Raw genomic sequence first — 144,179 nt, 5'->3', positions numbered from 1 at the left:
CTACGTCTATGTAGTATGAGTGGTGCTTAATAACAACTGTCCCAAGAGTACGAAAGTGGTTTATTATAAAAATAAATGACAAAATGACAAGAACTAAAATGTTATCTGTAGTTTTTTTGCTGGTAGCCTAAGGGGCTATTCCAGCTACGCCTGGACGCGTAGGTGAGCTCAAGGGGTTAACTTGAGAGAATTTGCTGGCACTATTGGGTCGGAATCGCGACCCACCGAGAAGATCCGACGAGAAACTCAGTGGGCGATCTGTTGTTTGTTTGTTGACTTGTGCAGTCCCATTACTCAAACTACAAGAAGGATTTGCTCTAGAAATAGGTAAGATGGTGCTACCGTCCAGGTATATAATACGCTACCACCATTAAAACTGTTATTGACACAGCTACTGTCTTCGGCAGTTCAGTGAAGGAGTTTGTCACCACGAAAGTGAGATATTTTCGCAAGCAAGCTCAACAAATTACTCAAAGAAAATTAAGCTGCAGTATCCTAGTCTGGAATGAAATACATATGAATAGCGGCACGGTGTGAATAAAGCTCTGCGTATTTCACATTCATATTTATTTTATAAAGAGCGGATATTTTATGGTCGTCGTGTGTGTGTGTGTGTGTGTGTGCATCCGAACTGAGAATACGCGGCCCGTCAGTGTCAAATTACGTCACTCCCGCGTCGCGTCAGCGCTCCGCTAATGAAGTAGGGATGGGGGCTATGTACGATTCAAATTCGATTTTTTTTATTGGAGGCAATTTTTATTCTAGAACTTTTTCAGGCGCGGGTCTGTGCCTGCGATTTCATACGGGCTATAAAATTGTCTTTTGTCGCTCGATTTTTGTTAAGTTATTTCAGATTTTGGGCGGTAACCGCTGCTAACAAACTCTCGGTGGCTCATAGCCGGTTCACCATATAAAATTACATCTTAAAGCTCATCATCCTGCCCTTCTCCCAGTCACCTGGGGCCAGCGCAGCATGTCTTCTCCTTCCATACTCTTCTATCATATACCATTTCTTCGCTCACTCCCTTCTTACCCATAGACGTATATTAGAGTAACCTTGACAATTCAGCGAGACTAGACACAGACTAGGACAAGATGTCGCAGAATGGGCCGATATTTTCATTATTTCTTGACAGAGTGGGAGTATGGTGAGTAGTCGTGCAAAGAGATCGCGCAGCATGAAACGATGGTAGTTCCTAGACGTCTTCACTTTACCTAAGTCAGGCAACGAATGTGCTTCAATTCAACCCGAGCGACGACACCTCGACTCTGCCGAAGCACTCCACCCGAAGTGAGTCGATGTTTCACGAGCAGTTGCGGCTCGTATCCACTAGGTGGCGCCCTTTCGCTTCGTTTTGTTGTGTCCGTATGCGACAACATAATAATATATGTGTAGATATATATAAAAATGAATTGCTGTTCGTTAGTCTCGCTAAAACTCGAAAACAGCTAGACCGATTTGGCTAATTTTGCTCTTAAATTATTTGTGGAAGTTCAGATAAGGTTTAAAAGGTACATAAATATGAAAGTTCCGGAATTAAATAAAAATAAAAAATTTGTTTTTCCTTTGATGTGTACGGACGGACGTCGGACGGATTCCTTTAGTTTGTTTTAAGTTTATTTTATACAACAGCTTACGTCTTTATTTACCGATTGAGGCACTACGAAGTTTACCGGGACAGCTAGTATGTGATAAAGAATATATTTACGACCATTTTACGAAATGAAATCTTAAATAAATGAAGCCGAGATTAAAAAAAGAATTAAGTACACATACTAACCGGTTAAAGGCCGTCAAAGCGGCACTTTCGACTTTTTGTATAGATGGATGAACGAGCTCATGACCCACTTAGTGTTAAGTGATCATCGCACCTTGCCAACCCGCTCAATCCCCTTCAGGCATATGCAATAATAAGAAGCAGGTTAAAAATCCTCGAAGGCATGCTCCGAAAAACGTTAATAAATAAAATCGTAAAAAAGTCCTCACATCCGGGTAACGGATAAATAGTAATGAGGATATCCGCATTTCGTAACAATCCACAGCCCTATTCACAGGTAGGGAAAGGGTGATACGCAGTGGGTAAAAACGCCAATCTCGATTCAGTGCGTTGATCTAATTCCCTTTTTTTTTTCGCCCCTCCGGGAAATATCTGATATAATGAAGTCTGTTTAGTGGGTAAGATTGAAACTTTTGCTTTTGTCTTGGGAAATATCTCGAAGTGAGCTTGGGTTTTGTGTTGGCGTGATGACGTCACGCAGGTTCGGTATAAATTCGAATTACCACTATTCATATTGCTTCTTCAACATTCCGGATCCTGCGGAAAGAATGGAAAGCAGTCGACGTCGCCCAAAACACGTCATCTCGGATCCTCCCGATCCTCTAACGGTGCTTTCAGGTACCTCAAGCACCGGCCACCGTTCTCGTCGAACTCGTCGCTTGCGACGAAGGGCTCGACGAGTAAATTAACCCTCAGACACAGCCCACTGAGTTTCTCGCCGGATCTTCTCAGTGGGTCGCGTTTCCGATCCGGTGGTAGATTCTGCGAGGCACGGCTCTTGCTAGGGTTCGTGTTAGCAACGTCGTCAGGTTTGAGCCCCGTGAGCTCACCTACTAGTTAAGGTTACGCTGGAATAGCCTCTCAAGGCTACCAGCTTAGGTAGGAAAAAAAAAGCTTCTTCAGGCGGCAACGCGACAACAAGGCGCCTCTTTTCGTGAGAGAATAATTCTCACTCATGGCTCCAATCTATCTATGATCTCAGACAGTAACGTCAAAGTGCCAATCTCCATCGGCAGACCGACTTGAAGTCGTTGTGGCGTAAAGGATAAGACGTCCGGTGTATTCGTATGTAGCGATGCACCGGTGTTCGAATCCCGCAGGCGGGTACCAATTATTTCTAATGAAATACGTACTCAACAAATGTTCACGATTGACTTCCACGGTGAAGGAATAACATCGTGTAATAAAAATCAAACCCGCAAAATTATAATTTGCGTAATCACTGGTGGTAGGACCTCTTGGGAGTCCGCACGGGTAGGTACCACCACCCCGCCTATTTCCTCCATGAAGCAGTAATGCATTTCGGTTCGAAGGGTGGGGTAGCCGTTGTAACTATACTGAGATCTTAGAACTTATATCTCGAGGTGGGTGGCGCATTTACGTTGTAGATGTCTATGGGCTCCAGTAACCACTTAACACCAGGTGGGCTGTGAGCTCCTCCACCCATCTAAGCAATAAAAAATAAAAATAAAAACGTGAGTTATTGTGTTAGCTGCCTTCTCATAATTATATAGTGCAAAGGGAATCTTACAAACACGATTCATTGTAGGCATTTACTGTTTCCGATTTGATTATTGTTTATATGGGTGGTCGTGTTAAGTTATAACCTGAGTCCATAGACATCAACATAAACGCCCCCATCCACCTCGAGACTTGAGTACTAAGTCTCATTTTTATAGTGCAACGACTGCTCCGCCCATCAAACCGCAACGCATTACTGCTTTAAGGCAGAAATAGGCAGAATGGTTGTACCTACTCGTGCGGACTCACAATACGCCACACCTGTACCTAACTAATTATTTCTGACTGATTTCTGAATACATAACTTGTAAATGATTACAATGAAAATATTCATTCCATATCCCGATTATAAATTCGTTTGCTGAATATAGACTGACTTTGAATAAAATGACACGGAGTCGTGATCCTTACGCAGTTGTCTTAGAAGTGAATGTCGCTTGTCCCACGACGCAGCAACGGCTCCCAGTTTCCTTGTTAGTATCGTGAAAGATCAGCCTATGACAAATATGTTACCGCTTACAAGGGGCCGTGTCTCTACACAAGGACTCCAGACAGAAACTCCACGGTATCTCGATAATCTTGATAGAACATCTACCGCGTTTCCTTTAAAACCCTAACTAATCTAAGTCTTTAATTTCGTTAAAAATGCTACGCGCTGGGGTTCGAGATAAATAAAATTCTACCGAATCACAAGCTAACACTGTATTCAACACTTAAAATACTTAAAACACTTTAAAACTCTTAAATTCGCTTTTTCCGCTTCGCTTCAGGTGATCCGTTTGCTGTTTCGCTTCGAGTAGTTCCGATTACTAACTGACTGCGTGTCATCTCTACAACGCTTTTATAGCCGATACCTCATTCCTAGAACTATCGAGAATATTCCACACATCTCTAGTATTGTGTGTACCGCTATCTTACAATAGATGACGTACTTCTCGAGCGTTCTAGGTGCTGCTAGATCCTTCGATATTCGTTCGATTATTCGGCGATAGATGGCGTTACTCTTACTGGCGTAACAATATGTACTCATGATAAAATGTGTAGGATTGACTCTTGGAAGTTTTTAAGACTGAAATAGACGAATAGTTTTACATAGCCATAAGCCGCATCAATAAAGAAACGAATCTAAAATGTTATCTGTGCTGATGTATAACATTTTTGAACCCAATAAATAAAATAAAATAAAAATAAATAAAATAAAAGTCTGACGACTCCATCTTCCTTGGTGGTCTAAATAAAACGAGCTATAGAGTACAATACATATAGACAGTTGTATGCCATACGAGGACTGCAAAATGAGAACAGGTTCCGATTGAGTTCCTTGCGACTGCCACTCGCCCGACTCTGTTTAGGAAAATAGTTTTTATTCCGGCCGCATAAGGTAGTAATGGGGATCAGAAACACAGATGTTTCAAGACTGGAAACTTCGGTGAATTTAAATACTTTTACTGTTTATTCACACGTTTGGTTTTTACTGTACTACTTCATAATATATTATTATACTACGATTATTATTAGGGTAGGCCACCTAATTTCATACATATAGATAATAGTCTAATGTAGTTTCAATAAGCAGCTATTTTATTTATTTCTATTATCTTTTTCAGATCGTCACTAGTTTTTCCATTTTTAACATTTGTTTACCCCTTCCTTAGCTAAAGGCCTATTCATATTCATAATGTACATTAATATAACTTAAGTGTAAACTAAAATATTTTAAACTTGTTTATTTTTGTAATACAAATACTTATGATGTAATGTGTAGGATTGACTCTTGGGAGTTTTTAAGACTGAAATAGAAGAATGGTTTTACATAGCTACGGTCTTTCCTTGGTTTGTAGAAACATGCGCTTTAGAATAAAAAAAATATTCGAATGGTGATTTTTCGGGTTTATTTTTTTATTGCATAGATGAGTGAGAGAGCTCACAGCCCATCTGGTGTTAAGTGGTACCCACTTTGAGATATGAGTCCTAAGGTCTCAGTATAGTTAGAACAGCTGCCCCACCCTTCAAACCGAAACGCAATTACTGCTTCACGGCAGAAATAGGCAGAATATGTTGACTCGAATATTTCCTTTTGTTGACTTATGTGGACAGATGAAATCACGAACCACGGCCCCTCTGGTTTGATGCTTGTAATCGTTAAAATTAGTTGCGAAAAAATTAATAGTGGCCATAGATATGACAAACAAACACAGTAAGCTTTTTGGTTCATCGCATAGTAATGCATGTTGTGTGCCTTGAAGCTTGAGTGAGTGCTCTGAGGAATTGTTTGAGATGATCCCCTCATCTCCTTTTTATCATCGCACCTCCCGCCATTTCCAGAGGTCTTTTTTGCCACGTACCATCCGGCTATGGAATGAGCTCCCTTCCATGGTGTTTCTCGAGCGCTATGACATGTCCTTCTTCAAAAGAGGTTTGTGGAGAGTATTAAGCGGTAGGCAGTGGCTTGGCTCTGCCCCTGGCGTTGCTGAAGTCCATGGGCGACGGTAACCACTCACCATCAGGTGGGCCGTATGCTCCTCTGCCTACAAGGGCAATAAAAAATAAATAAATAAAGAGTGACATAAGCGACATATATCTGTAACGCTTCCAGATTATTTATATCTCCGGAATTGCCTTTGTAGTGCCGTCCAGTAGTTTTCATTTGATTTTTTACTCGACCATCGAGTTCTATTACCCGGGGCAGTATAGGGCTTCGCCCTAGTCCATGTGTTTCAGAAAGGCAAAGTATATTTTTCATATATAATTAATATATACATATTTTTTATTGCTTAGATGTATGGACTAGCTCACGGCCCACCTGGTGTTAAGTGGTTACTGGAGTCCATGGACATCTACAACGTAAATACGCCACCCACCTTGAGATATAAGTTCTAAGGTCTTAGGATAGTTAGAACGGCTGCCCCACCCTTCAAACCGAAGCACATTACTGCTTCACGGCAGAAATAGGCAGGGTGGTGGTACCTATACGTGCTGACTCATAAGAGGTCCTACTACCAGTAATGAAAATGTATCGAGCCCTCGATACGAAAACGGATCATTACACTTAGCGTTAGCGTATAACAAAACAATTTTCGTGCTCTCGATTATGAGTATAAGTTTCGAGCTTCGAGAACGTGACGATTGGACTGCGAAACGAAAGTAATAAGTACATTCATTCGTGCTGCTGAAATTAATTCTTTTTACGGACGGTAGGGGCGCTGTTTATATCCTATACATTTTTTCTCGATAGCGATTACGAATACTTTTTCGATAGTCATTCGTGCTCGCCCCTCTGAACGCAAAATTGGCTAAATAATAACAAAACCCAATATAATAATTTCGATCCAGGAAATATGCATAGCGACAGAATCAAGAAATTCCGTAACGAAAATACAACCTACCACCCCCACTCCGCCTACCATGTAGCTCGCGTTCGACACATTCACACGTTGCGCTTGTGTAGTGAGTTTGTGAATACGCGCGGCGTGACGTCGCACTGCATGCGGTTCATGAAAAGTCTGCCCATCTCTCTTTCGCGTGGTCTAGCTTATCAGTGTGAAGGGGACAGTTAATGTTTTGCTTTTGTTAATATTTATAAATATAGCGTGGTCTTATTTCATTATTGTTTTAATACTAAATTATTATTGTCTAATTATAATTGCATAAGTTGATAATAAATGCTATACAATAGCTTTACCGCGGCAGTCCCCGAGTGCCACACGCGTTTTTTTTTTTTATCTTTTAGCGCTTGGTCATCTGTAACTTTCATTACTCTGTGGTTCTTTGAATAAAAAAAACTAAGAAGAGCACAGAACTCTGTAGTCAGGAGCCTGCTGTACTACTATAGCATCAACAGTTCGATGTTTTCTTCTTTTTCCCCCCTACATTTTCACTCTGTTTTCATTGTAAAACTTCTTCGTTTAACTGCCTTTTTTCGGCATAAGGCCACTTTAGTATTCGTAACACGGTACATCCTAACGCTTAGAGTTTGTACTGAGCTTTTTGGATCGTGAAAACAGGTTATATTTTATGGCAATTTTAAAGGAAAATTTACATGTATATTATATTGTGTGTAATTATTTGTATGTATGCATTTTATTATTTTATACATAGGTATATTAAATTGTAGTATGTTTATTTATGCATACAAAGTCATATGTAATCTATATAAGTACCTATATTTAACATTATGTGTATCTATATCTATATCTATATATCTATATCTATATATCTATATCTATATATCTATATAATATTATATTATAAAGCGGAAAGATTTGTTTGTTTGTTTGTTTCGAATAGGCTCCGAAACTACTGGACCGATTTGAAAAATTATTTTTCCATTAGAAGCCGACATTGTCCCTGATGAACATAGGCTACTTTTTTATTTATTTTTTTATTTTATTTTTTGGTTTCATGTGTGTTTTAATGTTTCCGAAGCGAAGCGAGGGCGGGTCGCTAGTTCTACTATACTGAGATGTTAGTTTAAGGAAGATTTTTGTTTTGATTTTGTTCTTTTTTTTTTGTTTTTTTGTTGTTGTTTGTTATTCTTTTGTTAATGCACCTACCATGCATTATCTCTGCACCACCCTATGGTCGACTGAAAGAGAATGCCCATGTCTTTAAATCCGCCTGTGTACGTACAACTTTTGTTTTGTGCATAAATAAAATTAAAAGAAAAAATTGCGATATAACGATGCTTTTTTGACATGCAATCATTTGATCGTCCTACCAACTTCATGCGAAGCCATGTCAGGAAGGTCATGATGCTATGAACTCCGCCGCTAAAACTTAAGACGTGAAATCGGGAAGTGTTTGATTCAGAGGATTATAATAATAATAATACCTAATATTTCAGGTTACTTTTACTGTAACTAAGGGCTTCTCGAATTAAGCAACTTTCACTTACTAACTCTTTCCGAGGTAACAGTTTCCTTCACACTTTTTCCTATGTATTATAATACCTAACTTCCACCTCCTCAGATTAAGCCTGTTGAGTCGTGAGTTTTAGTCTTCGGATCTTTCTATATGCTACGGGTCTTAATACATATTCCCACCACTGATTATGTACCATGTTGCTATGTTTTTTTTTATATAATTCTATATCTGATATCTATATCTATACTAATATTATAAAGAGGAAAGATTTGTTTGTTTGTTTGTTTCGAATAGGCTCCGAAACTACTGGACCGATTTGAAAAATTCTTTTGCTATTAGAAGCCGACATTGTCCCTGATGAACATAGGCTACTTTTTTTATTTTTTTTTTTTATTTTTTTTTTGGTTTCATGTGTGTTTTAATGTTTCCGAAGCGAAGCGAGGGCGGGTCGCTAGTTATATTACAAAAAGCGAACCTTCTATACATTTACTAGGTAATCTGTTATAAAATCTTGATAAATATGTGGCCCGGAATAAATGGTTTCCGGTGGTTTGGTTCAGTTCTGTATAACGAAGTCCTAAATAGCGTAGTCAGTACCACAGATTAATAAATAGTGTAATAAAACAACTCTAAAGGTGTTACTCATTTAATCCAAACAAATAATTATTTAAATGCGAGATCTCTTTTGAAATTTTTCAACAGAGCTGTTCAAAAATTATCATTCGTAGATGTTCTTTGAATAAAAAAAAAGAGTTAATAACAGCGACTCAGAACATCCTTTGAATGTAGACAATTTATTACTAGAATATTAAATAGGTATGAAAAGAAATTCTCACAAATTACTACGTACCTAGGTTTTATTGAGCTATAATGTTTATTATTATTACGTGATGATTATTGAATATGAAAATCTAAGTGACTGCTTCGTCAATTTATCTACATAGCCCGAATTATTTGACACCAGCGCGCGTATAACTTCAAATTGCTACAGGAATTCTATAGGATACTAATTTTAATGCGAATTACAGTCTGTCATTTCGCAAAACTGGTTGGTTGTTGTGAGCTGTGAGAAAAAACAGGCAATACCTGTTCGTTATACTACAATTTTTTATTTTTCTCAATAATTATCGGTTTACGGATACATAATGCTGTGCTATTGGCCGTTTTCCAATTACAGCACAAGAGCGCATTATGCGGCATAATGCTCAACTAATTGGAAAACTACCGTTAAGTAATGGTTAATTATAGAGCATAATGCGACTCAGTGACGCACAATGCCGAATTATGCTGAAGCTTAGTTGAGCATTATGCCGCATAATGCGCTCTTGTGCTGTAATTGGAAAACGGCCTGTATCTACATATTATAATTCGTTACGTCAAAAATCACAATTATGAGCCAGTTACAAAATTTGACAGTAGTGAAGCTGTCACAATAATATTTTTTTTATAAAGTGTCACAATAAACGTCTGACTTCAGAATTGAGCGACGAGAATATAATTCTACTCGGTATTTTGGAGTTGTAATTGTCGTGAATCAAAATGTATCCGAATGGGAGATTTCTATCAAAACCATTTGTTATGTCGTCTCCTTCGTCGTGGCTGTTCGATGATGTTTGGACCCCTTGGTCTCTTTTTGACGTCTGGTTTTTTGAGGTCTATAAATATTGGGAGGCTTATATTAGGCACAATACAAAGGTATCTGAACACTCTTAGTAGTAGACTGACCTAACTCATAAAAGCAAATCGTTGGGAAATTCGCAAAAACGTTATGTCATTACTAACTTGTCTGATTTAATTATTTATACATCATTGAAAATTGTCTAATGAATAATAAAGGATGTGAATAGTAGAATTAAGTAATAATAGATACTAAAACGTAAATTTGATGATTTTCTGTAATTAATTATAATATTATAGATTTTGAAATTTTATCTCCGAGCTTAATACTAAAATCAATGTTATATTCATGACAGGTGACAGGTGATGATACTTTTCTATACTAATATTATAAAGAGGAAAGATTTGTTTGTTTGTTTGTTTCGAATAGGCTCCGAAACTACTGGACCGACTTGAAAAATTATTTTTCCATTAGAAGCCGACATTGTCCCTGATGAACATACGCTACTTTTTTTTATTTTTTTTTTGTTTCATGTGTGTTTTAATGTTTCCGAAGCGAAGCGAGGGCGGGTCGCTAGTTACTAATATTTTACTAAAGCTTTTTTTAATAAATTTTCAAGTTATATTATTCACTTTTGTACTAAATAGACCTAATAAGTAATTTAAATAAAACTTAGCTGAGATTTTGACATTAGATGAACTCAATTATCCACTACCTTTAATATAAAAAGAAACACCGCGAGTTGACTGTCACAATTTTAGACGCTTTTGTCAGTGTCACTTGACAGACCTTTTCAAAATTTGCACGAGTAAAAGATACAAACATCTATATATTAATATGTGAAGCAAAAACTTTGTACCCCTTTTTACGAAAATTGCGCGGACGGAGGAGTATGAAATTTTCCACTCTTATAAAGAATATAGAGAAGAAGAGCACAATGCTAATATTTTTTTAAAATAAAGCATAAAAGATACATTAAATCAATAAAGAAAACATTACACACACTACATACCATGTAGTGGACGCACACACGCATGCATACTATTTATTGCAATTTATTGTCAAACTTTTGTTCTTGACGTCTGTTGTAAATTGAGAATAGATTAAATATTGTTTGTCTTTGTTAATATTTTTTATAGTGTAGTCTTGGCGAAATTTGTGATTATAGAAGTATAAAATACAATCATAATAGTGTACAAACTTACAATTCTAATTAATTATAGTCGAATTTCGACTACTGCGGGACCTCTAGTATACTTTAAAGGTCTATGCAAACATAGCAGCTTCTCTGTCTAGATAAATTTAATCATAAAAATTCTGACATTGCTACATAGAATGATGGTTGTTTGTAGTAAATCTACACGTTTGCTTAGCTCGCTTTGAGGTAATTAGTAATTGGTCAGTCTATTATTAAGCGTGCGATAAATTTAAAAGAATTCTTAGATAACAACTAAAGAAAAAAACACTTACGTCATTCATTGAACTGCTTTTTTCAGGGTTGATAGTATTTTCAGGACTCGTGTCTGGAGAGATTATTGGACCAACAAAACTGTATGAATTATTGCCGTTTGATTTATTGTAATTATTATTGTTTCGTTTTATTGGCAATATTGGAGAGGTATCTGTTACAAAAGATATATATTTAAATCCGTAGTTCTGTCAAGTTATTCATCTCATATTTCTGAAAAAAAACCACTAACTAGGTACTACAAGTACGTAATTTAAAAGGTTATAAAATAATAATTTCAACAGTAGACTGTTCAAATTATGATATCCAATGATGTAAGCAATAAAAAAAAAATTATAAATAAAATGTTATGTTTATGATTGCCCTAAACAATTACGGCATAAGTGACATGTGAAATCTAGTCGGCTTATACGAGTACATTGTTGGCAACTCCCAACATTTTAGTATGGAAAATAAAATCATATGACTGGCAACATTGTTGATGTCTCCCCTTCTTTTTCACCGCAAGCGTACGTGTTTATTATATTCTTAAAATATCAAGTGTTTAAACATAGAAATAAACCATATTGCAGCACAAAACATTTTTTTTCCTACCTAAGCTGAGATCCTTGAGAGGCTATATCAGCGTAACCTTAACTAGTAGGTGAGCTCACGGGGCTCAAACCAGATGACGTTGCTAACACGAACCCTAGCAAGAGCCGTGCTTCGCAGAATCTACCTCTGGATCGGAAACGCGACCCACTGAGACAATCCGGCGAGAAGCTCAGTGGGCTGTGTCTGAGGGTAACAAAGCAGAAGTTTTCTTTATCATCAGTAACCGGCCCATAAGTACAACCCGCACCAAAACATACATTACCTATACTTTCGGAACGACGTGAATTCATAATCAGTTCAGGTGTCGGCACAGAACTCGAAGAATGCGTGCTGGTATTGTTTAAGACTGAAAATAAGATATGGTATGTAAGTACTTACCGGTGGTGGGACCTCATGTGAGTTCGCAAGGGTAGGTACCACCACCCGGCCTATTTCTGCTGTAAAGCAGTAATGCGTTTCGGTTTGAAAGGTGGGGCAGCCGTTGTAACTATACAGAGGCTTTAGAACTTATATCTCGAGGTGGGTGGCGCATTTACGTTGTAGATGTCTATGGGCTCCAGTAACCACTTAACACCAGGTGGGTTGTGAGCTCCTCCACCCATCTAAGCAATAAAATAAAAATAAAAACGTGAGTTATTGTGTTAGCTGCCTTCTCATATATAGTGCAAACGGAATCTTACAAACACGATTCATTGTAGGCATTTACTGTTTCGGATTTGATTATTGTTTATATGGGTGGTCGTGTTAAGTTATAACCTGAGTCCATAGACATCAACATAAACGCCCTCATCCAGCTCGAGACTTGAGTACTAAGTCTCAGTTTTATAGTGCAACGACTGCTCCGCCCATCAAACCGAAACCGGACTATGCGATGTTAGAAGAGTATTGGGGACATTAATGTAATCAATGTTTGGGTTATCAAGGTCCGAGGCTAGCTAGTTCTTTGTATGTTTATTGTGAATAATAAATGAAAAAAAAAAAGCCTTTAATTCCACCCCTAATAATAACCTAATACTTTTGAGGTATTTCGTTTTTTAGTGTAGTTATAGTGTACACATATAATTAATAAATATGTGTGTATGTATGTGAAAATTTGGAAGTCGTCGTGGCCTAAAGGATAAGGACGTCCGGTGCATTCGTATCTAGCGATGAAACGGTGTTCGAATCCCGGAGGCGGGCATCAATTTTTCTAATGAAATACGTACTCAACAAATTTTCACGATTGACTTCCACGGTGAAGGAATAACATCGTGGAATAAAAATCAAATCCGCAAAATTATAATTTGCGTAATTACTGGTGGTATTTGTTTTCAAGAAGAATTGCTTCTATTAATACACTTTATACTATGTTAATACACAAAACTAAATATCTATCTTCAATTCTTCATCGATTTAAATTGTAAAATAGTATAATGCAGACGAGATAGACACGAACGACGTCTCAATTGTGTCTCTGACTACAAGTTAGTGAGTAATTATAAATGATGTTTAAAGCAAGAGCGAACCAACAATGTACAGAAATAGTTTAAGTTTTTTTTCCTCCAAACACGTTGTCAATGTCTTAATTTTCGAACATATCCATTGGGAAAATACTACTGTTTACTTAACTAAAATTAATTAAATTTAACTGTTTCCTTAATGTTAAGATTATTGGATAACTATTTTAAGTACAGCGGATGTAAACAATTGTTTAAGGCGGCAATTTAAGAGAATTAATTTCGGCTTGAGCAGACTGGGTGAACCTCTCTGTTGTTATTGTTGTATACTATGTGTAGGGAGCGGCTTGGTTCTGCCCCTGGCATTGCTGAAGTCCATGGGCGACGGTAACCACTCACCATCAGGTGGGCCGTACGTAAGGGCAATAAAAAAAAAACTTGAAATTCAATGATAAAAGAATGAGGAGAATGATGGGATGAGAATGATGGGCGATGAGTGGATGAGCTCACAGCCGCCACCCACCTTGAAATATGAGTTCTAAGGTCTCAGTATAGTTACAACGGCTGCCCCGCCCTTCCAACCAAAACGTATTACTGCTTCACGGTAGAAATAGTCAGGGTGGTGGTATCTATCCGTGCGGGCTCACAAGAGGTCCTACCACCACCTGCCTGCCTAAATTTGATAAGAATCTACTAGTGCGGCTTTAAGTGTTTGTTCAAGTACAGAATTCACGGTAGTTCTTGTCAAGCCAAGGTCTTTTAATAGGTTATACAGAGATTTCGCTGGTATATTTCTCGCTAGCACTTCGGCTGCATATAAGCTACGTTTTTTTGTTAGCTAGTTCGTAAGGTCGTAAAAGCGAGATTAAATCGTAAAATTAGTCTTAATTGTGCCCATTGCTCGGGAAAACCGAAGAAAATATTATATATTGATTGACTGGTTCTGTTTTGTATAAGATCGTCTAATTCTCAATACATATACAAGTGATATTTACCTGTCTGCGTTGAGAATCCGGAGCGTCGTCGCTTGCAAGACATCTCTTTGTCTAGCTTACTCGCGTCTGTAATTACAATTGTTGTATTTTAATTTGTTGGTTTTGAGGAACAGCTATTCATTACGTAAGTTGGGCTTTAGTGATCTCGTAACAAGACGCCCATACTACCTATTACTATACTAGACTATTACCACCTTAAAAATAAGATAAATTTGATAGATTTTCAAGATAACGTAGATTTTCCTTCCTGCCTATGCTGATAGCCTTGAGAGGCTATTTCAGCTTCACCCTAGCATGTAAGTGAGCTCACGGGGCTCAAACCGGAAGTGTTGCTAACACTTCTAGCAAACTAACTAGCAAAAGCAATGCTTCGCAGAATCTACTACCGGATCGAAAACGCGACCCATTGAGAAGATCCGGCGAGAAACTCAGTGGGCTGTGTCTATGGGTTAATTCGCTCGTCGAGCCCAACCTCGAGGCTCAACGAGGACCGTGACCGGTGCTTGTGATACCTAAAAGCACCGTTAATAGATCGGAAAACATTGCCCCGGGTGAGGATCGAACTCATCACCTTAAGATTATGAGACTTACGCGCTGCCTACTGCGCTGCCGAGGCCGATAACTTAGATATATGTAGATACTAATGTATACAAAAATTTCCGAATAACAAAATTCAAAAAAGTAGGTATTTAGGTTTTGGTAGGTTTATATTTTCGCTAAAAACGGTAATTAGTATTCGTTTATTACATAATATTACTTAATTAACAATAAATAGGAAGTCAAATATTCAGTTGTACTTAAATTTTGTAAGATATAAAAATTACGTGGGTTTCATTCGCTTCCAGTCAACCTGGAGACCTAAAAGGACTACGTTCTGGACACCCTGATGCTGCTGAGGAGAAAATAATATCTTTTTAAGGGATTTTATGACCTGGTAACTAAGACCTTTTAGGTCAACTCGCATTTTAATTCTAATGAAAACTTATAATATATAAAATGATATAAAATGATATTGTGAAATGAAATTAAGTTTATTTATATGAAACATGGCATGAAATGAAATGTGATGATATGATATGGGATGAAATATAATCTCAGTAAAATGGTGGTCATTTACTGAAACTTTTTCAGTGGACTTTTTGGAGGATCCCCGTTCAGCTATGTTCAGCGGCTTTTGATTTTCCCACATTTGTGCACTTTCACAGATATTTAACAGTTAATAAATCACCGTTATTACACATTTAAACCTGAAGAAACACTAAATAGACAAAATAAAACAAATCACACAACTTCCACTCCTCGTGTTTCTACCGAAAAGTCAAAATACTATCTCGAACCTTCCAAAAGTTGTTGAATACCACGTTTGTATAGTTTCGCGGCTCCGTCGAGGAACGTGGCCGATGTTCTCAAAGAAAATCGCCTCCAAGCCTCTTGCTCATCGCTCCTCATCCAGTTTCCTAGTTTTGTACTGGAAAATATACATACTTCAAACCTTATGCTATCTGATCGGCTGCCTGAGCCCTTTAGACACAGTAATTCAAATGACTGAAGCATTTTTGTCTTGACAATAACGGGAGGGTAAGTTTAAGGTCTCAGTCGGTTTTTACTGGCGGTAGGACCTCTTGAGAGCCCGCGCGGGTAGGTATTACCGCCCTGCCTATTTCTGCCGTGAAGCAATAATGCGTTTCGGTTTGAAGGGCAGGGCAGCCGTTGTAACTATACCTGAGACCTTAGAACTTATATCTCAAGGTGGGTGGCGCATTTACGTTGTAGTTGTCTATGGGCTCCAGTAACCACTTAACACCAGATGGGCTGTGAGCTCTTCCACCCACCAAAGCAATAAAAAAAAAAAAAAAAAAACATTGCGCGGGCGAGGGTCCCTGCTCAAAAGTGGGAATGAATGGTAGCTTTTTATTCTTTGATAGGGTTGAAGGTACTTTCATAACTTTCTTCCGAAATTCTTTCCCGTATAATATTGAAATTTGGGTAAGGAAGTTCGAAGCATCCCTGTTGCGGCGTTATCGTCAATTTATCGAATCATTCTCTCGCTTGAAGATCTCACGATGCAGCTGTGTTCGCCATAGCTACACCCCTGTTAGAATATATTGCTGCCTATAATCGCTTAGAACGCTTAGGTTATCTCTATATATAAAGATGAATTGCTGTTCGTTAGTCTCACTAAAACTCGAAATCGGCTGGACAGATTTGACTAATTTTGGTCTTGAATTATTCGTGGAAGTCCAGAGAAGGTTTAAAAAGGTAGACAAATATGATAATCCTCGGAATTAAATAAAAATAACAATTTTGTTTTTCCTTTGACGTGTCCCCCGTCGGACGGATTCCTTTTGTGTGTTTTAAGTTTATATTGTAAAAAAGCTTAGATGTTTTATTTATCGATTGAGGCACTACGAAGTCGGCCGGGTCAGTGAGTTACTGTCATAAAATAGCAGAGCCATACTCAGAGTTTCGGCGTTCTAATTCAATGCTACTTACCAAATTTTAAGTAAGTTAATGTCTTCTTCATCTGTTATTGTTATGTCGTTGGCGGCCTTCCACGCTTTTCCAAGATTCTTGCTGCACATCAATTTACGATTGTAAAACATTCTAGGACGTGTAATTTTATAGTAGATCCAAGAATGCTAGATCACGAGTTTTAATCGAAAAAAAAAACAGTTTTTGTTACTACCCACCAATTGTTATGAATTAGTAACGATCACCATAGATAATATTAAATGTCAATTAGCAAAGGCTTATATTTACGATTGTAAAACATTCTAGGACGTATAATTTTATATGTAGATCCAAGAATGTTAGATCACGAGTTTTAATCGAAAAAAGAATTACAGTTTTTGTTACTACCCACCAATTGTAATGAATTAGTAACGATCACCATAGATAATATTAAATGTCAATTAGCAAAGGCTTAAATTTACGATTGTAAAATATTCTAGGACGTATAATTTTATATGTAGATCCAATAATGTTAGATCACGAGTTTTAATCGAAAAAAGAAATACAGTTTTTGTTACTACCCACCAATTGTTATGAATTAGGAACGATCACCATAGATAATATTAAATGTCAATTAGCAAAGGCTTAAATTTACGACTGTAAAATATTCTAGGACGTATAATTTTATATGTAGATCCAAGAATGTTAGATCACGAGTTTTAATCGAAAAAATAAATACAGTTTTTGTTACTACCCCCCGATTGTTATGAATTAGTAATGATGACCATAGATAATATTAAATGTCAATTAGCAAAAGCTTAAATTTACGATTGTAAAACATTCTAGGACGTGTAATTTTATATGTACGTCCAATAATGTTAGATAACGAGTTTTAATCGAAAAAAATACAGTTTTTGTTACTACCCACCAATTGCTATGAATTAGTAACGTTCACCATAGATAATATTAAAGGTCAATTGGCAAAGGCTTACAGAGTATATAGAGATGTTTTCTTTCTTTATAATTAGCATGTATGGGATGGTGGTTAGGTGTGTCTTGAGCTTGTACATATAGTTATATTATTCTCTGTTTATTTTTGCCGCAAAACGACTGTTATGAAGTTTCTATCTTATATACCGTTTATCTCATCCTTCCGTCCGTTACTGTTTTAAGCCTCAAAACAGTCGTTTTGCGGCAAAAATTCTTCCTATTCGTACACTCTTGACAGAGTGGTCGTGGTCATGCATCAGTCGGATCCTGCGATACCGATGCTCTCGCGATGCGACGCCATGTGGCACGATGTTTCGCAGAGTGAGAGCAAACATTTATGTTGGAGTGAGTAACAGATTTTATGAGGTCGGTCCATCGTGTTGGAGATCGTCCGCGAGATCTTTTGCCCTCGACTTTCCCTTGCACCACCAACCGCTCAATGGAGTCCTCATTACGATTGATGTGCCCGAAGAACTTGAGGATTCGTAATTGGACTGTTGACGATAGTCTCTCCTTGATGTTGAGCTCTTTCAGGATCGAAATGTTGGTACGGTGCGCGGTCCACGGAATTCTGAGGAGACGTCTCCAACGTGGTGTTGCGTTTCTAGTGCGTCGATCTTACGACGGTCTTGCATCCTCAGCGTCCACGTCTCAGCCCCATACAGAAAGATTGGAAAGACCAGGCATCTCATTAACCGAACTTTTGTATTTTTGGTTATTCTGCGGTCTCTCCAAATCTTTGTTAGCCTCTCAACTGAGGATCTTGTCACGGCGCAACGTCTTCGGATCTCATCTTCGCAGCCTCCAGCGTTGGTGATAGTGGAGCCTAGGTATACATAGCTATTAACTACCTCGCATCCCGCTATATGTTGGACTTCCGGTTGGTTGATGTTAGCACGATCTACGATCATCATTTTGGTCTTATCACGATTGATCGCAAGTCCAAAATCCAACGCTGTAGTCTCCAGCCGGCGAAGAAGCACCTCGATTTCGTCTCTGGTTGACGCCAAGAGGGTAGTATCATCGGCGTATCTCAAGTTTGATATTTTCCGACCACCAACGGATATTCCTTTATCCCAATCTTCAAGAACTATCCGCATTATATACTCTGTGTATATATTAAATAAAAGAGGAGATAGTATGCAGCCCTGCCTAACGCCTGCCTGTGTGCTGAAGCGTTCGGAGTCAATACTGTCAACACGAACAGCGGCCGTGCCATCTTCGTACAGACGTCTGATGGTGTGTACAAGATGTTGCGGTACACCCATTTCCGTCAGTACCAACCACAGCTTCCACCACTTGACGGTATCAAAAGCCTTTCGGAAATCCACGAAGCACACATATAGGCTAATATTAAATTCTCTGGCCTTTTCTACAATTTGCCGCATTACGAGTAGTTGCTCTCTTGTGCCTCGACCTTTTACAAAACCTGCTTGCTCGGGGCAAAAATAGACAGAGCATATAACTATATGTACTAGCTTAAGATGGATTAGGAAGCTTAAGGATGGGACAAACGATAGAAATCTTCGATCTCATGTCTCAAGGTGGGTAGCGACTTTCGCGTTATAATGTTTTTGGGCTTCATTAATCACTTAAAACCACGTAGGCCGAAAGGTCGATCACCGGTCGACACAATTATAAAAAAAAAACAATTTTATTTTGTCTTTCTAATTTGATAGTAAAAAAAAAGTAGCACAAGCCGACAGTACATGCCTATTTTAAATTAAGAATAATCTGTCAATGTGTGCGTATATGTACCTATAAGATAAAAAAACTGTGCGAGTAAATCATATTATTATCTTTTGTCGTTAGTGTTAAGAATTTAAATTCAAATACAGAATTATACTAGGCAGATTTTTAAGGGATTTTATGACCTGGCAACTGAGACCTTTAAGTCACGTCTTACTTTAATGTATATTCATATTTTTATGAAAAATGATATTATGGAGTGAAATGAAATGAAGATGATTAATTTGAGACATTAATCAACTGGGATGAAATTAAATGAGATGATATGAGATGAAATATAATCTAAGTGAAATGGTGGTCATTTACTAAGATTTTTTCAGTGGACTTTTTGGAGGATCCCGAGAAGTTACGTCCAGCGGCTTTGTTTCATTTTCCCACATTTGTGCACTTTCACAGATATTAAACAGTTAATAAACCACCATTATTACACATTTAAACCCGAAGAAACACTAAATAGACAAAATAAAACAAATCACACAACTTCACTCCTCGCGTTCCCGCCAAAAGTCTTCGACACTCGCTAACTCTTATTATTGCCATAGATAATACACATAAATTCGTTAAATGCATCTACTAAACATTTTCCATGCTACGCCTCGGTATGGTTTCAGAAAAGTCAAAAATACAAATTCAATCTAAACTATCACAAAGTTAATACAATGCGAGATTGAAAGTTAGAAATTAGGTTTTCATCGAAGTTTCTTATTTTGTCTTTTTTTAAATATTATTTTCGTTTCGAAAACAGTTTTACATCGTCACAGACGACTAAGGTGTTATATTATATGGTCATATACGTCGAGGTTTGAATATATTATGTCAAATAAGTATTTTTTATATAAAATATATAAACTACTAATTGTACTTATTGATATAATTTTAAATAAGCCTTTAAAGCCTTTCATACTTTGCTCTGTAAAAACTAAGTTTGTTATTTTATATATTTCAGAATACATATAAAAACTGAATATCTAGTGCTGTTACTATAATAACCTTTGTAAGAACAAAGAAACGACATTTAAATTCTATTTCCATAGTAAATTCATTCACGATTTTATATGTATAGAAATTTATTTTATAACTTAACTAGCTGTACCCGTCCGCTTCGCTGAGCATTTAAAGTTAACATTATTATTTCTCACCCCCACAAAGATTCTCATCATTAACGCCCCCGAAACTGGTGTAGGGAGTCCAATACTCATATAAATATTAGCCTATCCATTAAGTACATGTCTTTTCTACACGGATACCAAGTTTCAAGTCAATCGGATGCATGGTTCAGTAGTTATAACGGAACATCCGTAAAAACCACTGTAGATATATATATAACTTAACACTTCTTCATGTCTGTCACTGCTGTTTTATTGACTTTCCACATTAATTCAAACTGCTCTTCAAACAGCGCAAGCGCGGAAATAGATGACGTTAAAGGAAGAGAGGAAGTTTTTACTAGTGGTAGGACCTCTTGTGAATCCGCACGGGTAGGCACCACCACCCCGCCTATTTCTGCCGTGAAGCAGTATTGCGTTTCGGTTTGAAGAGCGGGGCAGCCGTTGTAACTATACTGAGACCTTAGGACTTACATCTCAAGGTCGATGGTGCATTTACGTTGTTGATGTCTATGGACACCAGTAACCACTTAACACCAGGTGGGCTGTGAGCTCGTCCACCCATCTAAACTATAAAAAAAAGTTCACGTTCTTTACAAATATTATAGACTAGCTTTTTCCCGAGACTTCGTCCGTGTGGAATAGTTACTTTGGCATAACATAAATTTTACCCCCGACAAACAAATCGGACCAGTAGTTCCTGAGATTAGCGCGTTCAACCAAACAAACAAACTCTTCAGCTTTACAATATTAGTATAGACTAGCGACCCGCTCTCGCTTCGCTTCGGAAACATAAAATTTTATTATTAATAGCTGAGTCTCGCGATATTACCCGCGGTTATTGTCGTACCACAAGTGACGCCGCGGGGCGAAGCTAGTTTAAAAAAAAGTAGCATAAGTTACTCCTTATATCATCAGCAACCTATCAGTGAAATTCTCGTCAAAATCGGTCGAGCCGTTCTAGAGATTAGCCGGAACAAACAGACAGACAGACAAAAATTGCAAAAAAGTAATTTTGGTGTATGTACCGTATATATATTGATAGGCATGTAGTAAAAAGCGATTATTTCAATACTACAAACAGCACTCTAATTTTATTTATATGTATAGATAAAATTATTTATATGTATAGATAATAAATTGAAACTACCGTCTATCTTCTATATAAGTATATATTAAAATGAATTGCTGTTCGTTAGTCTCGCTTAAACTCGAGAACGGCTGGATCGATTTGGCTAAATTTGATCTTGAATTATTTGTCGTAGTCCAGAGAAGGTTTAAAAGGTAGATAAATATGAAAATTCTCTGAATTAACTATAGTTTAGGTCTTTTATTTATCGATTGAGGCACTACGAAGTCTGCCGGGTCAGCTAGTTTTTATTATTATTATTTATTCTTTATTTGTACACACAGTTAATATAATACAGTAATTGCGATAAGATATAAAAAATGGCGAGCTTAACTCAACAATTGAGTTATCTACCAGCTAACCGTTCTTAAGGAAGGAAAGCTTTACATGAGTGGGTAGATGAGTACAATCTAATCAATTTACTTATTGATACAATACACAATAACAATAATAAAAATAAACACTAATACATAAAATTTTATATAAAAATGTTTTTCTATAAAAATGATTTGTAGATTTTCAAGTTTCATAATATTGTGTAGAGTTATCATGTTTTGTTCTGGATCATTATGTTTATAAGTATAAATCGTGCGCGAAAGGAAGTTCAGTGGGGGTCGGCACATGGCCTAACGGAGTTTAGTTCAGAAATAACCAGTGTAAGCATAACGCATCCTGTGTTGCGTTATTTTACAGTATGCGTTTTGTAAACAACAGTTGTTTTATTTTAAAAGACAGCCAATTTATTTTATTGCTTTACCCCTAGAATACTTTTTCGGGGACTTGATGGAGCATCAAGCGTAATCTTGTCTCTGTCGGCGCAGACAACTAGAGGAGCAAGTCACCGTCGTCGCCCTAGACACGTCCTTACGGATCCATCAGATCCAATAACTCTTGCATTCAGCTCTAACACTAGGAGCAGGCTGAGGAACCCCGGTACTCGTCGAACTCGACAAAGAGGTCGACGTGCAACCTAACCCATGCATCAGCCCGCTGAGTTTTTCGCCGGATTTTCTCAGTGGGTCGCGATTCCGATCCGGTAGTAGATTCATTCGCGAAGCAATTGCTCTTGAGTTGTTAGGTCTCCTTCGGAGGCGCTCGGGCAGTTGTTAGCAAATCCCACCCCTCCTTTGCTCGCCCACCTGTCCTGGTGAAGCTGGAAAGGCCTCCGGGCCACCAGTGATCTTTCAATCATAAAAAAAAACTGCTAGAGACCTCAACGGGATTGGTAACGGTACGAAACATGTGCGGCAGATTTCACCGCTACATCGCTGTTAATATGGAAATACAATAATATGGGAATACTACATAGGATTGATATGGAAATTTATTCCAACCTAGAAACTTGGTAGGGACGCACATGCATAGGCCCACGAGCGTGTTTGTTTATAGTATTATGACGTCATTGTGCTAATTTCAAACACAATTCTTATTTCAAATCAGTTATCTGAAGCGGAAATACCATTCAATCCAATTAACTATTTAATATTCATTTAGTTTAGGAATCTATTGTGTTTCAGCTGGCTTTGTGTTGTTCAGGTCTGCTCTGATTACATTATAATTTGTCTTGTTGTTTGTTTATGTTTGTAATATTATTATTCGATAATATTGTGACCCAGATCTTACCTGGCCAGAATTTGCGGGTTCAACTCAAAGGGTGTATACATTTCATTTGATAGTAATGCACATAAAGACACGTCACGCATGCTCACGAAGGGTTTTTAGTTGTCGTAGCGATCTTGATTGAGCTATGATGTCAGTCAGTGGGTAAATTTCTGTTTAACTTGATCGGTCTATAATTTATGAGTCGGACAAAACGGGCGAGCTTTGTAATTTTTAGGTTACAATTTTGTAAGAATAATTTATGAAAAAAAAGAAATATAATTTTGACACATGTCAGAAGTGGAAACGGATCATATAAAAACATTTAGCCGTCGAATACTTTTGTATTGTTTTGGTAGCCCACTGAGTGAGGATCTTCTCAGTGAGTCGCGATTCCGATCCGGTGGTGGACTCTGCGAAGCACTGCTCTTGCTAGGGCTAGTGTTAGCAATTTTTCTCAGGTTGAGCCCGTGAGCGGGCGTAGCTGGAATAGCAACTTAGGTTATCAGTAGATAGGTAGGGAAAAAAAAATTGTTTTGAACCTTTCCTTTTCCCGCTTACGATTCTGTTTATGTTCTGAGTATGAGCATTTTAATTCTCGTTACATGTGTGCGACGATTGAAACCAGTACGAAGCTGTGGATGGGACACGTTATCACGTTACAGGAGTCATTCACCTTCGAGTTCCGACCACTTTTGAACATGGGGGTCGAGGTGTGTGCATAGCAGCGAAACAAAAGTCAACGACTTTGAATATCGCCGTTCTTTGTATACATTTGAGATTCTTGTTTTTTAGTGGGTACAGAATATTTAAAAAAATATAGACGCTTGAAAGGCAAACGTGACTAAGCGACAATAACTGCTTTGTACATAAATGATAGGCAATAACCATATTCGATGCGCAAAAAAATATATTTCTAGGTCTATTAAAATCATTTCAATTCTACAGCTACTAGCTAGATTCTACTACAGCTAGATTCGTTAAAATAAATTTTGTTTTCAGGAATTTCAACTTTAAATTAGTCTACTGTAAAGTTCACGCATTGTCGCTTAGTCACGTTTGCCTTTCAAGCGTCGAATTATATTATATTCTGACTGCTCCAGGATATCCGCTAGCGAACGCTGTTTTATTTATAGATCTGTCAAGATATTCAACCTCCTTGTTGGTATTCCAAACCTTTCTCAAAAAGGTTGTCAAGTTAAATATTTTCAATCGTCGACACATTAACTTCAAATTTAATAGAGTTTCGGAGTATTTATTCAGTTTTCTGTCGTGTGGACTGACCTTTATAGGGAACAGAAAAGTTTTACCATGCTGTGGCGGCGGTGGTAGAAGCGTCATACCTCCCCGGTGCGCCGTGGCGGGTGGTCGTGTCCCGGATTGTACTGTTCCATTCCCGGTTTTGAAATTACGTGTCAGACGAGTTCGCGGATATATTGTGTTAGTGATATTTCTCGTAATTAATGTAAGTGAATTTTTTCATTGTTTATGTTTTTTTTATGTAATAGAGTGATGATGGTTTATTTCTGATAGTATTAGTAGTATTAAAGGTTATGCTTTTTTCCGAAATTATTTTAAATTAAAAATTTCCTTTGGTGCCTTGAGTCGAATAATTTTCAAGATTATTTATTATATGAATAAAATTCAGCTTATCTGAGATACATAATATGAGGTTGTTAAGCCAAAACGTTTTACAGCTATTTTTATTTATTTCAAACAAAAAAAAACAATGAGACACTTCGACATCGATCATCGACATCAATTAAGTTTTCATTTGTTAAGGGTTAAATAGAAATGCTGTATTTAATTAAACACTGCCTGAGTGGTAGCATGATGGTAGTAAATCTAACAATACACATACTCGCCCGACGTTTAAGTTTCTTTTCTTTCTTTCTTTTGAAGATATTTTTCTGAAATTGAGGATCTTTGTTAATCATATTAATAATATAAGCTAACTGTCGATTTATAATATAATTTAGTTATAATGGAGTTCTAGTTTTTTTTTCGAAGCGTTGCTTTCTAGTTTTTCGAAAAAATACAGTTGTTTTTATGTTACTGGCGATTCAAAGTGAACCGTGTATTATATATTAAAATATAGTCACAATAGTTTAGGTATCATCGAAGTTCGTAAGTTGACTTTTATCCACGTATCATGACACTTCTTCTTTGACCATCGTAATAATTACATTTATGGAGTCATAAATATAGCTCCTTAGTAAATTTTTTCCCCTACCCATTTGCTAGTAGCGTAAGGGGCTGTTTCAGTTTCTCGCGGACTGGTAGGTGAGCTTACGGACTCGACCTGAGAAAATTTGCTAACACTAGCCCACGTCCGGTGCTTTTAGGTATCTCAAGCACCGGTCACCGTTGTCGTCGAACGTCGCTTGCGACGAAGGGCTCGACGAGTAAATTAACCCTCAGACACAGTCCACTGAGTTTCTCACCGGATCTTCTGTGGGTCGCGTTTCTGATCCGGTGGTAGATTCTGCGAAGCACGGCTCTTGCTAGGGTTCGTGTTAGCAACGTTCTTAGGTTTGAGCCCCGTGAGCTCACCTACTAGTTAAGGTTCCGCTGATATCCGCTGAAGCCTCTCAAGGCTATCAGCATAGGTAGGAAAAAAAAACCCGCCACGTCCTTACGGATCCATCAGATCCAATAACTATTGCATTATACGTCTTCAGCTCTAACACTAGGAGCAGGCTTAGGGACCCCGGTAACCGTACTCGTCGAACTCGACAGAGGTCGACGTGCAACCTAACCCATGCATCAGCTCGCTGATTTTCTCACCGGATCTTCTCAGCGGGTCGCGATTCCGATCCGGTAGTAGATTCATTCGCGAACCAATTGCTCTTGAGTTGTTATGTCTCGTTCGGAGGCGCTCGGGCAGTTATTAACAAATCCCACCCCTCCTGGCTGAGCCTTTGCTCGCCCACCTGTCCTGGTGAAACTGGAAAGGCCTCCAGGCCACCCATAATCTTTCAATCACAAAAAAAAACTACCACCGGATCGGTATCGCGACACACTGAGAAGATCTAGTGTGAAACTCAGCAGGTAATAGTCGTAGTAAACCGTAATAGCTTATTACCTATTTTTCAGGCGCAATTAAAGCCACTATTGCTTTATTGTAACCACGGAGGAAATTCCGTCCTGTAACCTAAGTTAATCGAAGCGACAGCAATAAATAAAATAAAAAAGACTAGCCGACTTAGCCTAATAGGTGTATGGCTCTAATCTTATTTATCTATTCCGTGGCTCTAATAAAGAACGAAAAAAAAAGACTACGTGAGATTAAATCGTAAAAGTATTTTTAATTCAATGTTAATTAATAGAATGGCGTCTTTAATGTTTTTAATATGAACAAATAATGTTATGTCATCGTGAGAGATATTTCAAAAGGGAATGTGATTTCTTTTTGTTTTTCGGTCGCGTGTCATTTATACGTTCGTCAGTTGTTGGCACTTCAGGGGTGTCATGTTTAGTTTGGTAAACAAAACATATAAAGATATTGCCACTTCACACGGATGTCAAAGATAGGGCTGCCGAACGTACATTTTTTTAATATTTAAACAAATACACGACGTTAATACGGAATTTCATAGAGCTGCAATACCAAAAATATTATTAGAGGCATTTTAAATAAGTGTAGATTCGATAATTAAAAATATCATATTTTATTTATTTATTGCTTAGATGGATGGATGAGCTCACAGCCCACCTGGTGTTAAGTGGGTACTGGAGCCCAAAGACAACGTAAATGTGCCACCCACCTTGAGATATAAGTGTTAAGGTCTCAAGTATAGTTACAACGGCTGCCCCACCCTTCAAACCGAAACGCATTAATGCTTCATGGCAGAAATAGGCAGGGTGGTGGTACCTACCCGTGCGGACTCACAAGAGGTCTTAAGGTCCTATACCACCAGTATATTTATATTTAGCAGATTGAATATGGCCAAAGTGCAAAACCCTATTTATGTTGTAAAGTATTTGTTATCCCCAATGAAAATCATGTTGCAAAATTTTGTATGATCCTCGTATGCCGTGAAGCAAAAACCCATATTTCAACGAGGAACCTTGTAAGTTAATCAATTCTGGTATATATAGAACGATAGAGGAAAAATCTTTCAATGGAGTCGGTCATTTTACTCGATATACCAATTACCGAATGTTGTAGTTCGGACTTGTGTATGACGGCGCTGGCATTTTCGCGTTTGCATATTTATATTTTTCATTGCATAGACGGGTGGACGAGCTCATAGCCCACCTGATGTTAAGTAGTTACCGGAGCCCATAGACGTCAACAAACGTAACCACCACCCACTTCAAGACACGAGCTATAAGTATTAACTGAATAGTACAACGGCTGTCCCACCCTTTAAGCCGGAATGTATTTCTGCTTCGCGGCAGAATTGACGGTTGTGATGCCTCCTCTTGTGGGCCACCAATAAAACGACACTTGTACGAAAGAAATGTTATTCGGATCCCAGTTTAGGACTGCTAGTACCATATTCTGATGAGACTTCGAACTTTCATTTGACGGATTCATGTGTACTTATATGATACCGGAAAATAAGTCGTCGTGGCCTAAAGGATAAGACGTCCGGTGCATTCGTGTTGAGCGATGCACCGGTGTTCGAATCTCAGACAATTGGTACCCCAATTTTTCTAATGAAATACGTATTCAACAAATGTTCACGATTTACTTCCACGGTGAAGGAATAACATCGTGTAATAAAAATCAAACCCGCAAAATTATAATTTGCGTGATTACTGGTGTTAGGACCTCTTGTGAGTCCGCGCGGGTTGGTACCACCACCTTGCCTATTTCTGCCGTGAAGCAATAATGCGTTTCGGTTTGAAGGGCGGGGCAGCCGTTGTAACTCTACTGAGACCTTAGAACTTATATCACAATGTGGGTGGCGTATTTACGTTGTAGATGTCTATGGGCTCCAGTAACCACTTAACACCAGGTGGGCTGTGAACTCGTCCACCCATCTAAGCAATAAAAAAAAAAAAAATGGATAACCGACTTCATGTCTCATGCATCTTGAGAGCTATTTTTACGCGCAGATAAATGTCATTACCCTTCAGTTGCTCACACCGTTATCAGTTTTACATTTAAATAATTGTTATGTATACGTAATAAGATCCATGATTAAACATATTATTAGTTAGTGCATTCGATATGTTTTTTTAAGCTGTACTGAGGTCAACAGACCCGTATAGATAATAATAAAATTAATGATGGAATTTGCAAAAAATCTAATCTGTCGTCATCATCGTTGTCATGTTCAGTAATTTGTTGTCTTACCCCTTTTCTATGCCATAATCTTCTATCGCCCGCCATTTTCCTCGACGTCTGATTTGCTATTTCGACTATGTCATCGGTCCAGCGTGCCATAAGTCTTCCGTGACCTCCACGATTTTATCTCTGCCACCATTCCGTCACCGGAATCTGGATAATTGATTATATCATAGCGGTTTCCGCGAATCGTTTGATGTAAATTTTCATAATTAAAATAATTTTTACGTTGCCTGTACCTGCGTTCAACGCCTTAGTCATCCGTGACCCCGAAAACGGTCAAGTATTAAAAATGTCTGTAATAAAATAATGACAGTGTAAAAACCTTCGATCAACAATACAACGTAAAAACTCAAGATTAAATCGTAAGAGTGTTTTTAATATCACTACTACATTGTACATGGACTACATGGGCGAGGGTGCTCATTCGAAATGCCAATCACAACTGCTTCAAGATTTAAGTGATTACGAAAAAAATATTAACCATTAACCTTTTAATTTTATAATCTTAGTTCCGTTAATTCAGTATATCTGATTCTCTTTTTGTCCGGTATCACTTAACCGTCAAACTGTATAGTGGCAACCATAATTTTATCACGAAGTTCTTTATGATAAAAAAGAAAATAATGAAAGCTCACCTTACAGCTGTTACTTAAAGAAGCTCGTGGACGAGTGCTTTAGGTGTTGAATCGTTATCGGGGCTCACAGAAATCATAACGTCAATGATAATCAATAATCCCAATAACTCAATTGAGATTGCGTCTCAATTCACTTATGTTGTGTTGCTGTCCTCTGAATATTCAAAGTGGAACGCTTCGTGATAGCGATGATGGTAGTAGATCTATTTGAATATGCCCGAGCGCCTCCAAAGGAGACCTAACAACTCAAGAGCAGCTGCTTCGCGAATGAACCTAATACCTGATCGGAATTGCGACCCGCTGAGAAGATCCGGCGAGAAACTCAGCGGGCTGATGTTTGGGTTAGGTTCCACGTCGAGCTCTTTGCCGAGTTCGACGAGTACGGTTACCGGGGTCCCTAAGTCTCTTCCTAGTGTTAGAGCTGAAGGCCTCTAGTGCAGAAGATAATGGATCTGATGGATCTGTAAGGACGTTTATATCATAGTATTAAGTATAATACTCTAAGAAAGTTACTGATCATTCATCGGTTAAGCCTCTTTCGCGTGAGCCATGGAATGAGATATGACACAACATTTTTTTTACAATTTATTACTGTATAGATAACGCTTTAACTTAAGAACTTGACTACATCTGAAGCCACAGCACGATTCAAAATAACCATTGTTACGTTTAGGCGTCTTAAATTGTTAACAATGGGGAGCCGGTAACAATGGTAAACAAACAAAAGGTATCGTGAGTTCTTTCCGAAGCTTTTTGCCGATGACAAGATGCTTCTACGGTATTGTGAAGCCTCCTTTTGAATTATACGATTGTCTAGTCGTTAATATTCATAGTAAGAGCACTATTTTTAAATGTTTTGTTCGAAATATCTGGAAAGTTGTGTGTGGGGAGTTTAAATTGCTTCTTTCGTGGCACTAGGTTCTTGAATTACTTGGATGTCCAACTGGTGCTAAGTGGTTACTGCAGCACATAAATATCATAACGAAAGCATGCCCAAGTATGACATGAGGTCGGAGCCTCAATTGAGTTGTATCACGGCTGTCTCAGTCGACTTGATAACTGCTTGACGGTAGAAATAGACAGTCGCGTGGGGCCTCTTCCAGTGGGCTTACAATTTACCCTATTTTATTTTTGCTTACGAGAGTGAAGGAGTTTACGACCCATCTGGTCCAAAGTGGTTACCGAAGCCCATAGATATAACGAAGTGAATGCTGCCCCCATTTTGATAATTGAGGTTTATCCCAATTGTATTGTGATCGCGCAAACGATTTTTTTCCGTTATGGATTTTTGTTGTATGTACGTATTTTCATATTATTTGTATTTTAATTATAATACCTGCCTGCGAGATTTGAGCATGGGCATATTTGATACGTGTACGCCACGCATCAAAATTACTGCCACCAGTAGTAACGCAAATTAGATTCCTAGCATTCGTGACCAAATTAGATGACCCATGGTATAAGGCACACGCATATTGCCGTTGCATTAATGAACCTTTGTGTTCTGCGGTCTGAGTCAATCGAGTTCTTCAATCATCCGTTTTTCCGGTCAAAAGTGTATAGCGACCAGTACCAGTTTATGTTTAGTAGCCACGATATCTTCAACATTCCTTTCTCAGCCATAAACAAATTATGCATTGGGGTTTAAAGAACAGGATAATAGCTAATACAATGGCATAGAGCAGACTCTCCAATCAACTGTCGAATACATGTATAGTTCAAGGTTTTTGATTGACCGACCCTGATGTATAAAATTACTCCAATGTAGCTTCCGGGTGGAGTGTACTAAATTTTATTCGTTCCAAACAATGGCTACCAATAATTTAGGATTGGTAAGAACGGAACGTATGAAAAGAGTGTGGAACGGAGCGTTAAGATGTGAGTGAGAGAAAACGGTAAGAAAGGGAGATGAGAATGACAGACAGAATGATAGATAAAAGGAAGATGGCGAAAACGGTTGAAAAATGAGCAAGGCGTAATAAAATTTTAAATTAATATTATAATAGAAGATCTTGGAACAGTGGAAGTTTTATTTTATGCGCTACGATCCCTATTCTACAATAATAATTGATATTTTCTTATACCTATTAAAAAGATGGGTTCTTGGTGTAATTCTTCGTCTTCTTTCCCTTAAGCCATAATATGTGTGGTCGGCGAAGTTTGTCCTCTTATCGTACTGCTAAGGGATTTGGAATGGATCTTACGACCGACTGCTAGCCTAACATTAATTTTCCTTGAGTTATACCACCATTTATGCATTGCAACGTGTCATAGGGTCGAAGGGCTTCTTTGTATTATGTATTCAATTTTTTATTTTATTAAAATTATTAATTCCTTGTCACATACGTAATGTCCGTATACGTTGTCTGAATTAAATCAAAATGAGGCAGGCGTTCGAAAGCTTATTAACATTATTTCTGAGTACGACGTTTTCTGACGGCAAAAACACAATTCAATATTATCTCAGTAGAGATCTCGGGCATTAATCAGCCACAATGAAGGCTAGATTGCGCGGCTTTTTGCTGACTGAGCCCAGTCTGCATTTAGGCTTAATCGAAAAACTTGAATCTTATCTGATTGTTGATGGACGACCTTAACGAAAACGTCTAACAAATAAAATGTACCTCTATAATCGGTAATTAAGTAATTTCAAAATTTTTTCCTTTCATTGACTATACGAGATTTATTTAAAGATTTGTCAGAAAACTTGCCTCAATCAAAGCCTGTTTTAAGCTAACTAAATGTCAAAATAGATTAAAGTTATCTCAAATTAGAGACAATTAAAAATAGATGTGGTTAGGACATTCAACATTGCATAACCTGTGAAATTTATGAATTAGATAAAAATATGACTTTTTGGCGGGAAAGAGAGGAGTGAAGTTGTGTGATTTGTTTTATTTTGTCTATTTAGTGTTTCTTCAGGTTTAAATTCGTAATAACGGTGGTTTATTAACTGTTTAATATCTGCGAAAGTAAATAAATGTGGGAAAATGAAATAAAGCCGTTGGACGTAACATCTCGGATCCTCCAAAAAGTCCACTAAAAATCTCAGTAAATGACCACCATTTTACTGAGATTATTATTTCGTCCCACATCATCTCATTTCATTTCACTCCATATTATATTTTTCATAAAAATGAGAATATAAATTATAATAAGACATGACTTAAAGGTCTTAGATACCAGGTTAAAAAATCCCTTAAAAAAAAGATAAAAATATGATGACTAGTGACAGAAAGTATATCAGAGTTTTAAGATCTCAAAGGTAGTAAGCTTCTTCTAAACTGAATGTAGGCATGAAGTTATGTAACATGTTACTTTTTTATCGTAATAGTGGATATATAGCACAGTGGATATAAGTTTCTACCTAAAAAAATAGTTTCACACAATATTCTGGATATTCTAGATGTTTTAACGGTAAAATAACATTTTTCTAACATGTAAATGTGTCTTATTTTCTTTCTTTCTTCAAATGTTATGTAGGTATAATATTCAACTAAAGATTCTATTAGTATCTCTTGTATTGCAATACAAACACTTGCATGACAAAACTTAGAAGGTCTTTAGTTAGCGTAAATTAGTGTTAGCTAGTTAATATTATATTATATATAATAATACTCGCTACTACCATACAAACTGTTATCCTATGACTATAAGAATATTTAATAAGATACCAAACAGCATAAGAGATCTTCCACTAACTCAATTTAAAAGAAAATTATATTTATGGCTAATAGATAAGGCCTATTATAGTGTGCAAGAATTTCTAAATGATAAGTGTTGTACATAATAAAATATTAGAATAAGAAGTGATAGAATGTAAAAATAGATAGATTTAGTAAATTTTGGGTTAGAATTAATATAAAAATAAGTTAAATTTTCGCATGCCTAAACAGGCGAAATATATGAAACTATGTCCTATATCCACAATATCTTGTAAACTATATTTCTGGCGAATAAAGATTTTCTTCTTCTTTCTTCTTCTTCAATAGAACAAGATTATGAAAATTTACATTCACAGGAATATGTTTATAATATTAATTAAAAAAAAATCTTCTTTTCCTTTATAATGTACCGTTTAATTAGTTGTTCTATTAAAAAGCTCTTAGCCTTTTGACTTTGAGATAAAATTCTAAAGATTGTAAGTTCAATGTACCCGTTATCGTCGCCCAAGATTTCGTTGGAGGTTCAATCTGGTATTTGTTCTGTTGAATTAGGTCGTGCTTCATGATAAAGCATTTCTTCCTGTTTATTGTTTAATTAAATTTACAATATCGTACGTCGTAAATTAGATGATGAATTTATAGTGTGCTCTTCGGTTTTCACGGGCTGTAGATAATATATATAATAGATAATATAGTTATAAGAATTCGTAGACTTGTTAAAAGTCGTAGATATAATTACATTACATTTGAAGCAAAAATCGTGACGCAATAAAAATATGGGATTGTTTATTTGTTCTCGAATTTGAAAACGGATGGAATTCAGATTTTTTTATTACTTTGGTAGAGCGACGAGCGAACGCTCCATGTGATAATAAGTAGTCACCGTCGCTTATGGACAACAGCAGTTACCATGGGCGCAGCCAAGTCGCTGTCTCCTGTATAATTTATTTTTGACCGGGCCATATTTGCACTTTATGGTTTTTTATTCCGTAAAGCGTCAAAATAGCACCATTTTATGTGACAATACTCTTTCTCGCGGTTCTTTGGAATTTCGGCGCCAATAACCAAGGATCTTCGAAAAAATTCAATGAGTTTAATTGCACTGCATAAAGCCGATTTTTGGTCTTTAGTTATTATATATTAGGCCATTAGTGAAAAGTGTACACATACGTATGTTGGTATCATTATTTAATTTATTCGCAATAATCACAGTCTAACGTAGCCGAGTTTCGCTGCGGCGAAATATAATTTCTTTTCGTACCAAATATTTATTGCGTTTCTCACTGAACGAGTTATTATAAAATTTGGTCGACTTAACGTATAGACGACTTTGTCATTTCTTTCTCTATTCTATCGGTTAGCTCAGTACGCGTTTATTCTTAGGTGGTAGGTAACTGGATTCTATTTCCCTAGACACAGCCCACTGAGTTTCTCGCCGGATCTTCTTAGCGGGTCGCGTTTCCGATCCGGTGGTAGATTCTGCGAAGCACCGCTCTTACTAGGGCTAGTTTAGCAAATTCTCTCAGGTTGAGCCCGTGAGCTACGCGTCTACCGACATAAAAACCCTAAAGTTTTTTTTAAATGTTTACATAAAGTAATAAAACTTAATTAACAATAGTATTGTTTTTATTTATTTTCAAATAAGCATAAAAAAATAAAAGGTTTTAAATAACACTCCATAAAATAACATAACGTGTGCTGTTGTTCATAATTCACGTGTCACAACCCTTTCCGGGGGTTCCGTGTTCGGCTTACTCCAAACGTTTCGGGGTTCCGCGATATATTATTTAAACCTGTAACGAAAATCATATTATATTTGCACTATTAAACCTCGACAATAGAAGGCACGCTTCACGCTGTATTGATGGGATTATACCGGTTTTAAATCTCTCAAACAAGTACCGCTTTTTCTAAATAAGTACTTATGACATGTGATTGAGACCTTAGAACATATCTCAAGGTGGGTGGCGCATTTACGTTGTTGATGTCTATGGGCTCCAGTAACTACTTAACACCAGGTGGGCTGTGAGCTCGTCCACGCATCTAAGCAATAAAATAAAAATAAAAATAAATGTGGAGTAGTGCGGTGGTAGTCAGTCTCGTCATTATATCTCAAGAAAACCACGCCATGATGAAAGAATAATATCGTCTAGTAAAAATAGAACCCGAAATAATTTTAATTTGCACCATAACTGGTGGTGGATCGGTCTCCAAGGGTAAGTACCACCGCCTTACCTATTTCTGCGGCAAAGCAGTAACGCGTTGTGGTTTGAATGGCACCTGTGGTACTATAGAACCGAGATTTAAAACTCATGTTTTAAGGTGGGTGGCGACATTAACGTTGCTAATGCCTTTGGGCTTACCACTTAACGTAGCAGCTCATACCAGGTCACAGAAGATCTAATATCAAGAAAACTAGCACATGTATTACTTCAGATAGATCAACACATTTTTGTTGTAACCAATTTTCCTGCAGATATCTAAAGACGACAAATAAATGTACAGAACCAATGGGAATATAGGCAATCTCACGCGCGGACTTTTTCGTTCATATAAAAGCACTTATACTGGTAAGCCGCTTAAATGAAGCCCTCGGATGTGTCTCGGGATTACAGAACACCTATATCGGAACTAAGTCTGCTGTTTTATATTTAGAAAAATATTTATTTTTTCCCTTTTTCTATACTTTATACTTTTATTTTTAATATTATAAAGAGGAAAGATTTGTTTGTTTGTTTGTATTGAATAGGCTCCGAAAGTACTGAATCGATTTGAAAAATTTTTTCACTGTTTGGAAGCTACACTATTCTCGCGTGACATAGACTTAATCATTTTAAAAAAATTTGGGATCCTTACTAAAAATCCAATAAATCCAATACCAAAGGTGTATAAAAATTACCTAAAATATTCTGTACGTCGCGTGCCCTGCGAAAACTATTGTTGATGGAATAAAATAATATACTACGACTTTGTAGAACACATTATTATTTACAAAAAGTGTCGCGACAGCATATGTCTAATTATTATAGTTATGCCGCAATAAGTGTTCTTTTATTTAAAAAAATAAAACAACGTCAAATATCGTTGAAATTTCTGTTAAAGACCCGAGCGGAGCCGGAGCCGTCCGTTAGTTATTTATATTTACGTCTTTATCTCTAGAAAGTTTGATGTTGTACAAACTAGTCTGAGCAACGGGAAATTATGTATAAGTTTTTTTTGGTCACGAGGGAATCGCCGGACTTCCGCCCACCACTGGGAATGGCGGGCGGAGCATGTTGGAGTCGTACCGATTAAAACCTCCTGTCGCTCAATAACCAACGTCCAAACCTCGCATGAGACAGAACTCATGAAAAGACAAACGGGGGAAGTGAAGCGTTTAGTGCGGAGCACATCTCTCCCATCACCCTCCCCCTATGTATAATAAGTTAATAGTAATTTTGTATCGTGAAGCAATTCACGCTGACTCCGACAATAGCGATTTCTTTCTGCTGACGTGGTGGCTGTGTCTTCAGAACTGACATGCCCAGTTTTGGCGGTAAATATTTCGGAATAGTTTCTACATGCGATGACGTCACTAACACAACATACTCATATTAGAAGAGATCCTTATATGTTGAACTACTTAGACTTTGTATTTTCCCTGTTCGTATATATTATATACCACGTCTGTTTTGTTTTTAAATTTTAACACATTAAGTCTTCATAGCGGCTTATGATTAGGGTAGGTCTCAAGCTCACATTCTTTTAAATGTACCTCTTTTGAATATCACTTTGACCATCTCGTTTTTGATCGTATAGAAAGAAATACCTCATAATTTCTAAGAATATTAATTATATTGATTGCGGAAATTTGTTTATTTTTTCGTTATAACACGAAAGTGTTGAGTTAATCTAATGAGTGATACGATGCTAAGCCAGGCTTTGCTATTTAGTAATTTAAAGCTACGATTCCTATTCCGACGGTATACGGTAGCGGCAGTATGCGCATTCAGACCATGACCGAAATTAAAGATCTGGAAAATAAACTCCGTCAAACAAAATCCCACTACCCCGACATTTCACGCGTTGTATTCTAAACCTATTGATACACTCCCTGAATTAGTACCGAGCCGTTCGTGTGAACAACCCAAGGTTCACGACCCCGAAAACTGTTTTGATAATTACTCAATTATTTTTAAAAAGTTCAACAAAAGCGTGCGTGTCATTATGATAAGAATTACGATCGAAAGGTGAACGAACTATATAGGCATAACCTTAATAATGCCTTTTTTTTTGCTTATATGATTGGACGAGCTCACAGCCCACCTGGTGTTAAGTGGCTACTGGAGCCCATAGACATTTACAACGTAAATGCGCCACCCACCTTGAGATATAAGTTCTAAGGTCTCAGTATAGTTACAACGGCTTCCCCACCCTTCAAGCCGATACGCATTACTGCTTCACGGCAGAAATAAGCAGAGTGGTGGTACCTACCCGCGCGGACTCACAAGAGGTCCTACCACCAGTATTTATTTATTACAAGCTTTTGAAGCGACATCGCTCGAGTTATCGTAGGCAAAGAATAATTTTTGGGAATAATACCTACTACTTTTTTTGAATGGTACATATTTCCTTTTCTTTTTCCCTGACAATATGGCATGTAAAATTTTAGAATGAGGGATTGGTTTTTACTCGTGGTAGGACCTCTTGTGAATCCGCATGGATAGGTACTACTGCCCTGCCTATTTCTGCCGTGAAGCAGTAATGCGTTTCAGTTTAAAGGGCGGGGCAGCCGTTGTAACTATACTGAGACCTTAGAACTCATATCTCAAGGTGGGTGGCGGCATTTACGTTGTAGATGTCTATAGGCTCCGGTAACCACTTAACACCAGGTGGGCTGTGAGCTCGTCCAGCCATCTATGCAATAAAAAAAAGGTAAGATTTGAAAGGGTAAACCCACTGTGTTTCTAGCGGGTTCTTCTTAGTGGGTAGATTATGATCCAGTGGTAGATTTTAATGGGCCAGTGCTAGAAAGGTCTCTCAGCTTGAGTCAAGTGAGCTCACCTACCCTTCCGTGGTTAGTTAGAATAGTCTTATAGACAATTAGACAAATAGTCAATAGAGATTGTCTAATAGAAAATCTAAAAATACATTTTAATAACGCATTTGATTGTTGATGTCTTTTTTTATTGCTTAGACGGGTGGACGAGCTCACAGCCCACCTGGTATTAAGTGGTTACTGGAGTCCATAGACATCTACAACGTAAATGCGCCATCCACCTTGAGACATAAATGCTAAGGTCTCAATATAGTTACAACAGCTGCTCCACCCTACAAACCGAAACGCATTACTGCTTCACGGCAGAAATAGGCAGGGCGGTAGTACCTACCCGTGCGGACTCACAAGAGGTCCTACCACCAGTGATTACGCAAATTATAATTTTGCGGGTTTGATTTTTATTACGCGATGTTATTCCTTCACCGTGGAAGTCAATCGTGAACATTTGTTAAGTACGTATTTCATTAGAAAAATTGGTACCCGCCTGTGGGATTCGAACACCGGTGCATCGCTAGATACGAATGCACCGGACGTCTTTATCCTATAGGCCACGACGATTTCAAAATGGTCTCCAGTGATAATTTAAAACCAGGTGGGTCGTCAGCTTATCTACGTATCTCAGCAATAAAAAATCATTACAGAGCCGAAATGAAAATTAAGCTATACCACATAAAAAAAACGAAACAAAAAAAAACATAGGAACAATTCTTTTTAGGGTGTGATCTCTCTCGTCTTATACCATCCACGTTTCACAAATTCAAACCCTTTGATTTTTTTTATTTTCCTGCTCACGGACAACTTTCCAACAAAATAGACAAACATCTTCTTCTTCTTCTTAATTTTGGCTCGGCACCATTCTAGACAAACATCGCACATAAAGACAAAGCTAATAATGATAATCATAGATTATACACTTAATATATATGATAATCTTTGCTTTTAAATTTAATTGTCATTCTAAGGCAAAGGAATGTTGTGACATTTCGATGACAGTCTAATCATAAATCCTCAATCCATTATGACGAAGGGATCAAAAGCTAAGCAACATTGTTTTTATGCTGTAATATCTCGCCCTTTAGTACTTTGGCAGTAAAATACGTATTAAATCGGTTTAGTTTTATTGCGGTCCTCCATTAGTGGGGCTTGCCGAGATTCAACCGAGTCACCTTTACGACAACGGATTGTTTTATGACTACGAGTCATAAATCATCGAAGTAAATGAATTATGTCGAGAGAAAAGTAAAACTAAGTAATTGAAAGAAAAGAAAAAATATTCGCAGCGTGGCATAGGTATCTGGGAAATATGTTTGTTTTAAATATTATCGGACTCGGTGGTCCAAGTCAGGTCTAGTTTTAGCGATGAACTACTGTGAGCTGATGATGATAATCTTTTTACTGGTGGTAAGACCTTTCGTTCCGCACGGGTGGGTACTACCACCCTGCCTATTTCTGCCGTGGAGCAATAACACGTTACGGTTTGAAGGGTGGGGCAGCCGTTGTACTGAGATCTTAGAACTTATATCTCAAGGTAGGTGGCGCATTATAGTTGTAGATGTTTATGGGCTCCGGTAAGCAATTAACACCAGGTGGCTGTGAGCTCGTCCACGGATTGTCGATAATCCCATTCTCACGGATCGTTTGGAACCTCTGGGTCTGCGGAGGGTCTTCGGTTCCCTCTGTATTTTGTACCGTATGTTCCATGGGGAGTGCACTGAGGAATTGTTCGAGATGATACCGGCATCTCGTTTTTACCATCGCACCGCCCGCCACCGGTGTAGAGTTCATCCATACTACCTGGAGCCACTGCGGTCATCCACAGTGCGTTTCCAGAGATCTTTTTTGCCGCGTACCGTCCGGCTATGGAATGAGCTCCCCTCCACGGTGTTTCCCGAGAGCTATGACATGTCCTTCTTCAAACGAGGCTTGTGGAGAGTATTAAGCGGTAGGCAGCGGCTTGGCTCTGCCCCTGGCATTGCTGAAGTCCATGGGCGACGGTAACCACTCACCATCAGGTGGGCCGTATGCTCGTCTGCCTACAAGGGCAATAAAAAAAAAAAGCAATTAAAAAATAATATTATCCATTTTTCGACACTCTCTGTTCACGTTTTTTGCGAACGAATTATTTCTGCGGTAGTTCCCTCATTCCTGGGTTTTGTATGAAATTGAAATAATATTAACAAAAATGAATAAGGCCACTTCGCTTTGGTTACGAAGTTAAAGTAAAATGCGAAGATGCCATTACGTGTTACGAGATACCAAAAGCTCAATTAAAATTCCACACGGCACCATCCTAATTATACGACCAAATCATGGTAATTATCAACTTGTCTCGGAAACCCTCAAAGTGATAACTTATCATAATTATTCCGCGCCGAAGTTGTAAAGTATGAGCGCATGTGATTTACATGTTAATTGATATTTCTAAAGGATTGTCGAGTCGGAAGGCAGGAACCTAAATACAATGAACGCGGGAATGGTTTGATACAAGAGGAAGCGCGGATTGTGTTTATACTGTCCAAACTTATTCTTATTCTTCGGATAACGAGTAATTATGACCTTATGAACCTCTGTTTTTTTTAAAGAATACTTCTTCCCCGGTGGTAAAAACGGAGCAGAATGTATTTATTTATAGAGGGTGACGTGGAAACGCGGGTCAATGTGATACATAAATTTATTTTCTTTTTTTTTTTTGAAGGACAGATTACTGGTGGCCTGCCAAGGCTCAACCAGCAGGGCTCTCAAGATATGTTTTTTTTTCCTACCTGTGCTGATATCCTTGAGAGGTTATTTCAGCTTCACCCTAACGTGTAGGTGAGCTCACGGGGCTCAAACCGGAGTGTTGCTAACACTGGCTCTAGCAAGAGCAGTGCTTCGCAGAATCTACCACCGGATCGGAAACGCGACCCACTGAGAAGGTCCGGCAAGAAACTTAGTGGGCTGTGTCTATGGGTTAATTCGCTCGTCGAGCCCTTCGTCGCAAGCGACGGGTTTGACGAGAACGGTGACCGGAATATGTACGTAGATTTGTTACGTAGGTGAACACTATTGATAAAAATATTACAAGAGTAATATATAAGTAATATATAGCTTCCGATAAAAAAAACCATCCTACCCTACAAATATAATTGTGTTTTTTTTTTTAAATATTGCTCGATTACATGTGTTTCAATCACATACACGCTTTGGTGAGATTCATATTGATTTAATTTAATCAAGTTAGATTCATTCGATCGGGAAGAATCGTTGAAATTCTATGTGTTCATTCGCAAGTTACTAACTTATATTAAATCAATTTCGCCTTTGTATTCGATACTCAAAATCGATATTGTACGGAAACTATGCTCTCTCGAAGCTTTCTAATTGGGATCTCGAAGCCGGGAATATGAAACTACTTTTCGAAGTAAGTTTCAAAGGAAACTACACGGATTTTATTATTGAATATTGTTTTAGTGAGGTTGTGCCTAGTGTCAATATCAATGCAGTCTAAATTTTCGTTTCTTCGCCGAGGTAAACATGTATCCTAGAATCGATTTTACAAGTTACTTATAAAATTCGATTTTTTTTTATTTATGGCTTAGATGGATGGACGAGCTCACGGCCCACCTGATGTTAAGTGGTTACCGGAGCTCATAGACATCTACGATATAAATGCCGCCACCCACCTTGAGACATGAGTTGTAAGGTCTCACTTTTAACAGTACAATGGCTGCCCCGCCCTTCAAGCTGAAACGCATTACTGCTTCACGGTAGAAATAGGCAGGGTAGTGGCACGCACCCGTGCGGATTCACAAGGACTCACAAGACGTCCTACCACCAGTAAAAAGTTCGTCGGTCAACCAAGCAATAACAAAGGCTCGGTGAAAGATCTTTCCTTTGCCATTCACGAAATATTAATTTTTAAGAAGGTTTTCAAAAAGGCAGACGCTTTAGTTAGAAAAGTAGGGTAGTCTTGGTTCCGGTAGCCGCTTACTGTCAGATAGGAGGTGAGGTCATTGAACACGAGCATAAAAAAGTTCTTTTAAATCACAAAAGGTCAATATTCCCTCAAGTCTCGATCGTTACAGATTATATAAAACGATTTGAAGGTAGTTGCAAAAACAGAGGATATGTTGAGCGTAACTTTATATAATGATGGTATGGTTTGGAAGGGAGCCCGCTTCAGAATTATTAATCCAGAACATTAGGAAGTTTTCTTTGTTTTTGCGTGGTCTAATTCACAAACGAATTTTCAAATCTGGCCATAAATACTGTTACGCTTAAAAATAAAAATAAATCTATTGCAAATAACATTTATTACTTTTACAGTGTGTTAGTTTAATACATAAATATAAAACAATGTAAAGTATAAAAAGCTTATTCGAAGTTGTCTCCATTGGCTGCAATACAGTCCTTCAAACGTTGAGGCCGTTGATAAAAAGTCGTCGTGGCCTAAAGGATAAGACGTCCGGTGCATTCGTGTGTAGCGATGCACCGGTGTTCGAATCCCGCAGGCGGGTACCAATTTTTCTAATGAAATACGTACTCAACAAATGTTCACGATTGACATCCACGGTGAAGGAATAACATCGTGTAATAAAAATGAAACCCGCAAAATTATAATTTGCGTAATCACTGGTGGTAGGACCTCTTGGGAGTCCGCACGGGTAGGTACCACCACCCCGCCTATTTCCGCCGTGAAGCAGTAATGCGTTTCGGTTCAAAGGGTGGGGTAGCCGTTGTAACTATACTGAGACCTTAGAACTTATATCTCGAGGTGGGTGGCGCATTTACGTTGTAGATGTCTATGGGCTCCAGTAACCACTTAACACCAGGTGGGCTGTGAGCTCGTCCACCCATCTAAGCAATAAAAAAAAAAAAAAAAAACGCCAGTTATCCAATAGAAGCACGCACTCTTTCCATGGGAAAATTTTTCACTGCCAATCGTACGGATTGTTTTAGGGACTCCAAATTATCATGGCGTTTAGAGCAAGCCGTACTCTCTAAAACTGACCATAAATCATAATCCAGCGGATTAAGATCGGGACTAGACGACGGCCAGTCTTCAGCTCTGATGAAGTCCGAAACGTTCGTTTCCAACCAAGACTGCGTAACAGTATTTATGGCCAGACTAAGTATATATAAAAATGAATTGCTGTTCGTTAGTCTCGCTAAAACTCGAGAACGGCTCGACCGATTTGGCTAATAATTTTGGTCTTGAATTATTTGTGGAAGTCCAGAGAAGGCTTAAAAGGTAGATAAATATGAAAATACTCTGAATTAAATAAAAATACCCAATCGGACGGATTCCTTTTGTTTGTTTTAAGTTTATTTTATACAAAAGTTTAGGTATTTTATTTATCGATTGAGGCACTACGAAGTTTGCCGGGTCAGCTAGTATGCAATAAATATAGTTCAAGAACTAAAAGAAACACCTTTAAATATTAGAACAAGTGCAAGGAAACATTAGAATATCATTTTTTCCTTCGATCCGGTAATTATCATGCAAGTATTTATTGCTTAAGCAAGTTAATTGAAGCTATTCGCTACTGGGGTCTTTGCTGCTAATGCTGGCCGCGCTATTTCAAGGCGCCACTTCTCAATCAATAATATTGCCGTCTCAAAATCTGCCTACCTAAAATAATTACTTGTAGCTTGTCATCCAGAAGACATTACAATATCATCGGTGATGTATTTTGTTGTATAGAACCATAAAACTCAACTTTACTACGATTATACAACTGGCTTCCATTCGAAAAATGGCTTTGCCGTGGACAACAAATATCACACTAGACCTTATTATTTAATTTAATCGATTTAAAAATGTTATCGATACTTTCTCGATTACACTCAATCAACTTCAAGGAAATCGATAATTCTTCGTTGAAAATTTTCCAAATACCATCCACTTGGCATCACTCGACAATTTACTCAGTCAATTCAAGGTTCACGATTGACTTCCACGGTAAAGGAATAACATCGTGTAAAAAAAATCAAAACCGCAAAATTGTAATTTGCGTAATTACTGGTGGTAGGACCTCTTGTCAGTCCACACGGGTAGGTACCACCACCCTGCTGATTTCCGTTTCTAACTATACTGAGACCTTAGAACTCATATATCAAGGCGGGTGGCTACATTTACGTTGTAGATGTCTATGGGCTTCGGTAACCACTGAACACCAGGTGGGCTCTGAGCTCGTCCACCTATCTATACAATGAAATAAAAAAAGGTACCTCAAGCTTGTATGTTATCGCTTTTTTTATATTACTTGTACCATACCACACCTGACGAAGGGTGTTCAAATCTTTAAGGAAACTTAATGTTGAACCGCGAACACGAAGCTGCCTCGAAGTCCTTTATACTTCATTAAGCGATCATGTTTTTAACTTTTACACTTCCTGAATGTATTAAGATAATTCGTCTGTAAATTTTGTGTAAATTCGGTCTCCTTAAGTAACGTTAAAAGAGATTTTCGGTTGCTGTTTGTATTGATGTCTTTACACGACTAACTTTTGATGGATTTTAACATATTTTGGTGTCGTTAGATTTGTCTCAGTTGTGGGAGTTACATAAATTAGCTGTATTATTAGGGTCATGATTAAAAAATGCTCGAGATACAAACTTTGTAAACCTACACAGTGTTCTAGATGGGGTAAAATAAAATAAAAAAGTCGATAATAGCGGATTTTTTTCCCCTGTCTAATCGTTGGTAGCTTTGTTTTATGATGGAGAATGAAACTGGAAACAGCTGTGTTCGTCGAGTTTTTTTTTATTGCTTAGATGGGTAGACGAGCTCACAGCCCACCTGGTGTTAAGTGGTTACTGGAGCCCATAAACATCTACAACGTAAATGCGCCACCCACCTTGAGATATAAGTTCTATGCTCTCAGTATAGTTACAACGGCTACCCCACTCTTCAAACCGAAACGCATTACTGCTTCACGGCAGAAATAGGCAGGGCGGTGGTACCTACCTACCCGCGCGGACTCACAAGACGTCCTACCACCGGTAAAATATAAAACTAAAATTGTATTCTTGATTTATGCTCGTTTCTGCTTCCTAGATTAGATGGAAGTAAGTGTAACGCGTGTAAACGTGTAAGTGTAGTGTACTACAGGCGAAAAGCTCTTGAACCGATATAATACGATTTTATTTTTACTACCTATTTGCTGGTAGCCTAAAAGGCTATTTCAGCTACGCCCAGACGCGTAGATGAGCTCACGGGCTCAACCTGAGAGAATGCTAACACTAGCCCTAGCAAGAGCAGTGCTTCGCTGAATCTACTACCGGATCAGAAACGCGATCCACTGAGAGGATCTGGCGAGAACTTCGGTCGGCTTGAGGCGGACTCTGCTCTGTCGTATTATTGAGTTGATTGTCGTCTTGGAAATGTTTTGTGCGTCATTAGTAAAACTATAAATGTTTAAAAACATTACTTTCTCACTAATACACCTGCGTTAAGCCCACAATCAGTTTTTCGAGCGTTATTATATGGACGTCACTCCACAATGTGAAATAAGGGTCGTCCAAAAATTAAGGCAAAATAATAAAATTATACATTGCATTCTATTCTTAAAAATAATAATACACTCATCAAAATTATAATCTAGTAGGCCGTGCATGAACTGTATTTTATTTTTTAGTAAAGTACTAAAGAGTTTGAAATATCATTTAGATTTTCGTAATGAAACGAATACCTAGTCTTTATTTTACCGCGTACAATGAAAAACAGTTGACAGGCGATTTACCTTCGAAAATGAGTTAAATTCCACTTACCAATAAAATCTTTTTAATAGTTTTTATAGCTTAACATGCTTCGAGGTTTTATGAACAGCCAGAAGTTTTCTACGTATCCATACAAAACAAAATAAGTTAGAAACAGGCTTAAGTTAATTACTGAATTAAAATAGAATACATAACAGTGAATTATTGCATTCCACGCGGCTGATATATTTTTTTTTATTGTATTTTATCACAGTAATAAGTTTGTATTTTATATATACGTTTTAGGTATAATTTCTCGTAAAAAAACAAAATATTTTAAGTTAATTTAGATATTTAAGTAACGGTACGTAAATTTCAATGATCTTTACGCGAGCCTCTTTAGCTCAGTGGTAGAGCACTGGTCTCGTAAACCAGGGGTCGTGAGTTCAAACCTCACAGGAGGCATAAACGGGAATCCTGTTTTGGCATTTTTGCCAATTTTTCCAATAGATGACGTGTTCTCCGAGTGCTTAGAAATACAATTAAGGATAATCTAAGTTTTTACGTTTCTTTTTGTTTCAGATCTAAGACGAATCGAAGGCAACCGTTTTCATACAAAATTCATAATCTATCATTCTCAATTTTTCGTTCACTTATATAAGCGGTGTCAATTTTAAAAATAATTGTCCAAACTTTTAATAACATTCCTATTTAGAAAAAAAAAAAAAAAAACATATTAAAGAGGTTTGCTTACTTTATATCGTTTGACAAAGAATTCCTTATTCAAAATGCACCGCCATTTTCTTTGTCTAAGTTTGTTCATTTTCGCGGGCTATTGCGATGCGAACTATTGCCGGGACGCGAACCTGTGCTGCCCGGGGAGGGATAGTTCCTGCGTCGTTCAGAAGGCGCACCAGAACGCCATTATTGAGGACCTAACCGACAAGCCCTGTTACTGTGACCACGCTTGCTTGAAATTGGGAGATTGTTGCCCCGACTTCCGGGAGACTTGCGGAGGTTAGTGACCTTTTGACATATTATATCTGCTTCGCGTGAACTAGTCGAACGATAATTTTATTTACGAAGAACAAGACCTGGCTGTATGGACTAAAGTCCTTTGCCTTTCCCATTAGGGATAAGTTAATATCATCACAATCGATAATTTTATTTAAGGAAACAAAAGAAAGTTTATGTCGTTCTAGAATTAATTAAATACGTCCACAGATTTGTTTCGCATTTAATTTGTACATTTTTACGGGTTTATTTTGCGTGCTACGAAGTTAGTGTGTTTTAAACAAATTACTATTAACACGGAGTCATGCTCCGCTGTGATTTTTCCTAAACGTAATATTTTACACATACATATTATTCTAACAAACTAACACACAATTTTAATTGACCTTTACCCTTCCTAATCATTAGTAGTCTAATGTTCCAAATACGCGTGGCTGGTAGGAGAGGTCAAGGAACTGACTCTTGGAGGACCTATTAACACTAGCCCTAGTAAGAGCCGTTGAATATACCCACTAATCGCGATCCACTGAAAAGTTTCGGCGAGAAACTCAGTGGGCTGTGTTTTTGGGCTAGGTTAACTAGGTCTAACTCTTCGACGCATTTGTCGAGTTCGACAAGAACGATGGTCAATATTTAATGCTGGCTGAAATGGCAATGGGTTGGCCATAGGAGTCGAAGAATTAATCTTGAAGTCGTCGGGGCCTAAAGGATAAGACGTCCGGGGCATACATGTTGAGCGATGCTCCGGTGTTCGAATCTCAGGCGGGTACCAATTTTTGTAATGAAATACGTACTCAACAAATGTTCACGATTGACTTCCACGGTGAAGGAATAACTTCGTGCAATAAACATCAAACCCGCAAAATTATATTTTGCGTAATTACTGGTGATAGGACCTCTTGTGAGTCCGCACGGGTAGGGTGGTGGTCTGCCTATTTTTTTTTTATTTTTTTATTGCCCTTGTAGGCAGACGAGCGTACAGACGAGCATTCGGCCCACCTGATGGTGAGTGGTTACCGTCGCCCATGGACTTCAACAATGCCAGGGGCAGAGCCAAGCCGCTGCCTACCGTTTAATGCTCTCCACAAGCCTCGTTTGAAGAAGGACATATTGTCATAGCGCTCGGGAAACACCGTGGAAGGGAGCTCATTCCATAGCCGGATGGTACGTGGCAAAAAAAACCTCTGGAAACGCACTGTGGATGACCGCAGTGGCTCCAGGTAGTATGGATGAACTCTACTCCGGTGGCGGGCGGTGCGATGGTAAAAACGAGATGCCGGTATCATCTCGAACAATTCCTCAGAGCACTCCCCATGGAACAAACGGTACAAAATACAGAGGGAACCGAAGAATTTCAGCTGTGAAGCAGTAATGCGTTCGGTTTGAAGGGCAGGGCAGTCGTTGTAACTATACTTGAGATATTGAAAGTTATATCTCGAGGTGGGTGGCGCATTTACATTGTAGATAGATGTCTATATGCTTCAGTAATTACTTAACACCAGGTGGGCTGTGATCTCGTCCACCCATTTAAGCAATAAAAAAAACCGATAAGGGGAACGTGTTCTTGAAGGGAGATTGTGAATTGGCAAACGTAGTTCAGGCCAGCCTCAGATTCGGTAGAGTCAGATGTATGCAGGGTGGCTGGTAGGAGCTGGATGAGAGAAGATGTGAAGCGTGTTGAGAGGCGTTTTTTTATTTTTATTACTTAGATGGGGGACGAGCTCACAGCCTGCCTGGTGTTAAGTGGTTACTGGAGCTCATAGACATCTACAGCGTAAATGCGCAACCCACGGCAGAAATAGGCGGGGTGGTGGTACCTACACGTGCGGAGTAAAAATTAGAAATTGCAATTGGAAAAGCCTATGTCCAACAGTGGATTGCTATGGGCTGGATGATGATTATAATGTACCTATATAATTTTATTTACAGTTATTAATGTAATTAATCATATCTTTATTACGTGTTGACTTGAACGAGTGTAATTAATTTATTTGAACGCACATAGCCGTGACGGGTACAGACGAAGTACAGTCGAAGTCAAAATGTTTTACAAAATGTATTCTTTTAATTGTTTCGAGAGTAGTAGGACCTCTTGTGAGTCCGCACGGGTAGGTACCACCACCCCGCCTATTTCTGCCGTAAAGCAGTAAAGCGTTTCGGCTTGAAGGGTGGGGTAGCCGTTGTAACTATACTGAGACTTTAGAACTTATATTTCAAGGTGGGTGGCGCATTTACATTGTAGATGTCTATGTGCTCCAGTAACCACTTAACACCAGGTGGGCTGTGAGCTCGTCCACCCATCTAAGCAATAAAAAAAAATAGTATTAAATATGTGTTCATATTTTTTTATTTGTGTGTTTGTAAGGACCGTAGAAAATTTGGTTCTATTGTCATTTTAAAGTATGTATTTTTTTAAAAGCTGTCTCATTTATTTTGTGCTCATTTATTATGTGTATGTAAGTATATTGATATATAAATCATATAGTGATTTCATATTATATTATGTAAACGGTATGTGTATATTTATTGTTTAGATGTATTTTCCTTAATAATGTATTATTAATAGTACACTGTAACATCATTTCTGTAAAGAAAAGAGTTTTCTGGAAGAGATCGTTTTTAGCGATAAGACTGCTTATAGTACAACTATATCTGCTAGTTTATTGTTTTTTTTTAAATGTTAATTGTGTTTTGATGTGCAATAAGGTATATTCTCTCTTTCTCTCTTCCTCTCTATATGAATGTATTTGTCAATGGAACCGCATTGGCTATAGTGACATCCAAGGTTTAGGAGTCAAGGTTCTAAAGCGAAGGATCTTCTTAAGCTGAATCTCACTGGCTATCTTAGAAAAGAATTCATATCATTTTATTTTATTTTATTGCTAGATGGGTGGACGAGCTCACAGCCCACCTGGTGTTAAGTGGTTACTGGAGCACATTGTCATCAACGACGTAAATGCGCCACCCACCTTGAGATATAAGTTCTAAGGTCTCAAGTATAGTTACAACGGCTGCCCCACCCTTCAAACCGAAACGCGCTACTGCTTCACGGCAGAAATAGGCAGGGCGGTGGTACCTACCCGCGCGGACTCACAAGCGGTCCTACCACCAGTAAAAATATATGTAAAATGCACAATACGGACATCGTCGCGGGCGAAATCTAGCATTAAACTGAAATATATTTTCGAACCCTTTTGATCCTGGCTTAGTCCCTCGATCCCGATTCGATTATGAGAATTCCGGAGCAATTAGTTTTTTAATCTTCGACCCTGTGCAGATTTTGTGGTGAATTTTTTAAAGTCCGAATTTCTTGATCCTTAACAGCGCCGACGACCTTCGATAGACATTGAATATCAATGCGGATTTCATTATTCAGTATTGATTAATCATTTTGCAACATTTGATATTTACACTTATTTTTCACTGGTGGTAGGACCTTTTGGGAGTCCACACGGGTAGGTACCACCACCCCGCCTATTACCGCCGTGAAGCAGTAATGCGTTTCGGTTTGAAGGGTGGGGTAGCCGTTGTAACTATACTGAGGCCTTAGAGCTTAGTGTAACAAAGACTGATAAACACACTTATATGTGTTTAAATATATACATGTATAGAAAATAAACACCCATACATGCATTTGACTAGGATATGGTAATGGAAGGTAAAGGAGGAAGAGGTCGACCGAAGAAGATATGGATGGAGTGTGTCAATGGCGATATGAGAGAGAGAGAGGAGTGAGTGTTGAGATGACGGCTGATAGAAGAGAATGGAAGAGGAAAATTAGCTCTGCCGATCCCACCTAGTGGGATAAGGTGGGAACAAAAAGAAAATAAACACTCACACACATATCCATCCCGCCTGTTTCTGCCGTGAAGCAGTAACTAATGCTTTTCGGTTTGAAGGATGGGGCAGCGGTTGTAACTATACTGAGACCTTAGAACTCAACTCAAAAAAAAAAAAAAATGGGTCTTTTATACTCGTACATTAGGTATAAACTTGTAATATACCAGTCCCATACTTGGAGTACCATGCTAACCTAATTAGAGATATCGAACGCATGCAGAGGTAAAGCAAACTGTTTTTTTTTAGATTCTACATTTAAAAATGTAAAATTACTACGAATTAAGTTCATTAAATAGGCTTCAGATTCCTGACATTTCATTTAAAAATGAAAAGAATCAAAACGTCCAAAAAGTTATATTGTGCAAATTTCTTTCTTTTTTTTTTTAATACGTATTTTTTCGAATTGAAGATAATTTTTAGAATAAAAAAAACATATTATTTTTGTGATCGAGCATTCGAAATGACAAGTGACAATCCATCGTAAAACGTGTGTATAAATATAGGTATGTGTATCTTTATAAGTGTATGGAATGCTTAGCAGGGTAATAACAGAGGGTAAACTGCGGTGATACCTTCTAATCCGGCTCGGAGCACCGAGATAATCCTGTCTTTTATAATAGTACAAACATTCATAGGCATTGTAGAAGATAAATAAAAAGAAGATTTCGAAAAATAAAACACGGTTGGCTTTCGGCGACTGCCGCGGTAAAGCTATTGCATAGCATTTTTTAATAACTTATGCAACTATAATTAGACAATAATAATTTAATATTAAAACAATAATAAAAATAAGACCACGCTATTTTTATAAACATTAACAAAAGCAAAACATTAACTGTCCCCTTCACACTCATAAGCTAGACCGTGCGAGAGAGATGGGCAGAGTTTTCATGAACCGCATGCAGTGCGACGTCACGCCGCGTGCTTATTTACAAACACCACACAAGCGCAACGTATGAATGTGTTGAACGCGAGCTACATGGTAGGCGGAGTGGGGGTGTTAGGTTTTATTTTCGTTACTGAATTTCTTGATTCGGTCGCCGCGCTCAAAGCCCGCGATAAAAGCTATGCAATAGCTAAAAAACGTTATTAAACATTTTTGATGGAGTTTAAACAGAATAGTATGATTGTGCAACGTTGGAACATTAATATCAGTTTTCAAGTTTTCTTTGTGCCAAGAAACCACCAGCTGAATACCAGTTCCTACATAACGCGGTTTTAAAATTGATAAAGGGTAAAACCACAAAAATATGAGTAAACACTTTATTGTTCGTTCTTGAAATGATAAGAAAGAAAGAAAGAAAGGAAAGTTATTATTATGTACATATTTGTAATGACATTGACGTAACTGACATAGGTAATTCAAGGGATTACATACGCGATCTCCTCATTTGCATAATCCGGTATATTTTGATGTATACATCATATTATCGTTGGGATGTATATACTTAAAAATGCGTTCCACTTTTTCACAAAAAGTCTTCAGAACTAATTTGTATAGGTACCAGTTCTTATGCAGACGTTTTTTTAATTAAACAGCAGTCTATTTTTTTAATACGCTTCTATTAGCTTCTGACGTATGTATGTTAGTATGTTAGTGTGTAACGGAATCTTTGAACATGATTTTAAACCCCTTCAAAACGTCGGATTAACTCGAAATTTGGTATACTTATTAAGGACCGATGACAATTCAATAATAAAAAAAAATTAAAAAATTGAAAAATAAATAATAGTTTAAAAAAACTAACAAAACACGCTTGTATAGAAAAACCAACTAAAAAATAGAAAATCAATTTTAATAAATTTGAATTAAAAATAGTGTAAGACAAAATTATTTTATTGTAAAGAAAGCGTGGGGTACATGGTATCAGTAGTTATAAATATTTTATGAACAGATATGAGTAGAAGGGTTATTTTGATAATATCCTGAAAAGCATTCTTATGCAGACATTTTTTTAATTAAGCCAACGTCTATTTTTTTATCGCTACGATGAGCGAACCAGCTCACAGCACCCCTTACGTCACCGGAGTCATAGATATCAATCACGTCAATGCTGTCGCTAATCTTGAAACATGAGTTCTAAGTCGTAGCTTTTATAATATAACGGCTGCCCCACCCTTCAAACCGAAACGCTTTACTGCTTCACGGCAGAAATAGACAGGGCGGTGGTACCAGTAATTACGCAAATTATAATTTTGCGGGTTTGATTTTTATTACACGATGTTATTCCTTCACCGTGGAAGTAAATCGTGAACATAATTTGTTAAGTACACATTTCATTAGAAAAATTGGTACCCGCCTGCAGGATTCGAACACCGGTGCATCGCAAGATACGAATGCACCAGACGTCTTATCTTTTAAGCCACTGCAACTTACAAAACAGTTGACATTGCCGTTAGACTTAGTACAGTCAAACACAGTTTTTTTTAACGTTACAAAATTATTTTATACATAAGACCTATTGTTTTTTCAACCGGATAATTTTGGAGCTAACTGCATACGTTCAGAGCTTCTCCATAAATAATCTAATTAAAAGATACTCAAATCATTCTGTTCATTTAAATTTAAAATAATCATAGCACTTTTGTTCGCGTCTGTGTAACACAGTCGTCAAACATTTAAATGCGGACGGACGCCTTACGCAAGATTACATTTTAATAACAATCTCTTTAATATCTCTTCCCTTTGAGGGTTGATTTTTTTTGTAATAAGTACGTTTTATATTTTATACGTTACTCGCAATAATATTTTAATTTTCAAAGAACGATTTTAGATATGTTTTATATCAACGTATATGTGTTTTTATAATTTTAAAAGAACATCTGATCTGATCTGGTCTGGTGGTAGGACCTCTTGTGAGTCCGCGCGGGTAGGTACCGCCACCCTGCCTATTTCTGCCGCGAAGCAGTAATGCATTTCGGCTTGAAGGGTGGGGCAGCCGTTATAACTATAAATAAGACCTTAGAACTTATATCTCAAGGTGGGTGGCGCATTTACGTTGCAGATGTCTATGGGCTCTCCAATAACCACTTAACATCAGATGGGCTGTGAGCTCGTCCACCCATCTAAGCAATAAAAATAAATAAATAAACCTGATATTTTGTATCATTTATTTCATGTGTTGTCTGAAGCCGGTTCAAAACCCGCAAGAAGGTAAGATTGTTACATAGTGAAGTATCTATATATTAATACGTGAAGGAAAGCTTTGTATCCCTTTTTACGAAAATTGCGTGGACGGAGGAGTATGAAATTTTTCACACTTATAGAGAGTATAGAGAAGAAGTGCACAATGCTAATATTTTTTTTAAATAATGCATAGAAGATACATTAAATCAATAAAGAAAACATTACACACACTACATACCATGTATTTGACTCACACACGCATGCACACGATTTATTGTCAAAGTTTTGTTCTTGACGTCTGTGGTCAAATTGAGAATAGATTAAATATTGTTTGTCTTTATTAATATTTTTCTATAGTGTAGTCTTGGCGAAATTTGTGATTATAGAAGTATAAAATACAATAATAATAGTGTACAAGCTTACAATTCCTATTAATTATTATAGTCGAATTTCGACTACTGCGGGACCACTAGTCAACATAATTATGCATCATAACTATCAATAGACAGTTTACGCATTAAACTAGTCAATCAGTTCAATTAGTATATATCTTAGCGCTAATGTGAATAGCCCTAGTGAATAGACTTTTTGCGTGGAAAAATTACTTGGAAGTTTAAATGTTAACTGGAAAAATCATCCACCATTACTATTGAACTACTAGGAACACGAAATCGACAAAAGAAAACGATTCACATAAATTCCCGCCAAAAAATCTTAACATAGATAAGATATTAAAGTAACTCGTACACTACGTCAGAGTTTTGATATTATCGAAGCCCTGGTTTGGTATGAGTATAATATATCATAGTACAGTGTCTATGATACTTATAAACTTAGCACGAGCGAACTATCAGTGGGCGATCTATCAAAATACGTCTTACTTAGTGTTGCCAGGTTATATATTATTCAAGAGTTAAAGTTCCTTGTTGACATTCATGCGTTAGCGTTCGGCAAGATCGAACTTTATTGTTTATTTATATTGTGAAAGAATAGTGTGTTTTACGGTAGCAAGAGGATTCATAGCAGAAAAATGTTTTTTTTTTTTTAAAACGCGTCTTGGGAACGAGACAACAATACTTGTAAGTCGATTTTTTTTTAATGTGATGAGCACAGATTATCAATTATTATGGAGAGCGTCATAATGAATGTTTTATTTACGATGCATAAAGACAAATATTAATGTATGTTGATACACGCTAATTTAAACTATGGCCGGAACAATTACAATTTTCATTGTTATTGCGCTCAGATAACTTTGGGCTAAAAAAATTTGTAAAAACTCATATCATATCAGTTGTAAGGAACATTGAGTACTTAGCACATATGTCCCGTCATCTCGGATCCTCCCGATCCACTAACGGTGCTTTTAGGTACCCCAAGAACCGGTCATCGTTCTCGTCGAACCCGTCGCTTGCGACGAAGGGCTCGTCGAGAAAATTAATCCACAGACACAGCCCACTGAGTTTCTCGCCGGATCTTCTCAGCGGGTCGCGTTCCAATCCGGTGGTAGATTCTGCGAAGCACGACACCCTAGCAAGACCTAAGGTTCGTGTTAGCAACGTCGTCAGGTTTGAGCCCCGTAAGCTCACCTACTTGTTAGGTTACGCCTGACACAGCCTCTCAATGTCATCAGCTGAGTTAGAAAAAAAAAAAAACCACATAATATGTCCTGATTAGTTGTGCGCGCATGGCTTATGATACAAGCCAATTTTTTTACTTTTTGTTATTTATTGTGCATCTTTTCTTCTTTAGCTTTTGTGCCTAATAAATAAATTAATTAATTAATGAAAATAAACAAAAATGAATTATTATACATATTTTAAACGCCCGCCCGTCTCATATAGTATAACACGAGTGATTTCAATAATAAAACTCGTTAACTACGAACGATTTGATTTCGTTATCGTTTTTTTCTTTTTTTTCTTTTTCTGTGACTTGCGTCGTCTTCCTAAGGCGGTTCCGGTCGCTACGAACCTGTGTCAACACAAGTTGAATATTTAGCGAGCGCCTCACGGCTATTTCCCTTCGTCTTATTCTTCACAAAAAAAAAAGTATATTTATATGTGTACATTTTTTAGACATTTTTAATCTTTTGATGGAACGTTTCTCTGGTGACCTTTTTATTTGTGTTGTTTAATAAAAGACACGGTTATCTTTTATTATGTTTTCGGTGTGTTTTTTTTGTCCGTTATGAATTTAGTTTTTCACTTACATCAACATTTTGACGTTTTTAATTATTTTGGATAGATTATCCATATCTGTACTTTTTTTTTATTGGTTAGATGGGCGGACTAGTTCACAGCTCACCTGGTGTTACGTGGTTACTGTAGCCCATAGACAACTAGAACGTAAATGCGCCACCCACCTCGAGATATAAGTTCTAAGGTCTCAAGTATAGTTACAACGGCTGCCCCGCTCTTCAAACCGAAACGCATTACTGCTTCACGGCAGAAATAGCTGGGGTGGTGGTACCTACCCGCGCGGACTCACAAGAGTTCCTACCACCAGCTATAATTATATATGTATAAAACAAAATTCTAAACCTAAATTGCGTAAATAACAATTACAAATGTATTTGTAAGTTATGGTTTTTTTTTGTTCATCTTACTGATCTAGTGGCTTGGTACTACTGAATTTGGATTTTATTTTTAGGCAATCAGAACAGCAATTTTCGGTAAATAAATGTTTTTTTTTTTTTATAACAAACAAAAAAGTATTTGTGTCGTCGCTATGGAACATTTAATATTATGACCGTGTGCTATATATACCTACCTACGTTCTAAATAATAATATTCAGAATAAGTACAAGAGAAGGGGGCTTCTTCGGAATAGTGGGAAGTTTTCCCCATCCGTAGTCGCAAAAAGGTTTACCTAACGCACACAAATAAACTAACATAAGCGACAAACAGTTTTTTTCTAGTATCGAATACATACGGAATTCGAATTATCGATATTCGATCATAGTTCACAAATAGCACAGGACTTATATTCATTTTATGCAATGCATTTTTACACGGAGACGGGAAAAATCTAACTTTTCCCTTAAGCTTTAACTGTTAAAAAAACAAAATGTGTGCAATTCACACGTGGTAGAAGTGAAACCTTACAAAATTAAAATACAATTATCCTAAACGTCTTAAGTATATGTAAAATTTTGTCATTAGTAAATAATTGTAAGGTAGCGCCCTCTGTGAATTGATATTTTAATTTCACGTATAATCCTAAATTAAAATTCACTACAAGAGCTTTCATACACACGTTAGTATTAAAAAATCTCACAGATGGCGCTGTATTAAATAGTATGTATATTTCTGTCTCATTCTTTGCTGGCTTCATCCTACACATTTTTGTATTTGTGTCTCTTACCTGTCGTTTTTTCCGTTGCATCCGGTTTGAAATCACAACGATTCTAAAGAAGTTTTCACTTCAATAAATACGATAATCGGTAGACAAATATATATGATGTACTAGCTTACCCCGCAGACTTCGTAGTGTCTCAATCGATAAATAAAAGACCTAAACTTTGTATAAAATAAACTTAAAACAAACAAAAGGAATCCGTCCGACGGGGGACACATCAAAGGAAAAACGAAATTGTTATTCTTATTTAATTCCGAGCATTTTCAGATTTATCTACCTTTTAAACCTTCTCTGGACTTCCGCAAATAATTCAAGACCAAAATTAGTCAAATCGGTCCGGCCGTTCTCGAGTTTTAGCGAGACTAACGAACAGCAATTCATTTTTATTAAGTATATATGTAGTAGTATGAAATATTTAGGTAAGCCCTCCTACAATACGGAATTTTACAACACGGTTCCGCTCTTAAAATGAAAAGAAATATTCCCCAAAACTCTACAACACGATATTGAGATTTTTGTTTAAAATTATTTAGAAAATTACATTATGCACTATGAACACACCATGAACACACAATATATGGGAATAGCCGATAGTTGAGTGTTTTGTATCGTTTTTTCTTTTTCTTTAGTGCTTAGATGAGTGTACGAGCTTACAGCCCACTTAGTGTTAAGTGATTACTGGAGTCCATAGACATCTACAACGTAAATGCGCCACCACCTTGAGATATAAGTTCTAAGATCTCAGTATAGTTATAACGGCTACCCCACCCTCAAAATGAAACGCGTTACCGCTTCTCGGCAGAAATAGGCAGGGTCGTGGTACCTACCCGGGCGGACTCACAATAGGTCCTACTACCAGTAATTACGCAAATTATAATTTTGTGGGTTTGATTTTTATTACACGATGTTATTCCTTCACCGTGCAAGTCAATCGTGAACATTTGTTAAGTACGTATTTCATTAGAAAAACTGGTACCCGCCTGCGGGATTAGAACATAGTTGTATCGCTAGATACGAATGCACCGGACGTCTTATCCTTTAGGCCACGACGACCTAGGTAAGTATAACTTAAGTAAGTACTTAAGTATATTAAGTAAAAAAAAACACATGAAGGCATAGTTGAAATATTTCATTTAGAAAAATTACTCTCCTCTTCACATATAACACGATTTCATACAACACGGAACTATCTAGGAACGTATCTACCGTGTTATAGGACCGTTCCTTGTACTGAGCTGTTTTATCTTTGCCAATATTTGTATACATAGATTTACCTCGGTTCATATAATATACATATTTGCGAAAAAGAAATTTAAGACTTGGAATAGGCAAATCCACGCGTCTCGGGTTCGAGATATCGGATCTTGCGTATCAATTGTGCAAATAGCAGATTCCATCGCTTTTTAATATTCAGTATTTATTCACTCATCGATCGACGCATTCGTGATTCATTTTCGTGTATTATGTTAGTAGTAGATTTTCGTATTGAGGTAAGTCTATATTGATACCCGGCTAGAACTGGTGATAATGGAATGGAATTTACTGGTGGTAGGACCTCTTGTAAGTCCGCGCGGATAGGTACCACCACCCTGTCTATTTTTGCCGTGAAGCAGTAGGTAATGCGTTTCGGTTTGAAGCCGTTGTAACTAACTATACTTGAGACCTTAGAACTTATATCTCAAGGTGGGTGGCGCATTTACATTGTAGATGTCTATGGACTCCAGTAACCACTTAACACCAGGTGGGATGTGAGCTCGTCCACCCATCAAAGCAATAAAAATAAAATAAAAAAATAGAACCAATATCTCAGAATCGATAGTTTTCCGAAAGAATATTGACGATTGATTTCAACTCGATTTTGTTTAAATTATATTTTGGATTTTAAATTGTGTTATTTAGGTAGTATGTATGTATAGGTTACTTTTTAGCCCCGGCCTCGTTCGTATTGATATGGATTTTTTAAATCATTACAGGGGCAGACATTAAGACACGACTATATACAATGTTGTTTGTATTTTCGTTTGGCGCTAATGCCAACAAATTCTTGACTTTGGATACAAGCAAACATTCAGTGGCTATGAAAAAAACGTGACGTCAAATCGTCACATATTATGTCTGGTCGTTTTTCTATTTTTCAGTAACCCAGGCGTAATGTTGCTTATTATCCAGTGGCCGCATGACCATAAAAAAATATATATTCTGCAAAATTTCTTTAGATTTAGCAATTCATAGACATAATTAAAACCAAATTTACGGTTTAATCTCGCATTTTTTTTTCTATCTATCATGATCCCAGGTATTAAATTCACGTGATAAATCTTGGTCTTGTCAATTATATCTTAAATTAAATTCAAGCAAAGCATTTAAATACATTAAAAGGAAATAGTTGAATAAAAGTTCTTCTATACTAAAAAGTGATTCGCGTGAACTGTTAAAAACTTTTCAAATCAGTCTTCGTTTTAGTGGAAGTTCCAACATGCTGGGTCCGTATTGCATACTCCTACTAGGTACTTTTTGCCTTTGAGTTTCTCGTCGGATTTTCTCATTGGGTCGCGTTTCTGATCCAGTTTTAGGTTCTGTAAATCACTGCTCTTGCTTGGACTAGTGTTAGCAACGTCCTCAGGTGAGAGCCCGTAAGATTACCTACGCGTCAGGGCGTAGCTGAAATAGCCTGTTAGGCTACCTTTTCTTTTTTTTTTTTTCGGGTAGAGGGCCGAACCTCCTACGAGGTCCCCGCGCAAAAGGGGCGCGCGGGGTATGTGAGACTCAACGATCTGCATGGTGTTGTGAGCAGACCGCGGGCCCAAGGATTTTAGAGCCCACCCACTAAACGACTCCCCTGCACTCTTACACCCGACGTCCGATCCCCTCCGAGGTCAGAACCTGGATGAGGTAGGGGGGCTACCGCGGTCAACACTACAACCAGACGGCGCGGCTCACCCCAAGGACGCCCAGCCGACGGAGCCTTCGAGGCGAATCGAAGGCTCTGAAACGTCGGCCGTCTCGGTACGGCAGCCCGTCGGGCCGCCCAGACGGTGCCGCTGGTGTCCCGGAATACCCCGCTGGACCAGAACCAGCCTGCCGGGTCGGGACGCGATACACCGTCGACCGGTCGCTCTATTCACTCCACAGCAGCGCGCTAGAGTGCTGGTAGCGCGCCGCGCGGCCTCACCCCCTCAGGTCGCCCCTTGACCTTCACCGGGGGCTGTTAGGCTACCTAGCGAATAGGTTTTTTTTTTCCACAGGACAAAATCCGCGTGTCAGGTAGGGTATGTGGGAGTTGAACTTCACTAAAAACTCCTACCGCTCACAGCCGGTGTTACCTCAGACCGGGCCGGAGCCCTGTCGGGGCTGTTGAGACGACGGGACAGGGTTGACGCAGAGCATATTAAATCCATCCCGTCATCCCACAGACGTCGGACTGGCGGCTGCCGTCGACTCGTCGTCAGCTTAGCTCCTATCCGGTGCAGGTACTTTCCGAAGCATTCGTGCCCTGTCAGCACCTGCACCAGATCAAAGACCGGGTGAACCGCTTCGACGGCCGTAGTCCCCACGTGGGGCTGGCCAACCGCCTCGACCACGACTCGAGCACGGACCGCCGAGAATGGGCCTTCTGCGCTCGCAGCTCACTTTCGGGGAGACGCGCCACGCCCCGGACACGAAGCTCGCTGCACCACCGATAATCGGCAGCGTGCGAAACCACAGAGCCTCGGACTTACTGAGCGACCAGCAAATAGGTAGAGAAAATAAAATCGTATTATGTCGGTTCAAGAGCTTTTCGCCTGTAGTACACTACTAGCGTTACACTTACTTCCATCTAATCTAGGAAGCAGAAACGAGCATATGTCAATAATACAATTTTAGATTTATGTTTGCAATGTGAGTGTTTTTTCACCTACTGACCCGGTTTTACTGGCATAACTCCTTGAGTTACCAGTATAGGTAGGAGAAAAAAAAGGTACATTTAAACAATACGTGTATAAGATGAAGGTAAACATCTCAAATATATTCGAGCAAGAAAATGTATATCATTCCGTTAACTCGACGAACGCAGCTGTTTCCAGTTTCATTCTCCATCATAAAACATTTGATTCATTCGAACACTTTTCGTGTACCATTAGTATTTTTGTTGTTACATAAGAATTTTACATCAACTTCTGTATTGTAGAACTAATTATTTATTGTATCCGATTTCTTTTGTTTACATAATCTTCTAGTAGATTTTATGGTCAACAAAGGCAAGATTTTACGTGTTAATAATTCGATATTTTAAAAGTAAAAGTAAAAAGTAATTTTGTTGTTCAAATGAAGCTAATCTTCGTTTATCTTGTTCGTCTGCTGTTTTTCAGTATGTCATTCGGATTCTTACGATACTCAACAACAGTATGGCCCATTCGGGAGTGCTCTGAGGAATTGTTCGAGATGATACCGGCATCTCGTTTTTACCATCGCACCGCCCGCCACCGGAGTAGAGTTCATCCATACTACCTGGAGCCACTGCGGTCATCCACAGTGCGTTTCCAGAGGTCTTTTTTGCCACGTACCATTCGGCTATGGAATGAGCTCCCCTCCACGGTGTTTCCCTAGCGCTATGACATGTCCTTCTTCAAACGAGGCTTGTGGAGAGTATTAAGTGGTAGGCAGCGGCTTGGATCTGCCCCTGGGATTGCTGAAGTCCATGGGCGACGGTAACCACTCACCATCAGGTGGGCCGTATGCTCGTCTGCCTACAAGGGCATTAAAAAAAAACCACAATGACCATGTTATATGAAAAACAATGTGGAGCTGAATTAAAATGAAGGTGTATTTTGTGGAACAGAAAATTGCATAATTCGCACTTTAATACCTGACTGACCCCAACTAAAATAAAAGCTGGAAAATCGTAAAAACGTTTTATCATGTACAGCTTGTTTGATTTAATGATTTCTGTCTGATGAAATGAATGATGTATTGTAAGTATACCTACTCGTAGTTGATATTAATTCTTTCATTATATCATTTCGATGCCTCCAATGAACACTACTCTAACTCACAATTTTGAAATTTTTGTTTTTGACGCAAATTGCTTCACTATGTTAAAAGTATTACAATTAAACATTATTGATGGGGTTCGAAGCAAAAGTAAATCAGCTAGTTACACAAAAAAACCATAAATATATCTGCAATAATAAAGATTTTATCAACTTTTTTCGTTTAAACCCTCCTCCCGTAAATCTACGAATTTGGAGTTCGCGTAGTGTTCATTGGAGGCATCGATTTTATAGGTTTTGAAATTTTGTCTCTGATTTAATACGTTACTTTTTGTACTAAAGTGACATAACAAACAATTTAAATAAAACTTATCTGATATTTTGATATTAGTGTACTAGTGTAGCGTACTAGTGTAGTGTACTAGTGTAGTGTACTAGTGTAGTGTACTAGTGTAGTGTACTAGTGTAGTGTACTAGTGTAGTGTACTAGTGTAGCGTACTAGTGTAGTGTACTAGTGTAGTGTACTAGTGTAGCGTACTAGTGTAGCGTACTAGTGTAGTGTACTAGTGTAGTGTACTAGTGTAGTGTACTAGTGTAGTGTACTAGTGTAGTGTACTAGTGTAGTGTACTAGTGTAGTGTACTAGTGTAGGTACTAGTGTAGTGTACTAGTGTAGTGTACTAGTGTAGTGTACTAGTGTAGCGTACTAGTGTAGTGTACTAGTGTAGTGTACTAGTGTAGTGTACTAGTGTAGTGTACTAGTGTAGTGTACTAGTGTAGTGTACTAGTGTAGCGTACTAGTGTAGTGTACTAGTGTAGTGTACTAGTGTAGTGTACTAGTGTAGTGTACTAGTGTAGTGTACTAGTGTAGCGTACTAGTGTAGTGTACTAGTGTAGTGTACTAGTGTAGTGTACTAGTGTAGCGTACTAGTGTAGTGTACTAGTGTAGTGTACTAGTGTAGCGTACTAGTGTAGTGTACGAGAATAGTGTACTAGAATAGTGTACTAGAAGTAGTGTCTAAAGTCTTGAACCGACATAATACGATTTTATTTTCTCTACCTATTTTCTGGTAGCCTAAGAGAGTAATTCAGCTACGCCCTTACGCGTAGGTAAGCTTACGGGATCAACCTTAGAGAATTTGCCAACATTAGCTATAGCAAGAGCAGTGCTTTACAGAATCTACCACCGGATCAGAATCGCGACCCACTGAGAAGATCCCGCGAGTAACTCAATGGGCAATACGAACAATGTCATTTGTTCGGTGGCAGATTTTACCAAAATATATCTGTTTATCTATCAGCCCACAGACGTCCTTTAGTGGACACAGGCCTTCCCCAAGCCTCGCCACCATGATTGATCTTGCGATGCTTGCATCCAGTGGATCAGTGAATCTGAGAAGTCATCGGTCCAACTTGTGGGAGGCCTACCCACGCTACGATTTTATAAAAATTCATGTTATTAATGTTGGGTGCCGCGATATTCCATATGTATGTATATATATCGCAATGTGAATGTTTTGGATCAGCGTATAGGCCAAGGCCAAATGGTCAGATCTCGTGAGGGAAGCAGTTGGTGGTAGTCTGTACCATGCCACCCATGATTGAACACTGTGGAGGAACGTCACATGTGGTCGCGATCCTCAGCAGTGAGGGAACTATATAGAAGAAGATAGGTCAAGACCGAAGCCAAGGTGCCTTCTAATAAAGACTCCTCAAGCCTTGAAGAAGTCTCTTCCTAGCCTAGCCTTCCTAGCCTTGAAGAAGCTCTTCGTTGTCAAAATATTGGCAGAGTGACTGTTATGTGTAGCGGGTTTTTACTAACCGGTACCACTCCGATCTTTGGCTAGGAGTCTGGTACTGATGCGTGGGAGGCAATACGATACAAACGTTGATATGGTCAATGTCCCCCCTAAACCTCAGTTATAGTCATCGATGCGAATGTTAATCTATGAAATCCCCAGTGTTTTACTACAGCACCACATCTCAAGTAGATTGGGATGGTACGTAGCAAAATTGTTACTAGATAATGTTACATAGCATTAGCGCCTTTAGAAAAGTACCCATCACCCCGATAGAAGTTAAAGACTTGATCAAAGACCTACGTCCTCGCAAGGCTCCCGGTTCCGACGGTATATCTAACCGCGTTATTAAACTTCTACCCGTCCAACTCATCGTGATGTTGGCATCTATTTTCAATGCCGCTATGGCGAACTGTATCTTTCCCGCGGTGTGGAAAGAAGCGGACGTTATCGGCATACATAAACCCGGTAAACCAAAAAATCATCCGATGAGCTACCGCCCGATTAGCCTCCTCATGTCTCTAGGCAAACTGTATGAGCGTCTGCTCTACAAACGCCTCAGAGACTTCGTCTCATCCAAGGGCATTCTCATCGATGAACAATTCGGATTCCGTACAAATCACTCATGCGTTCAACAGGTGCACCGCTTCACGGAGTACATTCTTGTGGGACATAATCGACCAAAACCGTTATACACGGGAGCTCTCTTCTTCGACGTCGCAAAAGCGTTCGACAAAGTCTGGCACAATGGTTTGATTTTCAAACTATTCAACATGGGCGTGCCGGATAGTCTCGTGCTCATCATACGGGACTTCTTGTCGAACCGCTCTTTTCGATATCGAGTCGAGGGAACCCGCTCCACCCCACGACCTCTCACAGCTGGAGTCCCGCAAGGCTCTGTCCTCTCACCCCTCCTATTTAGCTTATTCGTCAACGATATTCCCCGGTCGCCGCCGACCCATTTAGCTTTATTCGCCGACGACACGACTGTTTACTATTCTAGTAGAAATAAGTCCCTAATCGCGAAGAAGCTTCAGAGCGCAGCCCTAGCCCTAGGACAGTGGTTCCGAAAATGGCGCATAGACATCAACCCAGCGAAAAGTACTGCGGTGCTATTTCAGAGGGGAAGCTCCACACGGATTTCCTCCCGGATTAGGAGGAGGAATCTCACACCCCCGATTACTCTCTTTAGACAACCCATACCCTGGGCCAGGAAGGTCAAGTACCTGGGCGTTACCCTGGATGCATCGATGACATTCCGCCCGCATATAAAATCAGTCCGTGACCGTGCCGCGTTTATTCTCGGTAGACTCTACCCCATGATCTGTAAGCGGAGTAAAATGTCCCTTCGGAACAAGGTGACACTTTACAAAACTTGCATAAGGCCCGTTATGACTTACGCGAGTGTGGTGTTCGCTCACGCGGCCCGCACACACATAGACACCCTCCAATCCCTACAATCCCGCTTTTGCAGGTTAGCTGTCGGGGCTCCGTGGTTCGTGAGGAACGTTGACCTACACGACGACCTGGGCCTCGAATCAATTCGGAAATACATGAAGTCAGCGTCGGAACGATACTTCGATAAGGCTATGCGTCATGATAATCGCCTTATCGTTGCCGCCGCTGACTACTCCCCGAATCCTGATCATGCAGGAGCCAGTCACCGTCGACGCCCTAGACACGTCCTTACGGATCCATCAGATCCAATAACCTTTGCATTAGATGCCTTCAGCTCTAATACTAGGGGCAGGCTTAGGGACCCCGGTAACCGTACTCGTCGAACTCGACAAAGAGGTCGACGTGCAACCTAACCCATGCATCAGCCCGCTGAGTTTCTCGCCGGATCTTCTCAGCGGGTCGCGATTCCGATCCGGTAGTAGATTCATTCGCGAAACAATTGCTCTTGAGTTGTTAGGTCTCCTTCGGAGGCGCTCGGGCAGTTGTTAGCAAATCCCACCGCTCTTGGCTGAGCCTTTGCTCGCCCACCTGTCCTGGTGAAACTGGAAAGGCCTTCGGGCCACCAGTAAAGTTTCAATCATAAAAAAAAAAAAAAAAAAAAGTACCCAAGTTAATTAATTTGACAGAAGCTAATTCACGTAACTTTAAATTATGTTATGTCAATTCAATCGAAATGTATGTTTATCTTATGGAACCTCTGAGCTGATTCTCCTAACCTCTTACAGAAAGAGGGACTTTGGAGACTAATAATGTGTCGGGAACTTTAGTCCTCTGTAAGCCCAGAATTTCAAAATTTAGAAATAAGCGTATATAAAAACACGTGCCTCTATATGTTTCATAGTCTGCGACAAAATACAGCAGTAAAGTGCCACTGTATTTATAGCGAGGAAACCTCTAGATTAAACCTTGTGTTGAGTGCGGCGCCCCTGCAATATTTGTACGAGCAATTCAGTTTTGCGCGTTGGTGAAATGAAAAAAATGCTATTGTTTTATGTCAGGCGTTTTAGTTTGAATATAAATGTTGGGAGGCTGAGTTCTGGGTGTTTTTGCATTAAAAAAAAAAACGAAAGTTATGTGTATGACTAATGAAAAAAAAACCTTTTTGCATTTACACTTAGTTTATGAATAGATATCCTGATATTAATATTACAGTAGTAGAATAGTATAGAATAATAGTAAGTTAAGATGGTTGTTGATAAAATGTATTTATTTCGTTGTCTAACACGAAATAAATAGGAAAACAATCGATCAAGCATTCATACGTGACGCAAAAACTTTGTACCCCTTTTTACGAAAATTGCGCGGACGGAGGAGTATTCCCACATAATTTCCCACACTTACAAATAATATAGAGAAGGAGTGCGGAATGATATTTTCTTTTAAATTACGCATAAAAAATATGTGCATTAAATCAATAAATAAAATATTACACACAGTACCATGTATTTGACAAAAACACGCATCCATACTATTTGTTTATTGTCACGTTTTTCTTATTGCTTAGGTATATTATAGTCTGTGGTCAAATTGAGAATTGATTAATTAGGGGACTTTTTGGCGGGAACGCGAGGAGTGGAGTTGTGTGATTTGTTTTATGTTGTCTATTTAGTGTTTCTTCAGGTTTAAATTTGTAATAACGGTGGTTTATTAACTGTTTAATATCTGTGAAAGTGCACAAATGTGGGAAAATGGAACAAAGCCGCTGGACGTAGCTTCTCGAGATCCTCCAAAAAGTCCACTGAAAAAATCTCAGTAAATGACCACCATTTTACTGAGATTATATATCATCTCATCTCATTTCATTTAAATTCATCCCAGTTGATTAGTGTCTCAAATTAATCATCTTCATTTCATTTCACTCCATATTATAATTTTTCATGAAAATAAGAATATAAATAAAAATAAGACACGACATAAAGGTCAGGTCATAAAATCCCTTAAAAAAATTAGATTAAATATTCCTTGTCTTTATTAATATTTGTCTAAAAGGTGTAGTCTTGGCGAAATCTGTTATTATATAATAGAAGTATAATAAATATTCTTTGATAATAGAACCATAATAGTATATTTCAATAAATTATAGTCGAATTTCAACTCAGTATAATTAATGTTAGGATAACTAGTTTCTTTATTCCGCCATAATGCACAGACCAGCTCACGGCTTAATTATATCAAGTTTTATGATTACCGGTGATCATAAAATAAAAACAGACAAAGTTGGGCTCTCTCGAAGTAAATAAAGTCGAGAAATTTAAAGGTTTAGTTTGAGGTCAAGCGACTGCATATGACCCGTCCCTCGGCCATAATTATTATTTATTATTAACTAGCTGACCCGGCAGACTTCGTAGTGCCTCAATCGATAAATGAAAGACCTAAACTTTTGTATAAAATAAACTTAAAACAAACAAAAGGAATCTGTCAGACGGGGGACACATCAAAGGAAAACCAAAATTGTTATGTTTATTTAATTCCGAATATTTTCATATTTATTTACCTTTTAAGCCTTCTCTGGACTTCCACAAAATAATTCAAGACTAAAATTAGTCAAATCGGTCGAGCCGTTCTCGAGTTTTAGCGAGACTAACGAACAGCAATTCATTTTTATTTAGATAGAAGATTAAAAGTAATGCCATACAAATATTTGTTCACGCATTTGCAATGCTGAGGATGTCGATCCGTGAAATTATTGTATCTGTATTTTGTCATTTAACATTTCTATATTGGTATTATTGTATAAATTTTCGCGACCAATTATAATCGAGCTGTGTGTGACGCTAGAAACGCGTGCGGTTGCTATTGGCTAAGAATATTGTTCCCTGACCCCACTATCGTATAAAACTGTAAGATTGCTAATTCAAAATACACACGCCAACTGGTATCTCAAAAAATATACCGATTTTTTTTTAATTATTAAAATTAATAAATTAATAAAAAATTTAACCGAATACAGTCCTCAAGTCCAAAAGAAAATCAAAACTCAAGTACGGCATATCTATTTCCGCTACAATATTAATTGAAACTTCAATGTTTGTTTTACGTGTCATCTTAATTTGATTTTCCAAAACTTTTAAACGGCATGCGAAAGGGATCTTAACTAAGCACTTTTTATCATCGCACCTCCCGCCATCAGAGCAGAGTTCATCCATATTATCTTAAACCGCTGCGTTCATCCACAGTGCTTTCCAGAGGTCTTTTTTGCCACGTACCATCCGGCTATGGAATGAGCTCCCCTCCACGGTGTTTCCCGAGCGCTATGACATGTCCTTCTTCAAACGAGGCCTGTGGATAGTGTTAAGCGGTAGGCAGCGGCTTGGTTCTGCCCTTGGCATTGCTGAAGTCCATGGGCGACGGTAACTACTCACCATCAGGTGTGCTTTATACTCGTCTGCCTACAAAGGCAATAAAAAAACCCAGGTATTACAGGTGTATAAGTATAACGCGGTGGGTAACTTATACCTACATAAAAAAATTGAGTCGGGAATGAAAGCTAAAATAACCCGGCTATTTTTCTTTTTCATCATCTTCGTAATAATTTTTACGGTTCGTTTGACGAGATATTAATTTTTGACATCATGTATTTTACGAAATCGTCTTTAAATATTTCATACGACTCTGTTCCGTTTAAATAAGGTCGTTTTTAGTTTGCGGATGTATTTCGTTATACGGCATTATGTCGTTGAGGTACAAGCGATTTAATACTAAATATATCTACACATATCTACCCGAGAATATCAACATTAGATCAAAAGCAATCGGAAAGGTCTTTTAGATTCAAAATATGCGTTAGAAAGCAAAGACTCTTCAACTTTTTAATTTTGTCGGATCTGAGAAATTAAATACATAGTGAAAACAACATTCACCATAAAACTAATGTTCTATGTACTAACTACTTCTAGATATTATAATACAAATTATTATTAGTAGTTATTGATTTAGTATTCCCATAGCCTTTTCCCAAAGCGCAAACATTATCATTAATAATGCAATAGGGTTCGCAATCACTTATTATTATAATTCCCGAGCCTCTATACCGAGCTTTTGGTAACTAAGATAGCTCTAATAAAATAAATGGAAAATTCAAACTTTGAGTGCAAACTAAACGCTATTCACGCGTTCCTAATGTCCAGACACATAAACATTGTATAATGTTACCTACTATACGGTCTGAACTAACGAAAATATATTTCAAAATACAACACAAAATACCATGTGCATTCTCTAAATCCGAACCTCTTTATTTACGGCTATAATCAGAGAGTTCATTTCGCTCTCATAGCCTCATCCCTTCGTCCAAGATGGCGGGTGTTTTCGCGCTCATTTGTCGCAATGGGTGTCATTTATTTAATGTTTCGTGTAAAGGGACGCATCAATGAGTCCTAACCGTTACGTAGTCTTATTCAAAAGTTCTTAATGTGAAATGTCGTGAGAATAACACCATACGTTTAAAACACACGGTTGGATATCGGTGAATTAAAAGTAATTGTATTGAAAACTTTGAGTTGTAATTATTTTATTTAATATTATAGACCAGGGGTGGCCAGCCGGTAGATCGCGATCGACCGGTCGATCGTGGCTATTAGTTCAGTCGATCGTGGTAAAACAAAAACTGGTGGTAGGACCTATTGTAAGACCGCACGGGTAGGTACCACCGCCCCGCATATTTCTGCCGTGAAGCACTAATGCGTTTCGGTTTGAAGAGTGGGGCAGCCGTTGTGACTATGCTGAGGCCTTAGAACTATATCTCAAGGTGTTTATTTATTTGGGAAACAAACAGTACAATACACACATATAATATTTAAAAAAAATATAGCTATAAAACAATAACCAAATATGTTTCCACAATCAAAATCACATATAAGTAGAAAGTGAACAAGAAGAGAAATTTAGCAGATTTAGAAAATTTAGCTAAAAAAAAGCAACACAATACGCACATATTACTTTATACATTAACTTACACTATAAAACTATAATACTTATCGGGCTAAATCACCTTATAAATATTTTAAAATAGTTTTTCTATATGCTGCAAGGCCTAAAAGTGACAAGCAAAAGATGTCAGCATTAGTAAACTTAGCATCATACAACCTACAAGATCTACAAGTGTGTGGCGCATTTTACGTTGTAGATGTCTATGGGCTCCAGTAATCACTTGGCACCGGGTGGGCTGTGAGCTCGTCCACACATCTAAGCGATAAAAAAATAATAATAATAATATATAAATACATAAAACAGACCGCGCAACGTAATCACCAATTGCTGCATCTTCATCTTGTATGATTTGTTAATGACCATTACGTCACATTATTTATCCTCTCTTCCACACAATAGTTCTCCTTTATTATATAATTTCAGCTAAATGTTAATATTTTTAATAAAAGAAAATATCCTACTTATTTGTATACTGAACTACTTATAATAATAATAATAATAAGCCCATTTTATTTCCAAAACACAAATAGAAAAAAAGAAAAAAGAAAAAAAACACCTTATCAAATAAAAATTACAAAATTAAATATAAACTTATGCTTGGAACCCCATTCGGGTATAGGCCTCCTCCAGCTTTCTCCACTCTTCCCTATCCTTGGCTTTGTTTCTCCATTCTTTTCCAGTTGCTGCTATTATTTCGTCGATCCATCTGCTTCTTGGTCGTCCTCTTCTTCTTTTGCCCGCTGGTCCTTCCCATGTTGTAATTTCTAATGTCCATCTTTTATCCGTATATCTCGCAAGATGTCCTGCCCAGCGCCACTTTTGTGTCAGAGCGTACCTGAGAGCATCTATCAGCTTTGTTTTTTCTCTAATGTATTCGCTTCTTATCCTTTGTATTTTTCTTATATTCAATATGCTTCTTTCCATCGCTTAAGTACTTAAATGACTACTTAAATAACTGAACTACTTAAATTTCAAGAAATGTCATTAGTAGAATGTAGAGTCTTTCGTCAGTAAACAGTAGATCTTGGTTCTAATCAAGTTGGCCACCCATGTTATAGACCAACGACCCGGGCAGAATTAGCACGGTTGAATCAGTTAGATACACCGGAAAAATATAATGGTTAAATACCATATGCGTATAATATTTTCATCTAAACTTTAAACGATAAATTTTAATATCTATTTTCGTACATTAAAAGTTAGTAACTTCTCGCCTTAATTTTCAAAAACGAATTCAACTTCTCAGAGGTAAAAGTTTTTAAATTATATGCAGTTTAAAAACTATCGCTAGCCGAACTAACAATTGCATTTAATCTTATTATCCTGCTGATCACTCCTCAGGATATTAGAGCGAAGTCATAAAACTTTTGTACGGTCATCGGTCCTTGATGTTTGTGCAAATTTTTTAGTTAATTGAACATTTCCAAGTCAGTGAAAATGTCGTTCAAAATTCCGTTACAGATTAGCACGCGTTTCTTTCATACGTACCAAAATCGTTTAATTAAGTACGTATGTGCATCTATTACGGCCTGTGAATAGTCGTTTTCCTACCTATGCTGTTAGCCTTGAGAGGCTATTTCAGCTTCGTCCTAACATGTGGGTGACCTCACGGGGCTCAAGCCGGAGTGTTGCTAACACTGGCCCTAGCAAGAGCAGTGCTTCGCAGAATCTACCACCGGATCGGAAACGTGACCCACTGAGAAGATCCGGTGAGAAACTCAGTGGGCTGTGTCTATAGGTTAATTCGCTCGTCGAGCCCTTCGTCGCAAGCGATGGGTTCGACGAGGACGGTGACCGGCGCAACTAGAAGCTACCAACGCAGTATATTAAAAAAAATCCTTTATTTGCGTCGATTGCCGACTACAACGTTTGCAAGCATGCTTTTGAACACACTTTTATTATTATTTCATTTATTTTAAGATGTATGTATTTAATCGGCATTTTATTACTAGCTTGCAGCAGTTAATTTGGCTACAAATGACGTCACACAAAATGAAATTACGTTCAACAATGTGAATGCGCTCTTTCCTTGGCAATTTTTAACAATAAGTTCTCTCCAATAGACATACATATACTTAAATAATCCTTGGTTATTGTGAATGAACGATTGTAATTATTATTTAATGATTAATTATCTCCGCTTCGCTCGTTTTAGTTGTACCTCAAATACCTACTGTTCAAATATACTTAGATACATCAATGTTACCCAGAAATCCATTTAGCTCTGTTCAAGTTAGCAGGTGTGGCTCCCGGAGGATTTCTGGAAACTGATTGTTTTCAATCTACCTAAAAGCCGCGTTATAGGTTGATAAATGTATTTTAAGATAACTTCAAAACAGTTTTATTAAGCAATGCTGTTGATACATTTTTTTTATTGCTTAGATGGGTAGACGAGCTCACAGCCCACCTGGTGTTAAGTGGTTACTGGAGCCCATAGACATCTACAACGTAAATGCGCCACCCACCTTGAGATATAAGTTCTAAGGTCTCAAGTATAGTTACAACGGCTGCCCCACCCTTCAAACCGAAACGCATTACTGCTTCACGGCAGAAATAGCTGGGGTGGTGGTACCTACCCGCGCGGACTCACAAGAGGTCCTACCACCAGTACAAATTGAGGTATAGTGTGCAGGATGTGTTTTGTAGGGATTAAATCGATATTCCGAATATTTTTCCGACCTCTTATTTTAAAATGGGAGGCTATTATTCTAAGCACTTAGCACCAGCTGGGCTGCGAGTTCGTGATGCAGCTAATGCAATTAAAATTATAAATAAGATTTTGAATTATTTAAAATGGAAGGTAGGCTCGTATGAAAATGAAGTCCCAAAACCGAAGCCCAGGGGATAATGTTTATTTGCATTGCTAATTGTACAGTACCTGGCGATAAATATTGCACATCGACCTTTGGAAAGAGACAATCGGCTCATTTCGGCTTTGTAGAGCGTTATCTCTGTCACACATAGGCCTACCGAGTGTCATCTCTGTCGCAAACGGTACGAAGTACAACATTTATCAGCGCGTCCTGTAAATGTTGTTTTAATGCAATTTCCCATTAATATCCTGCGATCGTCCTCTGTTTGTCGAGCAGGGGTCCTTAATTAAGTACGTGGTTAAATACTGAAACCCAACAGAGTACGCTTTAATTGGTGTGCAGACAAAAGAAGGCTTTACCTTGGTATAGGAAAAGTGTCATTTTTAAATACAGGGTTGGCAGAACAGTGAAAGTGGGTGCAGTATATTTGTGTTATTCAAAGCGTAATTTTGGCAATACATATTTAGTGTTTTTTTATGTTGGTTGTGTTGTTTTTGTTTATTGTTGTTTTAATTGTATTGTTGTTGTTTTATATGTTATTTTATTAAATATTATTATACTATATATTTTTTATTGCTTAGATGGGTGAACGAGCTCAGTGTCCATCTGGTGTTAAGTGGTTACTGGAGTCCATAGACATCTACAACGTAAATGCCGCCAGCTTACCTTGTATCTTGAGATATGAGTTCTAACGTCTCAGTATACTTACAACGGCTGCCCCCACCCTTCAAGCCGAAACGCATTACTGCTTCACGGTAGCAAATAGGCGGCGTGGCGGTACCTACCCGTGCGGACTCACAAGAAGTCCTACCACCAGTAAGCTATTTACCTTCTGTGTCCGTGATAGATTCGGTAGGTGGTTTTAAATAATGTAACTCCGTACATTGTTCACAAACAGATTATTCAATCGCAACACACATGAAGGTAAGAAGGAAAAAGAAGGAGTGATCAGCACAGACATAGCTTAAACAGAATTAAAATAAGCAAAATATGAGAAAAACAAATATTTTTACTCTGAGAGCAATGAAAGACTCGCAAAATACTAGCAGCAGTGTAGTTCATTTGAAAATCTCAACTGTCAGCTCCGGGATCGCCACATAATTATCGTTCGATAGTTATTTAATCATGGTTCTTATTATATTGACGAGTGCAAGTGTTATCTGTACCGAGACCACATAAGACATAAGAATGAATATAGTCAGATCATAAATACCTTACATCTTTAACAAAGATCCTGACTCCAGATCAGGGTGAAAATTCTTAATTGTTAGATCAAAGAACTGATCAAATGATTTGGAACGATCACCGCCCATGACGTAAAGTTGAAAATTGCATGCCATATATGATGGTGCATTAAAACTATTAAATATTACTAGACGATGACCGAGCTTTCCTAGGTAATTTTTTATTTTTTTTGATAAATCGTGTTTATTAGAAATTTTATTTAAATATGAATTACATATTGATAAAATGATGAAATATTCCAAGATCGTTTAGGCATATTTAAGTGAACACGTGAGTTAAAAAGACACAAATAATATGAATAAACAATTCATTTTCTTGGTCTAACCTTAAACCAAACACTCATTGGCTTCGGGTGGCTTAACAACGCCATCTGCTGAAATAGCTTTAGTGTTGTTGTGTCTTTAAAGCAGTTAGTTACTCTCAATTATGAAAAATAGTGTTATTATTCGCCAATAGATGTCGGGAGGAGTCTTAAAGTTGATTATCGATAAAGTTGATTATTGAAAACACGAATAAAATAACATTTTCTGAAATAAATCGTAGCTAGATCGATTTATCGCCCACGAAATCCTCTGTATACTAAATTTTATAAAAATTGTTCGAGCCGTTTCCGAGATTCAGATTATATATATACAAGAATTGCTCGTTTAAAAGTATAAGATTATTAGGTTTATTGAATAGACGGTAATCTACTCCTTTGTCTGTTGGGTCTAGAATAGCATCACCGTTATACTTCCCGTGCGTGTTGTCCAAAGCGAGTATGGGAATCGTCGGCGAATTGGCAACATCGTTCTCAGAGTTTCATATCAGCGTACTCAAAAACAGTCAATTGTCATTGATTAGCCAGTAAGGTCTTTTTTTTTTTTTCTCCTTGTAGGTAGACGATCATGCGGCCCACCTGATAGTTAGTGGTTACCGTCGCCCATGCACTTCAGCAATGCCAAGCCGCTGCCTACACCTATTCCTGTCACAAAACAGTCTTACAAACTGGTTTGTAACGTGATAACTTTCAATACCAATTCCGAACTCATATACGAGTTATACCGAATTAATAATAAAAAAAAAAACAGTGAGGTCTACAACCCTAATTCGTTAACAGGAAAACGCATAGCTATGAAGAATAGCGATTTAAAGAAGATGACGAATGGTCAATCCCTGACGCGCCTGTTTATTCTTTCTGACAACCTTTCTTAGATTTATTTCTCTCTGAAATATTTAGGGGTGCAAGAAATTGGAAACGGTTATTAACGTTTCAGTAAAAGGTTGACTGTCTTAGTTGGAGAGATGAGTTCACGGTCCACTTGGTTAGCGTTAAACGGGACTCAGTATATGAGGCCGCTCACCATGAGCGATGATTTTTTATTTTTTTATTGCTTAGATGGTTGGACGAGCTCACAGCCCACCTGGTGTTAAGTAGTTACTGGAGCCCATAGACATCTACAACGTAAATGCGCCACCCACCCTGAGATATAAGTTTTAAGTTCTCAGTATAGTTACAACGGCTAGCCCACCCTTCAAACCGAAACGCATTACTGCTTCACGGTAGAAATAGGCAGGGTGGTGGTACCTACCCGTGCGGACTCACAAGAGGTCCTACCACCAGTAATTACGCAAATTATAATTTTGCGGGTTTGATTTTTATTACACGATGTTACTTATTCCTTCACCGTGGAAGTCAATCGTGAACATTTGTTGAGTACGTATTTCATTAGAAAAATTGGTGCCCGCCTGCGGGATTCGAACACCGGTGCATCGCTCAACACGAATGCACTGGACGTCTTATCCTTTAGGCCACGACGATTTCATTTGACGACTTCATGAGGTTGGAATCTCAGTCGGATTGTGCAAAAGCTATGCCCCTATCGAATCGGCACGCAGCTTTGCGATGCAATAGGCAGGATTACGCAAACCTGTATATTTTAGGGCAATTCGTTTGTGAGGATTTAGACTAGTTTAATTAGATTCATTTTTCATTATTATTATTATTATTATTTTTAATTGTATTTTTTTACTTGTTTTTTCCTGTATTGTAAATATTTTTATTTATTTAAAAAAAAAGAAAATATTTGAGAAAAAACAAAAAAAAAGCCCGCTGAGTTTGTTTCGCCGGTTCTTCTCAGGACTGTGGCTTTTTTTGGAACCGGTGCGGTGGTAGAGTTAACATTGTTATTTATATTTTTACATTCAACAAGTGTGTTATATTGATATCTAAGTTGAAATAAATGATTTTGAATTTGAATTTAGAAAAATTGGTACAAGCCGACATGACTTGAGTTGGCGTAGTAGCACCGCGCCATGCAAATAGGCGTCTTATCCTTTAAGCCGAATGCAAATACAGTCTGGGGTTGTTACACAAGTTCATTAGGCACGGTGAGTTCAATTGAGGCGACAACACCGACTGTCGCTTTGTTCGATATTCCTACATTGACACACGAGATATCAAATGGAGTCGCAGAGGTAAACAATCTAGACTGCCTCGTTAGCTGCGAGTGTTTGATCTGACTCTATCAACATCCTGTATAGACTAAGGTCTTTGATAATATTGTGTTGCGCTTAACAATGGAGGGCACTGGTAAATAAACGTTATTAATTTTGAACTATAGAGTATCATAAAAAAATAGCTTTATTAATTTTAGTTGCTTATACGGGTTGGCGAACTCAGGACTCACCTGGTGTTAATGGACCATTAATGTCACCGCACACTTTGAGACGTGTCTCTAATTTACAGTATAACGGTTGCCACACCCTTCAAACCGAAACGCATTACTGCTTCACTGCATAAATAGGCAGTTACCTACCTATCAGGTAAATCCTTTGCTGAGGTGAAATTATGGTCTTTTCTATAGTATTTTGTGAATTGAGGAATACTAAGGCCGCTTACTAATAAAATATTTTTATGGCCTAAATGGGCATTTTATTTCATGCTGTCTTGATGTTTAGTGATCAGCCCTGAGCTACTTTGAGACACGAAGCGGAAGTTTCGATGGTATTGAACAAGTACAGCTCTGTTTTTTAGATCAATCCGAATTACCGGGCTTCGTGGTAAAAATAGGCCAGATTACTCAAAAATGCGGGTTTAATTTTTTTAATAATATTTCTTCATTGGTGATACATTAATATTTAATAGTTTTTTTTTAAGCTCCGGCATCGATTTTGTCTCAAAATCAACATTGGCGTGTATAGATTTACACGTCCACGAAACAAATCGTATTGAGTTTCTCCGAAGGCCTTATGACAAATGGTTACACATCATCAAAATGTGACATTGTTCATTTTTCAATACTAGAGGACCCGCAGTAGTCGAAATTCGACTATAATTAATTGGAATTGTAAGTTTGTACACTATTATGATTGTATTTTATACTTCTATAATCACAAATTTTACCAAGACTACATATAAATATAAAATAAATATAAATATATAAAAATACTATATAAAATATAAACAAAGACAAACAATATTTAATATATTCTCAATTTGACAACAGACGTCAAGAACAAGTTTGACAATAAATAGTATGCATGCGTGTGTGCGTCAAATCATGGTATGTAGTGTGTGTAACGTTTTCTTTATTGATTTAATGTATCTTTCATGCATTATTTAAAAAAAAAAATTAGCATTATGCACTTCTTCTCTATATTCTCTATAAGTGTGGAAGATTTCATACTCCTCCGTCCGCGCAATTTTCTTAAAAATGGATACAAAGTTTTTGCTTCACGTATTAATATATAGATGAAAAATCATTAAATCATATGAAAGCTTTTTAAAGATGCAACGAAGACAATTTTTCAATATGAGAACACATTCCGCAACGTCAAACTAAGTAAGGATTTAACAGAACAGTGCTGAGGCTAAGCTCTCCGCGCGAAAACATATTAAGCTCCGCTGAAAGCTGTCGGAACGTTGTGAGCGCGAAGCACTGTAATCCTCGTATAAATAGACATTATTATATGTATGTATAAAATTTACTATACTATATTGAGTTTATTTTAAAATTTACGTCTACCATTTAAGCTTTGGATGAATTTCCGTACAGACACGATAATACTGGAACCGTTACGGGGTGGATATTGGAGCTCTTTTAAAAAAAAAGGAAACTGCGACTGACGCTGAGTTTATTTGAATCAAAATTTAAAAGAAATAGTACAAATTATATGTATTTCCACTACTAAAGCTAAATCTGTTCTGCCGCGTTTATAGTAACTAGAGGTCCCGCAGTAGTCGAAATTCGACTATAATTAATTGGAATTGTAAGTTTGTAAACTATTATGATTGTATTTTATACATCTATGATTACATATTTCGCCAAGGCTACACTATAAAAAAATATTAAAAAAGACCAATAACATTTAATCTATTCTCAATTTGACCACAGACGTCAAGAACAAAAGTTTGACAATAAATAGTATGCATGCGTGCGTGCGTCAAATACGTGGTAGTTAGTGTGTGTAATGTTTTCTTTATTGACTTAATGTATCTTTTATGCATTATTTTAAAAAAATATTAGCATTGTGCACTTCTTTTCTGTATTCTCTATAAGTGTGGAAATTTTCATACTCCTCCGTCCGCGCAATTTTCGTAAAAAGGGGTACAAAGTTTTTGCTTCACGTATTAATTAATACATAGATAAGTCGCCTTTATAAATAAAGACGATGCATCTGGGAATACCTTAACTTGCATTTTTATTTATACTAGTGGTCTCTCAGTAGTCGAAATTCGACTATAATTAATTTGCAATTATAAGTTTGAATATTGTTATGGTTCTATTGTCAAAGACTGTAATACTCCTACGAGTATAATCACAGATTTCACCATGACTACACTATAGACAAATAATATTAAAGACAAACAATATTAATTATGTATTCTCAATTTGAACACAGACTTTAAACAATCACAAAAGTTTGACAATATAGAAAGAGTTTGTTGTATTATGCTGTCTAATATTTTTATTGATTTAAAGTATTTTTTATGCAAAAAAAAAAAAATAGTATTCTGCACTCCTTCTCTATATTCTCTATAAGTGTGAAAAATGTCATACTCCTCGGACCGCGCAATTTTCGTAAAAAGGGATACAAAGTTTTTGCTTCACGTATTAATATTATTATATAGACTACGATGTTGAATTTTCCAAAGGTACTCCTGAAGAATTATATAATTTGCAAATTATATAAGTGACGTTATCGCACCGTATGTGAGAATATTTAGGTACAACACGTGAACACGAGTCCTCGTAAACAGTGAGGGGACCATAAAGATTGTTCGAACATGACATAAGAGTCTATTACGCTCGAGTTATTGCCCATTCGATGGATCGGTATCGCTATTAAAATGTTCGTTGGTGCCTCATGAGCTTTGCGTACGAGCTTTTGGATTTATTAACACGTAATTCAATAGCTTAGTAGGGGAAGGCGGAGGTTCCAGAATTGCTTTGTCGTTTGCTAAATGTTGATGATAGCTCGTGATCGTTTTAAAGGCGAAATATGCGATTATCGAAGCACGCAGATGAGTGTGTTTACATATTTTGGTTCTTTACGACTGGGACTCGTATTATTTTAGCACAGACATCGTTTTGTTCGGTTGTATAACGCTTTTTCTTTATCATCTTTCTGAGTATATCATGTGAAAATAGCCCCAGTAATTAACAAATTGAAGAGCGGACGCTTAGCATGGTATGGACACGTGATGCGTAGAGAGAAGATGCATGTGACTAGGAGATATATGGAAATGGCAGTGCAAGGTAAAGGGGAAAGAGGTCGACCGAAGAAGAAATTAATGGAGCGTGCGAATGACGATATGAGAGAGAGAGGAGTGAGTGTTGAGAAGACGGCTGATAGAAGAGAATGGAAGAGAAAAAATTGCTGTACCGACCCCATCTAGTGGGATAAGGTGGAGAAAATAAAGAACGCTTTCTGTTCACAAATCAGTGTAACGCAGCATTCTGTCTCGTGGAGCAACAGTGGCCAAAGGGGATGTGACTCAGGTCCGTGCCGCGACGACCCAACCCACGATACCCGCGCCCGCGCATCTATTGCACCCAGAGTAGTGCGCGCCAAACTCTCAAGCGGCAAATGCGCGTCCAGAGCCGATACCGGAACTGCCGTGCGTGGTCATTTTGCAACCCCTTTCTAGTGCTAGTAATTATTAACTTTGTAACATTGTCTATCGTGTGAATGAACATTAAACAATTAATTTTACTTACTCTTTTCATCAGAGTCCTAGAGTCTAATTCCAGTCGGGTACCCAACATTCAAAATTAGACTAGCGCTTAGTTGTGAAGTGAATTAGTAATTTTTGGAAGGTACATGTGTGGACAGCTAAACTGACAATTATAAAACAGTACTAGTACCAGCTATCGTTGAGGATTCTCGTTAAGCCTCGTTCGAAGAGGAATGAGTTACGGCACAGAAAAAAATTTGCGTAGAGGAGTTCGTTCTAGATATGTTTGAGCATAGTTATTTAACACGCTGACTGCCATGTAGGTCACCGGTGCCCTACGCGGCGCACTGAAGTAATAATTTCGATTTCTGTTACTCAGGATTCTGGATTGTCTAACTTTGCATTCTTTTGTTTGTTAATGTATGTTTTAGTCAATTAGATCTTTTAGAAATACGATTCATTCTCAGTATCTTTGTATTCGTCTTTCCCATAGTCTATTAGATACTAGCGCCTTAGTAAGAAGATCGAAGTAAGAAATCGATAATTTTTTTTATTGCTTAAATGGGTGGACGAGCTTACAGCGCCACCCACCTTGAGTTATAAGTTCTAGGATCACAGTATAGTTACAATGGCTGCCCTACCCTTCAGACCGAAACGCATTACTGCTTCACGGCAGAAATAGGTAAGGCGATGGTAGCTACCCGTGCGGACTCACAAGAGGTCCTACCGCCGGTGAAAACCATAATTACTTCATTGCGCCGCGTAGGGTACCGGTGACCTACAATGCAGTCAAGGTTTTAAGCTATCGTTTCCTTGTTCACAGTGATCGATTGCGTTGTTTCAAGCTGGGGCTCGTGGTCGGAATGCGATACCACGTGCGGCTCTGGGAGCATGGTGCGAACGCGTAGGATCGTGCAAGCCCCAGCGCATGGAGGTCGGCACTGCCCCTCGCTGGTCCAGCGGAGGGCCTGCCAAGAACATCAGGGGTGCTCGTCGGATAGTGACGTACCATTACGAGGTAATTTTACAGGGGAAAAAAATAAAAAAAAAAGAAATCCAACTAAAAAAAGGAAAAATAGGTTATAAAAAAAACAAACAAAATACGTTTTTATAGAAAATCCAAATAAACATTAGAAAATAAATTTTAATAAATTTGAATTAAAAATAGTGTAAGAAAAAAATATTTTATTGTAAAAAAGCGTGGGGTACTTTTCAGGATATTATCAAAATAACCTTTCTACTCATATCTGTTCATAAAATATTTATAACTACTAATACCATGCACTCCACGCTTTTTTTACAGTAAAATCATTTTTTCTTACACTACTTTTAATTCAAATTTATTAAAATTTATTTTCTATCTTTTAATAGGATTTTCTATAAAAGCGTATTTTGTTAGTTTTTTTAAACTATTATTTATTATTCATTTTTAAGTTTGCTACTTACCAGATGACAAATGACTTAATATTAATTAGATTGAATAAATAGTAAATAATAGTTTAAAAAAACTAACAAAATACGTTTTTGTAGAAAATCCAATTAAAAATAGAAAATAAATTTTAGTAAATTTGAATTAAAATAAGTGTAAGAAAAAGTAATTTTACTGTAAAAAAAAGCGTGTTTTGTTAGTATTTTTAAACTATTGTTTATTTTTCATTTTTTAGTTGAATTTCAATATTTTCACTTCTTTTTTTCATTTTTTTTTTTTTATATTATATTGTCATCGGTCCTTAATAAGTATACCAAATTTCGAGTTAATCCGACGTTTTGAAGGGGACTAAAAGCATGTTCAAAGATTCCGTTACATACTAACATACATACGTCTGAAGCTAATAAAAGCGTAATAAAAATGGTGTAAGTCAACTAAACAGCTGATAGCTTTAGGAAAACAATCGGTTTTATCACAATCGTAAGAATTTTGAAATTTGGTAAATTAAAATTAATACTTCAGTTATGTATCCAGTCGCTTTAAAGCTCTCTAATCATAATATTATTTTCTCTATTACGAGTTTTGTAATATTCTTGTACTGTAATAATTTGTTTAATGAATGAATTTAAGAAGATACAGTTTCTCCACAATTGTAGCCAACGGTGGAAAATTCAGTTATACTTTTAGCTAATAAAATTAAATGGTTTGCTGCTCTAAGTTTAATGAAAACTTAAAAAATAAGTTGTAAAAATATTAGAAGAGACTTCCTAAATCGATTATGGATATGAAATGGATATGAGCGTTGATTATGTTCCTACATTCCTTATTTTACTGGTGGTAGGACCTTTTGTGAGTCCGCACGGGTAGGTACCACAACCCTGCCTATTTATGCCGTGAAGCAGTAATGCGTTTCGATTTGAAGGGCGAGGCAGCCGTTGTAACTATACTAAGACCATAAAGCTTATATCTCAAGGTGGGTGGCGCATTTACGTTGTAAGTGTCTGTGAGCTCGTCCACCTATGTAAGCAATAAAAAAAAGAACATAATTTTAGATGTTATGGTTTTAGTCAGTTTTGTTCTTAAAGACTATACGGCCTATCTGATCCTTAGCGTTTTCATTTAGTCATGGACAATATCAATGCCCAGATTATACTTAAACCGCTATTTACCGCTATAAGACTAGTATAATTACACCTCCTTTGAGGATATGTCGCAGTGCTGCGGAAACGCTAAGGATTCTAGAGTCGAGCGTTGCCACATGGCAACAACCATTTCCGGAAACCCTTTATGAATCCGGACGAATGAGGGGACTCGATTTTTTAACGTAAAAACCTAAAATTTCAATTTATTAACAACTAGCTGTACGCGTCCGCTGCGCTGGGAATTTAAAATTAACATAATTATTTCTCAGCCTCACAAAGATTCCCATTTTCTCATCATTAACGCCCCCACAACTGGTGTAGGGAGTCCAACACTCATATAAATATTAGCCTATCCATTAAGTACATTTATTCTCTACACGGATACCAAGTTTCAAGGCAATCGGATGCATGGTTCAGTAGTTGTAACGGAACATCCGTAAAAACCACTGTAGATATATATATATATTAGTATAGATAAATAAAGCGTTGCATACATCTGTTGTCCAAAAACAATTCGAATATGTGTTGTTTTTCCGACAGAAGCTTTGAAACGTAATTTGGGTATATTTAGTTCAATTATATCTTTGTTTACTATTAAGAGCTTTTTGACAGATGAAACAGCGATGCTCTTACCGGGAGGACTTTCGGTCAGTCGACATTCGAACGAGACCGTGGACATCCGCAAGAACTTGAGGCTTCGCAATCCAGACGACCCTGAATCTAATTCGCACAGAGAGTAAGTCTATTTTTGATCGCCATTCAGATTGAGGCATCAATTGAATCTGCCAAGAAGCTCGTTAAAATTAATTTTTATCTAGATGAGAATTTCCATTCCATTTGCGGCCGTGGTTTAGCTCTGTCGCTGGCATTGCTGAAGTCCATGGGCGACGGTAACCGCTCACCACCAGGTGGGTCGTATGCTCGTCTGCCTACAAGAGCAATAAAAAAAACGGTGCGCGTACAACTTGGTGCACGTGAATGAAGTGAAACTTCTTTTTCGATGTGTAGTATTGTGGTTTTCTTCATTTTTCGTCCTTAAATCAGAATGCTCTTGTAATAGAAAATGTTGTGTATACATATTTTAGATTGTAGATAGAAAAATATTTTTTAAAATACTTTATTAAAATATTGGACACTACTCGTTGCTAACTCGCGCTGGCCTGTAATAAATACATGTACTTTTATAATACTTTATTAAACTACTGTAACAGGTCTACTCCGCGCATGCGTTCGAGTGCCACGCATTCACTCTGGCTCTGTCTCTTTCTATTACCTTAAACGTTTAACGCAACCTTGCTGGAAGTCGCATTAGAAGTATCACTTAAAAAAATTTTTTTGAAGTTATGCTTCTTTAGGCGCGTTATGAAAAATTGATGAGAGTGAAATTTTACGACGCGCGCGCACCGTGACACAAAATTAACAGAATGAAGTTGCCCACTAAATCGCTCATTACAATACGACCGACGTAACTTGGCGAGTCTGAATATAGCCGCAGGTGAACTTTCCGAACCGTAACGAGAATTACCGAATTTATACGATGTCAAGAAAAGGGATGTCCAATATGCGTGTTTGAGGATGTTGTTGAATCGTTTTTTTTTTCAAACTGATTAAAATTTAAATAAAAAAAAAGAAATAAATTTAATAAAAATAAAATATAACTTCATACGCGCGTACATAAGTACACGCACGCTTTTTTAAATATAAATATCGTTTTATTTTAACACAACGTGTGAAATACTATTTTCGAATATTTTATGTAACCATAAACAAACTATACACAAATTTAATTGACTTAAAGCCATTGAGTTTGAACACCGCTCCGCCGAGATTGAGTGCGGCAATTGTGTTTCAATTCCTCTACGTACAAAGGCGGAAATCATTTCAGGTACTGCGCTCAATACGAAGTGACTAAAGTCTCGAAAGCCTGCCACGCGGATTCGGACTACAAAGCGTTGAGGGAAGGTATGTTTTTTCGATGCATTTTCATTGATTTAACCCCTTTTGAGTGTACGATGTGAACGGTATGGAAAGTCGTAAATTGTTCATGTAACAACTGCAAACCGCAAAGTTGATCGGTATTGGAGGAAGATTGAAACGTTTTTGCTATTCAAAATGTTTATATGATTATTATTTTTTATTGCTTAGAAGGGTGGACGAGCTCAGAGGTGTTAAGAGGTTACTGGAGCCCATAGATATTTACGACGTGAATTCCCCACCCACCTTGAGATATAAGTTCTAATGTCCCGAGTATAGTTACAACGGCTGCCCCACCCTTCAGCTCGAAACGCGTTACTGCTTCACGGCAGAAATAGGCGGGGTGGTGGTACCTACCCGTGCGGGCTCACATGAGGTCCTACCATCAGTAAAACCTGAGTTTTTCATTTATAGTGAAATGAAATGAGAAATCGAATCGATGTTTTTTACTGGTGGTAGGACCTCTTGTGAGTTCGCGCGGGTGGGTACCACCACCGTACCCATTTTTGCCGTGAAGCAGTAATGCGTTTCGGTTTGAAGGGTGGGGCAGCCATTGTAACTATACTCGAGACCTTAGAACTTACATCTCAAGGTGGGTGGCGCATTTACGTTGTGAATGTTTATGGGCTCCAGTAACCACTTAACGCCAGGTGGGTTGTGAGCTCGTCCACTTATCTAAGCAATAAAAAAAAATGTAAATCAACTCTACAGAAAGAAAACCAGTAATTTTTTTTTGTAATTCAGGCAATACTGTATGCGTGCTTTGCGAGTCGGCCGCTTTAAGACGTGACTTGAAATGGAGATGTAATGGCCATGGCGTCTCTGGACACACGACGCGCTTCTACGCGCTCGTAGCTCCACACTGTCACGGGAAGTGGATCAGGTCCGACCACGATCTGGACAAGACAAGCGACTGCTGCACCAACCCTGACTTCATCTTTGTTTGAGAACGCACGACAAAAAAAATATATATCCCGCAATCAATAATAAACCGAATATTATTATGTATTTTTCAAATTGAAATCTCAAAATTAATTTAACGCAATTTTATTAGGCAAATTGTTTTGTTTGTTTTTTTTTTTCGTTAAACGCGGGTAGTTGATAACATTTGCGGGCTTTGACTTCGTTTTTCGTATTATGGAGGGTAGACGTAAGGAGAATCATTTGATATGGGAAAAAAGTTGAAAAAGCTGTATGCTATAAAGAATAGTTCAAAAACCTATCACAATCTCGCTGATGTAGACAAAGGGTTATGGTATGAATGAATGAATGAAGCAATTGTAGATGAACTAAAGTATGCCGAGTAAAAAAGATATGATCATTCGACTAAACCAGTTAATTATTGAAAATTTCAACAATTTAAATTGGCACTTCCTTTAAAATTTACCCTAATGCTAATGTGGCGCCATCTTAATTTAATACATTTCAACGGACTTTTTCTATATTTATACACAGTTGGTTTTTCTTACCTCTAACCTCCATAATTCGTATGAACGCGCTCACAGCTGACAGTACTATATTGAGGTAATTGAAGAAAATATATTGAGCATGACCAAGTTTGAATTTATGAAACCAATATCTTTAATATGTGAATAAAAATACTTTGAGAAACTATTAAGAAATTAATTTGATCACAAGCTAATAATGATTTCAAAAATATGTTCGAGAACAATTCCGTTCTATTTGTAAATGTATTAAATTTGAACTCACATGTGACTCGCACATCCCTCTTCCCCTAAAAGGGAAGATATATAAGACCTTAATAAGGCCTGCCGTCTTGTATGGATCAGCTTGTTGGACAACGAAAGTGGCGGATGAAAGGCGATTGCATGCAGCAGAGATGCGAATGTTGCGATGGATGTGTGGAGTAACGAGAATGGATAGAATACGGAATGAATATGTTAGAGGAAGTCTGAAAGTGGCACCTGTGACAGAGAAGCTGAGGAGTGCACGTTTGGGATGGTATGGACATGTGATGAGACGGAATGAAAATGAGGTTGTTAAGAGAGTGTTAACTATGAATGTGGAAGGATTTAGAGGAAGAGGTAGACCTAAGAAGAAATGGATGGATTGTGTGAAAGACGATATGGGTAGGAGGGGAGTGAGCGAAGAAATGGTATATGATAGAAGAGTATGGAAGGAGAAAACATGTTGCGCCGACCCCAGGTGACTGGGAGAAGGGCAGGATAATGATGATTAAATTTGAACTCAATTTACTATGTAATATTTTCTCAGTAACAAACAGATGTTATAATGGCAGATTAAGTTACGGGTGAATCTTTGTAATCAATAATTAAAAAAGGGAAATAGAGACAAACAAAAAAAAGTAAACTTATTCAAAAGCATCCTTAAGTTGCTGGAAATTAATGAAAAAAATAATAATGCATGTATATTCGTGTTTTAAAATTAATTTCAGCATAAAAATGTGAAAAAGTAAATTTTATTTGAAGATTTTTTTTGGAGGTTATTATATACAGTTATGGCAATTTTTTATTTTAACAAAAATCATCACCTCACGAATAGAATACATTAAAATGTCACAGTTCTAGATAATCTATAGCTATTCTGTAAAAGACAACATCCATTTTTTTCTAGTTAACATAATTGTCGTATTTTAAAAACAAAAGAAAAAGACGGCGCATTCTAATAAGAAATCTCATTTCAAAATTATGCCATAAAAATCCTACCCAATGCGCTGTTTATTTTTTTTTGTTTCAAGGGGTACATACTTACTTTTTATTTCTAGTTTTAGTCTAGTTCAGTAATGTAATTCTAGTTTGTAATAATAATCTTTTGATAAAACTAAAATACTCTGATTACATTTAATAACATATCCGTTATTTGTGTAAATAAATAATTATGTTTAATAAAGTAATGAAAAATGAATATGATATTTTTGTTTTTACCGATCGATAATTCTACTTTGATAAAAGGAAAATATTCTAAATTCGACTGTATTTTTTATGTGTGTGCCTCAGAACAATTTTAAGTAAGACTATTTTGACGATTTTGATTGACTGTTGGTTATCGTGTGCTCCCATTAATTTGATCAAGATCTGTTTTGTTTTTGAGTTATACTTAAAAATGAATTTTTAATTGACTTCTTATTAATTTCTTCGAAGTCATTTTTTTTTCTTGCTTAGATGGGTGAACGAGCTCACAGCCCACCTGGTGCTAAGAGGTTACTGGAGCCCATAGACATTTACAACGTAAATGCGCCACCCACCTTGAGATATAAGTTCTAACTCAGTATAGTTACAACGGCTGCCCCACCCTTCAAACCGAAACGCATTACTGCTTCACGGCAGACATAGGCAGGGTGGTGGTACCTACCCGCGCGGTCCTACCACCAGTAATTTTTTTTATTGTTGTTAATTTTTTCTATTATAATGTTTATAAGACATAAGTCCACCTATCTAGCGTGAGTTCTTTTAATGTTCTACTTCTCTTTCAGTGTGGCAATTGGCTTCTTTCGGTCCCATTATTGACAGTATCCAGTCGAGAAAAATATTCATTTATTATATAAATATATTACATACTCTAGACTACATGAAATGAAATGAAGTCAGTTTTTTTGAAGTTGCAATCCATTGGGATGTAATTACATGAATAGTGGACTATTTGGAGGAATCCGGGAAGCCACGTCGAGTGATTTTGTTTAATATTTCCACATTTTCACGGATGCTGAACCAATAATGAGCTACCATTTTTACAAGTTTAAATCCAAATAAACACTGAATTGACCTAACAAATCAATTCAAACACTTTATCTCATCAGGTTTCCGCCAAAAGGCTTTGTAAGTGGTTACTTTGTTGCCGATTTGTTATTGGGAGCAGAACACAATTGAGCCAATTTTGGCGGGAACTAATTTAAAGTCATTACAATTCATTAGTAACCTCGTTTTTCGTGGAGGGTGTCTATGGTCTAAAATTAAATTTTCCCTTTATTTATTCAGCGACTGCACAGGGGAGTGATGTATTTTTTTTCTGGCGTGGACTGGTGAGTTTTCGCCTCATTTGGTATTTTTAATAATAATAATAATAATACTAATTATAATAAGCATTTAACAGCGGTGGCTTGTGTCGTAGACACCGCCATCAGCGGAAATCTATTTTTATCTACTGTTTTAAAAAAAATGTATTTTTAATAAATAAATAAATAAATAAAAATATAATGTTGTATAATTATGTAATAAGATTTTAAATAAATATAGTAAAATAATAAAAAATATTTATTACAAACATAAAATACAAACATTAAAAAAAATTATTACGAGTCTTGGAAAAGGTAACCGGCTCAGCAATGACCAATAGTAGCGACTCAATCGGTGCTGCGACGCTGATCACCCGCCGGCGTCTGCGGAATGACGTCCACACCAGCATCAGAGCAACCCATCAATAATTGATGACATCAGATAACTGTTAGAAGTTTAGTTTAGAATTATTATAATATTTTTTTAATTTGATACTTATTATTTTTTTTTTTTTTTTATTGCTTAGATGTGTGGATGAGCTCACAGCCCACCTGGTGTTAAGTGGTTACTGGAGCCCATAGACATCTACAAAGTGAATGCGCCACACACCTTGAGATATAGTTCTAAGGTCTCAGTATAGTCACAACGGCTGCCCCACCCTTCAAACCGAAACGCATTACTGCTTCACGGCAGAAATAGGCGGGGCGGTGGTACCTACCCGCGCGGACTCACAAGAGGTCCTACCACCAGTAATTACGCAAATTATAATTTTGCGGGTTTGATTTTTATTGCACGATGTTATTCCTTCACCGTGGAAGTCAATCGTGAACATTTGTTGAGTACGTATTTCATTAGAAAAATTGGTACCCGCCAGCGAGATTCGAACACCAGTGCATCGCTCGATACGAATGCACCGGACGTCTTATCCTTTAGGCCACGACGGCTATTATACTATTAACAATCAAAATTTAAACAACGATGTAAAAAAACAAAAATAAAATAAAATGTATTAAGTGGTTGAAGTCCGTAGACATCAGTAAAAAGTTAAAAACACCATACTTTAAGCGTTTCACATTTTATTTAATACATACTTATTTGTATTAAATTTAGAACATAATTGCGTAATGCTATGTCGAATGTCCGTTTAAAGTTTGACAGACTTTTTGGCGGGAACGCGAGGAGTGAAGTTGTGTGATTTGTTTTATTTTGTCTATTTAGTGTTTCTTCACGTTTAAATGTTAAATAACGGTGGTTTATTAAATGTTTAATATCTGTAAAAGTGCACAAATGTGGGAAAATGAAACAAAGCCGCTGGACGTAACTTCTCGGGATCCTCCAAAAAGTTCACTGAAACAATCTTAGTAAATGACCACCATTTTACTGAGATTATATTTCATCTCATTTCATTTAATTTCATCCCAGTTGATTAATGTCTCAAATTAATCATCTTCATTTCATTTCACTCCATAATATCATTTTTCATGAAAATATAAATATAAATTAAAATAAGACATGACTTAAAGGTCTTAGCTTCCAGGAAGGTCATAAAATACCTTAAAAAATAAATTTTGACATAGTACCAAAACAATGCAGTTGAATATTACGCGCGGTGTTCTTGACTTTTTAAGCAAACGCAATTTGTCGTATTCTGCCACAAAATTTGCATGTATATTGGACCTTAACACAGTGTTGCTGGCTTTAACTTTTGCTCTCGATGTAGGTATTACTATTTTTTAAAAGCAATTGGCATAGTTTAAGCTTGGCTTCATATTATGATATACAACGCATCTCAAATATAGCATTAAAATTTTAAAATGATACATACGCATACAACATAAATATTATGTTTTTGATTTAGCAGTTATTGTATTAAATTTTGTGAAATATGGAAAATGCATAAAATTTTAAAAACATTGTTTTCATTTACCATTGATATTGTATGTTCATAATAAATTATGTTCATAATATATGTTATTACATACATGAACATTATATATATTTGAAATATTCGGTATATAAGCAAACACGACGTTGTAGATGAATGAATTCAAACAAATATTACCTATTATATAAAGGCAAAACTATTTTTATTTTATTTGATAAAAAACAACTTAAATTTAAGTGTTATTGGTAATACAAGTGATATCCATGCACTGATAACTCGAGAGGTTGGCAACCCTATTCCTCTTCTTGACAGCGATAAGAAAATGGCGACGTTATGGGCTTTTTGTTCCAAATTTTATTTTCAAAGATTGCTTTCTTAAATATTCGGCTTTTAAGAAAGATAAGGAGAAAAATATTACAAGCGTCCGAATATACAATGCTCCTTGAGATTAAGAAAAATCTCTTTTGTCACTAAAATAAAGATATTTAAATTACAAAAAGAAAATCACCTTTATAAATGTGTAAGGATATAAAAATAGGTTTCATTCGTAGATAAACTATTCATTGAAGACTAGCGGGATACATTAGACATCATTAGAAAGTAATTAAATATAAATATATCACACGTAACAATTACGATGCAAAAGTTTACTGGTGGTAGGACCTCTTGTGAGTCCGCGCAGGTAAGTAGGTACCAACACCCTGCCTATGTCTGCCGTGAAGCAGTAATGCGTTTCGGTTTGATGGGTGGAGCAGCCGTTTTAACTATACTTGAGACCTTAGAACTTACATCTCAAGGTGGGTGGCACATTTACGTTGTAGATGTCTATGGGCTCCAGTAACCACTTAACACCAGGTGGGCTGTGAGCTCATCCATCCATCTAAGGCATAAAAAAAATGCAAGGAGGAGGTCATGTAGCGATTGGATTGAATATGTGATAAACTTAACATCCGCTTCCAAAGGAACCGTAGCTCTAAGATGAACCAGAACCCGACTGAGCGGACACGTCTTTTGAAATATATTTAATACCATTATAATTTGAAACATGATGAAACGAAGAAGCGACACTAGAGAGAGAGAGAGAAAGAAAAGAGATAGTGAGATAGAGTAATTTTGAAGATTTCGCTTCTATCGCATGTGAACTGCATGAATTTTTGATTTGTGTACTACTATAACCTCGACCTTAGTCTCGTTGTGGACTATAATGGGCAATATCAAGTATGTCAGAGTTTGTTTAATGCCAATTGCCAATGAAAGTAATGTCAAAATTCAAGAACTAAATTACGGATACGATTGGTAAGAGAAATATGATCCGGTGAAACTTTTATGCGGACCCTTCACGCGAGCTTGCCAAAGCACTTGAGTCTAGTCGAGCTTAAAATGAATTTTCTCAAGTTTATAGCGTCACCAGCGGGATTCGAGTTCCAAGTTGCGGTTGGCTTTTCAAACTGTCCAACTGCAGTTCTGTTATAAATTTCCCATAGAATATAACTTTGTTTATTGCAAAAGCAATAACGTCGACTTTGCGTTATTAGTATTGTGAACGTGAACGAGTGAAGTAGTCTTGTGGTCAGAAAGCAGGTACATCCAGCAATACTATGACTTAAAAAATTACAACTCCTTCTGCTGTGGTAGGACCTCTTGTAATAACTACCGCTTCAAGTGAAAATAATTTGATAATCCTATTACCCTTACTGCATGACTGCTGTACCTCTGGCAAAGTATACTCAATTTTCGTACAGCATATTCAATACCTCCAGCAGCTCAAGAATAGAAGAAAGCTCAGTTCAAGGAAAGAGGTTCAGTTCATGCTCGATTTAAGCCTAGACAAACATCCAATATTTGTGGCGGTTGCAATAGATACATGTATCTAGATCGCAGAACTGGTCTGGGTTCGAAGTCCCGACGCCTCCTGATATTCACATTAAAACCAACACATAGCCTAAGCTCTTTTACTCGAAATCCTATATTCTTAATACAATATTCATTCAGCAAAATCGAATTTCGCTAGTTTGTGGACGGACGGCTTCAAAATGTCAAAAGTCACATAGCCCACTAATTCCTCTGGAGTCTGGTCTGACCTGCGCTCTCTTAGTTAATACCTCTTGCGATTTATTACTAAGCTGTGACCGCAAAACAGACTCGAGCTGAAACTATCAAAGGGTATAGTGGTATATAGTTTCTTGTGAAGGAAATAATGTGGATTTATTTCTCCGCCATAGAGGGTCGGATAAAGCTTTTCAATCTTTTTTTTTATATTTTTTTTTTATTGCTTAGATGGGTGGACGAGCTGACAGCCCACCTGGTGTTAAGTGGTTACTGGAGCCCATAGACATCTATAACGTAAATGCACCACCCCCCTTGAGATATAAGTTCTAAAGTCTCAAGTACAGTTATTTCAATGAATCAATCAGTTTTAATTCACTTAATTGATTAACGTGCGGACCCACAAGAGGTCCTACCACCAGTAAATAATTGTAATTCTTAGGAGCTAGCCCGTACAAGTAGAATTATAATTGTTTTGTATTATCCTTCAATATATCAGGAGACAGTAAATTTAGCTTGATGCCAATAAATCAATGCTTTGGCACGGCGGTACGAGTGATAAATTTGAGCCTCTCCCATGAGACTGAAACCTTGTGGAATATACGACAAAGATCCTAAAATATGGATGTGGCATTGTATTATCCGATACCACCGATACTATATTATGTGATTTAATGTCGAAGTATAGTTTGGTATTTCTAGGTCTATGATTTTTTTTATTGCCCTTGTAGACAGACGAGCACACAGACCACCTGATGGTGAGTGGTTACCGTCCCCCATGGATTTCAGCAATGCCACGGGCAGAGTCATACCGCTGCCTACCGTACCTACGAAGACTTCTATTTCTCCTATCTTTTCCACAGGTCTCCTGTCGTACCCACATGTTATTTTTTTGCTTACTTATCGGCCTTGCGAGGCTGGCTTCGCCATTACTGGTGGGCGAGTTTGCGGGGCTCAGTCTGAAAATATTTGCTGACAACTGCCTTTGAGCCGGATTAAAATCGCGACCCATTGAAAAGATCCGGCGAGACATTCAACGGGTTGTATATATGGGTCAACGAGAACGGTGACCGGTGCTTGAAATTGCCAAAAGCTATCATATCCATAAAACCTAAATATATTCACTTTACCAGACATCTTCCGGAACTAGAATTACCGTTTTCACATGTCCCTCTGTAAGTCAAGTTTGAAAGAAGTCCCGAGTGGTAGACCGCAGCTTGACTTGTCTCCTAAAATCACCAATATACTTATGGATATCGCTTATGCGACGGTGATCGCACACCACCAAACGGACCGTATGATAATCTGCTTTTGATGGAAATTACCTTAAATATAATATAATATAAAAATATATAATTACCTTAAATATAAATATTTAAGTGTCACTCACTCCATAATTATATGAAACTATTTTGATTGATTTTACTATATTCTCCGTAAAATTCACAATCCGTGCTGCATCACTTCAACAGATAGTTTGTAGAGTCCTTGTCTGATTTGAACCTGAGCCATTAAAAGTAGGCCATCTTTGCCAATTACTGCGGGGCAATTAACATAGATGTGGCCAGTCGAAACTGGTCCCTCCTTTCCTGCCAAATTTGGTAGGTCCTGATTGATTCAGTACCTCCGGGTCAAATCATTAAATGTCTTTGGGTGCAGAGTCATTTAATGATCACGAGTGTCAGTATTCTTTCTACGAGACGTGAGATTGAAATTCTATTCGAGAAAATATTGAATTTATCTTTGACTCATCCAAACTTTAATACTTCCGTGGATTTGCTAGGACTCATAAATATCGATGACAGTGATATTGGCAACCCGAACTGAACACAGATACAGGCGATTCGCACAAGTAAGATACAAGCAATGGCCTGTGAGAAACGAAATGATACTCTACTTGTGTTAAACGATCGCTTGCCTAGTGGAACTGAAGTTCAGCTGAGTGTAAAGTTGTTGTTGTTGTTGTTGTTGTTGTCCCAGAGTACATAGGGCCCTCACAAGTTGTCTCCACTTGACTCTGTTTTGCACTTGCTCCTTGATATCACTCCAGGTCAGGCAGACAGTCCTTATCTCGATCTCTACTGTCGCCAAGTATGTATAGGCCGACAAGGTCTTCTCTTACCTAGCCGTTGTCACTCACACGCGATTGATGCTGTGTTGAATCCGCTGCGCTGTGGAGTGTGTCCTATCGCCAACGCCATTTCCGATAGGCAATGTCTTGCGCGATGAGGGTTTGGTCACATTTAGTCCAGAGGTCTTTATTTGATATAGTGGCTGGCCAGAATATGCGGTATATCGACCTCAAGCACTTATTTACGAACACCTGCAGTTGGTTCGTGAGTATCTTGGTCACTCTCCAGATCTCACATTCAAATAGGAGAACACTTCACAATGGAGTCGAACAGGGTCAGCTTGATCCGACGAGTCATGACACTTGACTCCCAGACTCCAGACTGGTTTCAACTGCGCGGACGCACCCCTGGCTCTCCTGATTCGTGTCTCTATATCTTCGTCCGAACCACCCTTATTTAATATGGAACTCCCCAGCTAAATAAACCTCTATACTGACTACAAAACACAGTTTTAGAGCTGTAGAGGAGTAATGCTTTTGACATTACTCGCATGTCGACGGTTTTGTTGGTGTTTATACGCAAGTCTCTTTTATCCGCAGACATACAGAGGTCCTCAAGCTTTGCTTGCATCTGAACCAAAGTTAACGTCATCGACTCTATGTCGTCCGCATACTCAAGGTCTTCTAAGATATTTTCGCTCCACTCGATGCCCCGTGGTGTAGTCACCTGTCACATCATCTAAGTGTAATAGTAAAATAAGTAAGGTAAGTGGAGATTTCGTGGCCTAAAGGATAAGACGTCTGGTGCATTCGTGTCGAGCGATGCAAGGGTGTTCGAATTTGGCAGGCGGGTACCAATTTTTCTAATGAAATACGTAGTTAACTTCCACGGCGGAGGCATAGCATCGTGTAATAAAAATCAAACCCGCAAAATTATAATTTGCGTAATTACTGGTGATAGGACATCTTGTGAGTCCGCACGGGTAGGTACCTCCTCCTACCTATGAAAATACTCGGAATTAAATAAAAATAACAATTTTGTTTTGCCTTCGGTGTGTCCCCGTCGGTCTTTTATTTATCGATTGAGGCACTACGAAGTCTGCTGGGTCAGCTAGTTTAAAATAAAATTCATATATATATATTTTATAAAAAATTGTCTGAATTCACTTTTAAAGGAGACTGTATTTTCCTTTTTTTTTTCGTCTGAAAATTTGGCGTTTGGCATTTGGCATTTGGTTTCACGGGCCTAAGCGTAAATCCATCACTGATTAAGATAATAGCTGTCAACAAAGAACTGTACAAAATTATTGGTAAACAGATGAAGCTTTGTTTACACGTTGCAAAATAACGCCACCGCAATTAAAGCTTTTAAAAGCTTCCGAGTGAACGCTTTCATTTGGTGCTTATTGTGACACGCACGTACAGTGTGTGATATTTATAAACGACATATAGGGTGTATTAACACCCAGTTGTGTAGCTGCGCCAATGCAATCACATAAGACTCCTGATTTAAAGCAATAAATTTGTTTATTAACCGACTTTAATAAAGGAGGAGACTTGAAAAGGTTATTTTTATTCAACGTTGATAGGGACACTCGCAAGGCGATCCTATTGTTAAGTTTAATTGGTGTAGTTTAAATTTTGTAATCGATTTCTTCATGACAGAGTTTAAAATTTTAATTTGGAAACTTTTTCAAAAGTAAACTTACCTGTGAGTGCTCTGAATTTTGGTGAACTTAACGAATCCTGCGAATAAATATCAAAAATGCTTATTTTTATATTATCAAATATCTCTTTAAATCAGGCGTGAGCAATCTTTTTAATCAATGGGCCAATTTAAATTTACATTTTTTTAGATTAACTCATAATCTACAGATAGATTAACTCTTGTTAATAATTTATGAAACTTTATTTATTTATTAAAAACAAACAAGAAAAGAACAGAAAAATGAATTGTTGGGAGAAATTCGATAAAATAAATACAATTTTAAAAATGCGGCCCGCGAGCCGCGTGTTCCTCATCCTTGCTTTAAATGGTATCCATTTATATAATATGTATATTTAAAATGAGCCACAATCCACTTATAAATAATCACGCTGCACTCTTGTAGCTTTAAAACCCATTGTGCGAGTTCGCTGTAGACTTATTTATCTCATCTACAAGCCTCAAGTAATTAGCTGCGAACAATGAAATAATTGAGGGGACCATTACCATTGTTCTCGTACTGAAATAGAGTTTAATTCGAAATTGTTGAGTTGATTGCTTCATTATTTCCGTGACTCAGTCGTTTTGTGGTTTCCTCTATATAAAGAATCTTAGATTCTGGACTGAACCTCTATGAGAGAGGACACCGCGTCCAGTGTGCTTAGTGCGAGTTTTTTAACGTTGTCGATAGCGTAAAAGTTAGCTCATGTTTGTATGGAATGGGATCGTTCGCGTACGTTTGCCGCTAGAGGCGCTGTTCCAACCGCATACAAAATTGGGCTAACTTTTACGTTATCGAGAACGTTAAAAAACTCGCACTAAGCACACTGATTACTTTTACTGAGGGGCGGGCACAAATTACTATAGAAAATTATTCGTATTCAAAAAAATATATATATTTTTTTTTTTTTTATTTATTAAGTTGCACCAACAAAGTGATCATCGATACAGAACATTGATAAACTGAGAAAAGTTCATGGCATATGTCACCTGAATTATAGGTGCAATCGACAGTGCATTAACAACAAAAATAAAAAGATTTAGGTATATAACTAAGATTTGATTACATTTGATCGATTGCTTAAGATTAATTTGTATTTAATTGGGAAATGTTCCGCGATAATAATAAATATACTACTACTACTACTACTACTACTACTACTACTACTACTACTACTACTACTACTACTACTACTACTACTACTACTACTACTACTACTACTACTACTACTACTACTACTACTACTACTACTACTACTACTACTACTACTACTACAACTACTACTACTACTACTACGACTACTACTACTAGTATCCGTCCCTGTTCCCGTTATCTGGGGTCGGGTCTCCTCGCTCTACGGCGCCAGGCTGATCTGTTCTGGGTTGTCGGTTTTGGCAATTGGGCTTTCTTAATGTCTCTTTCGTTGTTTGATCACCAGGTCGATGGCGGGCGGCCTCTACCTTTCTTTTGTTCTGGTAAGCTTAATGCGATTTTCACTAGATGGTCTTCGTCCCGTCTCATGATATGGCCATACCATCTAAGGCGATTTTCCGTAATTTTCTCTGTGATTGATGTGACTTTAAAGCTCCCCCGTATGTGTTTGTTCCGATAATAATAAATATATCGTATTTAAAAAAAGTATTCGTATCGCTATCGAGAAAAAACGTATAGGATTATTTAGTATTACTTATATGTATTTATTTTATGTATTTCATTATATATGTACGTGTATGTATATGTTTACGTTATTTATGTGTGTATGTATATATGCAGTCTGATATATTATGTATTAGTGCTTTTATTTTTATTATTGTTATTGTTTAGATTGTAAATTGTAAATTGATTAGATTGTATTCTTCTATCCACTCATTTAAAGCTTTCCTTCGTTAAGAACGGTTAGCTGGTAGAAAACTCAATTGTTGAGTTAAGCTCGCCATTTTTTATATCTTATCGCAATTACTGTAATATTAACTGTGTGTACGATTAAGAGTAAAGGATTTAAACGGCGCCCCTACTACAGTCCGTAAAAAGAATTAATTTCAGCAGCACGAATGAATGTACTTATTACTTTCGTTTCGCAGTCCAATCGTCACGTTCTCGAAGCTCGAAACTTATACTCATAATCGAGAGCACGAAAATTGTTTTGTTATACGCTAACGTTAATCTTGAAAACTGGCTATCGAGTATTACCATTGTAACGATCCGTTTTCGTATCAAGGACTCGATACACCAGCATCTCGTTTTTACCATCGCACCGCCCACCACCGGAGTAGAGTTCATCCATACTACCTGGAGCCACTGCGGTCATCCACAGTGCGTTTCCAGAGAACTTTTTTGCCACGTACCATCCGGCTATGGAATGAGCTCCCCTCCACGGTGTTTCCCGAGCGCTATGACATGTCCTTCTTCAAACGAGGCTTGTGGAGAGTATTAAGCGGTAGGCAGCGGCTTGGCTCTGCCCCTGGCATTGCTGAAGTCCATGGGCGACGGTAACCACTCACCATCGGGTGGGCCGTATGCCCGTCTGTCTATAAAGGCAATAAAAAAAAAAAAAAAAAAACATTCACATTACGAATTCGATAGGTTTTCTTTCGTGCTTGACGTACTCTTATTGGAGTATATCGATAGGCCGCGCGGGCAGGTACCTACCGCGTCTCCCGTTTCCTCCGCGAAGCCGACTCCGAATAATGAAAATAAAAACTACTTTGTTAGTAAGGTTTTCGTTTACGTGTTTCTTTTTTATTGCTTATATAGGTGGACGAGCTCACAGCGCACTTGGTGTTAAGTGGTTACTGGAACCCATAGACATCCACAACGTAAACGCGCCACCCACATTGAGATATAAGTTCTAAGGTCTCAAGTATAGTTACGACGGCTGCCCCACCGTTCAAACCGATACGCATTACTGCTTCACGGCAGAAACAGGCAGGGTGGTGGTACCTACCCGTATAGACTCACAAGAGGTCCTACCACCAGTAAAACAAACGGAGCCAAATATAGATTGACACAATTGAAATTTATTGAAAGAGCCTTTTTTTAATATAAATATTTTTATGCCCTTGTCTTTCAAAAATATTTACTCGTTTCTTACAAGGCAAGATAATAATTAATATTCCGTGCCTGAACTAAACATTTCGACGCTTGCGACGAAGGGCTCGACGAGTAAATTAACCCTCAGACACAGCCCACTGAGTTTCTCGCCGGATTTTCTCAGTGGGTCGCGTTTCCGATCCGGTGGTAGATTCTGCGAAGCACGGCTCTTGCTAGGGTTCGTGTTAGCAACGTCGTCAGGTTTAAGCCCCGTGAGCTCACCTACTAGTTAAGGTTACGCTGGAATAGCCTCTCAAGGCTACAAGATTAGGTAGGAAAAAAAAAGAAAGAAAAAAACACGCAGTCAGTCGGTAATCGGAACTACTCGAAGCGAAACAGCGAACGGATCACCTGAAGCGAAGCGGAACAAGCAAATTGAGAGTTTTAAAGTGTTTAAGTGTTCTAAGTGTTGAATACAGTTTTAAGTTGTACTTTGGTGAAATTTTATTTATCCCGAACCCCAGCGCGTAACAATACGAATTTCCTTCAAGACTGTACCACATAAATCATTAAATTAAATCGTAGCCCTCAAATGCAGGCTAGTTACAAACAGGCCACACCGAAAAGGCAATACCCGTCAAAATACGCTTACCAAGCCATACCCCGACCGAATATAAGTTTGTTCCGTTCGGTCACACTTGACGTCGGCAGAAATAAATTAATTCCAGTACCTACCGGCGAAGGCCGCGACTGCGTAAATCACAATAGAAGGACCGCTCCAATAAAGATTTGCGACTCTAAGGCTGTGTACACGAGCCCTTATAATCCCTATTTTATTGATAAGCACCCTTATTACGAACGAATTTACGGTATCAATATGTTACCGGGCTTGAAGGGGTTTTAGTCAGAGAATTCTTGAACAAAATTGTGATCTACAAGGGCCATAGAAAATTTGATACGGGCTTCATTTCTTCATTCTCGAATTAGGCTCTTTCTGTTTTAAGCGCATATCAATATTTGACTAGAACTTCAAAGTGAAAAATTGAACAAAGTTCAGCTTTTTTTATATTCTTTATGTGGTGGGAATATAAAAGCGTAGTCATAGCGAGCTATATGAATAATTTGTTTAGAATAAATATCCTTGTTTATAATCCTCGATAATCTAAACATCTTTGTTGGACAAACATTATTCTCTTCCTTGGATCAGAGAATGCGCACCGATGGCCCTTCGAAAACTGTCAATAATTCCATTCTTACGTATCGTTTAGAGCTTTTAGATCTAAGGAGGGATTACGCTTCTTTTGTTTATACCGGAAGTTTTTATAGGAAGCGCTTTGATAAATTATTCATCATAGCAGATTTGACCAACGATTGATGTGATGAACCGTTGCGACCACGCACCATACGTTTCCAAATATTATTTCTTGACACACTATCGGATTTCGGAGTGAAATCCTTTGTACGGTGTCAAAAAGTCCTTCTTCAAACAAGGTCTGAGGAGAGTTCTCAGCAAAAGGCCACGGCTGGCTGTGCCCCTGACATTCCTGATACCAATGAGAGACGGATTTATTCAGGTGGGCCGTATGGTCTTCCAATTACAACGCCAATAAATACAGAAGAATTTGAAGGCATATTTGTAGAATTGTAGTGGAGTGGTCTGATGAATCGTTCGAGATGATACCGTCATCTCGTTTTTACCATCGCACCACCCGCCACCGGAGTAGAGTTCATCCATATTACCTGGAGCCATTGCGGTCATCCACAGTGCGTTTCCAGAGGCCTTTTTTGCCACGTACCATCCGGCTATGGAATGAGCTCCCCTCCACGGTGTTTACCGAGCGCTATGACATGTCCTTCTTCAAACGAGGCTTGTGGAGAATATTGAGTGGTAAGCAGCGGCTTGGCTCTGTCCTTGGCATTGCTGAAGTCCATGGGCGACGGTAACCACTCACTATCAGGTGGGCCGTATGCTCGTCTGTCTACTAGGGAAATAAAAAATAGAAATTTTAATCATAGTTCTTTGTTCGAAAGTCATAACACAAAAATCGTTCCGAAAAAAACCTACCTACAAAAGGCATTGATTTATTGAAGGGTGTTAGCGTTCTAAAGCACGAATCGAGGGATATTTATTATGTAAGGCTACGTACTGACTACTTCTACCGCTCTGACTAAGTAGATGACGGTAGACTAGATAGGCAGTTAGGTAGATAGCAGACAGGTCATCAGCTTTATCTGTGTTATAAAGAAATTCTGTTTTAATTCCCTGTTGCAACAACAACGAATACCGGCGTCAATTGAGCCCGGTACCTCATTAGCTTCGAATAGTATAAAGTCGTACAGTGCACTTCGATTATTGCCGTTGCGGCATGCGACATCGCCGCACCCCTTTCGCTACTATGGGTAACTATAGTCACGTGCCACAAAACGCTTCGTGAACACGATGATTGACTATAGTTACTATAGTCACTGGCTGAAAAACATCGCCTATGCACAGTTGGTGATGTACGCCCTTTTAGCATGAAGCTCTGTTTCCTGAGAGACATTTTGCAGCGAAGGTTATCAAAAGGTCGCCTAGTAGGCGCACACGTCACTGGCAATCGCAAGATCAGACCATGCCGCTTCGTGAGCGTTGGCAACTTCGCCAAAGATGACTTATTGAAGTTCGCCAGATCCGCTGGTTGCTGGCAAAACTGGACCGATTATTATGGTAAGACTTAAGGCCAGCCACACATATCGAGCCATTGATCTCGGTAAGCTGTAAGGTAGACAAGCTCATGGCACACGCGATGCTTAAGGAAGACCATGGGCATTACCATAACGAATGCTCTCACAAAACTGAACTCATCAAGCCGAAGTGACAATTGTATTGCACAACATCACCGCAAAAGTAGGCCGAAAGGTGTATCCTCACAATCTACACAGCACCATAACTCCAATTCGAAAAGATCCCTTAGAAACTTCGCTCTGTCGTTCAATAATCCTTTGATGAACGCACTTCTGTATGCCAAACTTTCAAACTTAATCACTAATAAAAAAAACTCGTCTATTTCCAAGATTTTTATTGTCAAACAAAAACAAGCTTTATGAATTTCCTGATAAAGTGCAGTAAATTGGATCTCAATAAATCTTCATTCGCACAAAGCTTCGTGCATTAATATAGCTCTCCTCACGTAGCGAAAATGATAGAAACTAAGCACTATTATGAACGAGAAGAAATATAGTACTGAAACAAAAAAAACAAAAATAGTTACTGAATTTTGGTAGACACGTTCATGGAATGCGTTTCTGAGTTAACCTTAGTGAGTGGTGTTACGTTGAGCTTTCAAGAGCACATTGTTTTTTGAACCCATCCCACCCGCTTTTGCGAATGTCCTCAGATCCATCCTGTTAGCCACCGTATCCATACACGAAACTATTTTCCCCAAAAAATAAGAAGAAGTATACAATGAGTGTTCACGTACGCCTTTCGCGATGAAGGATAACAAAAAAGCCGCATAATTACTTATGTATTTAATTGTGGTAAAACCCGCATGGGTAGGAACCAGCGTGAGAGGTTGCGAGGGGCGTTGATTGGTGCAGTCCGTTCTCAACATTTGCAGACTATCAAATCCTATATACCCCACGCACACTTTAGGCCTGGACACCTTTTACGAGGATAGGCATTATGTCAGAAAAAAAGAAAAATTCGGTACCATCATCCTATAAATTCCGCCGATTTAACTGTGACCATAACATCACATCACAAGGTATGAGGCAGCATTGACGTTGTTGTCTTTGGGGTCTAATAGCTATTGAATATGAGGTGAGCCGTGAGGATATTCACAAATCCATACAATTTAAAAATGATATTGGAATTTTTCGTTTTTAATTAAGTAGTGTGCTCACACATAAATCGAAATTCGATCACATTCCCTGGTATCTCAAGAGGATTCGACGTTATTAGTTACATTTTCTCATTTTCTTTTGTTATTGAAACAAATTTGTTCATTGTTACTAAATAAAGAAGCAATACGGATGACAAACAGACCGAGCTAAGGATCTATTTGACTATACCAATGTAATAGAGATAATATTGTGTCAGAAATGAGCAACAACAATTAGCTACAAAAATTATCCATAACAGAATTTTTTAATATTCCATAGATGGGTGGACGAGCTTACAGCCCAACTGGTGCTAGTGGTTACCGGAGCCCATAGACATCTACAACGTAAATGCCGCCACCCACCTTGAGATATGAGTTCTAAAGTCATTTATTTGTAATTTTGATTTTTATTTTATATTAGATAATTTAGTACAGGGGTTCCCAAACTTATTTTGTCTACTGCTCACTTTGAGAATTAATTATTTTTTAGCGCCCCCATTTTTTCATCTACTTAAAAACCACTGTAGCGAGAGCTGAGTAGGTGTCTAAGAGTCCTCCTAGATGAAATTACAAATCACCTCCCAAGCCTCTACACAATACCCCCATTTTTTCTGGGTTTCTTACCGCCCCCCTTTAGGCCTGCAGCGCCCATAAGGGGGCGTTATCACCCACTTTGGGAAAGGCTGGACTTTAGTAGTTAACATTTTTATTTTAGTGTTTTTTTAAATTCTGTTATTTTTCTGAATCCGTCTCTACTACGTGCATTAACTAATCATGTTCGCGTGTATGTTAATGTAATGAGACTTCACTATGTGTAGTGTAGGCATGTTACAATTATGCGGGATGTTTATTCGGTTTTAAGCTACATATTTTGGCATCGACCTTATTACACATTTGTGAAGACATTCTTTAAGTCGTGTTTTTAATGCAATACTCAAACTCTTTTGTCCGTAGATCTTGTAGGTTGTATGATGCTAAGTTCTCTAATGCTGACATCTTTTGCTTTTCACTTGTAGCATATATAGAAAAGCTATTTTAAAATATTTATATGGTGATTTAGTCCGATGAGTATTTTAGTTTTATAGTGTATGTTGATGTACATAATAATATGTGCGTATTGTGTTGCTTTTGTTTCTTTGCAACTTAAATTTCTAAATTTCTCTTCTCTGTTCACTTTCTACTTATATGTAATTTTGATGGTGGAAACATGTTTGGTTATTGTTTTAGCTAATTTTTTTTATATTTTTTTTTTGTATTGTACTGTTGGTTTCCCAAATAAATCTATATATATATATAAATAAATTGCTGTTCGTTAGTCTCGCTAAAACTCGAGAACGGCTGGACCGATTTGGCTAATTTTGGTCTTGAATTATTTGTGGAAGTCCAGAGAAGGTTTAAAAGGTAGATAAATATGAAAATGCTGGGAATTAAATAAAAATAACGGACGGATTCCTTTTGTTTTTTTTATGTTTATTTTATACAAAAACTTAGGTCTTTTATTTATCGATTGAGGCACTACGAAGTCTGCCGGGTCAGATAATAAATAAAAAATAAATAAAAAATATAGCGTAATTAAATAGTTACATCACAAGATAAAAATACTTTAAGAGAATGTTGTATAACATTTTCTTTTTCGTCAAGCCAAAGGAAATTTTCCAAACAATTTACAAGCAAATCGTACGCGACACAAAGTAAATAAAAATCGTTCGTTTACTTTAGATCAAACGATTCCATTCTGAATTGAGTAATCGTAATTCCTTGAAACCAAAGAAACGGAGAAATCATCGAGAAGCCATTAAATTCAATCGCTTCACAAATAAGCCTTTTTTTTTTTTTTTGACTCTGTGTAATCCGTTTACGGATACCCGGTCCGGGGGGGTAACGAACCGGGTTATGTCGGACTCCGGCGCCTCCTGAGAGGAAGAGGGGGACGAGGAGGGCCAAGGTCCTCCACCTCCCCGAATTCCTCGCAAGAGACTACGCCTTGAAAAAGGCGCGCGAAGCACTTGCCACGCAGAACGACTACCGACTAAGCCCCATCGAGCTCCACCACATCGGCTACACCAGACCTACGGTACCGCAGTGCGTGCCGAATCTCATATAAGTCTGCCTAACAGTGTAGGTAATTTCACTATACATTTATTTCCTTGATTGAAAACGCTGAATATTCGACTGGAACCGAACATTTGCTACTCCTACTGGTGGTAGGACCTCTTGTGAGTCCACGCGGTTGGGTACCACAACCCTGCCTATTTCTGCCGTGAAGCAAAAAGGTCAATAAAAAATTTTTTTTTTTCGGATCTGTGGTGTAAGCATCTACCTTTTGTTGCAAAATTAATTTCTAACCTTCCCTTTACTTTGTTTCGGGATAGTAATACACAGGATCCCTAGCGCGTCTAGCATTCAAAACGTTCAATCACCAGCCAATGCACTGTCAAAGAATTTTGGCATGAAACTAGGAGAACGCTGTCTGTACTACACGACGCTCACCAGAAAAGGTGGAACTATTTAAGTCCCCCAGAATACTAAGTACTACATATATTTATGGGATATTATTCTTATCAACCAAGCCTTTTTAGCGGTTATATTCACCATCGAAGGACAGTGTCAGTGGATATATAACTGTACAATTTTAATGACTGGATTTTTTTTATTGCTTAGATTGGTGGACGAGCTCACAGCCCACCTGGTGTTAAGTGGGTACTGGAGCCCATAGACATCTACAACGCAAATGCGCCACCCACCTTGAGATATAAGTTCTAAGATCTCAAGGATAGTTACGACGGCTGCCCTACCCTTCAAACCGAAACGCATTACTGCTTCACGGCAGAAATAGGCAGGGTGGTGGTACCTACCTGCGCGGACTAACAAGAGGTCCTACCACCAGTTTTTGATTCTAGTGCAATTAAAGGAGGTAGCTACGAAGGTTTTCGCAAATGCCTTTGATGTCGAAGATTGTCAAGTGGAAAAAGGTACTTCCTTGCGACGAATAGTCCCATTAGCGTTTGCCAAATAACGTAGAGCGATTTGAATATAACTAGTGGTCACCCGGTTTTTTTTTTTTGGTCATGTGGAAATCGCCGGGCTTCCGCCCTCCACTGGGGATAGAGGGCGGAGCATGTCAGAATCGAACTGACTAAAACCTCCTGTCGCTCAACAACTAACGTCCAAACCTCGTATGAGACAGAACTCATGAAGAGGCAAAGGGAGGAAAGTGAAGTGTTTAGTGCGGAGCACATCTCTCCCATCACTCTCCCCCTCGGGACGCCGGACTGGCGGTCGTCGGCGCCACGACCACCAGCCCTCTCGGTCGGCGTGGTCCCCGGTAGTTGAAATTCGACTATAATTAAGTGAAATTATAAGTTTGTACATTATTATGATTCTATTTTCAAAGACTACATATTATACTTCTTCATTCATAGATTCCGCTAAGACTATGTATACTTTAGACAAATATTAAGAAAGACAAACAATATTTAATCTATTCTCAATTTGACCATAGACTACTCGTATAAGCAATAAGAAAAATTTTACAATAAACAAATAGTATGCATGCGTGTGTGTGTCAAATACTATGGTAGTGTGTAATGTATTTTTTATGCATAATTAAAAAGAATATTCACATTCTGCACTCCTTCTCTATATTCACTATAAGTGTGGAAAATTTCATAATTCTACGTCCGCGCAATTTTCGTAAAAAGGGATACAAAGTTTTTGCTTCACGTATTAATATATAGATAAGATAAAAACCTGCTCCAAGGAAGGTGAACAGGCCACTGACGCAGGCTAGGTTTGCCAGTCTATGCTCTTCATCTTTGATTTTCGGTGCTGTAACATCGTAATTATCATGTTTTTAACACGCTTTTATTAGCTTCAGACGTATGTATGTTAGTATGTAACGGAATCTTTGAACATGATTTTGACCCCCTTCAAAACGTCGGGCTAACTCGAAATTTGGTATTCAAAAATTGAAATTCAACTAAAAAATGAAAAATTAATAATAGTTTCAAAAACCTAACAAAATACGCTTTTATAGAAAATCCAACTAAAAAATAGAAAATAAAATTTAATGAATTTCAATTAAAAATAGTGTAAAAAAAAATGATTTTATTGTAAAAAAAGCGTGGGGTGCTTTTCAAGATATTATCAAAATAACCCTTCTACACATCTGTTCATAAAATATTTATAAATACTGATACCATGCACCCCTATTTTTTTTAACTGTTATTTATTATTTATTGATTCTAATTAATATAAAGTCATTTGTCATCTGATAAGTAGTGAATTGTTTTGAGAAGGTAAATAATAAATGAAGCATACATTTTTGTCTATATTAAAGATTCATATTTAAATCAAACAACCTAATTAACAAAGGATAATTGAAAAAAAAAGAGGTGGAAATTTATCTGTCACAAAAATGAGGAACGAAGTTAATTAGCAAACAAAAAAGAAATGGCTTTACAGCTCTGACGCCGAGAAAAACACTTAAACTATTATTATTTTCCTGGAAAATTATCAAATGATGGAGAGTCTTACAAGGGTAGGTATAAGTCCGCAGACCGTCAGGGGAAATATCACAAATTCAAACCTTGCTCCCAATTCGTGTTGTTGAGAAAATTAGGTTGATACTTTGAAACTTTAGAACAGCGTGGAAGAAGTCCTAACTAATGTTGTTATTGTCGAGTGATAGTGCGAAGCGGTTAAATATGATTTAAGCATTAATAATGCGTATTCCAGACCCTTTTCGTGGGTAGCTCTCATGAGACAGATAAACAGGGTCGGTATTAGGTACTGGTTTATATAGATGTTTTATATAGTTGTGGATACATGCAGCTAAATCCTCGCCCGAAGGGAGGGCAGTTTAAGCTTTACAAGGAAAATACTTCAGTTAGAAGATTCGAATGCATTAATCTTTATCTTGTATATAATAGTGAACTATACAAGTGAACTATCTTAATTTGTGTTCTAAAACCAATAATTTTCTGAAGTGCGGCGAACCATGAGAAGCGATGCCGAATCACCAAGGCTACCAAACGAACCGCATAACTTGAGGTGTACAAGATTCAACAAATTTTAATTTAACAATGGATCTTGAGACACGAATTGTCTGTATATTGGTTCTCGTCTCTGGTTTTGTGGCATATCCAATTGTCCAAGTACGACCAAGGTATATTTCCAAAATAAATTGCATATTGTTACGCCGGTAAGAGTAACGCCATCTATCGCCGAATAGCAGAAATGAATATCAAAAAAACCAGTAAAATCGAGAACGCTCGAGAAAGGCAACGCCATCTATTTTCAAATAGCGGAAACACAATCGAAACATCTTGCGTTGCCGAAAATGTTCTCGATGATTTTATAGACGTCGTATCGACTATAAAAGCATCGTAGAGATGACACGAAAGCAGTTAGTAATCGGATCTACTCGAAGCGAAACAGCGAACGGATCACCTGACGTGAAGCGGAAGAAGTGAATTACGAAGCTTAAAGTGTTCTCGAAGTGTTTTTAAGTGTTAAATAGAGATTGAATTTGTACTTCGCTTAAAAAAATATTTAACAAGAGCCCCAGTGCCTATCAATATTGTTGTGACCTGTCTTCACTCTAACTCACTCGGCAGCACACCTGTCAGCTTGGATACCCAAAGAATCTTTATTAAAAATTGAAATTATTCACGAACCGTCCTTAAATCGTACACAAGAACGAGTGATTTTAGTCACGGCTAATGCTATGATACCCATCCAGACGATAGCTGCAACTAGAAGATAAATCTGCAAGATATAAAGTGTCACTTAATGGTACTAGTAATGTATGAGATTTACAATATAATCCGAACTTATTTTGAGCTGACGGAACTATCATTTTAATTAATTTAGTTGCTGATCTCATATTACAAGACGTTATTGGGGCAACGTCAACTAGTCAGTACACACAAAGCTCCAGGTAGATAAGCTCGTCTTGTCGATTCCATGAATACATAAATACCTTATTACCACCCATCATCACTGCGAAGTCAGATGACTCCTTACCTAAAGTGTTAAGTCATAAAAAAATCTTTCGACTTTTTATCTTTGTAAAATTCTAAACCTAAACACCCAGTACCAAAAGGTACATCATTTTTAGCAAATTTAGCTCATTTCGTATCCGAGCTAGTGACGTGGCATCTTCTGACGTGAATTCTTCCAGGAATATAATTCCCGCATTTGTTTCAAAATATTTCCCTTGAGGTTTTCACGCTTGAATTACGAAAGTTCTCAGAAATAACCAATTTCGAAATACATATATCACAAGACGAAATATTTACCTGATTACGCCCATTTTAGATAGTGTGTAAAAATCTACCTTAAAAAACATTTTTTTTGTATACGCACTTTTATTTTTTATTCCCTACCTATGCCGATAGTGTTGAGAGGCTATTTCAGCCTCTCCTTGACCTGTAGGTGAGCTCATGGGGTTCTAAACGGGAGTGTTGCTAACGCTGGCCCTAGCAAGAGCCGTGCTTCGCAGAATCTACCACCGGGTCGGAAACGCGACCCACTGAGAAGATCCGACGAGAAACTCAGTGGGTTGTGTCTATGGGTTAATTCACTCGTCGAGCCCTCGACGGTGACCATACTTTTATACTGTATTTTTTGGAACTGTTGGAATTGTAATTTTCGGCTCGATCGGTTATCGCAATCTTGATACTTAGGTTGAGACTCTCAATAATTTAATTATATGCTTCCTCTACTTTTGATACTAGATGCCCGAATGCTTAAATGTACCTTCCACCTCAAGTTTTCAGATTTTTGAGAGATCATTGTATTCTAAATCTAAAACCAACTTCTATAAAATCTAGGGGAATAAAAGAGCTGTCTGCCACAAACCAACATAGCTCGGCAGTTTTCGGTTAGAGCCACAATGATGAGCAGCAAACCAGCACCAGTAATACCACTCAGAATTGCACCGGAAGCGACACTCATGACTGTGAAGGAAAACTTTTCATAAAAGTTGATGAAATCTCAATGTTCTGTCGTTGTATCTGGCATTGTGGAATTCCTGGGTAGGTAATTTACAAGAACTGCTGGGCTAATCATTCAAGTCTAAAGCTACTGATTTTATGACTTAGTAGTATTAAATGAGGCTGAAATCTAAATTTACAAAGGTATTTTCCAATGCGTTCTATTTATATACTGTTATCTTAAAATTTCTTGTAAATCACAAGGACCAAACTATGAATTTAATTCTTGTACGACCATACATTGAGTTTTCGAAGTCTGGTGCATATCATCATATTGCTTCCCATGAGTCAAGATGAGAGTCAGTAGGACGGTGCCAACTAATACTTGGCAAAAGGCAATTAGTAGCACTCCTGGAAAAAAAAGGATTCTGTTATTTTAAATTAAGAAATGATTCCATAGTCTTGTTCGTGAATCCATCATTAAATACGATTTAAAAGATAAAATGGGTCTTATTTAATTGAGATACAGTCGTGTAAAACTACAATAATTCGTAAGCTACAAAGTTAATCGTGTGATCTGTAGAAGGTTTGTTTACAAAATGGGGGTAAATTGGAATTGTGATCCAAGATTAATGATGCATATTCACTAGGAAATCTACTTGTTTTTAGGCCAGCAGGAAATCGCTGGTGTTTCTATTGTGTTGAAGCAGCTAATGTCCTTTGTCGCTTAAAAACCCGTGTCTGAGGCTTAGGGCGGGGTGGCGTCAGGGGTGATTCTCGCAGAGCACATGTCTTCCAACCATCCTGCACCCACTGGACGACAAATGCTCGGTATCCGGCGCCACAAAAATGGGCCACTCGGTCGGCAGCCTATTCACAGTCTACTAGGTGGTGATGAATCTCTGGATCAAAAGTTCTATGATGAATAAAAAGCAGAATAAGAATGCTTTATTGCCTGGAAATAAGTTACAAACGCCACAGCAGCTCTCAAAGTGGCAGCCGGGCTTATGAATTGCAAAATGTAAAGGAACATTCGTGCTTCTGCTTGAACTGCGTTCTCGTTTGTCACTGGACCTTGTAAAATCTTCTGTTGTGCTTCGTGCCATTGTTTTATTATAAAGAATATTGACGTTTGGTTGATAGCCAAAAAATAATGACAAGTTGCAATACTTTTGACAGTCACTCAAAAGAGTAATACTATATAGGTCTATGGTAATGTCACTGAAGTATACTATAATATAGGTCTATGGGTAGATTCTTAGTTTTTGTGATTACCTCTTAATTCATAGACGATAACGTATTCGTGGCTTATTTTCGTAATTATAAACACAAATGTTTTTTTTATTGCCTTTCTAGGCAGACGAGCATACGGCCCACCTGATGATAAGTGGTCACCGTCGCTCATGGACGTCTGCAATGCCAGGGGCAGAGTCAAGCCGCTGCCTACCATAAAATATTCTCCGCAAGCCTCGTTTGAAGAAGGACATGTCATAGCGCTCGGAAAAGACCGTGGAGGGGAGTTCATTCCAAACCGGATGTTACGTGGCAAAAAAGATCTTTGGAAACGCACTGTCGATGAATGCAGCGGTTCCAGATAATATGGATGAACTCTGCTCCGATGGCGGGAGGTGCGATTTTTGTTTGTTGTTGAAATGTTTCATATATTCAAAATATCTTTTTACCTATCTCTACACTTACAATTTGCTTTTGCAAAATTTTGAGAACTACTTTTAACATTATTAATATATTAGGTTACTGAAAAACATGGAGAAGGGAGAACACGAAAACATGGAAAAACACTCATGGACAAGGGGAACAAAAGGGACTTCTACAGCTCTAATGAAACATCTACGTATTTTTTCATTACGTAGATAGATAAACGAGGTGGAAAATTAGTTACCGAAGCTCACTGCAACATGAATTATACCTGGAGACATTAAGTTCAGACTTAATTCAATATTTTATGACGGTCTTTCCACCTTTGAAACTGGAACGAATGTTTTTTTTTTATTGCTTAGACGGGTGGACGTGCTCACAGCCCACCTGGTGTTAAGTGGTTACTGGAGCCCATAGACATCTACAATGTAAAAGCGCCACCCACCTTGAGATATAAGTTGTAAGGTTTCAAGTATAGTTACAACAGCTGCCCCACCCGTGTTTCACGGCAGAAAAAGGCAGGGTGGTGGTACCTACCCGCACGGACTCATAAGAGGTCCTGACACCAGTAAATTTGTATTTTTAATCACAATTACTTAAAATAATTGTAAGGAATAGCACTAGTAGTAAAATATTGCAAGATGAGGTGACAAGAGAATACGTTTATATGCATTAAACTCAGTCCATGCTTCCTTTAAAGAAATGAACTTTATTTTCTGTTCACGAAAGGGTACTAAAATAAGCAATACCATTTTAGCTTCGGGAGAAGTCTACTTCCACTATATAAATTCATATCTATAGTTTTGGTTAACTTCATTTTAGGAAATAGTTCTAATTAAACTAGCTATTCTAAGCAATGAACGATATCAAAGGGAAATTCTGTAACAATAAATATTGGATCTAAAACTCGAACGACGCTAATCCGTGAAATACCGAGCGAGCTTCACAGCTCAATTGCAAGTTACACTCGCCGAATTTGCTCGGCTGCCAGAACTATTACAAAATAATATCAGAACAGAAGGACCAAATCGATCGGTCAGTGTGAACTAGACAAAATAGCTATACCATTTTAATTCGGTAAACAGGTTTCACATTAAATGGCAAATTCATTAGGGGTAAGGGTTGGGTAAAGATGATTCTAAAACGTGCATGTTTCTAAGATTAAGAGCTTCCTTATAGTATAGGCTTCTTACTACATATTTTAAGATGTTCTATTATTATAGAGTTACCCTGATCGCCTTCGCCCCATTTAGCCGAAGACTTATTCGCCAACGACACGACCGTGTACTACTCGAGTAGAAACAAGTCTCTAATTGCAGGGAAACTCCAGAGTACAGCCATAACCTTAGGAGAGTGGTTCCGAAAATGGAGCATAGACCAGCAAAAAGCACAGCGTTGCTATTTCAAAGGAGAAACTCAACCCGTATTTCGTCTCGCATTAGGAGGAGGAACCTCAATCCCCTGATCACTCTCTTCGGCCAATCAATACCCTGGGTCAAGAAGTTCAAGGACCTGGGAGTTACCTGAGTGCATCCATGACATTCCGCCCGCATGTAAAATCAGTCCGCGACCGTGCCGCGTTTATTCTCAGCAGACTCTACCCCATGATCTGTAAGTGGAGTAAAATGTCCCTTCGGAATGAGGTGACACTTTACAAAATTTGCATAAGGCCCGCACACACATAGCCATCCTCAAATCCCTACAATCCCGCTTTTGCAGGTTTGCCGTTGGAGCTCCGTGATTCGTGAGGAAAGTTGACCTACACGAAACACATCCGGAAACACATGAAGTCAGCATCGGAGCGGTACTTCGATAAGGCTTATCGTTGCCGTCGCTGACTACTTTCCGAATCCTCAGGAGCCAATCACCGTAGACACCCTAGACATGTCCTGATGGATCCACTAGTTCCAATATCCCTTGTATTAGACGCTTTCAGCTCTAAGACTAGGAGCAGACTTAGGACCTCTAAACGGTAGGCAGCGGCTTGGCTCTGCCCTGGCATTGCTGAAGTCCATAGGCGACGGAAACCACTCACCATCAGGTGGACCGTATGCTCGTCTGCCTACAAGTACAATAAAAATATAAAAATAAAATTACAGCTTTAATGAAGCATATTTATTTATTTGCTTATTAAGTACCTTATTAAGTTTAGATAAAAGAAAGTCCCGAGGATATAAATGGGTTGTCGTCTATCTGATTAAAGTGATCACTACCACTTATGGACACCGGCATCCCTACCCACCATAAAATACTCTCCTTAAGCTTTGTTCGAAGGAACACACGAAGAAAGATTGCTCAAAACGGAAGCAAGAGGTTCCAAGTAAATCTCAGCTTTGGTAGTGGTTAGTTTAATTTCATGGTAAAAAAGAGACGAGTGTACCTACATCAGTTCCTCAGAGATTTCTTCTTGGTATAAATGTAGTTTACTAATAAAGTAAATAATTATATACCTATATATGCATATAATAATAATAATAATAATAATAAATTTAGTTTGATACTCACTCCACATGGCGCCGCATCGCGAGAGCATCGGTATCGCAGGATTCGACTGATGCATGACCACGACCACTCCGTCAAGAGTATACGATTAGGAAGAAGAATACTATGGAAGAGATTTGTCAGCATGGATGTTTATTTGGACCGTAGTTGTGTCGATTGAGGATTCTGTACAACACATTCTCCTTGTATTATGGCAATATCTGCTGTTTCAATTTCGACTAGACATTTCCTGATTGTGGACTGACCTGTTTCTGGAATGAGTTATTTGCGTTTGAAGACTTAATTGCCCATCGAGATAAATTTACTTAATGAAATTATTAGAGACATTTAAAAACAACTTTATGAACCGAAAAAAGACATTTTATATTTGCACTTGTTTAATTAATTTTCTAATTAAACATAAATGCTAAATGTCCTCGATGATTTTCTAAGTCATCCATTCGATTGTGATTGAATTTAGAGCAGTTGTGCTGTTAGCGCTGCAGGAAAAATTACTGTCATAATAAATCAATGAATGAAAAGTGACGCAGAAGTATTAATTGATTTCAAGAAATCGGTTTTTTTTTCACGAAGTCGTCGTGGCCTAACGGATAAGACGTCCGGTGCATTCGTGTTGAGCGATGCACCGGTGTTCGTATCCCGCAGGTGGGTACCAATTTTGCTAATGAAATACGTACTCAACAAATGTTCACGATTGACTTCCACGGTGAAGGAATAACATTGTGTAATAAAAATGAAACCCGCAAAATTATAATTTGCGTAATTACTGGTGTATGACCTCTTGTGAGTCCGCGCGGGTGGGTACCACCACCCTGCCTATTTCTGCCGTGAAGCGGTAATGCGTTTCGGTTTGAAGGGTGGGGCAGCCGTTGTAACTAACTTGAGATCTTAGAACTTATATCTCAAGGTGGGTGGTGCATTTACGTTGTGGATGTCTATGGGCTCCAGTAACCACTTAACACCAGGTGGGCTGTGAGCTCGTCCAACCATCTAAGCAATAAAAACAAAAATCATAATATTGATATCGATAATCGCAACGAATCATAATCGGATTTCGGTAGGTATCTAATAAAAGCAAGTAATTATTGTTGTTACTAATGTAACTTGAATTATTTCCAACGTAAAAATATAGCAATTATTATCGTTGGAAATCTAAACAAGGTAATTGGATGGACAATGGACAGAATATAAAGAACTCAAAAAAACCGATACGCCATATGATTTTCAATTCTAGTTATTTATCGATTAAAATAATCACTGTGATGGTTTTTAATGTGTTTTAGTGCGTCAATGTTTTCGGCTCGTTTTAAGCTTCATTATACGTTTGTCGATTGAATTGAAGTAATGGTGACTTGCAATCGAGAATGTTGTATGTAGTAACTGTAGTTTTTTTACATAATTTCTTTTCCGCTGATGCCATTAATTCTGTAAGTATTTTGTTAATCGCGTTACTTTTGATTTTACGAACGCTGACGTACTTAATTAATACTAGATGATGACCTAGATTGATAACGCCATGTTGTTTTGTCTTTAAAGCGGTTAGTTGCCCACAATTGAGAAAAATAGTTTTATTATTCGCCAATAGATGTCAGGAAGAGTTGATTATTGAAAACATGAATAAAACAACATTTTCTGAAAATAAATCGTAGCTAGATCGATCTATCGCCCCCGAAATCCCCTGTATACGAAATTTTATGAAAATCGTTGGAGCCGTTTCCGAGATTCAGATTAGATAAGAATTGCTCGTTTAAAGGTATAAGATACAGTACGGTTGCCCTGTGGTTCAAACCCAAAAGAGGAATAATAAGTGCGGGCACCGTTCGTATTTCGCACCACGTTGGTAATTTATTAACCTTACTACGAATAATATTAACACGTTGAACGCCACATGAAAAATCGAGTATTTTCATTCAGGCCACGGTGCTCACCGGTGAGCCTTGTCTTACTGCACCATTCGGGTCATTGGGGTCATCCGTGAGCCGCGTGAGTATTCTAATGTAAAAGCTTGTTACAAGCTACAGATTGCAGTTATCAAACAAAATGCATATAAAAGTGAGCCGCGTGGCTCTTAAGCCGAACTAAATGCCTTAGTTTTCAAACCCAATAGAAAGCTGTAGTTTTTATCAAGATTATAGCCTTTTAAAATCTATACTTAATATAAAAATGAATTGTTGTTCTTTAGTCTCGCTAAAACTGGAGAACGGCTGGACCGATTTGGCTAATTTTGGTCTTGAATTATTTGTGGAAGTCCAGAGAAGGTATAAAATGTAGATAAATATGAAAATTCTTGGAATTAATTAAAAATAACAATTTTGTGTGTACCCCGTCGGACGGATTCCTTTTGTTTGTTTTAAGTTTATTTTATACAAAAGGTTAGGTCTATTATTTATCTATTGAGGCACTACGTAGTCTGCCGGATCAGCTAGTATCTTATAAACTAGACGATAAAAGTCGTTAATTTTTATCTTCCGTGCAAATTATCGCATTTTATAAATTTTAAAATGAATATTTCAAGTTGATAGAAATTACTGATTCCCTGATTTTGGGCTTGGCCCGAATGGTATAATATGCTGGGCCCACCGGTGGGCCGCATGGCGTTCAACGTGTCAACATCGTCGCGCGTTACTAGAATCAATTTTCAGGGACCGTTCAAGTGTACACCAGTCCGAGTGGGCCCTTGTGCCAATCCTCCCTTGCCCTTGGACCCAGATCCGGCGGCGTTGTTCAATGCAGAGATTGTAAATTTAACAAAAAATATCAAGGTCATTCGATTCAATGTCACCGTTCTAAGAGAATCATCCAGTAAACAGGTATGTTCATCATGAGTTCTAAGCGCGTGGGAAGGACATCTGGAGAGGCTTAAACGACAAAGGGAAGTTCTTCCACCGGGCGGGTGATATTTGCTCGGTAGACCGATGGTCCGAATATTGTTGTTCGGAACTTTTATATATGCAAGCTTATCTTGAAAATGTCGTAAGCGAGATTTAGGCATCTGTCAAATATGTTGCGTTGTATGATGGGTACCCGCCCCAGATGAATTTTCCTCAACCGGGCGAGATCTTTAATTACCACTTTGAACGATTTAGATCCAAGTCGCTGCCAGCCTGCTAATTTTAGGATAATATATATAAATACACAAATTTCCTCAATCTTTACGATGTTATTATGCTTCTCAATTTTATCGTCATTTGTTGATTAATGATTAATTAAATCATCTGTATAGAGTAATAGAGATAATAGAGATTTGGTTTCTTGCCTCAGAAGGCCGACGAAACATCCTACCACTGTTTACTACTGTCTCTCTTCTACCACTACTTCTACTGATTCTGTGATGCTGCGATGCCGGTAAATTTACGGAAACAGTTCATCATATATTTCAGCTAAAAGTCAAAGGCTATCATTGGGAGAATGGGAAGTGGAAAATACATTCTTTAGTGAACAATTTGGCTTGCAACATAATATTCAAGACAATAGTAACCGTAGTAACTGGTATGAAGTTTGACAAGAAAACCTGTAAATTTTTCAAGGTAAATATAAATTTTAGTGAAGTATTTTTTTTTCTGTTTTTGCAATACATTTCTATTACGAGTATTTTAAACTCATTTTTCTGTTTAATCTGTAAATTTAAACTGTATTCGATATGTTGGAGATTATTGTATGTATAATCACAATATTGAATACCAAAAAAAATTTATTATTTTTTAATCTATAGTAATATATAAATCTGCAGTGGTCTTAACGGATGTTCCGTTATAACTACTGAACCATGCATCCGATTGACTTGAAACTTGGTGTCCATGTAGAAAATACATGTACTTAATGGATAGGCTAATATTTATATGGGTGTTGGACTACTACACCAGTTGCGAGGGCGTTAATGATGAGAATCTTTGTGGGGGTGAGAAATAATAATGTTAACTTTAAATGCTCAGCGAAGCGGACGGGTACAGCTAGTTATAATCTATACTAATATTATAAAGAGGAAAGATTTGTTTGTTTGTTTGTTTCGAATAGGCTCCGAAACTACTGGACCGATTTGAAAAATTCTTTTTCCATTAGAAGCCGACATTGTCCCTGATGAACATAGGCTACTTTTTTTTAATTTTTATTTTATTTTATTTTTTTGGTTTCATGTGTGTTTAATGTTTCCGAAGCGAAGCGAGGGCGGGTCGCTAGTATTATTATAAAATTCAATTAAACTAAAATAAAATAAAACTTAATTTACATGACGTTTCTCAAGCTAGTAATTTACTACGTCAGCGAAAATATAACAATAAAGTATATACTTAAGTAAATATGATTACAATCATAACTTGGAATTGTTGATTGCAGTTCATTTGTTATTAACTTCCTCTGGTCTTCTGTCAACGCCTGAAGCAGTTTACTTGGTAATTTGATTGTTTTATGGGTAGAACTGTTCGGGTAAATACTTTCTCTATTTCCAGGGCGCCTATGTGTTTGATTTTGACATCGATCGTATAGAGCACATGTGGATCAAGACGCAAGAGTACGGTCGGATCATGTGGAGGCTTGAGAGCTTCTCATCAGCTGGACTTATTAACTGTTGGGAATATGAGACTCTGGTTGAGCCTATTTGATGGTTATTCAAAACAAGGCCTTATTCGTTTTGTAAAAAATGCATTGATATTTTAATAGATTTTAGCATAAATAAGGAATAAAAAGTTAGGACAAAGACATTCTTCTTGCACAATATATCCTTGAGACCCAACCCAACAAATGTGTTTTTTGGAAAACATCAAATAAAGTCTTCAAACCGAAAAGACGTAGAGGAAAAGGAGGGAGTGAAAGAGACAGATGTATAAGTTTGTCCTTTTATAAGCTACTTTTGGAGATTTGATTATTAAGAGTCGCTGAAAAGGGTTGTTCTTGGTCAATTGCTGAATTAAAGTCGAAATCCAAAATTTTCGAAATGGGTCTCTATCATTCTAAAGGTGCGACATTATTTTTCTAATTTAAACCCAAATAATCTTGGAATACGTCTATCGTAACCTTTGTTTTGTTTCCCTACCTATTTTCTGGTAGCCAATGCGTATATTCCAGTTACGCGTGGACGGTTAGGTGAGCTCACAGACTCAACCTGAGTAAATTTGCTAACCCCAGCCCTAGCAAGCATTTATTATCAAATAGTAGGTCAAATTTACCTATGAAGTTGGCATTTTTACAAATACTGGCCACACCGAAATTTAATTTATGTATCGCTGGCAATAAATTCTAAATTCAAAGGAACTTTATTTTATAATAATATGCAATTATATTTTAAAATTCAGTCATTTGTTTATTGGTTAGTGTTTTTTTTTCACTACATCTTTTTTTTTTCGTCAAAATAGAAACGATAAATATACTTGTGATTATAAAAAATAGTACCGTCACGGTAGCTATGCCCAAAAGACTCACAAAATTAATGACGTGTACGGAGTGAACACTACAAACAAACCCACGACTCGTTATTGGTTTGTAGGCATCCGACTTAGAAATTTTGATCTAAAAAAATGTACCCCGCGTGGTCATCCGAAAACTAAAGTCACCAATGACGAATTAAATACGATAGTGGAAGCCGTTGATATTCAATCTATATCAATGACAGGCAGTGCCTAGTGTGGAGAGTTTTTAGCAAACTGTTATGTGTAAATGTTTTCAAGGTTAATAAATAAATTATTATTATTATTATAATCTACCTGAACACATCCATAACTGAAACCCATTCGTTCTTTTTTTTTTTTTTTGAGTAAACCTATGTATTTTATTAAATTTATTTTCATACTTTTCATCAATACCTTATTAATATTATATGATACCTGACGTGAAGTAGTCTTGCTTTCCGCTTTACTGACTATTGAGTAATTGAACTCATGAGAATAGTCTTTTTTTTTTTCTCACGGCCCACCCGGTGCTAAGTGGTTACTGGAGCCCATAGACATTTACAAACGGCTGCCCCATCCTTCAAACCGAAACGCATTACTGCTTCACGGCAGAAATTGCGATCAACAACGTCGTAATAGATTTTCCAGATAAATTACGCACCATCTAATGTGTTTTTAATGATTTTTATGCTAAACATAACTGAAATAAAATAATGAATATAATTAGATTTTTCTTTTTTTGTATCATCAGCACTGTGATACTCACTGCTGGATATAGGTTACCGCTTTTTTATACGATGATTTTGGATCACCCCTCACTCATGTCCACGTCTACCCAGATATTCATCTATTGCTCCCTTCAGCCCCCAATTCATCTTTCCACTGCTCCATATATCAAATCTCTTGGCCTGCAAATTAGGCCGTCTGAACTTTGAGATTCTAAAAGATACATTAAAGGGCGGATTGGCAGTAGTACTAATAGGCAACTCGAAAACATTAGCTGATTTATTTGAGGCACCAAATTGAAGCCAATTATAGTAATTAAAACTTAAGTCAAATTCGGCGTTGCGTTACAATTCATCATGGTCATGATTCGTGGTAGAAATAAACGAATCATAAGGTATAGAGCAAATTATGTTGCTGGCAATTGTGTAACCCGCTGATAAATAAGACTAGCTTAGTCCTCTAGCGCTTGGTGCGTCGGAAACCACAAGACTGAGAAGCGTTGCTACTTGAATTGAATCAATTTGTTACTGGGGAGTTTGAGGGTAAATAGATCCAGTACCAGATACTGATATTTATTGAAACTGATACACTGTATTAGTAACGGGGCGTATGTGAGTTCTTTCGGGTAGGTAAGATCATTCTGCCTATATTTACTGCGGATTGTTTGAGTTGGAAGCATTGGAAGGTTGTTATGCAATATCATTGAGACTTCAATAGAATGTCTCAAGACAAGCATTCGCTTTATGATATCCGGATACAATACGATCACAACTGTATCTTCTATCTATATTTCAATAATATATCTGAATATTGGCTACTCAATTTCGCAAAAATAGCTCAACAGATTTGGATTGAACTGCGTCTATAGATATTTTTGGCATGAAGTTAATCCAGTTATAGGTACTTATCACCATGGTAATTGAAATAGCCCGGGCAAAGCTGGGTATTTATTAAACGTAACAGTTTTCCTTGGTTCGTGACTTTACGCACCAACGGATCTTACATATCGACTGGTCAGATCGAGGGAGTTATACATACAATCTTTCCTCCTAGGAATAATGCTACAAAGTTGAACTAAGGCGTTCATTATATCTGTATTAGAAATTTAATGCCTGTGAAAACGTACCTAAGACAAGTGCATACTTTATGTAAATATAGTTAACGTCCAAACTGAAATATTCGTCAATTAAATATGACAGGCACTTCTATTTTTTTAAGTCCTGCAACCATTAAACACTCGATAGGTCGTCATATAGTTTTTTTCAGTTCTGAATGACTGTAGTTTATCATTATCAGCGGCAACACGTGCATTATTGGGAATAGCATCCGTCCACTGCTAGGAATAGTTCCTTGCTGCTATTCAGCAGTCCAAAGAAAATAAAGGGTGTGGAGATGCAGTTCTTCTTTTTCTCCACCTTAGCTCACTAAGTGGGATCGGCACAGCGAATTTTTCTAATCCATTCTCTTCTGTCAACCGTCGCCCTGAAACTCATTCCTCTCTCTCTCTCATATAGCCATTCAGATATACATCCATGTCTTCTTCGGTCGACCTCTTCCCCCTCTACCTTACATTACCATTTCCATACATCTCCTAGTCACATGCATCTTCTCTCGACGCATCACATGTCCATACCACGCTAGCCGTCTGCTCTTTAATTTGTCAATTATCGGGGCTACTTTCTTACTAAGGCTAAATATATTAGTCGTTTTAGGGTTTTAGCAATTTGTGTCAGACGAGTCAACGCAGCATCGATCGCTTCTGAGTGGCAACCGCGTGGCAGGAGAAGGCCTGGTCGCCCTGTACACACTTGGAGACGCACTGTGGAGAGCCAGATGGGGACTGCCGGCCTGACCTGGAGTGATATCAAGGAGCAAGCGTAGGACGGGGTCAAGTGGAGACATCTTGTGAGGGCCTTATGTTCCAGCGGGGTACCCTAGGACTACAGCTTTGTGTATGCGCAATTAAAAGCTGCCCATTAAAAAGTTGCCCAACGCTTCTCTTATTTCTTCGAAACCCGTGTACCCTTTAACCGGCTGACTTTCGATTGTATTACATTGCTTACATACAACATTATTAAAATTAATAACTTTTTTTTCGAACGTAATGTTTTTGTGTTATTTCGCTAAAAACCGTCAAGGCTACTTTCATCCGTCCGTAAAAGCATTAGCAAGCATTAGCAAAAGCAAATTACATTAATCGACTTTCGTTACGATCTTAGCACTCAAACATTAATCTGAATGAATGAGAATGTTCCAAGCAAATAATTTGCAAAGTAGGTTAGACCTTAAAATAGAATACTAGAAACATTGAAATTTTGAATATTATTCCTGGAATGCTCCAGTTACGATTGACCGAACAATTATCCGAAGTATTTTATTGTAGTATACTAGAGGAAGCGTAGAAGAGAAAGTGGTACTCATTAATTATAATTTGATTATATTGTATTATGTTTATTTATTGAATGGTTTATCATTCATAGCTTTAATTTGGACACAGAAAATATAATAACAAAAACTATTGGTTGGCATTACACAGTGGTATGCCTAAAAATAAAGTTTTTTTTATTACTGCCGAGAGCATATAGTCTCTATTTAATCTTGAATGATCACCGACACTCATAAAAGTTAGTAGTGCCAGAATTTACTTGTATATAAAGAACCCGATAGCAAGAAATGGCGCGAAAATATGATGAGTGTGTTAAAACGAATAAGTCCAAGAGCCGGCTGTATAATTGTTAGCCGCATAACGCTTCGTGAAGATCTCGTTCCCTGAAGATATTTTGGGTTCAGAAGAGCGACCGTCCAAAATAATTGAAGCCACGAACGAAGCTAGTGAAAAAGCTAGAGTACATTTTCTGATCATCTGACAATGGTAATGCATACCAGTGATTGATTCGACTGACTGACTCTGTGGGGCAGTACTTAGCGCCTCTGACTTTTTTTTTTTATTGCTTAGATGGGTGGACGAACTCACAACCTACCTGGTTGTTAAGTGGTTACTGGAGCCCATGGACATCTACAATGTAAACTCACCTTGAGATATAAGTTCTAAGGTCTCAGTATAGTAACAACGGCTTCCGTATCAAACCGAAACGCATTACTTCTGTGCGGAGTCACAAGAGGTCCTACCACCAGTAAAAAAACTGAACAATAAAAATCTGTACGTAAATTATAATGGTTATCGTGGTTAATTACATTGGACATTGCTATGTCACTGAATATAAGCGAATAAGTTTTTTGTTTTTTTGTTTTTACGCCAAAATATATGTCGGCGCAAATATGACTATTTACCTACCTATTATAAAAATAATAATGATTCAATGTGATAATAGGATAATCTGGTCATCAACTAATTACTCTGTGTTTGTTAAGATGAGAAATTGATGTAAAACAGTCCTGTCAAAACTTGTAAACACGCTGACGTGTACCAAGCCCTATAAATACGGCCGTGCTGTCTGGCGCTAATTCATTCGTGTCCGAGCCGTAGTACAGTACGGATCTCTCTGAACGTTGTCACACTTCTCGTGAAATATACGCAGTTATTGTGAAGTTCTGGTGAAGTTTTGTTTCGGAAGCCCAAACATGAGTCATCGTCAACAAAGCAATAACCGTGACGTCAGCAATGCTGACGTCACACTTTTTAAAAACGTTCCATCTGTATCTCCCCTGACATCAGAAGTGAAGGATCAGGACTCTACTCTCACTGGCGTGACGTGTTTGAACATGTTCGAAGTACAGCGGAAAAACATGATGCAGATCAGAATACCAGTAACGATATCTGAGATCACGGGTCAGAAATTCTTCGGGAACAGACAGACTCCGATCCATGTGCTTGGTGCGCTACGGTTGATATGTACCTCGATGAACGTCTACTGGATGGTGCACGGCTCATTGTAGTCTTCAGTGGGGCCCTGAAAGGCGGTGCCTTATCATGTTGTCGCGGATTTCATACGTAAGTGTCACATGGAGGCATTTGCGACTTATTTCTCGCTCGTGATGCAAAATTCTTGCTGCGACGCTTATCAATTTAAGCAATGGTAAGCCACAAAAGCGTGAATGCAGCATACGCAAGTTGTGTAATAGCGTCTGCTACCTCGATGGAAGATCTGAGCCACGAAGAAACTTTATCACATGGCATTTACTAGCGGAAATACGACACGTAACAAGCTGTTGCAAGAAATTAAGGCAATTGCAAGTCTCAAGTGGAAGTTCGATCGCAATAATGGATCTGTCATGACGGCAAGCAAGCAAGTTTTCGTGGGGAAGAAAATTGACACATTTGAAGTCGTCGTGACCTGTAAGATAAGACGTCCGGTGCGTTCATGTCTGACGATGCGGCGGTGTTCGGGTCCCGCAAGCGGATGCCAGTTTTTCCGGTGAAGTGTGTGCTTGTGCGTGCTTGACAAGTGTTCGTGGTTGACTTCCGCAGTGTGGGAGTAACATCGTGTAGTAGAGGTGGAACCCGCAAAATTGTAATTTGCGTGGTGGCTGGTGGTAAGATGTCTTGTGAGTCTGCACAGGTAGCCGGAGGTGAGACTTCCGCGGTCGCAGCCCACCCAGTCTGCGAGAACCGGGCAGATCGCCTCGACGGTACGGAGGCCGGCCGACGGGTCCACCAAACGACGAGACCACGCCTCCAGCACAGACTGTCGAGTCTGGAGCCCCCGCGTTCCGGCTGCACTTGCGCTAGGGCGCGCCGCCTCGTAGGAGACTGTGAGGTATCCTTGAATGACTCTGACCGCGATCGCGCGCTGCCGCCGTCGCAGCGCGGCGACGTTCTAGTGGGTAAGGACGTGGCACCAGACGGGTGATCCGTATAGTGCCATCGACCGCACGGGTACCGTCACCCTGCCTATTTCTGCCGTGAAGCAGTGGTGTATTTCGGTTTAAATGGTGGGGCAGCGGTTGTAGCTATGCTGAGACCTTGGAACTTGTATCTCGGGGTGGATGACGCGTTTGCGTTGTCGATATATGTGGGTCCAATAACTACATAGCACCAGGTGGGCTATGAGCTCGTTCATAGTCCACCCATCTAAGCAAAAACATTGCCACGGGTTGCCGCCGAGGCAAATTGATGGCGCGATGTCATCAACGGCCGCGAGCAACGCAGCAGCAGAGCGACGTGCCGGTAGCTGCGTAACATCGGGTGTTTTGGTAAATGAGAGAAATCTGGTGAGTCGTTTTACTTTTATTTGGAATCTGGTGCCGAATGTTCTCTTGTCGAGAAATCTATTAGTAGTAGCTTCATAATTCAGGAATTTTATGCGATGGTTCTCATAAAGGGTCTGTTGTTTTGACCAAAACTGTACGGAACAAATCCTTTACGATGATTTATTGCTTAACCATTTTAATGTCATGTACTACCCGATAGTTGTTTTAATCGGTTCAGTGAGATTGAGCATTCAGCGAAATAAGCACTTAAATCTAGTGTGTCCTTATTCGAAGCCCACACTTGCGTTATTGCTGACCAAGCTCGCAATTAGCTCATGGAATTGTTCTTGAAAAGAAGTGCTAGAAGCACATATTTTTTAAATTGTTCTATCCAACGTATAAAAAGGGTGAGCCCTCTTGAGCTTTTAATAATTCGCGTGCCATACCCCCAAAAGCTTTTTACTTTAAATGATACTGAAAACAAGATTGACCTTGACGAGACCAGAGAGCAACCGGTTCCCCTCGTACTAATGGACAGGTAGAGCGCGTTATGAGTGTCCTAAAAGCAATGTTAACAGCGGTAGACTAGCGATACCAGATTGTGGCAAGATGTTGTAGGTGAGGTTCAGCTAGCTATTAATTGCACGATGAGTCGTGTAACGAAAGCATCGCCACTCGAGCTTTTAATCGGTAAGGTTGCAAGACCGTCGTTGATGTGTAGCGATGTAGACTGAAATTGATATTGACGAAATTCGCGAGATAGCGTATGAGAACAAAAGACTATGATAGGGCGCGATTTGATAAAACAAAGGCGAAAATTTAAAATTTTCCGGTAAGCGTACGTACAAATATGCACACGATAGGTTGAGGAGGATATCAGTAGGTCATGTACCAGTCGAAGTTGATGTTGACAATGATCCTATTGAAGACGAGTGAGCCTAAGTTGTGCTGGAAACTCTAGTAAGACTCTATCGGCCGTATTGTGTTCGACCGTACTAGTAGCTATTACGTAGTCGTAGCCCGGTAGAAATCGATGTCTCTTGAGGCAACTCAAGTAGTCCGTGGGTGCGCGGTGCGCGTTTGGCTCTGACGGAGGTCGGGGTCTGTAAATACCATCGTGTGTAGTCAGCGGGTGATGCACACGGGCGATTCACGCTGTGGATGCGCATCATGAGGGCAATTGCGATTGCTGGTCGGCGGGAGAGCCATGGCGATAGAGGCTTATGTGAAGTTTCGATAATTTAATTATGCTTAATTAAATGGTTGAATGAATAAACTACGGTGGTACAAGGCTCTGATCATCCTCTGCTCTTTAATTTGCTCTAGTAGTTTATTGTGATCAATTATTTCTGTATACTTGAAAATTTTCTAAGCTTTTACTATGTGTGTGTGCTTAATTCATCAAAATGTAGTGCAATCCCTAAATACGATTTTGTTGAAACTAGTGATTTAGAAGATGTAGGATCAAATGACCACGATACAACTGACATGTAGGTGTAGGATCAAAAGACCACGATACAACTAACTGATTAAAATAAGGATTTTTGTTGTCCTATTTTGTGTGATTAGTAAAGAACAGTATTCGGTGTCATTTATAAAACTGGTAATTGAACACATCACCTAAATCGAGCGATGTGTTTTATGTTGAAGTTGGGTGCCGGATGGAGGTCCCACTTATTTGCGTCGCTCGATGGAGGTGTCAAGGTTATCGTCACTTGATATAGGTGGCATGAGTTACTCTCACTAGATGGAGTTGATTGTAACGACAGTTTGTGATTGATACTGAATACTGATGAATTACTACTCAGATTACTTAGTTTTGTAATGACTCGGGTTTCTAATGCTTATTGAGCATTAATGAAATTTTTCAGTTGTATAGTGTGTCGCTAATAATTGGGTAATTAAATTATCTACTCACACAGGTTAAAGATCTTGTTGAAAGCTAACGTTATGGTTTGTAATGAAAGAATCCCAATCCTCAATCGTGAATGAATCAGGATTGGCCGAGACGAAACCTGTTTGATATTACAGAAGGTTATTTTCCTAGCAGGAGCGTCACACAGGGACGTGTGACATGTCAGAATGGCCGTGTCGTGATTAACGACTTTTAGTAATATTAAGACGTTGTTTTGACTATTATTTTAAATGATGAAATGCTGTTTTGATAAATATCACAAAATGTAGGGTAGACTCCGTAACGCCACAGTATAAAATGGCGGTACGTCAGAGTCGTGGCGTTCCGTGTCAGACAGTCATCCAGTCCGTATCAGACGGTCCGTCCGTCAGAGTCAATGAGTCTCTGGCAGTCAGTCAGTCTGTTGGTATGTGGCACGAAACTATCGGTTTACCCTGTCATTGTGAAAGTTGTGTGTGTTGAGTTTCAATAATTATTATTCAAAAAGTTTCATTGACTAAACTGAGTTCAATCGAACACGAGTGATAACGGAAACTACCGCTTAACCATCCCCGCCGCGCGCCGATTTATATTTCTTATGCTATCCTGATAGTTACTTAAAATGTTTACCAATTTATGAGAAAGTCAGTATCAACATCAGCAGTAAGATCCAGCCGTTGGCCTTTGTCTTTGTTGACGGGTCGACCATCATTAAAAGTAAGCCTGTACATTACCCCTATCCTATTTTCCTTCCTTGAACCAATTTCAGAGCCCCTGTGGACCACGGTCATAATACATAAGGCCTAGGCCACAGCATCGTCCTACCTACATCCTTTAGAGCCCCTGTGGACCACGGCGTACGAGGCCGCTCAGCACCACAGCATCATTCCCATGTGAGCTCTTCATTACACTATTTATTTTCAGAGCCTCTGTGGACCACGGTCATAAATATAAGGCCCAGGCCACAGCATCGACCTTCCCAATCCTTTAGAGCCCCTGTGGACCACGGCGTACGAGACCGCTCAGCACCACAGCATCAAACCCTCATAAGCCTCAACAAATGGCAAGAAAAAAAAAGAAAAAAAAAATTACTTTTCAGTGCCTCTGGGGACCACGGTCAAAATGATTGACTATGACTGACTAACTTTGACCGACTTAGGCCTAGGCCCCAGCATCGTCCTAGTTCCCACTTCCATTAGAGCCCCTGTGGACCACGGCGTTCGAGACCGCTCAGCGCCACAGCATCAATCCTATCTACGAGAAATCAAATCGTGCAATTATGCGTGGAGCATTTGTATCGATATATCACGAGTACATAAATCGTGCGAGTAAGCGTGGAGCATTACAAGCACTTCAATATCATCGCTCACCTTCCATGTACAGCATTCCTATACTTATAACAATTTTGTATAAAGCTTCTCAATCTTTATTCTGTACTACATAAGTACCACAGTGTACGCCCACTACTTAATTACCACAGTGTACGCCAAAACAACATCCTTATCCGGACACCTTAAATAAATCTACGAGAACCTCCGAGAAACCTACGATCAAATCGCATTAATAGTCTCAAACCTACATATTTACAAGTAACGCAAGTAGTATAACAGATGCGCTACTCAGAGAAACTTTTTATTCCTGCAGGTCAATGAGAATCAAAGAAAAACCTACGAGAATCAACGAGGCTGGTGCAGAGCGCGCACCGCCTGTCAGTATGGCCGTGTCGGCGCAAATATGACTATTTACCTACCTATTATAAAAATAATAATGATTCAATGTGATAATAGGATAATCTGGTCATCAACTAATTACTCTGTGTTTGTTAAGATGAGAAATTGATGTAAAACAGTCCTGTCAAAACTTGTAAACACGCTGACGTGTACCAAGCCCTATAAATACGGCCGTGCTGTCTGGCGCTAATGCACTTCCGCATGGAATACAAATCAAAGTAGAGTCATCCGACGACCATAGGTCTTTGACAGCATACCTCCGCAAGGAACGCATAGGTTATCACACCTATGCGCTCCAGGAGGAGCGCGAACTCCGCGTCGTAGTACGCGGAGTCCCAAAAGAGCTCGACGTCGAGCAAATCAAAAATGACCTGGTAGGTCAGTCCTACCCCGTCATAAGCGTGCACCGGATGCACAGCGGGCGCGACAAATTCGCGTATGATATGGTGCTCGTAGCACTGGAAGCCACACCGGAGGGCAAGAAAATTGCCTCATGTCTCCGCACCGTGTGCGGCCTATCGGGGGTCACCGTAGAGGCCCCCTACAAACGCGGCACTCCCGGGCAGTGCCACCGTTGCCAGTTATATGGCCACTCCGCGCGCAACTGCAACGCGCGACCGCGTTGCGTGAAGTGTTTAGACGATCACGCGACCACCGATTGCTCGCGAGTAAAGGAGACAGCGACGGAGCCGCCGAGCTGTGTACTCTGCCGCAAGCAGGGACACACGGCCAACTACCGTGGATGCCCCAAGGCTCCACGGAAGCGCCCGGCAAACGCGCCCCCTAAAACCGCTGGCCCAAAGACTTCGGCGCCCCGCGCGCCGAAACCGGCTTTCGTACCGGCTCCGGTGCCCACAGTCTCCGCGTGGGCGAAACCGTTGCCGTTCACGAAGGCAGGAACGACACCGGCACCCCAACCGCGGTACGCGCCGCAACCTCTACTCGCGCCGCGCCCCGCCCCCGCGCCCGCGCCCGGTCCCGCGCCTCGCCCCGGCCCCGCGCACTCAAACGACTTCACAATTATTCGCGACTACATCGCCGCGATAAATATTGACCGCATGCGTGCATTCGCCGACGCCATGCGCAGAGCGGTCACGGCCGAAGACCGCCTAAACGCGACGTTCGAGTACATCGACGTCATCGAGTCCGTCCAGCGCACGCTGGTTTGATTACCGGTAATCAATGGCGTGCAACGCGAGATTAAAACCCCATTCTTTGAAGTTAGCATTCTACAATGCTAACGGACTCGCGCGTCAGCGCGACCAGGTTTATGAGTTTCTACGTGACAATCTCATCGACATCCTTCTGGTGCAGGAGACCTTCCTAAAGCCCTCGCGTCGCGACCCCAAAGTCGCGAATTACGTCATGGTTAGGAATGACAGACTCTCCACCCGCAAGGGCGGGACTGTCATTTACTATAGGAGGGCCCTGCACTGCGTCCCTCTCGATACTCCCTCGCTCTTACATATCGAGGCGTCAGTGTGCCGCATCGCGCTGACGGGACACCAGCCGATCGTCATCGCATCCGTATATCTCCCTCCTGACAAACCCCTCCTGAGCAGTGACCTCGAGACACTGCTCGGTATGGGGGACGCGGTCATTCTGGCAGGCGATTTAAATTGCCACCACACTAGGTGGAACTGCCATCGTACGAATGTGAACGGTAGGCGTCTCGACGCGTTCATAGACGACCTCACATTCGAAATATTCAACCCCCCGACCCCCACGTGCTATCCGTACAACGCCGCGCGTCGTCCGAGCACAATAGATCTGGCACTGCTGAGGAACGTAACTCTGCGCTTGCGCTCCATCGAGGCAATGTCAGAACTCGACTCAGACCACCGACCTGTCGTCATGCAGCTCGGTCGCCCCCTCAACCGCGAACCAGATACGAGGACCATGGTGGATTGGAAGAAGCTAGGCACGTGCTTAGCTGACACCGCTCCACCAATCCTCCCTTGCGGCCCGGATTCAACTCCATCCCCCGAGGACACCGTCGAATCCATAAACATCTTCACTGATCACGTCTCGACGGCGATCACAAGATCTTCAAAGCAAGTCGATGTGGAGGATAGCTTCCACCGCATCAGACTTTCCCCCGATCTTAGGGACCTCGTAAGAGTTAGGAACGCGGCAATCCGGGCCTACGATCGATATCCCACGGATTCAAACCGGACTCGGATGCGTCGCTTACAGCGGGAGGTCAAATCCCGCTTGAGCGACGCCCGAAACGAAAACTGGGACAGTTATTTAAAAGAACTCGCGCCCACTCACCAAGCATACTGGCGACTAGCTAGGACCCTCAAGTCCGAAACTATCGTCACTATGCCGCCTCTCGTACGCCCCTCAGGCCAACCACCGGCTTACGATGACGATGACAAGGCAGAGTTGCTGGCCGATGCACTGCAAGAACAGTGCACCACCAGCACTCAACACGCGGACCCCGAACACACCGAGTTCGTCGACAGGGAGGTCGAGCGCAGAGCTTCCCTGCCGCCCTCGGACGCGTTACCCCCCATTACCACTTCCGAGGTTAAGGAGGCGATCGATAACCTACAACCACGGAAAGCTCCCGGCTCCGACGGCATCCGCAACCGCGCGCTAAAACTGTTACCAGCCCAACTGATAACGATGTTGGCCACGATATTAAATGCTGCTATGACGAACTGCATCTTTCCCGCGGCGTGGAAAGAAGCGGACGTTATCGGCATACACAAGCCGGGCAAACCGAATAACGAAACCGCGAGTTACCGCCCCATCAGTCTCCTCCCGGCGATAGGCAAATTATACGAACGGCTCCTTCGTAAACGCCTCTGGGATTTCGTATCCGCGAATAAAATTCTTATAGACGAGCAGTTTGGATTCCGCGCCAGACACTCGTGCGTCCATCAAGTGCACCGCCTCACGGAGCACATCTTACTAGGGCTGAACAGGCGGAAACCCATTCCGACAGGAGCCCTCTTCTTCGATATAGCGAAGGCGTTCGACAAAGTCTGGCACAACGGTTTGATATTCAAACTGTATAACATGGGAGTGCCAGACAGACTCGTGCTCATCATACGAGACTACTTGTCGAACCGTTCGTTCCGATATCGAGTCGAGGGAACGCGTTCCCGGCCCCGTCACGTCACAGCCGGAGTCCCGCAAGGCTCCGCCCTCTCCCCGTTACTATTCAGTTTGTATATCAACGATATACCCCGGTCTCCGGAGACCCATCTGGCGCTCTTCGCCGATGACACCGCCATCTACTACTCGTGTAGGAAGAAGGCGTTGCTTCATCGACGACTTCAGACCGCAGCTACCACCATGGGACAGTGGTTCCGGAAGTGGCGCATCGACATTAACCCCACGAAAAGCACAGCGGTGCTCTTCAAAAGGGGTCGCCCTCCGAACACCACGCTGAGCATCCCCCTCCCGACTAGGCGCGTCAATACCCCCGCCCCCGCCGTTCGCCCGATCACGATGTTCGACCAGCCCATACCGTGGGCCCCGAAGGTCAAATATTTAGGCGTCACCCTCGACAGTAGGATGACATTCCGCCCCCACATTAAGACGGTACGCGACCGTGCCGCCTTCATTCTAGGACGTCTCTACCCGATGATATGTAGGCGAAGTAAAATGTCCCTTAGAAATAAGGTGACACTCTACAAAACTTGCATACGCCCCGTCATGACCTATGCAAGTGTAGTGTTCGCTCACGCGGCCCGCATACACCTAAAAACATTTCAAATTATTCAATCCCGTTTTTGCAGGATAGCCGTCGGAGCCCCGTGGTTCGTCAGGAACGTCGACCTCCATGACGACCTGGACTTAGAGTCCATCAGTAAGTATCTGCAGTCGGCGTCCATGCGCCACTTCGATAAAGCGGCACGACACGAGAACCCTCTCATCGTGGCCGCCGGTAACTACATTCCCGATCCTGCGGACAGAATGGAAAGCAGTCGACGTCGCCCAAAACACGTCATCTCGGATCCGCCCGATCCACTAACGGTGCTTTTAGGTAATTCAAGCACCGGTCACCGTTCTCGTCGAACCCGTCGCTTGCGACGAAGGGCTCGACGAGGAAATTAACTCTCAGACACAGCCCACTGAGTTTCTCGCCGGATCTTCTCAGTGGGTCGCGTTTCCGATCCGGTGGTAGATTCTGCGAAGCACGACTCTTGCTAGGGTTCGTGTTAGCAACGTCATCAGGTTTGAGCCCCGTGAGCTCACCTACAAAAGTTAGGGTTACGCTGACATAGCCTCTCAAGGCTCTCAGCTTAGGTAGGAAAAAAAAAAAAAAAAAAAAAAAAAAGGCGCTAATTCATTCGTGTCCGAGCCGTAGTACAGTACGGATCTCTCTGAACGTTGTCACACTTCTCGTGAAATATACGCAGTTATTGTGAAGTTCTGGTGAAGTTTTGTTTCGGAAGCCCAAACATGAGTCATCGTCAACAAAGCAATAACCGTGACGTCAACAATGCTGACGTCACACTTTTTAAAAACGTTCCATCTGTATCTCCCCTGACATATATTTTGCTAAAATATTTAGATTTTTAGTTATGGTTTCTCTAATAAAACTATAATATTTGAGCATTAAATATTTTTGGGGTCTTCCGTTTACTTTCTGAGTATGTATTTACTACGAATCTCGCGAACAACAATAAATACTCACACATGTTTGGTAAATGTAAACAAACATGAATTTACGGAACGAAATGGTTGCAAAACATAATAATTTACCTTAGCCGCAAATGCAAAAGTCAAAACACAGATCCACGAATGGGCAGAACTGACAGGCTGAGCTTTAAAAAAAAAGAAAGAAAACACTTGACCTGTGAATACTAAGTACTATTGTTACAAATTCAGAAAAAGGAAGATAAGGAAACGCCAAAAACGAATCATCATCATTATCATCATCATCTCAGCCTGTCCACGGTCCATGGCTGAACATAGGACTCTTCAATTGATGTCCAGTGTGGCCGGTCCGTTGCCACCTACATCCAACGTGACCCAGCGATTCTCACTAGGTCTTTGGTCCATCTGGTAGGTGATGAATGCGTATTGTCAACTGTCGAAATTTCATTTCTATAGCCTACCTGCCCCGAGGTTCTTCCAAAATCTATTTTGCGGACATTAAACTCCAAATAGTGGGATGGGCCCGCGATTTAAGCTGGCCCAAATATAAAAGGAGCGGGTGTTAAGAATCTTCTTCCTAATCGGATACTCTTGGCAGGATAGTCGTGGCTATCGATGGACAGGGTTGCGTCTCGTTATCGCCACTCGCTTCCAAGGCAGCCGCACGTCAAGCGATGTTCCTCCATTGGAAGCGGCTGTTAGCATTGCGAGCACATTGTACTGCGGTGGCTTTAGTAGTGCTGGTGATGAGGTCAATTAAATACTAACCGATAAAGGAATACTGCTAAAGGCTCCCCATAACCAGCCTGTGGTTCGTAATCTCCGAACGGACCATCATTGTCTGAGCTACACGACGCTGGTTTCCGATATTCAGCTTAAATAACATTTCGAGCATTTCATGTAGTTTTCATTTTTACCACAGAAAAAAAAATCTAGAGGGTTTTGAAAAAAATCTACAACTTTGTTTAAAATCCACTTTCAAAGCCCGTGCATGCTACGTGAATAGCGACATAAAGAGTGCCAACGTACGTACACACTCACCTGTTTATGTATATATAGGGATCATTAAGAAACGACGATTGACGCCCTGCGTGTACTGTGACTGTCTACAGACTTGTAATAATCAGAAACGTTGAATAATTCGAATTAAGTTTTGAAGTTGTCGTGACCTAAAGAATAAGACGTCCGGTGCATTCGTGTCGAGCGATGCAACGGTGTTCGAATCCCGCAGGCGTGTACCAATTTTTCTAATGAAGTACGTTCTCAACAAATGTTCACGATTGACTTCCACGGTGAAGGAATAACATCCTGTAATAAAAATCAAACCCGCAAAATTATAATTTGCGTAATTACTAGGGGTAGGACCTGTTGTGAATCGGCACGGGTAGGTACAACCGCCTTGCCTATTTCTGCCGTGAAACAGTAATGCGTTTCGGTTTAAAGGATGGGGCGGCCGTGGTAACTATACAGATACCTTAGAGCTCATAACTCAAGGTGGGTGGCGGCGTTTACATTGTAGGTGTCTATGGGTTCCGGTAACCACTTAAGGTAGGCTGTTGGCTCGTTCATTCATATATGCAATAAATAAAAAAATACAATTTATCTCTCGTCTGTCTCTTTTATATCAACCGAACGATTATTGTTATTAATATAAACGTTTGTATGTTTGTTAGTCGATCACGCAATAATGGTAGAACGGACTTAACACATGGGATACTCTTCCCATGGTAAATGTCATGACTCGGGCAAATCTATGCTTGATACATCGGCTATATGGAGTGTGTGGTGGTAGCCATCATACAAGATATTTGACAGATGCCTGAATATTATAACGTCTTTTTTTAAGATTTCAAATTTCACCCGCACGGTGGAAGATCTTTCCTTTGTCGTAATCCCCACAGGTTCGTGATTTTATACACCAAAATATCTGATAGTCGACTGGTTGCTTACCAACCAAAAATGACATAAGCAAATCTCACCTCGACTAAATGCAACGTGTTTCATTCTCATTTCCCCAATTAACGATTTATTCAGCGAATTCAATGCAGCAGAGCGAGTACGTCACCTGTTTGTGCCTTCCGCTTGACTAGAAACTTATGAAAGCATGCTATCTCACTCTGGTTGAGGAAAAGCCAAATTTTCCGAGTCCTAATGCCTTTGAGATAGCATTACAAATTTCCTCACGTGGCCTTCACTTCTCCGAAGCTAATATCTAGAATGAAGTGAGTGCCTTTTTTCAAGGATTCGTGATTTGACTAAATATAAGCGAATCGAAAACGCGAAAGATTTTTCACATGAAGAAACAGAGGAATTGGATTGGAGGATTACTTGGGCCTTTGAGATATTTTATCCTTAATAGACTGATTAGCTACATTGGCGATGTTTGCCATAATTGCCATGCTTGGCATGCGGGACCGATCGTTGGGGGAGGCTTAGGGAGGCCTATGTCCGCCGGAGGGCGTCTGTAGGCTGAAATATAGATAGATAGATTAATTAGATAACACTTTCACAGATCCACTTACATCTCATTTTCACTGAATTACTTCTCAGTAATAAATCACCAGACACACAATGGTTTATACCGTAGTGATCTGCTGCAAAAAATTATACTTTTGCTGCCAAAAATTAAACAAACATATTAAATAAATTTACCTGGTTTGTGACTTGCTAGAAATATGTTCACAGATGTATTTAATTTTTAAAACAGTGTTAATACTTTTTTCTTACTAAATTTAACTAAGAAAAAGAACATCATCTGATTAGTAGCATTTTTATATAGATCATAGATAAAGATTCGATTCTGTTCCTTTACTTGTTATTTGAAAATTTTCGCTCTAAAAATTAACAGGTCTGTGGTTAAAAGGTAAATTTGCAAAGTAAGCAAGGGTTCGTTATTGTGTTACGCAGTCGGGTAAATATGTGGCTTATCCACATGTCGTGACGTCACAAGCAGATCCTTAACATTGTGTAAGGTGTTAATTATTTAAATTTAAATTACACTTTGATACGGCTAAGTTGAGGTAATACATTTTGTTTTGGGGCCTCCTTCGGGCACGTGCTGTGGATATTAACCGTCACAAGCTAACCGTTGTTTATTACGTTTGGAATTAAATGCGTAATTAACAATGTCATCAATGTAAAGTTTAAGCATTATTTATTGACACGCTTTTATTAGCTTGCTATGTTGGCATTACGTATTGTATATTTTGTTTGTATGTGACGGAATCTTTAAACGTTATTTTCAAGTTCAAGTTAAGTTGAAAATTTGGACGCGCATCAAGGAGCGATGACGCTACAATTATTTATATAATTGCTCTAATATCTTGACCGGTATCATCAGGATTAATAAAAACGAAATTTATAGTTACTTCGATTAGCCATTTAAGCGTATCTTGTTAGTTTTCAAACTAAATATCACATTATTTCTATAATATGTGTTGCATCTATTTCTTAGATGTGAGTCGTCTATTATCAAAGGTGGCAATCTGTGCATTTGGACAAAAATTTTTTATTGATATGTCAATTCAGATTGATTTGAATATAATCGTCTCCTTCAAAGAATACGGTTCAAAACCTGCATTAAATAAAGGTTAATAGTTAACCTGTTATTTATCTAAGATGTCGTTCCGAAGAGTTTTGTGACTGCCAATGGAATACAAAGTCAATAATTCGTTTTTCTGATTTACCAATCATTGTCCAAAAGTCAGATTGCCGGCTTTGATAATAGTCGACTCATGTATCTTGAGGTGGCCAAGAAAATGAATAAATGCGTTAACTTCTTCAAATACTCATTATATTATTTTTTAATTAACTTACAAATATAGAATTGAAATGCGCGTCCATCTTTTTTCTTCGTGTTGTATTTTTTTAAATTTTGATAATTGGTGCCACTATTGCGTTTCCTGTTTTGTGATTGGTTCGTGCGATATGACGTCATCGTTGGCCAATCACAGCCGTCAGTGTATGACGCGACGTTGATTCGTTAACAATATGTATTAAGAGATGGTTCAAATACCCTATTATAATGTTAATGCGTTTAACATTATTATACCTACTATATGTGTCGGCGCAACGTCCTAATATCGTAATGTAATAAATGGAATTCATTGGAAAAGTAAGTCTTGATTACTGTCACTATGGAAGGCAATGATAATTATGAAAATAATGACGTCATCATTTTAAAAACGCCATGGAACCAGCCGTATCCGTCATATATATATGTTTCTGTTGAACGCTTCCAATAAATATTACCCCGAAACATAGGACCGATTTTTCTATTATATCGATTACTAGCGACCCGCCCTCGCTTCGCTTCGGAAACATTAAAACACACATGAAACCAAAAAAAAAAAAAAAATAAGTAACCTATGTTCATCAGGGACAATGTCGGCTTCTAATGGAAAAAGAATTTTTCAAATCGGTCCAGTAGTTTCGGAGCCTATTCGAAACAAACAAACAAACAAATCTTTCCTCTTTATAATATTAGTATAGATAAATATATTACATCGCCACGATAATGGGAATCGGAAGTCTGTTAATGACGCTCCGCTTATTGTGACCAATATAACCGATACATGTAAGGCTTATTAACCGATTAACGTGTGGTACGTCCAGTAACAAGGTGGAGTGATGATTTACGCAGAATAGAGGGGGCAGCGGATGGGGTCCAGGATTGGACCCCATGGCGTGCCTTGGCGGAAATCTATGTCCAACAGTGGACTAAAATAGGCTGTTAATGATGATGTAAAGCATTTAATTCTAGAGTATTTATTTTGCTTAATACAGATGAAAGTTCGAAGCCCTTCTGGAGAAAGAGAGAGAGATCATACCTCATTTCGCACCAAAACATAATTATCATAGTAAATCCGTTAATAGGCAGGTAAAATTTGTATCACTCTAATGCGCCGCTGAGGAGTAACATCATTATCAACGGAGCAACCGGCTATCGGTGTATCACGACTGGACCCGGCAAGCTGGTCTGACCCAGCGAGGTAAATCGAGTACCAGCGGCATCGCCTGCGCAGACAGGCAGCTATATCGACACCGGGGTGGCCGTCGACCTCCAGAGCGTTTGATTCGCTTCTTCGAGGCGTCAGCCAGGCGTCCTTGGGGTGAGTTGTAGTGCTGACCGCGGTAACCGTTCGGGTTCTAACCTTGGGGGAGATCAGTCGTTTGTAGTAAAGGGGAGTCATTTAGTGGGTAGGGTTCTAAATTCCAATCCATGGGCAGTTTACCCCCAACATCTGCGGATCGTCCATTTCCGCATAAATCGCGCACCCACTAGGCGCGGAGACCTCTTAGGTAGCTCGGTCCACGGCCTAAGAAAAACCGGTTATACGTACAGGAAATTGTTTGACTAAAGTAATTTTATGTGTCATTGTTTCGTCTGCAATACTGGAGCTAATAGGTACAGCAACATGATTTCCGACACCAACTTTAAAATTATGATGGAACAGCCAGTCTTAGCTACAAGAACTTTTAGATTAACCACAGAAGTCAGTGTCACAGTGTCTTGATTTTTTTATTTTTTATTGCTTAGATGGGTGGACGAGCTCACAGCCCACCTGGTGTTAAGTGGTTACTGGAGCCCATAGACATCTACAACGTAAATGCGCCACCCTTTTTTTTTTTTTTTTTTTTTTTTTTTATGATTGAAAGTTTACTGGTGGCCCGAAGGCCTTTCCAGTTTCACCAGGACAGGTGGGCGAGCAAAGGCTCAGCCAAGAGGGGTGGGATTTGCTAACAACTGCCCGAGCGCCTCCGAAGGAGACCTAACAACTCAAGAGCAATTGTTTCGCGAATGAATCTACTACCGGATCGGAATCGCGACCCGCTGAGAAGATCCGGCGAGAAACTCAGCGGGCTGATGCATGGGTTAGGTTGCACGTCGACCTCTTTGTCGAGTTCGACGAGTACGGTTACCGGGGTCCCTAAGCCTGCCCCTAGTATTAGAGCTGAAGGCATCTAATGCAAAGGTTATTGGATCTGATGGATCCGTAAGGACGTGTCTAGGGCGTCGACGGTGACTGGCTCCTGCATGATCAGGATTCGGAGAGTAGTCAGCGGCGGCAACGATAAGGCGATTATCATGACGCATAGCCTTATCGAAGTATCGTTCCGACGCTGACTTCATGTATTTCCGAATTGATTCGAGGCCCAGGTCGTCGTGTAGGTCAACGTTCCTCACGAACCACGGAGCGCCGACAGCTAACCTGCAAAAGCGGGATTGTAGGGATTGGAGGGTGTCTATGTGTGTGCGGGCCGCGTGAGCGAACACCACACTCGCGTAAGTCATGACGGGCCTTATGCAAGTTTTGTAAAGTGTCACCTTGTTCCGAAGGGACATTTTACTCCGCTTACAGATCATGGGGTAGAGTCTACCGAGAATAAACGCGGCATGGTCACGGACTGATTTTATATGCGGGCGGAATGTCATCGATGCATCCAGGGTAACGCCCAGGTACTTGACCTTCCTGGCCCAGGGTATGGGTTGTCTAAAGAGAGTAATCGGGGGTGTGAGATTCCTCCTCCTAATCCGGGAGGAAATCCGTGTGGAGCTTCCCCTCTGAAATAGCACCGCAGTACTTTTCGCTGGGTTGATGTCTATGCGCCATTTTCGGAACCACTGTCCTAGGGCTAGGGCTGCGCTCTGAAGCTTCTTTGCGATTAGGGACTTATTTCTACTAGAATAGTAAACAGTCGTGTCGTCGGCGAATAAAGCTAAATGGGTCGGCGGCGACCGGGGAATATCGTTGACGAATAAGCTAAATAGGAGGGGTGAGAGGACAGAGCCTTGCGGGACTCCAGCTGTGAGAGGTCGTGGGGAGGAGCGGGTTCCCTCGACTCGATATCGAAAAGAGCGGTTCGACAAGAAGTCTCGTATGATGAGCACGAGACTATCCGGCACGCCCATGTTGAATAGTTTGAAAATCAAACCATTGTGCCAGACTTTGTCGAACGCTTTTGCGACGTCGAAGAAGAGAGCTCCCGTGTATAACGGTTTTGGTCGATTAAGCCCCACAAGAATGTGCTCCGTGAGGCGGTGCACCTGTTGAACGCATGAATGATTTGTACGGAATCCGAATTGTTCATCGATGAGAATGCCCTTGGATGAGACGAAATCTCTGAGGCGCTTGTAGAGCAGACGCTCATACAGTTTGCCTAGAGACATGAGGAGGCTAATCGGGCGGTAGCTCGTCGGATGATTTTTTGGTTTACCGGGTTTATGTATGCCGATAACGTCCGCTTCTTTCCACACCGCGGGAAAGATACAGTTCGCCATAGCGGCATTGAAAATAGATGCCAACATCACGATGAGTTGGACGGGTAGAAGTTTAATAACGCGGTTAGATATACCGTCGGAACCGGGAGCCTTGCGAGGACGTAGGTCTTTGATCAAGTCTTTAACTTCCATCGGGGTGACGGGTGGTAACGCATCCGAGGGTGGCAAGGAGGCTCTGCGTTCTACCTCACTGTCTACTAATTCTACATGAACAGGGTCCACGGATTGAGTGCTGGGCGTGCACTGGGTTTGCAATATATCGGCCAGCAGCTCTGCTTTTTCGTCATCATCAAAGGCCGCGAGTCGGCCTGAGGGGCCTACGAGGGGGGGCATAGTTACTACCGTATCCGATTTGAGAGTACGAGCTAAGCGGTAGTAAGACCTTTGGGAGGGCGCGAGTCCTTCTAAGAAATCAGACCATCTGGCATCTCGGACTTCGGCGATGCGAGACTTTACGTCGCGTTGTAGGGCACGCATTCGAATACGATTTTCCGCGGTAGGATACCTGTCGTAGGCGCGTATCGAGGCGTTCTTAGCTCTAAGGAGTTCCCTAATATCGTCGGACAATTTGAAGCGGTGAAGGAAGTCCTCCGCTACAACTTGTTTCGATGACCTATCTAATGTCGAGGTGATGTGTGACGTTAAGATGTCTATGGCTTCAGCGGTATCCTGAGGAGACGGGGTAGAGTCCGGGTTAAACGGGAGCGATGGTGGATCAGATTCAGCCAGGCTGATGCCCAGCGTGTGCCAATCCACCACAGTCCTCGTGACGGGAACGGAATCGGGAGCGCGACCGAGCTTCATGACGACGGGACGGTGGTCTGAATCTAACTCTGAAACTACTTCGATCGAGTGTAAGCGCAGAGTTACGTTTTTTAATAACGCTATGTCGAGTATATCCGGGCGATGCGCGATATTTAGCGGGTAGTGAGTCGGGGTTAACGGAGCGACGATATCGAAGGCGAGATCATCGACTAACGCGTCAAGCCGCCTGCCATTCGGGGTTGTGGTGTGTGAGTTCCACCTGATGTGTTTACAATTTAGGTCGCCCGCCAGAATGACAGAGCTCCCCATACCGAGCAGCGCCTCAATATCACTGCTTACAACGATCTTATCCGGTGGAAGATAAACGGACGCGATAACGATCGGCGCGTGTCCCGTCAGTGAGATTCGGCACACTGATGCTTCGATATTAGCGAGCGCGGGAGGATCGAGCGGGACGCAATGCAGGGCTCTTCTATAGTAAATAACGGTACCACCACCACGGGCAGAGAGCCTGTCGTTCCTGACCATGTTATAGTTTGCGATTTTAGGGTCACGGCGCGCGGGCTTAAGTAGGGTCTCCTGCACTAAGAAAATGTCAATTTGATGGTCACGCAAAAAATCACAAACCTGATCACGTTGATTTGCGAGACCGTAAGCGTTAAAAAATCCTATTGTTACGGATAAGGGTTTTATTCTACTAATGTACGCCATTGATTACCGGCGGAGTGAGGGGAGGACGTACGTATTTAACGACGCGTATACGTCAGCGTATTCTTGCACAACGGCGATAAAATGTTGTGCAGTGGAGGCGGCGCGAATGGCGTCACCCAAAGCGTTAACACGCTCAAAGTTGATCGACTGAAAAAAGTCAATCGCTAGAGCGAGATTTTCGGACGCGGTCGGAGGGCAGGTCGCGGGGGAGGGACGTATCGCGGGGGTGGGACGAGTCGCGGGGGAGAGAGTTGTAGCCGTGTTCGTGTACGGCAACGGTTTAGCCCAAGCCGAGACGCTGGGCACCGACGCCGGCACGAAAGCAGGCTTAGCCTTCGGCACAGAGGGTACCGTGGCTTTGATGTCTGGGCCGGAAGCTCGGAGGCGGTTTTGACGGGCGACGCGGCGATTTATTTTTGGAGCTCGGGGGCATCCACGGTAGTTCGCGGGGTGACCTTGTGTTCGGCACAGGACACAGCTAGGCGGTTCCGTCGCGGTTTTTTGGTCGCGAGCGCAGAGGGCCGTGGCGTGATCGCCCAAACACTTAACACATCGGGGGCGCGCGTGACAGTTACGGGAAGAGTGCCCGTACAGTTGGCAGTTATGGCACTGACTAGGAGTGCCTTTTTTATGGGGGACTTCGACGGCAATACCGGAGAGCCTACAGACGGTCCGAATGTTAAAAATTTGCTTACCCTCGGGGGTAGGCTGGAGGGCGACTAAAACCATATTGTATGGCTCCCTACCGCGGCCGGTGTGCATGCGGTGCACGGAATTTACTGGTAGGCCTTGTTCTATCAGATCTGCCTTGACGAGATCGGCATCTAGCTCCTTCGGGATTCCACGTATGACAACGCGGAGTTCGCGCTCCTCCTGGAGCGTATAAGTGTGGAAACTTATACGCTCCTTTCGGAGGTAACTTGAGAGGGCCCTATGGTCGTCGGGTGTCGTTACTTTTATTTGAATCCCGTTGGCGAGATTACGGGCGCTGGCAAAATTAATATTTTTGGCCTTAAGGGCCAGGGAAACTCGGTCCCAAGCTGGCGCCACCCACCTTGAGATATAAGTTCTAAGGTCTCAAGTATAGTTACAACGGCAGCCCCACCCTTCAAACCGAAACGCATTACTGCTTCACGGCAGAAATAGGCATACCTTCCTGTGTTTGATAAGGAATTAGGACTTAAGAAACCTGGCATTTAAAGAGGTTGGTATTAAGGTAGGACAAGTTAGGTATCTGCAGCAATATTTCAAAGCTGGGATTACATACAGTAAATCTGCTTTCTGTGGTCATTGCTCAGTAATGTAGACCTGTTTTAATTGTAGACATGTTATAATATTGATACAAAGCAAACGTTGAGTCTCTTCACCGATTA

General features: G+C 39.1%; 4 protein-coding genes, 1 long non-coding RNA gene and 1 other non-coding gene across 6 annotated transcripts; 3 read left to right on the top strand and 3 right to left on the bottom strand.

The window, feature by feature from the left end:
- Positions 1 to 8,930: 8,930 nt before the first annotated feature.
- On the bottom strand, positions 8,931 to 17,096 carry LOC114252739 (uncharacterized). Its single transcript, XM_028187352.2, has 6 exons — positions 16,767 to 17,096; positions 15,611 to 15,741; positions 14,274 to 14,339; positions 12,105 to 12,188; positions 11,251 to 11,402; positions 8,931 to 9,817 (listed from the first exon to the last, which is right to left on the bottom strand). Exons 1-6 carry the CDS (start codon positions 16,874 to 16,876, stop codon positions 9,617 to 9,619), a joined length of 744 nt encoding a protein of 247 aa, XP_028043153.2. The 5' UTR covers positions 16,877 to 17,096; the 3' UTR covers positions 8,931 to 9,616.
- A 7,524-nt stretch (positions 17,097 to 24,620) lies between these two features.
- LOC114252896 (somatomedin-B and thrombospondin type-1 domain-containing protein) lies at positions 24,621 to 87,764 on the top strand. Its single transcript, XM_089733876.1, has 6 exons — positions 24,621 to 24,762; positions 46,201 to 46,635; positions 81,157 to 81,351; positions 83,517 to 83,640; positions 84,790 to 84,866; positions 85,623 to 87,764. The coding sequence occupies exons 2-6, from the start codon at positions 46,407 to 46,409 to the stop codon at positions 85,823 to 85,825; spliced, it is 828 nt and encodes a 275-aa protein (XP_089590002.1). The 5' UTR covers positions 24,621 to 24,762; positions 46,201 to 46,406; the 3' UTR covers positions 85,826 to 87,764.
- Positions 46,012 to 46,083, top strand: TRNAT-CGU (transfer RNA threonine (anticodon CGU)). The gene has a single exon. It is a non-coding gene; the product is annotated as a tRNA-Thr (tRNA).
- Positions 87,765 to 89,097: 1,333 nt separating the features above from the next.
- On the bottom strand, positions 89,098 to 97,053 carry LOC149501232 (uncharacterized). The gene is made up of 2 exons (XR_016324352.1): positions 96,564 to 97,053; positions 89,098 to 89,235 (listed from the first exon to the last, which is right to left on the bottom strand). It is a non-coding gene; the product is annotated as an uncharacterized LOC149501232 (long non-coding RNA).
- Positions 97,054 to 102,718: 5,665 nt separating this feature from the next.
- LOC114252720 (uncharacterized) lies at positions 102,719 to 111,497 on the bottom strand. The gene is made up of 6 exons (XM_028187310.2): positions 111,347 to 111,497; positions 110,692 to 110,802; positions 110,318 to 110,415; positions 109,132 to 109,222; positions 107,204 to 107,281; positions 102,719 to 102,813 (listed from the first exon to the last, which is right to left on the bottom strand). The coding sequence occupies exons 1-6, from the start codon at positions 111,495 to 111,497 to the stop codon at positions 102,719 to 102,721; spliced, it is 624 nt and encodes a 207-aa protein (XP_028043111.2).
- A 4,416-nt stretch (positions 111,498 to 115,913) lies between these two features.
- Positions 115,914 to 119,147, top strand: LOC149501231 (uncharacterized). Its single transcript, XM_089733675.1, has 4 exons — positions 115,914 to 115,976; positions 117,192 to 117,359; positions 117,930 to 118,076; positions 118,995 to 119,147. Exons 1-4 carry the CDS (start codon positions 115,914 to 115,916, stop codon positions 119,145 to 119,147), a joined length of 531 nt encoding a protein of 176 aa, XP_089589801.1.
- Positions 119,148 to 144,179: the final 25,032 nt, after the last annotated feature.

This window comes from Bombyx mandarina, chromosome 16, assembly GCF_030267445.1.
Source record: "Bombyx mandarina strain Sakado chromosome 16, ASM3026744v2".
NCBI lineage: Eukaryota > Metazoa > Arthropoda > Insecta > Lepidoptera > Bombycidae > Bombyx > Bombyx mandarina.
The sequence above is the reverse complement of the archived record's forward strand: the minus strand, read 5'-3'. Positions and strand labels throughout refer to the sequence as shown.

Bases quoted from the DNA above. Each gene is read 5' to 3' on its own strand.
- LOC114252739 (XM_028187352.2), bottom strand. From the start codon at position 16,876: ATGTTTTACAATCGTAAATTGATGTGCAGCAAGAATCTTGGAAAAGCG. The intron at 12,189-14,273 runs GTAAATATCACT...TCTTATTTTCAG, and splicing joins CGGATTCTCAACGCAGACAG to TCTTAAACAATACCAGCACG. The intron at 9,818-11,250 runs GTAAGTGTTTTT...CAATATTTATAG, and splicing joins AAAGCAGTTCAATGAATGAC to ACCTCAAAAAACCAGACGTC.
- LOC114252896 (XM_089733876.1), top strand. From the start codon at position 46,407: ATGCACCGCCATTTTCTTTGTCTAAGTTTGTTCATTTTCGCGGGCTAT. The intron at 46,636-81,156 runs GTTAGTGACCTT...CCTTGTTCACAG, and splicing joins CTTCCGGGAGACTTGCGGAG to TGATCGATTGCGTTGTTTCA. The intron at 83,641-84,789 runs GTAAGTCTATTT...AAATCATTTCAG, and splicing joins GAATCTAATTCGCACAGAGA to GTACTGCGCTCAATACGAAG.
- LOC114252720 (XM_028187310.2), bottom strand. From the start codon at position 111,497: ATGGCACGAAGCACAACAGAAGATTTTACAAGGTCCAGTGACAAACGA. The intron at 110,416-110,691 runs GTATGGTCGTAC...TTTCCTTCACAG, and splicing joins CCAGACTTCGAAAACTCAAT to TCATGAGTGTCGCTTCCGGT. The intron at 109,223-110,317 runs GTTTGTGGCAGA...TATATCTTGCAG, and splicing joins AAAACTGCCGAGCTATGTTG to ATTTATCTTCTAGTTGCAGC.
- LOC149501231 (XM_089733675.1), top strand. From the start codon at position 115,914: ATGTTGTATGTAGTAACTGTAGTTTTTTTACATAATTTCTTTTCCGCT. The intron at 117,360-117,929 runs GTATGTTCATCA...CATATATTTCAG, and splicing joins GAGAATCATCCAGTAAACAG to CTAAAAGTCAAAGGCTATCA. The intron at 118,077-118,994 runs GTAAATATAAAT...CTCTATTTCCAG, and splicing joins AAACCTGTAAATTTTTCAAG to GGCGCCTATGTGTTTGATTT.